This window comes from Aulonocara sp. 'chitande type north' Nkhata Bay, linkage group LG2 (genome assembly GCF_057382095.1).
Source record: "Aulonocara sp. 'chitande type north' Nkhata Bay isolate Kocher_YH1m ecotype deep benthic linkage group LG2, A_spYH_male_GT1.1, whole genome shotgun sequence".
NCBI classification, from domain to species: domain Eukaryota; kingdom Metazoa; phylum Chordata; class Actinopteri; order Cichliformes; family Cichlidae; genus Aulonocara; species Aulonocara sp. 'chitande type north' Nkhata Bay.
In genome coordinates, this window is record NC_141345.1 from 25,776,392 (window position 1) to 25,919,830 (window position 143,439).

The 143,439-nt window shown below is 39.0% G+C and overlaps 8 protein-coding genes, 1 long non-coding RNA gene and 6 other non-coding genes across 22 annotated transcripts; 6 read left to right on the forward strand and 9 right to left on the reverse strand.

Moving 5' to 3' along the window:
- Nucleotides 1-3,918: 3,918 nt before the first annotated feature.
- Nucleotides 3,919-5,845, reverse strand: LOC147337954 (uncharacterized). The gene is made up of 3 exons (XM_086313213.1): nt 5,791-5,845; nt 5,331-5,702; nt 3,919-4,140 (listed from the first exon to the last, which is right to left on the reverse strand). Exons 1-3 carry the CDS (start codon nt 5,843-5,845, stop codon nt 3,971-3,973), a joined length of 597 nt encoding a protein of 198 aa, XP_086169339.1. The 3' UTR covers nt 3,919-3,970.
- A 7,736-nt stretch (nt 5,846-13,581) lies between these two features.
- On the reverse strand, nt 13,582-17,182 carry LOC147337955 (uncharacterized). The gene is made up of 4 exons (XM_086313167.1): nt 16,998-17,182; nt 16,538-16,909; nt 14,564-14,699; nt 13,582-14,465 (listed from the first exon to the last, which is right to left on the reverse strand). The coding sequence occupies exons 1-4, from the start codon at nt 17,053-17,055 to the stop codon at nt 14,414-14,416; spliced, it is 618 nt and encodes a 205-aa protein (XP_086169293.1). The 5' UTR covers nt 17,056-17,182; the 3' UTR covers nt 13,582-14,413.
- Nucleotides 17,183-22,375: 5,193 nt separating this feature from the next.
- Nucleotides 22,376-22,447, forward strand: trnaq-cug (transfer RNA glutamine (anticodon CUG)). Its single transcript has one exon. It is a non-coding gene; the product is annotated as a tRNA-Gln (tRNA).
- A 1,052-nt stretch (nt 22,448-23,499) lies between these two features.
- trnal-cag (transfer RNA leucine (anticodon CAG)) lies at nt 23,500-23,582 on the forward strand. Its single transcript has one exon. It is a non-coding gene; the product is annotated as a tRNA-Leu (tRNA).
- An 11,682-nt stretch (nt 23,583-35,264) lies between these two features.
- On the reverse strand, nt 35,265-70,228 carry LOC147337958 (hemicentin-2-like). 4 transcript variants are annotated; one of them, XM_086313107.1, is made up of 8 exons: nt 69,764-70,228; nt 45,874-46,194; nt 45,307-45,563; nt 45,221; nt 37,040-37,360; nt 36,240-36,491; nt 36,031-36,150; nt 35,265-35,816 (listed from the first exon to the last, which is right to left on the reverse strand). In XM_086313107.1, exons 1-8 carry the CDS (start codon nt 69,849-69,851, stop codon nt 35,635-35,637), a joined length of 1,542 nt encoding a protein of 513 aa, XP_086169233.1. In that variant the 5' UTR covers nt 69,852-70,228; the 3' UTR covers nt 35,265-35,634. The 4 variants fall into 4 exon arrangements, with proteins under 4 accessions (XP_086169233.1, XP_086169255.1, XP_086169239.1 ...); XM_086313113.1 differs by lacking the exons at nt 35,265-35,816; nt 36,031-36,150; nt 36,240-36,491; ... (1 more) ...; nt 45,221; nt 69,764-70,228 and adding exons at nt 44,300-44,575; nt 44,877-44,992; nt 52,124-52,486; nt 52,575-52,629 and having other exon boundaries at nt 45,308-45,563; XM_086313129.1 differs by lacking the exons at nt 45,221; nt 45,307-45,563; nt 45,874-46,194; nt 69,764-70,228 and adding an exon at nt 38,431-38,972.
- On the reverse strand, nt 66,854-67,964 carry LOC147337959 (uncharacterized). Its single transcript, XM_086262963.1, has 3 exons — nt 67,819-67,964; nt 67,392-67,674; nt 66,854-67,264 (listed from the first exon to the last, which is right to left on the reverse strand). Exons 1-3 carry the CDS (start codon nt 67,908-67,910, stop codon nt 66,854-66,856), a joined length of 786 nt encoding a protein of 261 aa, XP_086119089.1. The 5' UTR covers nt 67,911-67,964.
- A 1,138-nt stretch (nt 70,229-71,366) lies between the features above and the next one.
- Nucleotides 71,367-75,155, reverse strand: LOC147337960 (uncharacterized). The gene is made up of 4 exons (XM_086313226.1): nt 74,907-75,155; nt 74,447-74,818; nt 72,473-72,608; nt 71,367-72,374 (listed from the first exon to the last, which is right to left on the reverse strand). Exons 2-4 carry the CDS (start codon nt 74,724-74,726, stop codon nt 72,323-72,325), a joined length of 468 nt encoding a protein of 155 aa, XP_086169352.1. The 5' UTR covers nt 74,727-74,818; nt 74,907-75,155; the 3' UTR covers nt 71,367-72,322.
- Nucleotides 75,156-80,282: 5,127 nt separating this feature from the next.
- Nucleotides 80,283-80,354, forward strand: trnaq-cug (transfer RNA glutamine (anticodon CUG)). The gene has a single exon. It is a non-coding gene; the product is annotated as a tRNA-Gln (tRNA).
- A 1,052-nt stretch (nt 80,355-81,406) lies between these two features.
- trnal-cag (transfer RNA leucine (anticodon CAG)) lies at nt 81,407-81,489 on the forward strand. The gene has a single exon. It is a non-coding gene; the product is annotated as a tRNA-Leu (tRNA).
- A 1,554-nt stretch (nt 81,490-83,043) lies between these two features.
- trnaq-uug (transfer RNA glutamine (anticodon UUG)) lies at nt 83,044-83,115 on the reverse strand. Its single transcript has one exon. It is a non-coding gene; the product is annotated as a tRNA-Gln (tRNA).
- Nucleotides 83,116-83,603: 488 nt separating this feature from the next.
- LOC147337964 (signal recognition particle RNA) lies at nt 83,604-83,896 on the forward strand. The gene has a single exon (XR_015125127.1).
- Nucleotides 83,897-86,387: 2,491 nt separating this feature from the next.
- Nucleotides 86,388-103,323, reverse strand: LOC147337965 (uncharacterized). Of its 4 annotated transcripts, none has more exons than XM_086313184.1 (4): nt 103,186-103,323; nt 89,987-90,307; nt 88,249-88,359; nt 86,388-87,975 (listed from the first exon to the last, which is right to left on the reverse strand). In XM_086313184.1, exons 1-4 carry the CDS (start codon nt 103,232-103,234, stop codon nt 87,860-87,862), a joined length of 597 nt encoding a protein of 198 aa, XP_086169310.1. In that variant the 5' UTR covers nt 103,235-103,323; the 3' UTR covers nt 86,388-87,859. The 4 variants fall into 4 exon arrangements, with proteins under 4 accessions (XP_086169310.1, XP_086169325.1, XP_086169318.1 ...); XM_086313199.1 differs by lacking the exon at nt 103,186-103,323 and adding an exon at nt 92,480-92,682 and having other exon boundaries at nt 90,062-90,307; XM_086313192.1 differs by lacking the exon at nt 103,186-103,323 and adding an exon at nt 92,480-92,682 and having other exon boundaries at nt 88,249-88,356.
- Nucleotides 103,324-116,063: 12,740 nt separating this feature from the next.
- On the forward strand, nt 116,064-121,252 carry LOC147337966 (L-rhamnose-binding lectin CSL2-like). The gene is made up of 9 exons (XM_086313154.1): nt 116,064-116,116; nt 116,362-116,394; nt 119,303-119,398; nt 119,849-119,984; nt 120,054-120,163; nt 120,251-120,295; nt 120,407-120,539; nt 120,632-120,735; nt 120,939-121,252. Exons 1-9 carry the CDS (start codon nt 116,086-116,088, stop codon nt 120,953-120,955), a joined length of 705 nt encoding a protein of 234 aa, XP_086169280.1. The 5' UTR covers nt 116,064-116,085; the 3' UTR covers nt 120,956-121,252.
- LOC147337967 (uncharacterized) lies at nt 119,524-125,166 on the reverse strand. Its single transcript, XR_015131721.1, has 4 exons — nt 125,011-125,166; nt 120,286-120,338; nt 120,038-120,174; nt 119,524-119,837 (listed from the first exon to the last, which is right to left on the reverse strand). It is a non-coding gene; the product is annotated as an uncharacterized LOC147337967 (long non-coding RNA).
- Nucleotides 125,167-138,305: 13,139 nt separating this feature from the next.
- Nucleotides 138,306-142,975, reverse strand: LOC147337968 (arylsulfatase I-like). Of its 2 annotated transcripts, none has more exons than XM_086313093.1 (4): nt 142,662-142,975; nt 139,570-141,999; nt 138,532-138,622; nt 138,306-138,445 (listed from the first exon to the last, which is right to left on the reverse strand). In XM_086313093.1, exons 1-2 carry the CDS (start codon nt 142,973-142,975, stop codon nt 140,601-140,603), a joined length of 1,713 nt encoding a protein of 570 aa, XP_086169219.1. In that variant the 3' UTR covers nt 138,306-138,445; nt 138,532-138,622; nt 139,570-140,600. The 2 variants fall into 2 exon arrangements, with proteins under 2 accessions (XP_086169219.1, XP_086169214.1); XM_086313088.1 differs by having other exon boundaries at nt 138,532-138,676.
- Nucleotides 142,976-143,439: the final 464 nt, after the last annotated feature.

The window sequence follows — 143,439 nt, forward strand, 5'->3', positions numbered from 1 at the left end:
TGTCCATGTTTCCTGTTAGTGATCAGCTTCAAATCAAAACATGTCAATTTATATCTGTTAGGATGGGACTTCTCTCACAGTATTTCAGTATTAACTACTGAACGCAGCTGTCATTAGTGATCAGTTTCAGATAAGAATGTGTGAACTCAGAAAGACAGGAAGTGATTAGAAAAGAGCTAAAGAGAGAGAAAAGAGAGACGTTTTCTTTCAGATTAGACATACTAATGCTTCCAAACGAAATATGTAATTATCTTGTTTAGCTAATCATGCCGTTTCACTGACACTGTAATATTTACAGCTAAAATAAATGTAATTACTGAATAAACTTTTTTAAAAAAAGGTAAAAGGTTAAAATGTATTTCGAAACCAGTTTATCAAAGACATGATACAAATTCCAATTTATATTCAAGTTTAAATTACAGATTACTTCAAACCTCAAAACACATTCATAGCCATCAATGATTGTTCTGTTGTTCACTGGTTTTAAAATGTTTTCTGAAGTTATGTATGTTGAGGTTAAATGTTAATTAGTTTCACCATACAAGTTATTTTGCACAGAAAGAAGTGAAGCAAAAATAAGTTGCAACATACAAACCACAAGTGTACATGCAACCTTTACCATGCACAGCCTCCATGATTGTTCTTGGTGATATTCTGCTCCTTTCTTATAGCAAAACTAGACTTGTCACAGTCAGCTTGGAGCGAGGAGCAAATGAAGGAAGATCCAAATTTCACTGTAAACCCCCAGCTGACAATAAAAACTGCTGGCTGGGTTCGTCTGAGCCTCCAGCTGGCCCAGAGCCATGCTGCACAAGTTCGTGTGAGACCATAGTGGGAGCTGAAACGCGCACCTCTGAGAATCCAGAGCAAACTGAGACCTCCGACTCAGCCTCTGGATCCGAAAATTGAATTGAATTGAATTGAACCTGTGCCTCGTTCCCTCACGCTCCTGCCTGTGTATATATAGTGTCAGTTTGCATTTGCTTGTTGTCGCTCCATCAGTGTAGCTTGGTGAATATCTGTGTCTCTCTGCTCTTCATTCTCCGGTCCTCATCCCCTATGTAACCTCCTTATGTTTTTTCCTGCGTGTTGTTCTGTGAGTTATGGTTTCGGGTTTTGTTTGTTACTAGTTTTCCCAGTTTAGGTTTATGTTTAGTTCTGTTCTCGCCTTTGTTATTTTCACTTTCTACAATAAAGCTCCCTCTCATCACTTCAAGTGTCTGCATTTTGTGTCCTTTCACACAGACACCACACGACTGCTGCCGCAGCCGTGACAGGTAGTGTCTGAAAACTGCATTTAAATTACATTTACATTTTAGATCGCTGAATGCTTTTCCAAAATCTAAATAGATTTAATAAATAAAAATTGTAAAAATGGTACATCTTCCATCATATTTGATTATTAATAAAACAGTTATGGAGCTAATTAAACTGATTTAAATTAGTTATATATTATTTAAACAGTTCTTTTGCAATAACTGTATTTACTTTAAGTGCATATCCATATGAAATTGATCTCATAATTTGATATTATTATATCAAGAAACCAAACAGTATCATTTAAAAATGTTTAAGCAGTTCTGTAATTGTAATTATATTTAGCAGATCTATTGCAGAATTTTGCCTCTTTTCTGTGTTTGAGATTCTTCATCCATAAGAATAAAGTCAAACCTTTTCACTGACTTTACTGGATCCCATAGCTGTAAAACATTTAATTCTATTTTGAATTGTAGAAAAAAGTATTTAAAAACAATCCAACAGCTTCCATGTCTGCACATTGTTCAGCTTCTGTTGATCCAGACAGCGGCTTTCAAGCTTCAGGTCAGTGTATGCTTCTTTGAACAGACTGCAGTGTGTCCTGTTAGTGAACCGCCTCAGACAATGAAGTGCAAAAACCTTGGTGTTAGATTTTATTGATGGGGGGATAATAGACTCAAGAAGTTTATTGTCATTTCGTATGGTGTTACCCAGCCTGAAACGAAATACTGTTATTCACTAGCCTCTACAGTGCAATACAGTTTAAAAGAATACGTTTAAAAAAGAGCAGCAAAAAAAAGGCATAAATAGCATAAAATCTAAAAGTCGTTTCGCAGAAGGGGATGGTTAAATAAGGTAGCCTGTGTATCTGGGGAGTGTGTGTGTGTGTGTGTGTGTGTGTGTGTGTGTGTGTGTGTGTGTGTGTGTGTGTGTGTGTGTGTGTGTGTGTAGATGGGGCAACAGAGTCCGCTTGTTGACCTTACAGTGTAAGAATAAGAAACAAAACAACATCAAACAACCTTTATTTGTCACTTACACAATTATACAGAGTACAACAGAGTACAACAGCTCGAGCTGTGGACAGGCTGCAGACATTCCAGGGCTTTGTTTTTACCATGAGGGGTCCTTATCCAGTAAGGGTCCTGGCTAGCCACTCCGTATGTTGACCAATAACTATTTACAAACACTGTTCACTAAAATGACTGCTTTCATATTTAAAAACTGGGGTTTTTTGAGAATATATACAAAAATATAATTAAAAAAGTTACAGTTAATCTTTAAAGCTTTAACGTTCTAATAGTACAAATCTTCTTTACAATAAAGTCAGATAAGCCACTAAAACAATTAATACATTAAAAGAATGCTGAATAATAGCACCATTTCATGGTGAAAAATAAGAATACTGCTTCAGACTGATTTGTTGAACAGTTACACCTCCCCCGCCCCCCTTTTTTTTTTGTACTATCATAATTTGTTTCAATAGGTTTTTGTTTTATTTATATAGTCCAAAGACCACCTCAAGAAATATCATCGGGTCTCCTTATTAAAGCTTCTCAAGAGTCACTACCTGAGCTATTCAGTTTTTGCTGGATCATTGGGGAACTTCAGTTAGTGTAACTCCGGGTCTTGTGCTGGTTTGTTGTGCTTCTTGTTATCTTGTGAAGAAACTTACCACCTCCCCCCTTGTGCAAAGAAACCTGTGGAGAGCAGCCTGTTGAAGAGAATCATTGGCATCTTGGAATTTGGATCATCGAGGCTGTGTATTGAGTTTTGGGATTGTTGGTTGCACATTTTGAAGCTTCTAAATAAATAAATTGTCCATTAAGTCCGTTTGAGTCCTGCTTTGCCATATAGCAAACCTCACAGCCTCTTTCAAGTGATTCTCCAAATGGCAGCAAATACAAAGATGGTGACTCACACACCTTTCCCTTGAGAATGTCATCTGAATATCAGTGTCTCTTGTAAGACATCTGTGAGGAAATGTATTGACCAAAGGTAAAATGTTGATATCTGGATGTTTAATCACTGTCTAAAGGTTTTGCTGCACTGAAATTTGTATAAACTTATATCCATTTACTTTATTTAAATGGATATTGAATAAATATCCATTTTGGATCATCTGGTGCAACTTCTACCAAGTCAAAAACTTGTCAAGTTCACATGAAAAAAGAAAAACTCCTAAATAAACACGTTCTATCAGAGCGTCTTGTCATGGATCGCTGTGTGGCAAGCAGGAGGAGGACCCAAATGCAAAACTCACAGACATATATATATATATATATATATATATATATATATTTATTTATTTATTTATTTAATTTTATTTTTTTTTAATTTTGTTAATCCCTACTAACTCACTGAAAAAGACTTCCCATTCATTTACAAAGTTTTTATTGTTATTTAAGGAATTTTGAATCAGGATAATATACATGACTATATATTCTTATCTGATCTCCAAAATATGATTACAAAGCTGCAAGCATAACATTTTTAAATTGCTTTTGATACAATATGAAACTTCCACAGTCACCTCCTAACTGTTTTCATTTTCATTGATCCTCAGTTCAGTGTCCAGTGCTGATCACGAGTGAGTTCAGTTCACTAAAGCTCAGACTCACACTTAAGGTTTATGTTCTCTGTTTCACACTTGAGGCTGTGAAAGAAAAAAAAATCAATTATAGCAAAATAAATACTTTTACAATTACCCATCAAATTATGGCACTGAAATGATGTAATTGTATATCAACCTCTTTTGATCATGGGCCGCCTTGTTAGAAGTCTTCTTAAGATGCTTCAGTTCCCGATACACAACACAGCATGACACTGCTATCAGGGGAGATCCCAGTGCAGCAAAGACTAGCCTCAGGTAAGGAAAACTGTGTGCTGATGAGAACACAGTGATAATTGTACAGTACTTACAATTTATTCAAGCATAAACTTTGGTAAGACTTTGGTATTATTATGGTTAACTAACTGTAAATATATAAACGTTTGGGCACAACCCCCACACACTAAACTATTATTTAAACTAAATAAAGAGATGGTGAAAGAAAACTGGAACAATGGGGGAAAACACTCAAACGTGTAGCGTGGTCCTCCAGGTTCCTCCTTAATAAACGTGTACAATATTTATAGATGCTGTAGACAGAGTTTATTAACATTGTTTTAACGCTACTATTATGTTATAAAAACAGTTTAGATAATGTTTACAAATCTGTTAATGTTTTGTGACATTATAATTTTTATTGTATAAAAATTAACTTAAAAGTACTTGACTATGACTTTACTAACTTATTAACCAAGGTATGATGAAGTATTACCTACATGTTTTTATTTGGCTTTGACTAAAATGAAAATTCAAAGTAAATGTAAAATATGTTGTCAACCCTGTTTGCAACATAGAAGATCCCAATATGAAACAGGTCATTATCTGACCTGACCCAGTTCCTGAACACGTCACACCTTGTGATGAAAGCCAAACAAAGGCTATTATTCCCCAGGAAGCTAAAACGGACTGGACTCGCTTCTCTGCCTCTTATGAACTTCTACAGAGTGACAACAGAAAGTGTCCCCTGTCTTAGTATGACGGTGTGCTTTTAATAGTGTCTTCTTTGTGCTTATATGCATGTGTGTGTGTATATATGTGTATATATATATACATAACGACAATAAAAAGGATTCTTCTTCTATTATAATGCATACATGTCACAAGTTAATATGGTCATACAGTGCAGCTCAGGATATTCTATCACCAAGTGGAAAGTTTCAGTGTGCCTTTAAAGTGTAGGTGGTAGTTAAAGTGTAGTTACTGGGAAATAAAAGATTATTCAATCATAAAAAGTAATAGCAGCCCATGTGTGGCTAAATAACCAATAATACCTATACATAGACAAATACTATATCAGCATAGACTGTTCACTGTACACTTGCATCTTTCTTTCCATATGTTTTTCTGCATTTCTGCTTCTATCATTTGTTGCACAAGTGATGTGTACTGTGTTTAACAGTTTAACAGTTACATGTCTGATTATCTTTATAATAACATCAACACTATTCAATAAAGAGTAACTTACATAACTTGCTTTCAGCTTTATCATTGCCTTTAACATCCAGGGTGAAATTAATGTTTTTCTCTCGGACTCCACCTGAATTAAAGACCTCAATGCTGTATTGACCTGAATCATTCCTCCTCACGTTTGTGATCTTGATTGTCCCATTCCTGATTAGAAACTGTAGTCTGTTGTTAAATTCTTTGTCTATTGTTATTGTTTCTTTCTTCAGATTGAACACAATTATATTCACGGTGGGAAGCATCTTCAAACATGTCACTTCACGGCCACTAGCATCAGTCATCACTTGGATATACACAGTTCCTTTAAGAAGAGGAGCGCATGGACATGTGTTCGTCCTGAGGTCACATGTGGTCTCATCGACTGGAATGAGAGCTGGAAAAAACATATTTAATAGAACATGAGGTGAAATTATTCACACTACAAATGTGAATGTTTGGCTTCTTTATGAGGACAATCTTACCTTGAGTTCCTCCTGTTAGTAGCACAATAATAAAAAACTGTTCCATGCTCTTCATTCACCCACACTGTGGTTTCAATCTTTCAAAGATTCTAGAAAATTATGTACAAATCTGGATGTAAATCTGCTGCAAACCTGAGTCCTAACTGACAGGAAACAGTAAATGATATAGACAGGTTATTTTCACAACAGCAGGAAATAAACTGCATGTCTACGTGTTGTAGCGACCTGATTTCAAGAAATATTCATCAAATGCGAATAAACAATTTTCCTCTTGCTCTTGTAATTAAATACACAAAACTGAATCTAAATAATACACACTTTCAAATGTGTGTCAGGCACACACTATTTTTTCTTCACGTTTACTTTTGAGAAAAAACGTGCAACATCTGAAGTGATAAGTTAAGTTACAAATAGTCTAGAGGTTCCTGTGGTGAGAGCTTTATTGCATAACAGTCTTTACAGGATGTCCATGACAGATGTCATTTTATGTTTGGAGGTTTGCAGAGTTTGCTTTCTGAAATGAAGGGAGCGAACTGATGTAGAAAGAATAAAATGTAAGCAACCTGTGAAAAAGCAGCTTATTAAAAGGATGCAAATCATTAGCACAACATGAAACAGTGAGGCAATGCTGTCCAACAAACAAAGGAGCCTTTTATCTACCAAAAGAGGCTGAATTCAATATGAGAATTTCAGCTACACAACTCACAAGTATTTGGTAACAAGCACAGATAAAACTGTAAATTATATTTCCAGTGGTAAGTCACCTGTGGATAGAAAAACTGTGTAATAACAGAACAAGATTTGAAATGTCACTGTGAATATAGTAAAATAAATAAACATATAAATAAACACGGCATGATTCTGCAATGGAAGCAAACATTACAAATCTTCACTTTGTAATGTTTTCAGTAAGAACAAAGAATGATGGTGAACATGAATAAAAAAAGAATCAAGAAAATCTGTGTTTCGTCAGGGAAAAGAAGGATGTAATTAGCTTACTTACATTTGAATGGATGCACATAGCAGCACAGGCTAAGAAAGTAACATGTAAGTGCTCAGCTGGAAGTGAGAAAAGTTCATCTGTGAAAAAAAAAAGACCCGTGTATGGGTACTTCCTGCATTACAGAACAGAGATGGAACTGTGTGTGTGGTCCAGGGCTTTTATAGACACTGAGGCTACGCTGACTTTTATTTTGCATACCTCTTCTTATTCTGCCCTAAAAATACAATCGACAGCTAGATCTATGAACACCAAGATGTATGAATGTACATGGGCATACCCAGCTGGGTGGGCATCTCATAGGTTTTTACTCTGCCAGAATGTAATGCCACAACCAGTTCAACATATATTGAGGATAAAATTTTGATTTACATTTTGTAGGAGTTTCAGTATTCTATTCCATTCTATGATATTCTTATATACAAACTTTAATAGGTTATTCATATGTTATTAAATAGAAACGGGCAGTTTTGCATTTTGCAGCGCTGTGTTCTGCTTGTTACACAGAAACTACCACAGTTGTTTCCATGTAAGCACAAAATAAGCACAAAAACAATTGAACCTATTCCATACAGTCACTGTCATTATATTATGCTGCTATTCATACTGTCATTATATTATGCTGCTATTCATACTGTCATTATATTATGCTGCTATTCATACTGTCATTATATTAATGCTGCTTTCCTGTATATATTGTACATACTATTGTTTAAGTACTTACGATTGTTTTTTTGTACTTTTTATATTTTACATTTATATTTATTATTGAAACTTGCACCAAGGGACTGGCACTCTAATTTCATTGTACTCTGTACAATGACAATAAAGGCTATTCTATTCTTCTATTCTATGTAAAACTTTTTAAGTTTACTGAATTTTTTAGGTTTGCAAGTATCAGGCTTGTAATGTGCTCCTCTGTCTTATAGTAATTCCAATTTGGATTCAGGAGACAAGAGTCTATCTCTAATTTTAAAATTAGAGATAAAACTTTCCTTTTTGCTAAAGCATATACTTAGGGCTGGATCAGGTGACCCTAAATTCCAGCGGCTCCCCACAGACAGCCTTTTTTACCTGCACAAATGCCACCTGGCACAGCCCTATCCACTGGACCAGATCCAGAGCACCCTTTGGTTTTTAAAGCATATATGTGATGTAACAGTCTTTTGCATTTGATGTTTAGTTGAGCTGTATGTCCAGATTTTGCTCTTTTGCACCCTCTGGTGGTGAATTATGGAGGGTACAGTTGTTTGCAGTTTGGGTCTCCACCCAAATACTTTTTTGCCAGTGCAACTGGTGTCTGCATGCTGCAGCTCGTGGTTAGCTCCACACATAGAGAAAGTAATGTTCAAAGTTAGAGAAAGAGAAGAAATAAGTGAGAAAGAAGATGGAGAAGAAGATAATAAGCTCATAAACGAATATTATCCCCTCCTGGATGTCAGCTCACGGGGTTTGTGTACTGTAAATGTTTTATTTTCTGTGATTAATGACTTTTGATTGATTGACACCAAGTACAAGAGTGCATTTTGATGTGATGATTTTTTTTGTTGTTTTCGTCGGTAAGTAGTGCTCACGGGTTTTATAACTCTACATCATAGGTGTCACACTCTGGCCATACCAAATTATTATTAGAGCTGGCCTACTGGTATTATACAGCTAATGTATATATTGTTTAGTATTAAGCTTTGCTTGTTCCATATTCAGTTTTTCAGCAAAACTTGTTTGAGTCCATAAGAAGAGATTCATTCTTAAATCTGGAGGAAGATTTTTTTTCAGTAAATATTAACGTTAGCCCGCGACCTTGTTCCAGTTTTGAATTTTGGTCCACTGTATATTTGAGTTTGACACCCCTGCTCTACATCGTCCCTATGTCAGTCCTTGAGGTTGCTACATGTCATTTGATGTTTGAGCTAATGAATGGTAGGTCTGAAATCTCTATATTATCGCATGGTGCCTGTTCTACGTCTGGCCAGGGCTCATAAGAGGGTATGTTTTAACCATCCTGAGATGATTGTAGGCTGTTGGCTAAGAAGTAGTGTTGATATCAGATCTAGTCCTCCGTTATCCTCGGCCCTTTGTAGCATTTTAAAACTAATACGCTGGGGTTTATCTTTCCAAAGGAATTTAGAAATGAACAGTTCCAGAGTGCTAAACCAGTCTGGTGGTGGTTTACTTGGGATCATCGAAAATAAAAAATTTATTCTTGGCAAGACCATAATTTTTATTGTGGCGACCCTTCGATCCCATTCTTTTTCTATCCCAGTGCAATCTACAAATATAAATATTTAGATATTAATGTCTCTACTAATCTTGCAGATTTAACTAACCTAATCCAAACAACATCCCACTTTTAAAGAAACTAGAAGGAGCAATTAATCAGAAGAACTGTAGATTTTAACCAGTTTGTCGAATAATCTGAAACTTTTGAGAAAGAGTTTATTAATGCATTTACCTCAGTGAGAGTGGTTTGTGAGTTTTGGAGAAAAAGCAACACATCATCCACATAAAGACTAATTTTATGTTCCACATCCTTGCATTTTATACCTTTAATCGCAATAGCCATCTGATGTGGTCTGAAGTGAAGTGTGGCCATCCCTGTCTCTGGAGACAGAAATTGTCGGATGTTTGGTCATTTGTCCTGACACATGCTGTTGGGAATTGTAGAATATTTTTACCAGTTTATGAAAGAGTTTCCAAAACCAAATTTGTGTAGAGTTGCAAATAAAAATTTCCAGTTAACTCTGTCAAACGCAAACATTAATAATCTATCAAATTAAGTACACTACGTGTATTTGATGAGTACATACATACCTTTTATGAAACCAGTTTTGTCAGGATATATTATTGGGGGAGTTATCTTCCCTAATCTTTCTGAGAGAGCTTTGCAGATTATTTTAAGGTCAACATTAATAAGGGATATTGGACAATAGCTGGTGGGTAATACAGGGTCTTTGCCTGGTTTTAGTAGGAGACTAATGTTGGCAGACACGTCTTGATGCATGCTCAATCATCCAGGTAAGTAAATCTCCAAACGTTGATTCTGTTCATCTGGACGTAGGGTAAAATTGGGGAAACCTGCTTGAGTGACGAAACGTTTCTCCCACCTAAAACGCTAAGTCCAGATGAACAGAATCAACTTTTGGAGATAATGTTGGCAGAATTCATATTTGGTGGTAGTTTGCTATTTTCCTTGATTTCCTGCAACATTCTGTGGACTACTGGTGCCAGAATTGTCCCGAATTCTTTGTAGAATTCTGCTGGAAATCCATCTGAACCTGGAGCCTTATTATTGGGTATACTTCTCAGGGCTTCCTGGAGTTCACCAGATGTCAGCGGTGAATCCACTGCTGTTACTTGACTGTCTGGTCATTTCAGAAGGGCTACGTTGTCAAGAAACTAATCAGTTTCATTTTTTGGTGAATATAAAGTTTTGTAAAAATCCCTAAAAGTGTTGTTTATTCTTTCAGGGTCATACACTGTGCTCCCAGATAAGTCTTTAATGGCACCTATAGTCGTTGTTTCTTTCTTTATTTTTAACTGGTTAGCAATAAATTGACCAGATTTGTTACCATGTACAAAATTTTGCAAGTGAAGTCTTTGTACTAAGAATTTAATTTTTTTTCTATTAATAATTTCATTTAATTCTAGTTTTGGTTTATGTATTTTATTCAGTATTTCCTGTTCCTTGGAGGATACATAGTCATCTTCTTAAGATTTTTCTAATTCCTGAATATGTTTGTTTTCTATTTTCTTTTTATGTGATGAGAAAGAAATTATTTTACCTCTCATCAGAGCTTTCCCTGCTTCCCAGAGAACAGAGGCTGATGTTCCAGGCTGGTCATTACAGTCTAAATATAAAGCCCACTCTTTTTTTAAGTATTTAATAAAATCTTCAACTTTAAACAATGATGTATTAAATCTCCAGTTTTTACTTGGTGGAAAGTGTTAGAATCAAACACACATTAGCAGGATCACTGACAGATATAGGGTGTATCTCGGTGTCTCAAATGTCACTCAACAGTGAGCTGCTGACTAAGAAATAATCCAGATGAGAGTAATATTTTTGTGTATTAAAAATGCTACTCCCCTTTGTCTAGAGTTATAGCAGGCTGAGAACACATTAGGAAACTCAAGTTTTTGAAGTTTATCTGTAGCTGTGTCAGGTCTATGAGTCTCCTGTAATAACAAAAAAAGCGTGTTTGTGATCGTGCCGTGTAGATGTGTAAAGATTGAGGGTGTTGTAGGTGACTGCGTAGGAAAACAAGCGCAGTAAAAGAAGGGAGAAGGAAGAGAACCGTGAAAAAGGGCAAGCGGGAGGGATGAATGAAAAGGAAGAGGAGAATAATAGAAAAATGAAGCAGATTCTGTTGTTAATACAACCAGGGAGTGTTGCTGGGGTTGCAGTAGCGCTCTTCGAGCTCTTACTATCTCATCAGAATACTGATTGTTGTGTCGGACTTCTCATGTTATTCTTGGAATGTTGACAAACAGAATTCACACTTTTATATCAGAATTCTGGATTTCATCCCAGACTCTATCCTGGTTCTTAGAATTCTGAACTTTACTTAAGAATTTTCACTTTCTTCTTAGAACTTTGCCTCTTAGAATTCTCACTGAGTAATAGAAGCTCACACAACCATTATGTACTCCCATGTTATCCCAGCAATATGATCACCATAGAAATACAGTCAAACAGATCCTCCACAGTTGATTCCAAAGCAAATGCTGTAAGATCTGTTGGCCATTAGGACTAAAACACTGAAGTCAAGTCTATAGAAGACACATTAGACAGAGCAAAAATGCTATTTTCTTTAACCTCAAGGTAGTTTGTATGGAGGGTGTTTATGTAAAAAAGAACAAATGTGAATTGACACAAACTGCAGATGTAGCCAGTAGATACTTACATGAATTTATTAAAAGAAATGAAATAAATAAAGAACAAGTATTTGAGCTGCTTTAACATCCCAGAGAACAATGTGAGAATTTATGCATTTTTGCTTAAGTATTGCTGATGTATAGCATATTATTATGATTAAAATGAGATTTAAAAAAAAAAAAAACAGTTTACCATGAGACACTCCCTGTAGAATCACCATCAGTCCAAGCACAACTTCCATGTCTCCTCCTTGTTCAGTGACAAAGTCAGCATACTTTATTAAATGGCATGTACATCAAGGAGTTAAAAGTCACAATTGTCCTCTGATAAACCTCTAAGACAGTTCTTTCTGTATATGTGGAAAGCTGAAAAGGAACACCAGCACATATTTCACATAATCTACGTGGTAGAAATAAAAGGAACCCCTCAGAGCTTGTGCAGACTTTTTACTTATTGCTCACACTTTCACTAAACTACTTTTAGATCTGTAACAAGTTAACACTATCTTGCCCATCACTTAGTGTGTACTAATACAGTACTCCCCTTTCTATAATTCAACTGTTTATATCTCATCTTAAATGGGAAAATAAATATTTGATGGTCCACAGTATCAAATGGAGCAGATCATCTACGAGCACAACTGACTGAGCAGTATCAGGGTTACATAATAGATCATTACCCTCTAAAGTCAGAACTATGAAAATATTTTTTAAATTCACATTTTTTTAATCTATTTGCATTCATGACTTTCAAATTAATAATATTTACTGCATGCAGTATTTTTTTCTATTTATTGCTTACAGTAGCGCTGCATGTGTCTGATTTAATACATCAGCTTATTTGGGGAAAAAAGTCATCCTTATAATATCGTGGTCTCAAAACCCATGTACCAAATATTATACGCACGGCCTTAAAAGGACAAATTCCCTGCTGTGACATAATTAAAACTACAGTTGCTAGAAGACTCATCTCAGGTCAAGAGTTCATCCAAATTTAAATGCAACACCTCCATAAACCAGTAGAGGGAAACCTCACACCTACCCATATGTACAGGTCCAGATCATTAATTTAATTTTAATGTTTACACAACAATAAATGCTCCCTTCTTCTTACCTTGTTGAATTAATTGTATTTCTTGTGCAAAATCATAAGTATAATTCTGTTTGATCTATTTTTAAGTGCAGAAATACATATTTCTGTTTTTGGCTTATAGTATTTCCACAAATTCAGTCATACTCATCCTAAGTAAGAAAGTATTTCTGAAGGTCCTTTTGTTTTACACAGTAAGCTGAGTTATGTGACTAAGTAGGAATTGGATCTGAACTACATTTTACCTTAAAAAGCAACTAACATATAACAATAAAGTTACATTACCACTTCTTCTTAATGAAATTATTATTATTATTATTTACAGTCAACTTTATTAAAACAGTTACTTTATTCTTCAGTTGCATGAGAAAATAGGAGTGTGAAACAATGTAGAAGTTTGTGAATATTTTAGCAACACAGAGCCTCAGTTTCACCCTGAGATCTCACCATACAAGGAGATATGTTCATTTTACGCCACCACTTACCAGTAGGAAGTGAAACGCAGACAATGGTCAACATACAAACTGCAGGCCCACAAAGAGCCCAGCTATTGTACTTTTATTTCTCTTCATTTTTTCCTGTCAGTTTTCCTAATGTCAAATCCACACTGATAAATATGCCATCCTATTAGTTATAATTAAAACACAATTTTCAAACTTATTTTATTCATACAAAGTAATATATGAATTAAATGAGGCACTAAACACAAGGTTTGATATATCTTTTAATATATTTCTAACTAGAGTGAAATATTTTTTTTAAAAATGCCTACTTACTCACTGAAAAATACTTTTCCCATTCATTTACAGTGTTTTTATTGCTTTTAAGGAACTTTGAATCAACATAATATACATGACTATATTCTTATGTGGCCTGTAAAATATGATCACATAGCTACAAGCATAAAATTTGTATTGTTTTCAAGTCTTTTTCAACATTAAACACATACAATATGAAACTTCCACAGTCACCTCCTGATGTTTAAGCAGCTTGGAAAAGAAAGCAACTGGACTTCTTTAAGTTTCATGAAAATGTTTCATCTCTGGTCCAAGAGGCATCTTCACTTCTAAAAACAAATGGTGGAGAGTCCCAGGTGTTTAAACCCTGGTAGGAGTTGTCCCTTATGAGCGTCATTGACCCACGATTGATCGTGTGCTTCATTGCATGAGCCAAGGTGTTTAAAAAAACAAAGCATGAGTCCTTACCACCAGAGGTTTTGAGTGAAACCACCCTAAGCCCTTACCTAAAACTATTATGTGACCCATCACTTGACAAAGCAGGGATTGAGGAACCTGGGAAAGGATCTAAAAACTGGGTTGTAGGTGGCAGACACTTGGTGTTGTAATGGTAATGACTTACACCTTGAGTCATGTGATGACGGACATGATTATTAGTGGGTCAAAGACCTTCTTAAGTGAAACACTCCACCATTTGGTTTCAGAACTGAAGAGGTTTGTCGGATGAGAGGTGAAGCGTCTTCAAGAAACTCAGCGAAGTCCAGTTGCTTTCAATCCAAGCTCCTTAGACTACCATGACCTGGATGACTGAGAACCTACACAGACATACTCCTGATTGTTGTTTTTGAATTTCCTTTTTTTTTTTTATTTCATTGATCCTCAGTTCAGTGTCCAGTGCTGATTATGAGAGAGGTCAGTTCACTAAATCTCAGACTCACACTTAAGGTTTATATTCTCTGTTTCAAACCTGAGGCTGTGAAAGAAAGAAAAAACAATTATAGCAAAACAAAGATTTTTACAATTACCCATCAAATGATGGTATTCACTGGAATTATGTAATTGTTTATTAACCTCTTTTGATCATGGGCCGCCTTGTTAGAAGTCTTCCTAAGATGCTTCAGTTCCCGATACACAACACAGCATGACACTGCTATCAGAGGAGATCCCAGTGCAGCAAAGACTAGCCTCAGGTAAGGAAAACTGTGTGCTGAGAGAAGAGAACACAGTGATAATTATAAGTACAGTACTTACAATTTATTCAAGCGTAAACTTTGGTAAGACTTTGGTATTATTATGGTTAACTAACTGTAAATATATAAATGTTTGGGCACAACCCCCACACACTGGGTACCCTTAAGCCTTGTTTCTTAAGATGTAGGGATGTGAGTTGATGTATTTCACGTCAATCTTTTTCTAAAACTAATCAAGTAACTTTAGTGACTAAACTAAATAAAGAGGTGGTGAAAGAAGACTGGAACAATGGGGGAAAACACTCAAACGTGTTGCATTGCCCTCCAGGTTCCACCTCCTCCCTGCCGGTCTACCTGTCAGAGTCCTGGGTCTGTGGCCCAGTATGTGGAGTTGTTTAGTATCTATTTTCCATGTTATGGCTGTCTATGTTTTGAGTTTCTATTTGTAGGTCCTAGGTTTTGGCCCCGTTGCACCTCATGTTATCCTGTGCTCCCTCTGCTCTGTGTCTTGTCATTCCCTGCTGGTGTGTTCCCTCTGTGTAAGGCCCGTGTTTCTTAGTCTGTGTCTTTGCATGTGTGTTGAGTGTCCTGTTTTATTGTGAAGGTCTGTGTCAGTGTATTCAGTTTGCATCCTCCCTGTCTCATCAGATGCATTAGGTTCAGCTGTGTCTCCCTCCTGTGTGCAGTTTCCTCATTTCTTAGTTCTGTTTCTCACCACCCTCGCTATTGGTTGTATGTCATTCTCCTTCAATAAAGCTCACTCACACATCAGCCAATGCCTGTGCTTTGGGTCCTTCACAAACACCACATGACACTATCCATGAGCTCTACAAACATCTATAATATTTATAGATGCTCTAGACAGAGCTGATTAGCATTGTTTTAAAGTTACTATTACTTTACAATAACAATTCAGATAATTTCATAAAAAATTAACATATTTTTACACATTATAATTTTATTAAAAAATAAAATAGTTAAAAGTATTTAACTATAAGTTTACCATTTATTAACCAAGTTATGAAGTAATTTATGTTAAAGCAAATGTAACTGCATTTGCAACAAGGAAGATCTTAATACTCGTATGAAACAAGTCAGCTTGTTATGGGGTTGAGGATTCACTACTATATAACTAATAGTTAACATTATTACATGTTATTTAATACTTCATTAAGTGACCTCCATACAAGTATTAAGAACTTCAGCTTTGTTTCTTCCATAGCCTTTGCATGTTAACACTTTCTGATTCACACATGTTCTTATCTTTTATTCTTTTCATTCTTTTTGTGAAGCACATTGTGAAGGAAATTGGTAGATAGATAAATATTATTCTTTTTTTTATCTTTCACTAAACCTGACCATACCACACCAGAGCTGGTAGTGTTACACACTGAAGAAAAGCCACACTGAAAACTTGTGCTGAACAAGGGCAAATTTCCTGTCACAAAACCGCATCTGCTAAAATATTTCTTCTTCACAGCTTAATGTTCTCATTTAATGCAACTAATAATAATCAGTGACCAAGTGGAACGTTTCAGTGTGCCTTTAGAGTTTAGGTGGTAGTTACTGGGTAATAAAAGATGATTAAATCATAAAAATGAATAGCAGCCCATGTGTGGCTAAATGACCACAAATACCAATAGAGAGACAAATACTGCATCAACATATACTCTGTTCTATTCTGTTCACTGTACATTTCCATCTTTCTTTCCATATGTTTTTCCCCCATTCTAGCTTCTATCATTTGTTGCACAAGTGATGTTTACTGTGTTTAACAGTTCTACTGCCACATGATGCTTACATTTGTAATTAACTTTATAATAACATAAAAACTAGGCAATAAAGAGTAACTTACATAACTTGCTTTCAACTTTGCTGTTGTCTTTAACATCCAGGGTGAAATTAATGTTTTTCTCTTGGACTCCATTTGAATTAAAGATCTCAATGCTGTATTGACCTGAATCATTCTTCTTCAGGTTTGTGATCTTGAGTGTCCCGTTCTTGATTATAAACGTTAGTCTGTTGTTAAATTCCTTGTCTGTCATTATTTTTTCTTTCTTCAGACTGAACACAGTTTTTGTCTCATTGGGAAGCACCTTCAAACACTTCATTTCACGGCCACTAGCATCAGTCATTACTTGAATATACACAGTTCCTTCAAGAAGAGGAGAGCATGGACATGTGCTCGTCCTGAGGTCACATGTGGTCGCATCAACTGGAAAGAGAGCTGGAGAAGATGCATTTAATAGAACATGAGGTGAAATTATTCACACTACAAATGTGAATGTTTGGCTTCTTTATGAGGACAATCTTACCTTGAGTTCCTCCTGCTAGTAGCACAATGATAAAAAAAAACTGTTCCATGCTCATCATTCATCCACGGTGTGGTTTTAATCTTTCAAAGCTTCTAGAAAATTATGTACAAATCTGGGTGTAAATCTGCTGCAAACCTGAGTCCTAACTGACAGGAAACAGTCAACGGGAGATGATATATTTAGTTATTTTCAAAGTTAGGAAATCAACTTTCACTTCTGCTTGCCAACAAAAAGACTCAGATGAGTTGTTTGCGTTTTGTAGTGACCTGATTTCAAGAAATATCCATCAAATGCAAATAAACAATTTCCCCCTCACTTTTATACACAAAACGAAATCTAGACAAAACACACTTTCAAAAGTGTGTCAGGCACACATGCTTTCTTCACATGTACTTTTGAGAAAGAACATGCAACATCTGAAGTGACACGTTAAGTCACAAACAGTTGTTCCTGTGGGGAGAGCTTTATTGCTTAAGAGTCTTTACAGGGTGTCCAAGAGAGACATCATTTTATGTTTGTAAGTTTGCAGAGTTTGCTTTCTGAAAGGAAGGAAACAAATTGGCATAGAAAGAATAAAATATAAACAACCTATGAAAAAGCAGCTTACTAAAAGGATGCAAATCATGAGCACAATATGAAACGGTGAGGCAATGCTGACCAACAAACAAAGAAGCCTTTTGTCTACCAAAGGAGGCTGAATTCAATATGAGAATCTCAGCTACACAACTAAATAATAAACAACAATAATCAATAAATAAATGAACATGACGTGATTATGCGATGGAAGCAAACATTACAGATCTTCACTTTTCTAATTAGCCTCAGGCTAATTAGCAGGCCTTTAGCATGAGGAGTGATGATGAACATGAATATAAGAAGAATCAGGTAAACTATTGTTTAATCAAGGTAAAGATGAATGTAAATAGTTTACTTACAGTTAAATAGATGCACAGAGCAGCACAGGCTAAGGTAGTATGTAAGCACTGAGCTACAAGTGAGAAAAGCTCATCAGCCAAAAAAAAAAGACCCATGCATTGGTACTTCCTGCTTTACAGAGCAGAGATGGAACTGTGTTTGGTGCAGGGCTTTTATAGTCAGTGAGTCTACTTTGACTTTTATTTTGTATACATCTTCTTATTCTGCCCTAAAAATAGAAGTGACAACTACATCCATGCGCACACGTCCATCAGAATGTACATGTTGGCATTAGTTGGGCATCTCATAAGTTTTTACTCTGCCACAGTGCAATGCCACAAAATAACCAGTTCAACATATATTCAGCATAAAATGTAAATATACAATTTGCAGGAGTTAACCAAGAGCTATTCTATTCTGTTCTGTTGTATTCTATTTTCCAAATAAAGTTCATGAGCCATACCATGAAGATATGAGAAAGAGTTGTTGAAGCTAGGTTAAGAGGAGAGGTGACAATCAGTGAACAGCATTATGACTTCATGCAAAGAAAGAGCACTATAGATGTTTGCTTTGAGAGTGTTGAAGCGGTATAAAGAAGGTCAGAAGGAGTTCCACTGTTTATTTGAATATCTAGAGAAAGCATATGATAGGTGAAAGAAATCTCCGTCCCGGGTCATCTGTGGATCGGGTTTACCTCCGAGGCGTGGGCACCCATAAGCAGAGTTTTGTCTTTACCCTATAAGATTCAAAATTATTCAAAGTAACACTCAGGTATGCCGTTCAGCAGGTTAGTTACGACGTCGGGAGTAGCTTGGGAGAACAAGGAAACACAGACTGCTTCAGGTTGCCTTCCCAAACCAACTCAAAGTTTATTTGTCATACAACAGCTTATATAGAGGAAAAAGGTTCGTGTCTCAGCAGATTCTCAGTTCAAACTGGTACAGACCAAATAAGGAAGCGTCTTCCTGCCCTCTGAGCAAAGAAGTATCCTTTGTATAGTTTATCAGTTCAGCTACAATTTATGATTATCCCAGCGAAATACACTCCTAGACATAGAATACAGAGTTCTTTCATTAGTGAATTCTGAAACAAACCACCTGGCCTTTAACAAGCCTTTTTCTAAGAGATAAAGAAGGGAGGATGGGAGTAAGGAAGTGATCTCTGTGGTGTTTTCGACCTTGAGGTACCAGCCTGTGATTCTTACACATTAATTCTTGGGTCACAGAGAAAGAGAAAAACAACTAGTAAATGGGCCTTATTGAGTAACAGTTTTCCTGTATAATATCACTATAAAACAATATCCTGTAAATGCTACCATGGTATCAAAATATCACAACAATAGGGTGCTAAGAAAAGAACTGCGGTATTGCAGGAGGAAGTCAAAAGTGGCATACAAATATGTGATTATGAGAGGGTGATGCGATGGATAAAGAAAGCAAGAGCGTGGTGTGCAGGTGTGCAGGTGATGAGATAGATGGGTTCAAGGTAGGGGTGGGATTGCATCAGGGATCAGATGGGAGCCACCTATTTGTGAAGGTGATACACAGGTTGATAGATGAGGTCAGGCAGGAGTCTCTGTGGATTTATGTTGTTCGCAGATGACATTTTCATCTGTTTAGAGAGTAGGGAACAGTCAGCCTGGAAAAGTGGAGGTTTTCTCTAAAGAGAAGAGGAATGAAAAGTCAGTAGAAGCAAGACAGACTAAATGTGTGTAAATGGGTAACAGTGACACTGCAACAAGTACAGGTAATGAAGGTGAAGTAGTTTAAATGTCTCAGGTCAATCATCCAAAGCAAACAGGCAAAGCATGCAGGCCAAGTGGAGTGGGTGGACATGACTGTGTGGGGTTATTTGTAAATAGCAGCAAAAAGGAAGGTTTATAAGGTTGTAGTGAGACCTACTATGATGTATGATTTGGAGACTGGCAATATCAAAAATAAAAGACGCAGAGTTGGAGGTGACAGAGTTTAATATGTTAAGATTTCCATTGGCAGTGACCAGAATGGACAGGATTAGAAATGAGTCTCTCATTTGGACACCTTAGACTGTCCAGTTTGGAGACAAAGTTAAAGAGACTGAGATCGTTTGGACATGTCCAGAATAGGGCTAGTGGATACAATGGACAAAGATAAGGAGCTACCAAGCAGGAGAAAAAGAGGAAGACCTCAGAGTAGGTTCATGTTTGTAGAGGAGGACGATATACACAGGGATCGTGTGACAGATGTTACAGGGATGGGGTGAGATGGAGGAAGATGATCTTTTGTGACTAAAGAGAGCAGCCAAAAGGAGAAAATAATACTAAATAGTCATATGATAGCTAAGTGTAAATAGTAAACATCTACCACAGTGATTCCCAAAGAGTGGTGTGGGGGGGCCTGGTGGGCCACAAAGGTAAAGCAGGTGGGCCTCAGTAGTAACAGAAATTCTTTTTGAACTCCACTCAGAAAGATCTCAGCCTGATGGTGGAATTAAACACAGGACCTTCTTGTTGTGAGGCAACAGTGATAACCACCATGTTGCCCATAAACAAATATATGTATAATATATTATAATATAATAATATGTATTTATTTATATAAAAAGGTGAGCTAAAACTGGTGACAGAAGGTGATCATTTGGGGATATTGTTCCCCTGACCTAAATGTACTGCTCTGTAGTAGTGATGTTTGAGTAGTGAAAATGTCTATGGTGATGTTTTTTATTAATGTCTGAGTTTGATAAGATAAGAACTAAAATATAAACAACTAAAATAATTTTTAAGATACAGACCTAACTCGGGCCTAGCTGACAACCTGTGTAGAATTGGCCTTGAAAGATGTGAGAGTGTGTGTGTGTGTGTGTGTGTGTGTAAAGACCTGGTAAAATCTGTGAGTCTTCAGTGTTAAAGGAAAAATTTAACTTTTGATGCCTAAAGTGGGGGTATGGGTGCTTGACTTTATCCTTTTAGAGGGAACCATCATTTTAAAGTAGTGTACGTTTTTTTTTCTGATCAATCACCTCTTCAAGGTGAATTTAACATTTACAACGAAGAGGGTGAAAATAATGTAAGATGGCAGTGCCACTGCTGGCACTGACATCTCATGTGAGGCCCACTTTAGTGTTTAAGTAGTACACTAAAGTGTTATAAGTTATAACCACAGATTTGAATGACTGTCTTGTAAAAAGGTTTATCAGGAGTTAACTGTCCACTGAGGAATTATCTTTTTTAAAGACACAAATATAACAATATATGATTATTATCTAACAGTATCGAGAAAATTCCAGTCAGCTCGCTCAAATATTGTATTTAAAACAAGAACTATCATAAGGTGAGGTTTTTGATCATTTCAATCAATTTTTCCCTCTTATGAGCTAGTCTTTCTTTTCTTTTGTTCTCTTATGTATTTCTGTTTTTTGCTTTTAATTTTCTTTCCTTTTTCAAATTTGAAGTGATTTGTAGTCATTTAGTAACTATAATCTGTCTTATTTTATCCCACTTTTTTTTTTCTGGTTTCCATCTGGTATGGTGCTGTCACAGTGCAACAATCTGGTAGTCATACCTTTTTTGTTCAGTAGTGCTTCCATGGTGTAATGGTTAGCACTGTGGACCTAGAATCCAGTGATCTGATTTCAAAAATTGGTGAGACCTGCTTTTTGGAGATGAAACCATTCTGCATGTCTTCTCTGGCACACCAGAACTGTGCTACAATTGTGTTTTCAGTGAGAGGTGTATAAAATCAAGCAGCTAAACATGACGTCTGCCTTTACAAATACTTGTCAATCACTATGTGGTGCTAAAGAGCGGTCTGAAATTCAGTTGTACACCACACAAAGTTACACGGTGGGGTGTCTGAGTGCTGAGTTGTGCTTGTGCGTAATAGTCATAAACACTCTCCTGACTCACTGACTCCACATTTCTAAACCTCCTCTGACTTTAACATCAGCATGAAAACTGGGAACTGCGAGCTCCCTCTTTGGATGTCATCACATTGACATTTTTCATTTTTTATCATGAATCCCATCTCATTGTTGAAACTCACTTTTGGCTGGGCCTTGACCTCTTCTGTGCTCTTCTGTGTTGTGCCATCCGCTTCGCCAGAGGTTGTAGATAGGTAGGCAAATCGACCCATATCATATTATTGTGAAGATGAGCGTACTCCCTAAAATCCTCTTCTTATTTCAGAATATTCCTCTACTAGTACCTGTAGGTCTTTTTCTTAACTTAAAGAAAATTATTACCAATTTTATTTGGCAAAATCATCGCCATCGGCTTCGGTTAATTCTATTATATCTGCCATTTGACAGGGGTGGGCTTAAGGGTCCTAACTTTCAGTTGGACTATTGGGCTGCACAATTGCGCATGATGATATACTATTTCTCATCTGATCCACCTCCGGCATGGGTTTACATGGAACCGTTCTTACTTAATTCAGAATACTTTTTGACAGGTTGCCATGACCTGACAGTATAGACACTACAACAGGGGTTCCATGGTGTAATGGTTAGCACTCTGGACTCTGAATCCAGCGATCCGAGTTCAAATCTCGGTGGGACCTGATATTTGCGAGGTGAAACCATACTACATATCTTCTCTGGCACTTTGAATTTCTGTATGAATTGTGTTTTCAGTGAACGCTGTATAAAATCAAGCAGCTAACCATGCCTTTACAAAACACTTGTCAATCACTAAAGAGTAGTACTAAAGAGCTGTGTGAAATTCAGTTGCACACCACACAAAGTTACAGAGTAAAAGTCACAAACACGCTGCTGACTCAACAACTGTACAGCCAACTAAACCTCCTCTGTCTTTAACATCAAAAAACAAACAAGCATGAACATCGTGGTATTGGTTTCCATGGCTGAACAGCAGCTATGTGTTTTGTGAAGTATAATATTTATGTCTTCCAAAGTAAAGTTTTAAGCCCCACTTGTTTTAAATCTGTAGCATGTGTAACAGCAGCATGAGATGAAAATTTGATGATAACACGTGCATGTTTATGGTCGCCAAACAATTATGTATGTAAACAACACTTATCTGACTAAACCACGTTGAGCTAATGCAGATTTTATTCTTATTTTATTGGTGAGGAGAGAGGATGGAACCAAAAATGCATTTATCCCCGTGTTCTGTGTTGATGAAAATCACCCAACAGGAAAGCAGCTGGGCATTCATTTGAAACCAGTTCACAGGTTGGGCTGTGGTTCCCCCTCTAGCGTCTCTGCTTGAACTTTCAACTGTGAACCTCTTAGATCCAACCTTCCCAACTGCTCATCTCGCAAAAGACAAAATGGAAGAACCCAGAATGTCTTTTTGTTACCTAATTTTTATACCTGCTCACGCTTTTTCACGCTTCCCTCACAGGACGTCACATTTCACACTTTGGCCGTCCAATCAAGTTGTTGACATCTAATCATTCCTGTCCACCCACACCTGATCTTTCTATTTCGATCTGACTTACAACATTTAACACAAACTTTAAAATCAATATATTTTCTTTGTAATTATTTTTTATTTGTTTTTGTTTATTACATGCACTTAACATACAAGTATGTCAAATGGAAATCAGCAACTGCGCGGGATTATTCAACTAGTAGTAAGTTTCAATATGTCAGGATGGCCGAGCGGTCTAAGGCGCTGCGTTCAGGTCGCAGTCTCCCCTGGAGGCGTGGGTTCGAATCCCACTTCTGACAATTGAATTTTTGCACTTCTTTCTTACTGGTACTCATGGGTCTTTGATCAATGGTCATGAGAATTTGCATAATCATGATGAAGGAACTGACCTCCGAGCCCACTGTTCCTTCAGGGGGCTGCTTTCAGTCATTATGCAAATATACTGTTTATAAGATTGGGGAAACCTGCAGTCAGCTGAGACTGAAGAAGTCACTTGGATGAGTGACGAGACGTTTCTCCCACTGAAAACGCTACATCCAGATGAACAGAATCAACCTTTGGAGACTTCTTACTGTTGTGACAAAATACACTTGAAACTGGCAACTATGAGAGTTGTGCACTGTTCATCCCTGACAGCAGTGGATTTTGTAATCATGCACAGTGTAACAACATTCTAGATAATTGTAATAAAATTCACTAGAGAGTGGATTTGTTCACACTGACACTGATGTGCTAAAAACCTGATTTTGTGAAGTCAAAACTTTCAGCAAGTTGAAACAATCTTTATCTTTTACTCCAACTATCCCAAAATAAGGACTGGTCCTTCCCATGTGATGGTATTAAAATATGAAAGGCTGTCATCATTTCAGATGTTTACTGTGTAAATGTTTGTTTGTTTGAATGTTTGTTTGTTTTTTTTTGGTTTTTTTTGTTTGCCGGAGTAGTTTTAATTTTTAATTACAGGTGCAGTGACCAAACTGACGGAAGGAGATCACCCATAAGATGCAGACTGAGACCTGGAGAGAAGGCTTCAAGAGGACCAGATGGACGACCAGTCTTGCCCCCAGGAATCAGAACAAGAGCGATTGAAGAGACACATGGGTTAGAGAGAGAGCACAGCTTGCTGCAGGAAACACGCTGTAGGAAGCCTGGTGGGTACGTCTGAAAGCGATCAAAAGAAAGTGGTCGGAGCCGAGGTGGACAGGACAAGGGCAAAGGCGAAGCCAGGTACCACTGGAGCCAGTGTGCAGTAGCTGAGGATCCAGGAAGGTCGGTGAAGAAACAAGGAGCAACCTGAGCACCAAAGGGGGAATCGAGCCCTGACTCAGATGAGTCAAAGAACACCCAGACCTCAACCACAGGGGCAGAATAATCCCCTGGTCTGTGGCAAGGTCTCAGGGTAGTCTACCCCTGAGACTGAAGAAAGAAGAGGAGGAAGAATGCAGAGACCCACCCCACGCATAAAAAAGAAGACTGAGAGAATGGATAGTGAAGGTTGTCTACTCCACACCACCCTTTTCAAGCAGTTAAACAGATTTTATCTGAGGAAGTGGGAAAAGCATTCACACAAAGAGAGTCCGTCAGGTTTAGGAAACCAGTTTTCCCCCAGGATGAAGGACAGGTGTGATGTGATCTCTCATTGGAGAGATCAAAAGGGGGATTGTTGAGAATAGATTCCTTAATGTACATCAGAGTTAAAGAGAATATAGTTTGTGACTGCTTGCAACATTATAATATTGTGGTTAATGAGTGTAAGAATAGAAAATAGAAAAAAAAGGCCTGGGATGGGAACAAAGAACTGAGGCGCAGGGCAGGAGGACAATCAACCCCCACCCCCAGGACAGTAGCAAGAGTTACTAAAGGTGAGGAGCAGACAAAGGGCAAACGGGCACTACCATAAAAGTAGATGGGGGTCAGGGTGTCAGCACCCTTGGCCGCTGTACTAGTGTATTTCCATTGTGGGGGTGTTTACTGTAGGGGGGAGGAGACCAGAGGTTATAACTGTAACTGTTGTGTGGAGTTCTTTAGATCAGCCTTTAGAATCAGAAAGGGTTTTATTGCCAAATGTTGAGGAGGTTTACAACATTAGGAAATTGCTGCGGTGCTTCAGTGCAAACATACTGTCATAAATTGCGCTTAAATAGACATGAAAAAATAAAAGTAAGAATAAGAATTAAAAGTGCTACGTAGAAAGATATATACATGAGTGCAGGTGGTGATCAGTGCCAAAACATGGAATGATGCAGTGAACACAGCGTAGGGTCATGTGTTAGTAGCGGGAACAGTCGTACGTTTATTGTTCATGTGTCCAACAGCAGAGGGGAAGAAACTGTTCTTATGGCGAGAGGTTCTGGTGCGAATGGACCGGAGCCTCCTGCCTGAGGGGAGCAGGTCAAACAGACTGTATCCAGGGTGAGAAGGGTCAGCTGAGATCCGAGCTGCACGCCGCAGTGTCCTGGAGGTGTACAGGTCCTGCAGAGATGGGAGTCTACAGCCAATCACCTTCTCAGCAGAGCGCACAACACGCTGTAGTCTCTGTTTGTCCCTGATAGTGGCTCCAGTAGGGATGGGTATCGTTTAGGTTTTATCCGATACCGGTGCCAAATCGGTACTTTTGAAACGGTGCCGGTGCTCAAACGGTGCTCAAACCGGTGCTTAAAGAATGGAGAACACAAAATTGGTCCAAAAACCTCTCATGTTCAGCTGTTTTTTTGTAAAAATATAACAATGTTAGCCTTTTCTGCAGCTATGGGGCATATATGGTATCACTCTTGGCTGGAAGCAGTGCTTAAACAATGGAAAAAACACAAACTTTGTCCTAAACCTCTCATGTTTAACTGTTTTCCACTTTTTCTTTGGTCATTTTAGCGTTTTTAGCCAGGGTGAAGGGAGTATCTGCCATCAAACAAGAAGACAGCAGCATGTAGCTATGATGATGTTTGCTAGTTCACCTTACATGCATTAATGTAATAACGTGGTACCCTACCCACGCAGAGAAGAACGGCTGCTGCTGCCATCATCATCCGTCATCATTTCTGCTACACTGGCAGGGCTAGGGGCCAGGACTCTCCTCTTCGTGTTTTTGGGGGATGTTGCATAACAGGCAACCCACCCGCAGTAGATGTGCTCGGTGTGAGGTCTCGCAGCAAGCTATCAAATACGGCGCATTTCTGGGCTTTTAAAAAAAATGCTATGTGTCGCCAGGTGTTTCATCGGATTTGAGGTGTTACCTCCTTTGACAGTATCACAGTATCAGCTTAAAGCACTTGTTGCAGGCTGCTGAGTTTGCATATTTTGCTATGAAGTACAGCCAGACTTTTAACCGCTTCGCCTTGGGCATTTTTAATCTGTAGCTCTGCTTTAACAGAACGTACGTACGTACCTGGCCCCGCCTACTATCCTCGGAAACGTAAAATGATTGGCTAGAATCTAAAGTGTATCACAGCTCAGGAAAAAAAAGCACCGAAATAAAGCACCGAAATGTGCGCTGCTTTTCGGTCTGGTTACTACCGTTTATGTCAGAACCGGTGCCATCATGGCACCGGACACCGGTACCCATCCCTAGGCTCCAGCGTACCACACGGTGATGGAGGAGGTGAGGATGGACTCAATGATTGCGGTGTAGAATTGCATCATCGTCCGTGTTGGCAGGTTGAATTTCTTCAGCTGCCTCAGGAAGTACATCCTCTGCTGGGCTTTCTTGATGACGGAGGTGATGGTGGGCTCCCACTTCAGGTCCTGAGTGATGGTGGTACCCAGGAAGCAGAATGAGTCCACAGAGGTGATGGGGGTGTCAGTCAGGATGATGGGGGGGAGTGGGGCTGTGTGCTTCCTGAAGTCCACAATAATCTCCACTGTCTTCTGGGCATTCAGCACCGGGTTGTTGTGGCTGCACCAAGACACCAGACGTTCAACCTCCCTCCTGTAGGCAGACTCATCCCCGTCCGAGATGAGCCCAATAACGGTGGTGTCATCTGCAAACTTGATTAGCTTGACAGACTGGTGGATGGAGGTGCAGCAGTTGGTGTACAGGGAGAAGAGCAGAGGAGAAAGAACACAGCCCTGAGGGGAGCCGGTGCTGATGGTCCGAGAGTCCGAGACATTCTTTCCCAGCCTCACATGCTGCTTCCTGTCCGTCAGGAACTTTAGCATAGGAATGCAGTGTGCTGATCTCCAGATGTATCTGTAAGAATAATGGGTAATAAAACATGGAACATCTCAGCGTGATCTCTACCAGGACCAAAAGAATCGCAGAGACCGGCATTGTCTCAACAGTATACCTGGGTACATCATTTTGGATGTGTTGATGTTAGAGCCATTGTGCTGCAACAAAAATATGTTATTGTTGTTGATGTAAAGGAATTTCTTTTATTTATGTGTTATTCACATTATTTATTGTATAATGCTTTGGTGCCGCTGGTTTTTATCATGTCTCAGTGTCTCACACATTCAGGCTACATCCACACTAGCTGGATAGATTTGAAAACGGCATTTTTGTTCCAGTCCTGCACATGTGCAAACGCGAGTGAGAATTAAAGAATTTGAAGAAAAGCTATCTGGAGCATGTACAAACTGATATTAATCTTTTTTAGGGCAGTCAAAATTGAGAGCAAACAACTGCTGTATAATGCACGCCGCTATCTTTGTGTAATTGGTTACATGACTGCGTCACATGACTAAAATGCATCATCATTTTAGAGCTCCATTTACTTCTCCATTTTGAAATGTATGCGTTTTCGAGAGCGTTTTCAAAACGCTGCATTTTTCCTTGGGGAAGATGCCGTCTCAGTGTGGACAGGAGGCCAAAACGGAGAGAAAACGATGCGTTTTCGTTTGAAAACGCATTAGTGTGGACGTAGCCTCATGCTGTTAACAGATAGTATCTCAGGAAGTTGGGGGGGGAAGTATTCACACACAAAGACCCTAGAGTGGGGGGAAGAGTCTTTTGGTTTCAACTACTGTAAGAAGTAGCAAGGGAGTTTGAACTTTCTTTTTGGGGAGCCTATTATTCCTGTAGGAAGTATTTAACCCAGGACTGTTCTGGGTTCAGGAGAGACTGCTGATCATTTGCCCTGTGCGATGGCTGCTCCCACCAAGCTTGGGTTTTTGTTCTTTTTTGGTTAAGGGATGTTAGCTGCCGCTCACCGTTTGTCTGCAGGCTTTATTAAATAAAAACTTCCAACACTGATGTCACAACATACGACTTATTTTGACAATTTCTTGAAGTGAGAAGCAGTAATGGGAGGAGAATAATTGCATTTTTTGCAGCGGTGTTTGGAAATTAAGAATTTTCCCAACTACATGTGCTGCTAGCCTGTGACCTTCTTTTTATGTGCACAGAGCCCAGAGGAGTCTGTGGAAACATGCAGAATTGAGGCAGTGCAAGGAGCTACAGATGGTACGTCTTCAGATAAAGTAGTGTATTATCCATCTGTTATGTACATTACAGCTAATATTCTGATCCAAAAACCCCAGTTTTTGTGTGTTTTAGAGGCCTCTTACTTTTGCTGCATCTGTCATGCTCATTTCAACGACAAGAGGAAGAACTCTATGAAAAATGGAGCGAGTGGTGTCAGTGTAGTGCATGTCAGCTGTGGTCACACATGGCATGTGGTTTTAAAAAGAACGTGTATTCATTGCCAGCATTAGACACCTTACTGTGCACTTGTAATTGTGAATACTCACAGTCGTCTTGCAGCTCTAATTTGCTTTAAGAAAATGTACTGCCAGGATGACACTGTCCTAAATGTCTTCTCAAAATGTTGATACTTTGTTCTAAGTAGTTCTAAATTATAACACATAACATTAATTACAATGGGATGTAAAATCTTGTCTGCACAACACACAAACACCCTCTGTCCTTTCATCGTGTGTAATAACGTGTTAAGGCGATATGTAAAATGCACCATGAATGGATGCAAATGTGGATTGTTTTAATAAAATGAGACCGTTTTGTTCCTTTAGGAAGTATTTAACCCAGGGCTGTTCTGGGTCCAGTAGAGACTCTGCCGGTCATTTGCCCCGTGTGATGGCTGCTCGCACCAAGCTTGGGTTTTTGTTCTTTTTTGGTTAAAGGATACTGGCTACCGCTCACTGTTTGTCTGCAGGCTTTATTAAATTAAACACCCACAACATTAATGTCACAACATACTACTTATTTTGACGAAATACTGACAAGTAAATCTTACAGGGCAATTTCTTGAAGTGAGAAGCAGTAATGAAAGGAAAATAATTGCATTTTTGTGCAGCCGTTGTTTGTAAATTAAGAATTTTACCAACTACAACCTGTGACCTTTTCTTTAGGTGCACAGAGCCCAGAGGAGTCTGTGGAAACATGCAGAATTGAGGCAGTGCTAGTAGCTACAGATGGTACGTCTTCAGATAAAGTAGTGTCTTATCCATCTGTTATATTCATTACATCTAATATTCTGATCCAACAACCACACTTTTTGTGTGTTTTAGAGGCCTCTTACTTTTGCTGCATCTGTCATGCTCATTTCAACGACAAGAGGAAGAACTCTATGAAAAATGGTGCGAGTGGTGTCAGTGTAGTGCATGTCAGCTTTGGTCACACATGGCATGTGGTTTTAAAAAGAACGTGTATTCATTGCCAGCATTAGACACCTTAATGTGCACTTGTAATTATGAAGACTCACAGTCGTCTTGCAGCTCTAATTTGCTTTAAGAAAATGTACTGCCAGGATGTCACTGTCCTAAATGTCTTCTCAAACTGTTGCCACTTTGTTCTAAGTAGTTCTTAATTATGAAAGATAACATTCATTACAATGGGAAGTAAAATCTTGTCTGCACACCACACAAACACCCTCTGTCCTTTCATCATGTTTAAAAACGTGTTGAGACGATATATAAAATGTACCATGAAAGGATGCAAGTGTGAATTGTTCTAATAAAATGAGACCGTTTTGTAAGTGGATTACAGTTTGAAGTTCATTTAAACCTAGTGCATATGCGTGTTGCTAGGACTGATCAGAAGCAAATTTCATTTCAAATGACTACCCAACGGAAGCCTTGATAAAAGTGTGGTTTTGTGCAAACTGTGCAAAAAGTAGTTGGCATACCATCGAAATACTTCAACCTTACGGTACCATCTAAAGCAAAACATGTTGCAGCGAACACAGAAACTGTGGGAGCGTTTAGCATTAGCAGTCCCAGTTCGAGTACCAATAAAAGGTGTTGGCAGCCCAAACTTGATTAAATATGGATTGCTCTGACTGTAGACCACTATTAGTGGTAGAAGACAGGGGTTAAAAAACGTGCTAGGTGATCCAACTTTCCAACTGCTGTGCCAAAAGACTATTTCAAGTAAAATCAACAGGAGGGCAGGGGTGCGCCTCTGCCTGCATCTGTGAGTATTGCTTTCCCACTCAGTGTTGCCAACTTAGCGACTTTGTCGCTATATTTAGCGAGTTTTCAGACCCCTTAGCGACTTTTTCTCTAAAAAAAGTTGCTAAAAAAAGACGTGAAAGCGCGTATCGTTTTTTCTCTCAACAAGCAGAGGGTGCTGTAACGCAGGCAGTTCTTCTTTTACTCTTTTACTCTTATGCTGTTTTGTGGATCACAAGGTTTAAAACTAGTTATAAACACACACACACAAAGTAACTCCACCAGAGTGCCTATTTTGGGTCACTTTTGCCGGTCCAAGCCCGGGTAAAGGAGCAGGTTTGGAATTGTGACATTAAAAAAAACAATAATTGCTAAAAGAAATTTAATTTGTAGTTCTAAATAAACTCTAAATGCATTTAGGACGTTTTTTACTCACTTTATGTCTCTTCCACGATGTTATTTCTCTCTCCAACAACTTAGGTTACAATTAGATTAGCATGACAAATTAGGCGATGACGTCATTTAGCGACTTCTAGCGACTTTTAGGACAACCAATAGCGATCTTCCTTACTGAGGAGTTGGCAACACTGTTCCCACTGTTGTGCGCAGTGTTGCCAACTCCTCAGACGTCATCGGCTAATTTGCGATTCATTTGCAGTTTGGACGCACAGGTGTGAACATCTCCTACCCTGATAGCAGTTCATACCATACAGTTACAACTCCCCGGAGCTTCTCGTCTGGCTGAAGTGTAGTGCCTGCCCACAGCCGCCTCTTTAGCCCGCTAAGTTGGCTCAGCTACTCACGGGATACAGCTTCCCATTACATTCAGAGCATCCTCTGCAATGGACTTCTTCCCTTCCCTATGTTCCCTTCTGCAGAAAAGTGCTAAAATACCATTACTCCACGCACTGTAGTACGCAGAAATGATTCCCGACACTGGACTCGAACTATCGTCCCTGTGATGGACCTGAACAGGTAAATAAAACTATTTTTAACTTATTGTTACTGTTTCTTTAAAAAGCTCCATACTTGACAGTTAATATGTGTAGATTAATAATGACTTTCCTGAATTGTCTGCTACGGGTTTGTGACTGAGCTTCTTGGAGGTGAGACATATGTCTCATCTTCAGTTGTTTTACCTGCTTCTACCACCTGCATCACCCCACGGAGATCTCTGATGATGACTCAAACTACATGGTGAAATTTAATACTGCCTTCACAAAGGACCAATCTCAATGTGTAGCTACACGCAACCATCAATGGCTCAAGATAGCTACTGTGCTTGACCCAAGAGGTTTGGACCGGCCTTGAGGCCCTGCTGCAGGAACAGTGTAGATACAAAGGAGCCAGCAAAGACAAAGAACCTTCTCCTCTTTTGATTGTCATCAGATTCTGATTCAGATGGAAAGTAAATAAGAATGGAGATATTGTGAGTCCAATAGGTTTGTTATTTTTTGCACTAAAATTTGAATTAGAATTAGAATTCAACTTTATTGTCATTGCACATGCACAGGTACAGGGCAACGAAATGCAGTTTGCATCCATCCAGAAGTGCTTTAGTGATATAGATATATTACAATATATATTAGCAATAATATAGATATGTGAGTATATTACAGAAATGGGTCTATTAAGGTATGTTATAATGTACACGGTATGAAGTATGTTGTGAATATTCTATAACTATAAGTATGTACAGGCTGTAGTGAGTACAAGCTATGTACAGGCTATGAACAGGATATAAATATGAAAAACTATACAGAATATGAAATAAATAACTTTACAGAATCTGAGATATACAGCTATACAGAAATGGGAACTATGCAAGTTGTAAACAGTTGTAGGATTAAAGATTATCGAATGTACAGAATGATTATTTACACAGAGCTATACAGTAGTGCAGTTAAGATAAGTGAGATATGTGGATAGTTTCTACAGAGGCTATATAAAGTGCTAGTGGTTGTGAGTGGTGGTGGTTCAGCCCATGTTATTATTGTGTGTTTGAGGGTACAGGTGTCCATTGTGGGTGTGTGTGTGTTCAGTCCATGTGTTAACGTGGGTCAGATGTCAGGAGGCAGAGTTCAGGAGTCTGACAGCTGTGGGGAAGAAGCTGTTCCGGTACCTGGTGGTCTTAGTCCGGAGGCTCCTGTGGCGCCTCCCAGAGGGCAGGAGGGTGAAGAGTCCATGTGATGGGTGACTGGGGTCTTTGATGATTTTCCCAGCCCTTTTCAGACACCGCTTCCTGTAGATGTCTTTTATGGCAGGAAGTGGTGCTCCGGCGATGCGCTGGGCAGTTTTCACGACCCTCTGCAACAGTTTGATTATGTTCGATAATCAAACTGTTTTAGCCTAACGTACAAAATAATTTTGGCTAAGGTTACTCAGAGTTTAAAGGTGAAGCTGGTCAAATAACCCGTTACATTTCTGCCTTATTTTTTTAGGAAGAAAATTGTATTATTATTACAATACCATTTTCAAAATGTACAGGTGGAGAAACTGAGATCTGCTGACGGCCTTAACAGTCACCAGATCTTCAGTATTTTCATGAGCCCTTCCAGTCCTTGGGCCTGTTCTTCGTACCGCGCTAAGTGAGTTAGCTGGATTAGATTGTTGACGATTTCGCGTGATCCTGGATCGTTCGGTTCCCCGAAGCCCATCCGGGACTTGCTGTCATAGCAACAGAGCCGTAAGCGTAAACCTGCTGGGGAGCAGGTTTACTTTATGTAAACAGGATTAGATCGCGGCCACGCAGGTATGTCCGCGTCATTCATACGAAAGCAACAGCGATATTCCACCACTGTTTCACCATAAATAAATAACATCAATGTAACTAAAGATAATGCAGCACTTGATCCTTTTATTGATTTCACACAGATACATACAGGTCATTTCCTAAAAAAGGGAAATGTACTATTAACATTCTATTACATGTATGTGATTATTACAGATGTAATTCATATTTCAGAGTAGCAATTGTAAATTACTTCGTGTAATCAAGATGAGAGACCACGGCTATAAAAGCGAAGGTGGATTTGGGAAGTCTGTCGCAGTCATATCCTCTCCGTTTACGCGAGCAACCCATTGCGGAAGGTGCAAGATTGATAAGGAGAGTCCTCAGAATCCAGCGTATATTGCGGGACAGACAGGATCCTTTAGCTCAGCGCGACAGTGTGCTCATAGAGAGATATCGATTTTCCCGTGAGGGTATTATTCACTTAACCAACTTGTTGACGAGGGGGTGCAGGACCACCACCTGTCTTTGTTTTTGCTCTGCCCTTTTCTTGGTTGCTGTTATGAACAAACAAACAGAGTATTCCAGGGTCTCTTTCCAAGAGACGAAAAGCAATATAAGTGATAAATATTACCATTCTGTAGAATATTCTTATATTTCACTTTTACTTGTTCCCATGTTCTAGTGGGTCCTGTTGTGGCTCTAATGTGAAAGGGGATATAATATAACATATTATAATATAATATAATGTAATATAATATTGGATAATATGGTGTGATATGATAAATCTACCCTACCGCCTACTGGTGTTGGCCAGAGGGGCCGATGGCGCAATATGGCAGCCTGGCTTCTGTCAGTCTGCCCCAGGGCAGCTGTGGCTACAACCGTAGCTGCCTCCACCAGTGTGTGAATGTGAGAGTGAATGAATAGTGGCATTGTAAAGCGCTTTGGGTGCCTTGAAAAGCGCTATATAAATCCAATCCATTATTATTATTATTATTGAATTACTTACGAGTTTGATTTGTCAGCAACTTTCTGCCAGCCCTCTCTCCTTGCTTTTGCAGCCTTTGCATTGTTCCCTTGCGTTTTAATTAAACTCTGAAACTCCTGAAATCCCTCACTCAAGAGTTCTTGCTCTGCTGCCGAAAAATACCGAGCGCGCTCCTTCGACATTTTCGCCGACCAATCAAAGGGTTGCCGATCAATGTTTCTACTATCGATGCGTAGCCCCTGTTGGGCCACCCAGTGATCTCACATTACTTCATCCAGCTATACTAATCGTCAACAACAGGTGTGTTCGGGGAACCGGAATAGCGAGCTCAGAGTTAGCGCGATGATTTGGTCTTGGATGTTTCATTTGATCTTGGATGTAGTAAGCGACGTACGAAGCACAGGGCCCTTGTCTTCAGTTTCCTGTTCTTAGCTTACAGGAGGAGCATCGCAGCGACAACAGGTGTAGCAGAGTCCACAGGCAGGATTTTTAGCGCATGTTCTTATGAAGCTGAATATGCAATGGATAACAGAAAAATATATTTTACTTAATTCCACCATAAGATAAAAAAAATAAGATTTCCTGCCAATTATAAGTTATCAAATCTGTATCTGATCTCTTCTCACACTTTAACAAGGTTAAAGTTTTGTTGGCATCAATTTCCCAAAAATTAACTTCTATTGTCCGACACTACACCATTTGTGAAGCACTTTGTGATTTTTATCTGTGAAAAGCGCTAAATAAGTTAATTTTACTTAATTACCACAAAGAGAAAAAGATATTCACTTTTAACTTCAATGTTTAAGTTTAACTTTTGTTCTTTTTTTCTCTTTTCATCTAAAGCACCAAGTTCTTACTTCTGTGTTCTCCATGGTCTCTTTTCTTTGACTCTTCCTGCATAGTTACCAGAAATAAACTCTTTTATTGGCACTTTATTCACACACTGACATCACATTGTCAGCTATATGGTTGATTATTTTAAAATGCAGCAACAAACAACAAATGGTGAAAACATCTGTACACAAATGTGTCCTTCAGCACTACAGATGAAATGTAAACACAAAATAAAAACTATGAAGGACAGAGAGTTTTTCCCACTTTGATTATATTTAACAGGACCTAAATATAAAATTACAGAAAGAACCACTATTTATGGAAAATTTATACACACTTGTTATCGTGTGAAAAAAAATGTGGAATGAATGAAAAGGAAAGGATAAACTCTAATCCTTATTTCCACACCTACACGGATATGTGACAAATGTACAGCAGGTGAAAGGTGACACTAGGTGTTGGAGTAAGGACTCATTTCAATCATGAAAACGGAGTTATCTGGAGATTCCACCTTTTCTGGGACAGCAGGGCCTTCCAATATTGTTTTTTTCTTCCAAGTGAACCAGATCCAAATCCCACTTAATGACAGAATTACCACAGCGGCTTTCAAACCAAATATGAACCAGGAAGTACCTGTGTTAGACACAAAAATGTTTATGACAAGTTAGAGCTGTGAGAGAAGAGTCACAGTAGAGTTTTCACTCATGTACCATAGTTTATAGAAAGGGGAAAAAATACGTGAATGCATCCCCTTCATCAGAGTTCATTTTTATTCATTTATATACCATGTGTCATCACTGATGGCAGTTTGATTAAAGAGGCTTATTTGACATGTTAGTCTCCTTACCCACTGCAGTTGGTGTGACTGGTGTAGGTTCAGTTGTTGGTTCAATACACAGGCTGTTACTGTCTGCATGCACCCACCCTAATATCTGTGTCCCATTGATTGAGGTACAGTTAATGAAGCCTGTGAGCAAAAAACAGATCATTCATGAAAGACCTTCAAAAGTGAATTAGTCGTTATTATCGACTTTTATTCAAAATGTTGTCACTCACTACAGGTCTTCTGTTCTTTGGAGACACTATTGACATGATTTCTCACTGAGCAGACCAGATGTCCTGAGACTTGCTGTTTCAGAATAATGTTGTTACTCTTATTATTTCCAGAAAGGAGCTCAGCATCTGTCAGTGTGCGTCCATCCAGAGCCCAGCTATACTGAGGACTGTCCCCTCCTTCAGAGGAGCAGGACACCCTCATCTCTCCCTGGGACAGACACTCAGAGACCAGCAGGACAGAGGACACAGGAGCTGAGAGAAACACACACAGATGACTTTTGGTACTATAACAAGATGCACTTTCATGCACTGTGCTTCCTTCTGTGTAACTTGGTCATGGTCTGAAACTTGGTAGCTGATTTTCCATAGTTCCTAAAATCTACTACTTTGCAACACTATCAGTTGGTTATGGAATATCTAGGAGGGAAGAAATATCTCAAAATTATTTGCTGCAAAGGTAGCATCCTGTTACAGTAACATACACAATTTCAGTGAGCTCTTTACAATTATTCATTAATTCACAAATGTTTGTAGAGGAAGACTGCATGGCTAGCTGCTTGGTTTTCATACATCTGTGCCAGTGGAACTATAAACATCAGAATTCAAAGATTAAGAGATGTGGCCCAATACTTTAGTGAATGTAGTGTGCATCATGTAGATTATCATTATTTATGGTTTGCTAATTCAAAACAGGGGATGCACAAAGTGTACTTATTTGAAATTCTGTGCTGTATGTTATAAAGATTACCAAAACAATACTGCATTTACATAAATTAAAGTCTGCATTTCCCAACATTTACCTTGAATGAACAACTGTAAAGTCCGCTCGCCTGATGTTGTTCCATCTGAATCAAAGATTTTAAGGGTATATTTACCACTGTCATTCCTACTCAGGTTATTGATCCTAAATGTTTGATTACTGAGAAAAACGAGAGACCTCTGTGCTATGGTATTATAAATAACCGTATTATTTCTGACAATTAGTATCTTTAATGAATTCTTTAACAGTTGGTATCTAAGTATTTCAGAGCTGCTGTCCATCAGCTGGATGTCCACAGTTCCTCCCAAAGCTCCATAACACTGAGCTCCATCCTGTCTGCCATCACAGTGAGTTTCCACACCTGCAAAATTTGAAACATTGAAAAGAAAAGCATTTGTGATTTGTTAGTTTCTACCTAATAAATTACAACAAAAATTTGATTAACATGGTCAGCAATCCAAAATTTACTGATGTGAGGACTTTTACTTGTTAAAAAGTAGTTTTTGTATTACCATGTTTATACCTAATGCCTAATTATGTTTTGGATAACCCAGTGTTTTGATTGAATGGTATCAAAGTATTTGAAGTAGCACTACTGCCATAAATCTGTCAGCTCTTAATATCTAACTCAGAGTAGGTAGCAGTTTTGACAATTGTAGGTAATAGAGCCTCAAGAACAAACATACTGCATCCATAATCCCAAAGTTATCACACGAATCTGCCCAACATTTACTAATATATTAATAATTAAGAAATACAGGTAGACACATTCTCCACATTTTAGCCGAGTGCAAAAACTAAAGTATTTTCATGTAACCAAAAGAAAATACATGTCAAACAGAAAACAGGAAGCAATATTTCAGAAAAAAGAATCTGCACACAAACAGGACACAGATGTTCATTTCTGAAGGTGGCATTAAAAATGATAAAGTAATGCAACCTATACATTCTTCAGCATATCTGTAGTGACTGCATGACTTAAATAACTTAAGATCTGGATTCCTAGTTACAGCCAACCGATAAGTTGAGACAGATTCTTCAAAATCAGGCAGTTTATCACAGTAACAAATAAGCTTGACGTCTCTGATAAGGATGGAAAGAATAAAGTCCTTTAAAAAGTCAGTTTAAAACTCACTTAAACACACTGCAACAAGGCTCCCAAGGTGCATAGTGGGCTAAGAATTTACCACTACTACTAAAACTGGTAAAAAGACAAAAAAAGGAACTAAAGCTCTGCTCAAATGGTCATGTACTGCAGATGTAGCCAATAGATTCTAACATTTAATTAAATAAAATAAATCAAAGTGCACATATTGTAACTTTGGGCAAGTATTTGTGCAGCTTTAACATCTCTGATGACGATGTCAGATATTTTGTACAGGTTAAAAAGGTATTAAATGATAAGTGTCACATGTAAAAAGAATATCTCACCATGAGACACTCCCAGTAGGATCACCATCAATCCCAGCACAGCTTCCATGTCTCCTCAATGTTCAGTGTGTGTTGACACAGTCGGCAGCCGTCAGAGTACTTTATTAAATAATATGCACATTTGTCCAACAGGTAACAGTCAGAAATGGCTCCTGCTACTGATCAGCCTCGTTTGAAATGCTGTTCTCATTCTGTGTGTGGAAATTTGAAAAAGGAAGTACAACTAGCATATTCATTACTTTGCAGAAATAAAAGGAACCTCACAGATCTTCCACAGACTTTGTTTAATTATTACTCACACTGTCACTGGACTATTTTTAGATCGGTAACAAACTAACCATATCCTGCCCATCACTCAGTGTCTACAACATTCATGCAGTTTAATGCAATTCAACAGCAGCCCCATTTATATTCCACCTTAAGTCCATATTTTGTTGCTGATACAAAGTACCTTGTATACACATCCATGAAGAAAAAAGAAACACTTTTAAAACATTATAAAATGTACACTCTGCCCATATGGAAAACATATATATAAATCTTATAAAGTTTGTATCTGTCTTGTGTGAAACTTGTATGAAAAGCATACAAGAGTGAAAAAAAAATAAGATCCCTAGAAAAAATATATAAATGAAACTTGTATGTTTTGGATACTTACTAAAACAATATATGAAAGTGGCCACTTTCATGAGTAAATCATATAAGCCTTATATGATTCACTATATGAAGTAGGCCACATCCGATGCAAGTCTTTTATAAGTTTTTTCTATTTCTTTTCTATACGGGTGACTTTAGGGATTGTGGTATTTAGGCTAATTGGTGGTTTGAGTGGTTGTTTTGACCAATGCTCATTCAAACCAGTACAAGTTCTGAAAAGTGACACTATTATTCAAAAGTATGTTTTAAATACTGCATTCTCAATAATCCAGATATAAACATTTAAGAAAATTGTCTTAATCTGCACAAAGCATTTTCAGTGAGCGAAACATTTTGTTGCTCATCTAAGTGTTCATCTGAATCATAGGCCTGCTCAGATTGTCTGCCTGCGCAGGCTACTGATCTTAAATGTGAATCCCAACCTCAAAGGACAGTGTGTGAATACTTTGACGAAAAGCATTGTTATAATCATCTTATTATTCTTTGAAATGAGTAAAATAGTGAAAAGGTGTTTCTTTCTTTTTGTGATTGGTTTCATTTTGTGTTTGTTGGCCAAAGAAGACTGTTCAGTTTCAATTTGTTTAATACTGTGAAAGTAGAGCCTCAGTGAACCAAAAACTTTTTATGGGCATGCTGTGACTGCAGCATTGTGTTAATACTTTGACGAAAGCCATTGGTATACTCATCTTATTATTCTTTGAAATTCGTAAAATAAAAGTACTCTGCATATTTGTTTCTTTCTTTTTTGCTTTGTTTCATTTTTTGTTTGATTTTTTTTATTTCTGTAACTGCAGAGCTTCAGTGAAATAACAGGGCAAATCATCACACCTATGATGTCAGACGAAGTCATTATTAAAATTATAAAATTATTTAAATCTAAAACTCTTGGGTTTGAAAGCTAGCTCACTAAAACTAAAAACAACTAGCTGTTTCTCTTCATCATCATTATTTTTTTCCACAAGGAGGAACCTGAATTAACATGATCAATAATTAACTATTTAAAATAGGACTACACTACTGATGATTATGAGCATGACAGTATGACAGAGTTTTATAGGAGCTCCCGCGTTCTGGCAACCTTCAGATAAACTACTCTAGTCTAACTACTGAAAGCAGCTGTCATTAGTGATCAGTTTCAGATAAGAATGTGTGAACTCAGAAAGAACGGAAGTGTTTAGAATGGAACTCAAGAGAGAGAAAAGACAGAAGTTGTCTTTCAGTTTAGAGATACTAATACTTTGAAACCAAATGTGTAATTTTCTTGTTCAGCTAATCATGCAGTTTCACTGACATTGTAATATTTAAAATTTTAAATAAATGCAATAACTAAAAAAAATTAAAATTAAAACAAGTAAGAGGTTTATATGTATTTTCAAGCCAGTTCAACACATACATGATAAAAATTCCAATTTATGTTCAAGTTTAAATTACAGATTATTTCAAATCTCAAAACACTTTCATAGACATCAATGATTGTTCTGTTGTTCACTGGTTTTAAAGTGTTTTCTGAAGTTATGTATGTTGAGGTTACATGTTAGTTAGTTTCACCATAGAAGATATTTTGCACAGAAGGAAGTGAAATTGACTAGACTAAACCCTAACCCTAAAATTAACTCATTCACTGCCATTGACGTCTATAGCCGTCAATTGCAAAAAGATCCTTCTTTGACAGTTGACTTGAAATTCTCCACAAATTCCTCTTCTCTGAAACTAACACTACATGTCTGCAACTTCCGCTTCAACCACTGAAACATTTCTCTTGTGAACTCAAGACAGACAGTAAAGTGGTGCTGAGCACCCCAATACAGGAAGTAGGGATTGGCTGTCTGTTTAAAGAGTCCAAATCTCTGATCCTATCGATCTTACCCAGCAAACAGTGCAAAGCTTTGATGAAACCGATGTGTGAGGGGACTCACCCAGCTGTAACTGCCTCAGAAACCCAAGTTGCCCTGCTGTTGCCCTGCTGTCATCTGTTCTTGTAAAGTATAACCAAACTTTTGAGCGTTTGTGCCACTTAGTCGTTATGTTTCCTGTCGGCTAAATGACGCTATGCAACGTGGCGACGTCATTCAAAGGGACTGGAATCGATAGGGGAATCGTTTGCAAAAATGGCAAACAATTCCAATTAATTGAAACAGTGGGAACCGGTTCTCAACAAGAACCATCCGTACCTAAGGGTCTGTTAGTTTGGCTGGAGTAACCTGTAACATGGATAACAACACTCTGCTGGGTGCTTGGAATATTGTACTCAAAGGATGAAACACTGAAGAACTAGAACATAATTACAGTAAATATATAAAACCAAAGTAAATCATGAACCCACATAACTCAAAACACTTAGTCGGCGACCCAGGAACCATGACAGTTAATTCTAAATAGTATAAATAGCTCTTACATGTTACTCCAGCCCTTTGAAACTAACAGACTGTTAGTGCTGTTTTCCAATGCAGTGCATGGGGGTAAGTAACAGTTAACTTACCCCCATAATTATGACAAGTTGTTGTTTATGTCAAATCTTTTCACATATACCGTAGTTGTAGTTGACACCCAAAATAAATAATATAGTATAGGAAGGGCCAGAGTCGTCTCTATTTTTTGAGGCGACTGAGGTCCTTCAACATCTGCCAGAAAATGCTGAGGATTTTCTATGAGTCTGTGGTGGCCAGTGCGATCCTCTATGCTGTTGCATGCTGGGGGAGCAGGCTGAGGGTCGCAGATGCCAACAGACTTAATAAACTGATCCGTAAGGCCAGCAATGTTGTGGGGATGAAGCTGGACTCCCTCAAGGTGGTGTCGGAGAGGCGGATGCTGTCCAAGATAAAGACAATGTTGGATAACCCCTCCCACCCACTCCATGACATGTTGGTCAGTCACAGGAGCTCGTTCAGTGAGAGACTGAGATTACCGAAAAGCACCACTGAACGACACAGGAAATCATTCCTGCCTGTGGCCATCTCCCTGTACAACGCATCCACTTAACACACTGTTTGCTGCTACAACTACACATGTTTCTTTTCCAAATATTTATTTATAAGTGACTTATGTATGTATGTATATATATGTATATATTGTACTATTCTTAGTTAGCATATTGTCTGTCTTGTCTTAATGTTGGTTTATAATGGAGCACTGTAACAAAAAATAATTTCCCCCAGGGATCAATAAAGTATTCTGATTCTGATTCTGATATTCCAATAAACAGTGTTTGAATTACACTGATAGTGTCTGAAAACTGCATTTAAAATAAACTTACATTGTAGATAACTGAGTGCTTTTCCAAAATCTAAATAGATTAAATAAATACAAATGGTAAAAATGATACATCTTCCAAATAGGAATAGGTCACTCCGGATGTTGACCAATAACCATTTACAAACACTGTGTACTAAAATGATTGCTTTCATGTTTAAAAACTGAGGTTTTGTGAGAATATATACAAAAATATAATTAAAATAGTTACAGTTCATCTTTAAAATTTTAATAGTACAAATCTTGAAGACCTCTTCTTTACAATAAAGTCAGATAAGTAACTAAAAGACAGTTAAAACAGTAATAGAATACTGCATAATAGCACCATCTCGTGGGAATAAATAATAATACTGCTTCAGACTGATTTGTTGACCAGATACACCTTTTTCCCCTTTTTTGGACTATCATAAATTGTTTCAATAGGCTTTTGTTTTATGTATATAGTTCAAAGATATGCCACCTCAAAAGATAGCATCAGGTCTCCTCTTAAAGCGTCTTATGAGTCACTACCTGAGGTACTCAGTCACCGCTGGATCATTGAGGAACTTCAGTTAGTGTAACTCCGGGTCTTGTGCTGGTTTGTTGTGCTTCTTGTCATCTTGTGAAGAAACGTACCTGTCTCCTCTTGTGCACAGAAACCAGTGGAGAGCAGCCTGTTGAAGAGAATCACTGGCATCATGGAATCTGGATCATCGAAGCTGTGTATCGAGTTTTGGGATTGTTTGTTGCACATTTTGAAGCTTCTAAATAAATTAATTGTCCATCAAGTCCATCCAAGTCCTGCTTTGCCATATAGCAAACCTCACAGTCTCTTTCAAGTGATTCTCCAAATGGCAGCAAATACAAAGATGGTGACTCACACACCTTTCCCTTGAGATGTCTGGAGTTTTGATCTCCTCCATACCTGCTTCATGCCCTGGAGGACGGGGCTGTGGCCCCCCCACACCTTCGAGCAGATTATTACATGAAGGAACCTTTTAAAAAAAACAAAAAAACAAGCGCGTCCATGCTCACAGGTGTACACACGGGTGATCACACCCACAAACTACACCCTTTTTGGCTCCTACCTCAAAGCACACTGTGTTCTGTTGATCTTATGTGCTGCACAATAATGTTTAATATTTAGTATTTACTGTCATATTCCCATATATCATTGTGATGTTGTTTATTCTATTACTCTTGTTCTCTTCTGCTTGCTTTCTTTTTTCTTTCTCAGCAGGTGATCCAGGTGATTGATATATGCATTTTTTTTTCTCTGCCCGTTCTGTTGGTTTATGTTTTTTGCCCTTGTCCCCCGTCCCTCTTCTCAGCTGTTTCTCTTTCCCTCTTTCTTTCTCCCCTTCTTTCCCCCAGTCAAGTCTGTCCTGTATTCAGTAAGTGAAAATGAAATAAACAAACAAAAAAAAAAAACAATAAAAGGTGAATCAAATGGACCATTACGGCAAGGCTGGGATGGTCAATTTGGTAAAGTAAATCCGTTGGGCATCTTTGTTTGCCTTTAGACAACAATTCTGATGGCAAAAGAGCCAAACGGGACAGGCAAAGAAAAGAAAAAAAGAAAAAAAAGAGAATGTCATCTGAATATCAGTGTCTCTTGTAAGGAATCTGTGAGGAAAACTGTTTATACTAGTGTGTTTTATCACTGTCCAAAGGTTTTGCTGCACTGAAATTTGTACAAACATTTAGCCATTTACTTTATTTATTTCTAATTTAAGGATCATCTGTTCCAACTTCTACCAAGTCAAAAACTAGACAAGTTCACATGAAAAAAGAAAAACTCCCACATCAAAATAGTCTATCATCATGTCTGCAGAATACAAAAGCAGAAAACACTCACAGTGTTTATATAACATACTATCTTTAAATCAAGAGATCATAAAAGAATACATGTGTTCTGGTATAATGCAGATTAAAGTAAAATAAATCAGTAAGTATTAGCTTTTTATATTTTTCTGATAGGAAATCACATTAAATTAAAGACCTTTAGACATTTTAACATCAGCTCTTCTCTCCATGGATCTTCAGTGATGCAGTCTGTGTGGAAGAACTGACCACTTAAATCACCTGAATTTATGAACGTTAGCATACAAATAATCATCTCCCGTTGGTTCAGTCTGCCAAGGACACTTTGAATACTTGACTTGGCAGAACTCTAGCTCTGCTCTTTTCTCCAGTTGTTTCGCCTGTTGTTTCACGACCCTGAGATCAGCAAAGATTTCTTCCTGATCATTTTCTTCCTCTGCAGTCAGAAGAAGAAGAAACGGTTGCTTTAAAAATAATAAATGAATAATTAGAGGAATAGTCGCACTTTGTATTAAACTTCATTTGCGAGCTTTAGACATTATGTTGGATTTTGTTAAGCTGTTTAACTTTTTTCTTTTTACATTTACTGTGTTAACTGTGGCTGCTTAACAATATTTAAGTGACATATAACAGAGATATAAATAAACTGTTGTTGAGACTGCATTAATTAAGTATATTTATAAAAAGAGTAAAAAAGCAATTTAAGAAAAGTGAGTAAGGGAAAAGAAGTTTTGTACCTTTTGTTTTGCTGTTTTGCTTTTTCCGTTGGGCACAGATTGCTGCTACAACCACAACTAAGAAAATTATAAGTGTTGAGAGAACACCACTGATCAGTGGCAAATGTCCTATTTCATAGAAAGAATTAAGTCAAACATGAAATGAAGAAAGGAGAAAATGATATCAATGGATCTAGCTGTTTTTTCAATTTCCACTGTACCATGGGTCATTCCTCTTACCCACTGCAGTTTGTGTGGTTGTGGTGGGTTCACTTGTTGGTTCAATGCACAGGGTGTTATTGGCTTCATACACCCACTCTGACACCTGTGTCCCATTGATTGAGGTGCAGTTGATGAAAATGAACCCTATGAGCAAAAAACTAATAATTTATCAAAAATGTAAAAAGTGATATAATTATCAAAGTTGTAACTATCACCTTTTTCACTCAACACAGGTAGATATCCTCTTTTCTTTGGAGACTTTACTAACATGGTTTTTGACTGAGCAGACAAGACTTCCTGAGACTTGCTGTTTCAGAGTGATGATGTTAGTCTTAATATTTACAGAAAGCAGCTCAGCAACTGTCAGTGTGCGTCCATCCAGAGTCCAGCTGTACTGAGGACTGTCCCCTCCCTCAGAGGAGCAGGACACCCTCATCTCTCCCTGGGACAGACACTGAGAGACCAGCAGGACAGAGGACACAGGAGCTGAGAGAAACACACACAGATGAGTTTAGTTTTAGATTTTAAAATCTCTCTAATAAAAAAAGGAGATATATAGATTACCAAAACATTGTTAAGTTTCTATCTACTAATTAGTGTCATTTCCCAATAGTAACCTTCAACTTTGAATAAGCAAGTGTTAAGTCTAGACATCATTGCTTATACTCTCCTAATAAAGAACAGGGTATGCACAAACTATATGTATCTGAAATTATGTAAGATATATACATTACGAAAACAATGTTAAATTGGTTATTAATTAATTTAATTAATTACTTATTAACATAACATTTACCTTGAAAAAGCAACTGTAAAGTCAGCACACCTGATGATCTTCCATCTGAATCAAAGGTTTGAAGGGTATATTTACCACTGTCGTTCCTGCTCAGGTTATTGATCCTAAATGTTCCATTACTGGGAAAAAAGCTAGATCTATGTACTACGGTATTAGAAATAACCTTATTATTTCTGACAAATAGTATTTTTAATGAATTCTTTAACAGTTGGATTCTAGGTATTTCTGAGGTGCTGTCCATCAGCTGGATGTCCACAGTTCCTCCCAAAGCTCCATAACACTGAGCTCCATCCCGTCTGCCATCACAGTGAGTTTCCACACCTGCAAATTTTGAAACATTAAAAAAGTTTTTTCTTTTTCAGTGTTTCATGTTAACATGTTGTGAATCCAGTGTTTTGGATTAGCTTTGTATAAAATGATAACGTTTATCAAATTATTTTTAATAACACTACTGCCATGAGTACACGAGCTCTGATTATTTCACTCTGAGTAGGTGCAGGTAATAGAGCGTCAAGAGCACACACATTTAATCAATAATATACTCCCAAATAGGGCTGGGCGATATGGCCTAAAATCCATATCATGGTATAATTTGAAGCATATGCGGTAACTATATATATCATGATATATTCTTTTCTTCTGTATAACGTATTTTACACACTGTAAGGCACACTTAAAATCCTTTAATTTTCTCAAAAATCAACTGTGTGCCTTATGTATGAATTCTGGTTGTGCTTAATGACCTCGAACCAATTTTATGTAGTACACGGCGCGCAGAAATCTGTCAAAAAGTCTTTTAGTACGACTTTGGTAAGCTATGAAGGCACACCTCTTGATGGCTTGCCGCAGCATTAGGCTGCCGTAGTCAGGAGCCTTGCTGAGTAATCTGAGTCCAAAACTCCGTCTGCTTCAGGTCCCAAAGTCAAAGGAACACTGTGGCATCACTGAGATTTAAAAACTGTCTAAATTCTTTCATCTTTAATAAAATGATCAGTGTTGCTGCTTAACCACGTGTAACAATTAAGTTTAACATTCAGGCATCCATGAAAACAGATTTATTAAATTCAACGGAGTTAGAAGTTAGCAGGAAATTAGCTCGCTAGTTTCCACCTAAACATCATATGCCATGTTCTGACTGAGAGATTTCTGAAAAAATTAAAATGTACAGCAGGGACTTTTGTAGGGTTACTGAAGTCGGACTAGCTGGTATATAATGATGTCCTACGTGATCACTAGCAAAACAGCTACGTTAGCATAACATTAACACAGTGAAGCTGAAGGATGAACGCTAACTTTTTTCCACTTGATAAAAGTTAACGTGAGGGTTTCTGGTGGTTAGGGACAAATGCAATCGCATGGCAGGATGTTATAAACGGACCAAACACAAGCATAATGTGTTTACATGACAAAAGTACAGAAGAAGAAGATTTATGTTGACACCAAAGAACAAAACTAAAGAACAGACCAACAGTCGCGTCTCAAATAATGAAACTCATTGCCTTTTTACTTTACATTGAAGAATTTCTCTGTTATTTTATATATAATTTAACCATTTTTGCCTGCTGAAATATTTCTGTCCAATTTATTGCCTATAGTAGCACAGAAAAGGGCAAATTCAATGCCACGACATACAGCTACTGGACAAATTAACCTAAAAAGCTCCTGCCATCTCAACCAAAGTAACTAGTGCTGATCCTTTCCTGTTAAAGTGTAAAAGTGTAAAAGCTTGAATGCAATCCCTTTATGAACCAGTAGAGAGAAACCTCACACCTACCAATATGTTTGTCCAGACGTTAAAAGTAATGTCGTTATATTGTTTACACAGCAATAGGGTCTCTCTTCTTCATAGCACCATTTCTAGTGCAAAATCATAACTAATGATTCTGTTTGACCTATTTTTAAGTGCAGAAATACATGTTTCTGTTTTTGACATATAGTATTTCCACAGATTCAATCATAGTCATATAAAGGTCCTCTTGTTTGACAGTAAGTTGAGTTATGTGCACTGTATAAAAATTAGATTTGAACTACATTTTACCTTAAAAAAACAGCTAACATATATAACAATAAAGTTAACGCTTTTTTAAAAATTTAATTATTAATCGTAATTATTCATTAGCACCACTTACAAAGTGGTGAAATAAATTGGAGAAAGCTTTTGTGTGATGTCATAATTCACTTACAGTCAACTTCATTAAAACAATGAAGCTGACTGAGTGAATTCTGTTCTTCAGTTGCATGAGAAAATAGACGTGTGAAACAATGTAGAAATTTGAGAATATTTTAGCAACACTGAGAGCCTCAGTTTCACCCTGAGGTCTCACCATATGAGGAGATATGTTCATTTTACACCGCTACTATATGAAGGAAGTGAAACGCAGACAATGGTCAACATACAAGCTGCAGGGACACAAGCAGCTTTCCCACAGAGTCCATCTTCATTTTATCCTGTCAATGTCCCTAGAGTCAGATCCACACTGATGAATATGTGGCCCTGTTAGTTATAATTAAAACAGTTATATTTATTTTCAAACTTCTTTAGGTTCATTCAAAGACACACTAAAGTGATAAAGCCAAAACCCACAAGGTTTGATATATCTTTTAATATATTTCTAACTACAGCAATATATTTATATATATATATATATATATATATATATATACAGTGTTGGGGAGTGTGGTAGGACTCGACTTAAGCGGTCAAAGAAGTGCAGGAGACTGATGCTGTCCAGTGTAGCAAGTGATTTATTCACCATTCTGTGGCCCAAGAATATTTACAAAGAAACAAATAAGAAACTCAACTCTATAATAAACTCAATTCAAATAAACATAACTGAACTTAAATCAACGGAAATTAAGGTCAAACTGCACACAGCTACACTGACCTGAACCCTTCTCCTGAAACACCTGAGTTCGTCTGCTTAAATAGTCCCCTTAATCAAACACTTTCTCCTCTGGACTATTCCATTCAGTAGGTAGGTGAGATGAACATGATTATATTCATCCTCTACTACTCCTCTTGACTGGCAACATAAACTCTGGTGTAATCAATACATATCACAACATTAAATCTATTTCTTTATAAACCCTTTAAAATCAACTTTATTAAATTATAAGAATTCTTCCCCTCCTGCCCTTGGTCTCTTCCTGTGACCTCAGATGAACCCAGAAGGTATAAAGCAGGAAGTAGAACTACATTTCCTCCTTTTGCTTCTGGAAGACAGGTAGGTAAAGGTAAGTTCAAACAATACAAATTAACAGTTGAAATAAATAACATGTTAACTTAACAAACTTGCATGAATTGATTTAAACCAAGATGTTATATTATATAATCTGTAAAAGTGCAGAACATAAACAAACCCGGGATAGTAGATGTTTGCCTATTGCAGATTACATGTGAAATATGGTTAAATCAAAACAAGAATGTTAACTAAGAATGTAGACAAATGGTCTTCTCACCCACTTTGTCACAGGGAGTAACAGAATACATGTCCCGCCGTTACGTAGTTAAAATACAAATTATGAGTAACTGTATTCCGTTACAGTTACCGTTTAAAAACGTGGTATTTAGAATACAGTTACTTTGTTGAAATAAATGGTTTACACGGCGGTACTTCCCTGTTTCATATTGTGGCGGGTCAGGACTGTTTGGGTTTGTTTGACAGGTATGTTCTGTTGTTCCAGGCGGCAAGGTTACGGTTGCCATGGTTACAGGGTGATGCTCTCTCTCTGGGTGTTTCCTGGGTGCGAGAGCGCCTTTTTGTTGTTGTTGTTGTGCTAAGCTAATAGGCAGAATGCTACAGGTATAGCTCTAAAGAATGTAGCATCATAGGCAGTGTAGTCCATGCTGCAGGGAGAATGGACTGCCATACCTGTTATGTGTCTGTGAGCGAGGGAGGGAGAAAAAGGAAAAGTACGAGTTGTCATCGAGCAAAAACGGGAGCTGGAAGCATATAAATATAATAATAACCACTGCAGCCAAGAAGAGTGCCTGACGAGCCCAGTTGTAAGTAAGCTATTAAGACTCAACTGTACGCTGTGTTTGTGTTTTCCTCCGAAACAATAAGTTCCGTTGGAGCAGTCTTTCAACGCCTCTCTTTGTCTCTCGCAAGCAAAGTTGACCCAGACAACAAAGTAAAGCTATTTTTCGGCTACGAGCCCGACACGGAACCTGACGTATTAGCCAGAGGTCCCTTTACTACGGTTCGGAGCTGCGGACCTTCAGTAACAGTAATAAATCACAGCAACAGTACATTCACGTTGTTGTAAACAGCATGATAATATATTAAGTAATCCAAAGTATTCAGAATACGTCACTCTCATCGAGTAACGTAACGGAATACGTTACAGAATACATTTTGGGGCATGTATTTTGTAATCTGTAGTGGAATACATTTTAAAAGTAACCTTCCAAACACTATATATATATATATATATATATATATATATATATATATATATATATATATATATATATATATATATATATACTTTTATTTTTTTTTAATCCCTACTAACTCACTGAAAAAGACTTCCCATTCATTTACAAAGTTTTTATTGTTATTTAAGGAATTTTGAATCAGGATAATATACATGACTGTATATTCTTATCTGATCTCCAAAATATGATTACAAAGCTGCAAGCATAACATTTTTAAATTGTTTTTGATACAATATGAAACTTCCACAGTCACCTCCTAACTGTTTTCATTTTTCATCCTCAGTTCAGTGTCCAGTGCTGATCACGAGTGAGTTCAGTTCACTAAAGCTCAGACTCACACTTAAGGTTTATGTTCTCTGTTTCAAACCTGAGGCTGTGAAAGAAAAAAAAAATCAATTATAGCAAAATAAATACTTTTACAATTACCCATCAAATTATGGCACTGAAATGATGTAATTGTATATCAACCTCTTTTGATCACGGGCCGCCTTGTTAGAAGTCTTCTTAAGATGCTTCAGTTCCCGATACACAACACAGCATGACACTGCTATCAGGGGAGATCCCAGTGCAGCAAAGACTAGCCTCAGGTAAGGAAAACTGTGTGCTGATGAGAACACAGTGATAATTATAAGTACAGTACTTACAATTTATTCAAGCGTAAACTTTGGTAAGACTTTGGTATTATTATGGTTAACTAACTGTAAATATATAAACGTTTGGGCACAACCCCCACACACTAAACTATTATTTAAACTAAATAAAGAGATGGTGAAAGAAAACTGGAACAAAGGGGGAAAACACTCAAACGTGTAGCGTGGTCCTGCAGGTTCCTCCTTAATAAACGTGTACAATATTTATAGATGCTGTAGACAGAGTTTATTAACTTTGTTTTAACGTTACTATTATGTTATAAAAACAGTTTAGATAATGTTTACAAATCTGTTAATGTTTTGTGACATTATAATTTTTATTGTATAAAAATTAACTTAAAAGTACTTGACTATGACTTTACTAACTTATTAACCAAGGTATGATGAAGTATTACCTACATGTTTTTATTTGGCTTTGACTAAAATGAAAATTCAAAGTAAATGTAAAATATGTTGTCAACCCTGTTTGCAACATAGAAGATCCCAATATGAAACAGGTCATTATCTGACCTGACCCAGTTCCTGAACACGTCACACCTTGTGATGAAAGCCAAACAAAGGCTATTATTCCCCAGGAAGCTAAAACGGACTGGACTCGCTTCTCTGCCTCTTATGAACTTCTACAGAGTGACAACAGAAAGTGTCCCCTGTCTTAGTATGACGGTGTGCTTTTAATAGTGTCTTCTTTGTGCTTATATGCATGTGTGTGTGTGTATATATGTGTATATATATATACATAACAACAATAAAAAGGATTCTTCTTCTATTATAATGCATACATGTCACAAGTTAATATGGTCATACAGTGCAGCTCAGGATATTCTATCACCAAGTGGAAAGTTTCAGTGTGCCTTTAAAGTGTAGGTGGTAGTTAAAGTGTAGTTACTGGGAAATAAAAGATTATTCAATCATAAAAAGTAATAGCAGCCCATGTGTGGCTAAATAACCAATAATACCTATACATAGACAAATACTATATCAGCATAGACTGTTCACTGTACACTTGCATCTTTCTTTCCATATGTTTTTCTGCATTTCTGCTTCTATCATTTGTTGCACAAGTGATGTGTACTGTGTTTAACAGTTTAACAGTTACATGTCTGATTATCTTTATAATAACATCAACACTATTCAATAAAGAGTAACTTACATAACTTGCTTTCAGCTTTATCATTGCCTTTAACATCCAGGGTGAAATTAATGTTTTTCTCTCGGACTCCACCTGAATTAAAGACCTCAATGCTGTATTGACCTGAATCATTCCTCCTCACGTTTGTGATCTTGATTGTCCCATTCCTGATTAGAAACTGTAGTCTGTTGTTAAATTCTTTGTCTATTGTTATTGTTTCTTTCTTCAGATTGAACACAATTATATTCACGGTGGGAAGCATCTTCAAACATGTCACTTCACGGCCACTAGCATCAGTCATCACTTGGATATACACAGTTCCTTTAAGAAGAGGAGAGCATGGACATGTGTTCGTCCTGAGGTCACATGTGGTCTCATCGACTGGAATGAGAGCTGGAAAAAACATATTTAATAGAACATGAGGTGAAATTATTCACACTACAAATGTGAATGTTTGGCTTCTTTATGACGACAATCTTACCTTGAGTTCCTCCTGTTAGTAGCACAATAATAAAAAACTGTTCCATGCTCTTCATTCACCCACACTGTGGTTTCAATCTTTCAAAGATTCTAGAAAATTATGTACAAATCTGGATGTAAATCTGCTGCAAACCTGAGTCCTAACTGACAGGAAACAGTAAATGATATAGACAGGTTATTTTCACAACAGCAGGAAATAAACTGCATGTCTACGTGTTGTAGCGACCTGATTTCAAGAAATATTCATCAAATGCGAATAAACAATTTTCCCCTTGCTCTTGTAATTAAATACACAAAACTGAATCTAAACAATACACACTTTCAAATGTGTGTCAGGCACACACTATTTTTTCTTCACGTTTACTTTTGAGAAAAAACGTGCAACATCTGAAGTGATAAGTTAAGTTACAAATAGTCTAGAGGTTCCTGTGGTGAGAGCTTTATTGCATAACAGTCTTTACAGGATGTCCATGACAGATGTCATTTTATGTTTGGAGGTTTGCAGAGTTTGCTTTCTGAAATGAAGGGAGCGAACTGATGTAGAAAGAATAAAATGTAAGCAACCTGTGAAAAAGCAGCTTATTAAAAGGATGCAAATCATTAGCACAACATGAAACAGTGAGGCAATGCTGTCCAACAAACAAAGGAGCCTTTTATCTACCAAAAGAGGCTGAATTCAATATGAGAATTTCAGCTACACAACTCACAAGTATTTGGTAACAAGCACAGATAAAACTGTAAATTATATTTCCAGTGGTAAGTCACCTGTGGATAGAAAAACTGTGTAATAACAGAACAAGATTTGAAATGTCACTGTGAATATAGTAAAATAAATAAACATATAAATAAACACGGCATGATTCTGCAATGGAAGCAAACATTACAAATCTTCACTTTGTAATGTTTTCAGTAAGAACAAAGAGTGATGGTGAACATGAATAAAAAAAGAATCAAGAAAATCTGTGTTTCGTCAGGGAAAAGAAGGATGTAATTAGCTTACTTACATTTGAATGGATGCACATAGCAGCACAGGCTAAGAAAGTAACATGTAAGTGCTCAGCTGGAAGTGAGAAAAGTTCATCTGTGAAAAAAAAAAGACCCGTGTATGGGTACTTCCTGCATTACAGAACAGAGATGGAACTGTGTGTGTGGTCCAGGGCTTTTATAGACACTGAGGCTACGCTGACTTTTATTTTGCATACCTCTTCTTATTCTGCCCTAAAAATACAATCGACAGCTAGATCTATGAACACCAAGATGTATGAATGTACATGGGCATACCCAGCTGGGTGGGCATCTCATAGGTTTTTACTCTGCCAGAATGTAATGCCACAAAATAACCAGTTCAACATATATTGAGGATAAAATTTTGATTTACATTTTGTAGGAGTTTCAGTATTCTATTCCATTCTATGATATTCTTATATACAAACTTTAATAGGTTATTCATATGTTATTAAATAGAAACGGGCAGTTTTGCATTTTGCAGCGCTGTGTCCTGCTTATTACACAGAAACTACCACAGTTGTTTCCATGTAAGCACAAAATAAGCACAAAAACAATTGAACCTATTCCATACAGTCACTGTCATTATATTATGCTGCTATTCATACTGTCATTATATTAATGCTGCTTTCCTGTATATATTGTACATACTATTGTTTAAGTACTTACGATTGTTTTTTTGTACTTTTTATATTTTACATTTATATTTATTATTGAAACTTGCACCAAGGGACTGGCACTCTAATTTCATTGTACTCTGTACAATGACAATAAAGGCTATTCTATTCTTCTATTCTATGTAAAACTTTTTAAGTTTACTGAATTTTTTAGGTTTGCAAGTATCAGGCTTGTAATGTGCTCCTCTGTCTTATAGTAATTCCAATTTGGATTCAGGAGACAAGAGTCTATCTCTAATTTTAAAATTAGAGATAAAACTTTCCTTTTTGCTAAAACATATGGTGACCCTAAATTCCAGCGGCTCCCCACAGACAGCCTTTTTTACCTGCACAAATGCCACCTGGCACAGCCCTGTCCACTGGACCAGATCCAGAGCACCCTTTGGTTTTTAAAGCATATATGTGATGTAACAGTCTTTTGCATTTGATGTTTAGTTGAGCTGTATGTCCAGATTTTGCTCTTTTGCACCCTCTGGTGGTGAATTATGGAGGGTACAGTTGTTTGCAGTTTGGGTCTCCACCCAAATACTTTTTTGCCAGTGCAACTGGAGTCTGCATGCTGCAGCTCGTGGTTAGCTCCACACATAGAGAAAGTAATGTTCAAAGTTAGAGAAAGAGAAGAAATAAGTGAGAAAGAAGATGGAGAAGAAGTTAATAAGATCATAAAGGAATATTATCCCCTCCTGGATGTCAGCTCACGGGGTTTGTGTACTGTAAATGTTTTATTTTCTGTGATTAATGACTTTTGATTGATTGACACCAAGTACAAGAGTGCATTTTGATGTGATGATTTTTTTTGTTGTTTTCGTCGGTAAGTAGTGCTCACGGGTTTTATAACTCTACATCATAGGTGTCACACTCTGGCCATACCAAATTATTATTAGAGCTGGCCTACTGGTATTATACAGCTAATATATATATATTGTTTAGTATTAAGCTTTGCTTGTTCCATATTCAGTTTTTCAGCGAAACTTGTTTGAGTCCATAAGAAGAGATTCATTCTTAAATCTGGAGGAAGATTTTTTTTTTCAATAAATATTAATGTTAGCCCGCGACCTTGTTCCAGTTTTGAATTTTGGCCCACTGTGTATTTGAGTTTGACACCCCTGCTCTACATCATCCCTATGTCAGTCCTTGAGGTTGCTACATGTCATTTGATGTTTGAGCTAATGAATGGTAGGTCTGAAATCTCTATATTATCGCATGGTGCCTGTTCTACGTCTGGTCAGGGCTCATAAGAGGGTATGTTTTAACCATCCTGAGATGATTGTAGGCTGTTGGCTAAGAAGTAGTGTTGATATCAGATCTAGTCCTCCGTTATCCTCGGCCCTTTGTAGCATTTTAAAACTAATACGCTGGGGTTTATCTTTCCAAAGGAATTTAGAAATGAACAGTTCCAGAGTGCTAAACCAGTCTGGTGGTGGTTTACTTGGGATCATCGAAAATAAAAAATTGATTCTTGGCAAGACCATCATTTTTATTGTGGCAACCCTTCGATCCCATTAGTGATTTGAGCCTTCCATAATTCTTTTTCTATCCCAGTGCAATCTACAAATATAAATATTTAGGTATTAATGTCTCTACTAATCTTGCAGATTTAACTAACCTAATCCAAACAACATCCCACTTTTAAAGAAACTAGAAGGAGCAATTAATCAGAAGAACTGTAGATTTTAACCAGTTTGTCGAATAATCTGAAACTTTTGAGAAAGAGTTTATTAATGCATTTACCTCAGTGAGAGTGGTTTGTGAGTTTTGGAGAAAAAGCAACACATCATCCACATAAAGACTAATTTTATGTTCCACATCCTTGCATTTTATACCTTTAATCGCAATAGCCATCTGATGTGGTCTGAAGTGAAGTGTGGCCATCCCTGTCTCTGGAGACAGAAATTGTCGGATGTTTGGTCATTTGTCCTGACACATGCTGTTGGGAATTGTAGAATATTTTTACCAGTTTATGAAAGAGTTTCCAAAACCAAATTTGTGTAGAGTTGCAAATAAAAATTTCCAGTTAACTCTGTCAAACGCAAACATTAATAATCTATCAAATTAAGTACACTACGTGTATTTGATGAGTACATACCTTTTATGAAACCAGTTTTGTCAGGATATATTATTGGGGGGGTTATCTTCCCTAATCTTTTTGAGAGAGCTTTGCAGATTATTTTAAGGTCAACATTAATAAGGGATATTGGACAATAGCTGGTGGGTAATACAGGGTCTTTGCCTGGTTTTAGTAGGAGACTAATGTTGGCAGACACGTCTTGATGCATGCTCAATCATCCAGGTAAGTAAATCTCCAAACGTTGATTCTGTTCATCTGGACGTAGGGTAAAATTGGGGAAACCTGCTTGAGTGACGAAACGTTTCTCCCACCTAAAACGCTACGTCCAGATGAACAGAATCAACTTTTGGAGATAATGTTGGCAGAATTCATATTTGGTGGTAGTTTGCTATTTTCCTTGATTTCCTGCAACATTCTGTGGAATACTGGTGCCAGAATTGTCCCGAATTCTTTGTAGAATTCTGCTGGAAATCCATCTGAACCTGGAGTCTTATTATTGGGTATACTTCTCAGGGCTTCCTGGAGTTCACCAGATGTCAGCGGTGAATCCACTGCTGTTACTTGACTGTCTGGTCATTTCAGAAGGGCTACGTTGTCAAGAAACTAATCAGTTTCATTTTTTGGTGAATATAAAGTTTTGTAAAAATCCCTAAAAGTGTTGTTTATTCTTTCAGGGTCATATACTGTGCTCCCAGATAAGTCTTTAATGGCACCTATAGTTGTTGTTTCTTTCTTTATTTTTAACTGGTTAGCAATAAATTGACCAGATTTGTTACCATGTACAAAATTTTGCAAGTGAAGTCTTTGTACTAAGAATTTAATTTTTTTTCTATTAATAATTTCATTTAATTCTAGTTTTGGTTTATGTATTTTATTCAGTATTTCCTGTTCCTTGGAGGACACATAGTCATCTTCTTAAGATTTTTCTAATTCCTGAATATGTTTGTTTTCTATTTTCTTTTTATGTGATGAGAAAGAAATTATTTTACCTCTCATCAGAGCTTTCCCTGCTTCCCAGAGAACAGAGGCTGATGTTCCAGGCTGGTCATTACAGTCTAAATATAAAGCCCACTCTTTTTTTAAGTATTTACAGTTTTTCTCGATTGCTAAAACACATTTCCTGAAACTACGCCTCATATCCTCACAACAGTAAACACAAATCCATAACATCTCACTCAATTTCCCAAACATCCTATTTCCAGGTCAAAATGAAGCTCTACACCCAAAACTATTCACTCCTGCTGAAAAACCAAACTTTGCCCACAGACATCAAACACAAGCCCTCAAAAACACACACACTACAACAGAGTTTTGCACACTGGTACAATTAATTCAAAACAATAGTTCCAAAACAAATAGGTTGCTTATGGTTCTCCCCTTCAAAACCCTTGTCACATGATAAACACAAAAGACGCAACCAATGTATGTACAGTGGCACATTGTCATTCATGTACTATACAGTACAACACACACCAGAAACATTATCCCACCTCAGCATCTTGTCTTTGGTCTGGGTCAGGCCAGAGAATCTCATCCACATCACAGGCTATATTGGCCCCAGCCAGGCAGCGGGGGTAAAATCCTCTTGCATGCCTGATCCACCCCTGGCATGCATCTACTGATATGTCTAGGCAGGCCTCTTCCATGGCCTGAAGGAGGTGAACATGGACATAAGGTTCTCGGTCACTTTCCACCGCCATGCCGAAAATAACTCCTCTATCGAGTTTAGAAAGGGAGAGTATGCAGGTGTAACACTTCCAGCTCTTCAAGAATCACAGACGCTCAGAAGGGTTGGCTTTTCACAGTTTACTTCTGCAGAAGACATAAAACACATTCAACAGGTGTCTTCTGGTGGTACCGGCAATTGTAGCTCCCTCACAGTGCAAGCGCGCGCTGTCTTAACAGACTTACAATTAACTTTTTAATAAAGAAAAGGTGGAAAATAATAATTTCTCCCATTTTACAGTCTGTCATACTGAGCTTGTATACAAAAGAAATCTTATGACTAATAAAATACATTCCACAATCGTATAAAACAAAATAACAGGATAAACATAAATACCACCGACTAAACATTTCCCTCTAGTGGACAAATTAACAATAGCGCATTACATCTTCACTTGCTTGTGCTTTACAGACAAAATGGCTGTTAACAAGCTCACATACCTGCAGAAGACATAAAACACATTCAACAGGTGTCTTCTGGTGGTACCGGCAATTGTAGCTCCTACAATGTAAAGCAACATCACAAAAAGCACAGAAAAACGGTAAATCCAAACACATTTCCTGCTGTGCGCAGCAACCACTAGGGGGCTGACAAAGACTAACTGCCAAAGAGCATAAATACGGCAGAAACACTATTTAACAGCAACCCGCCTTTGTTTCAGTTACACAGAAACTTTCTAATATCAATATGAACCTATATACATCGACATATATAACTTATGTAACAACATTCACACCAGAAACCATAAAAATGCCAGAGCCTTTCATTACCGGACTTACCCTCACAGTGCAAGCGCGCGCTGTGAGGAGCGGAAGCCTTAGCAGCTTCTAAACGTTAGGGTGAGATCCGGTTTCTGGGTTTTCAAAATAAAATACAATTTAAAAAAAAAAGATAAAATTCACACTTAAAATGATAATTAAGAACAGGTAAGTGCATGTTTTTCATATGTATTATTAACTCTGTTACACTCACCCCCACTGAATTTTATCAAATTTGAGCCCCAGGTACCCACACTAGTATGCACCAATCAACCAGAGGTCAAAAATCACAAACACCAACTAAACGTATCCCTAAGGATGAAGTGGGGTGGGAGCAGCGCCAAACTCCCAACCCAGCAACTGGCAGCAGGGTGCCCAAAATACACCCTACTAATAACCCCTTACAAGGTGTGTACCATGGCTCAACAGAAAGAAAAAAAAATGTAGAGTACATAACAGCAAGTACAAATCCCATCATTCAGGTAGGCATATAAACAGAACATTTAGTTAGAGAAGGACGGGATCAAGGACTTACAAACTGACTTCACGTCAAACCTGTCACGAACCACGACTTGATTTGACATTGTCTGGATCAGTCTATTCACAGGTTTGACAAGTCGCCCAAGTCTGGTTCTGATCTGGGAACCATTCCCGGTTTGGCTATAGTCAACCATTGGGGACTGAGCAGCAATGGCAGGAGCAACTACATCCACCACTACGTCAGGTGTAGTAGAGCATACTTGTACACCCTCCCCACAGCTCGTAGCAATATTGACCTCCTGGGACGCCATGCTAGAACCGGTTTGGTCAAAGTTCACTTCAACAGACAAGGCCGATGCGGCTGGCAAGACTGAATCCACGCTTGAAACATCAGTAACATCTCCCTGAGACTGGCTGGACTCCGTCAACTGCGACACCCATGCAACTGTCCTCTCTCCAGGGTCCAGAGGTTCAGAGATAACCTCCAGGTCAGCTGTCCCACCCATGGCATTGGGTGAGCGGTTACCATGAGCACCAACACAGCTCACAGCAGGGGCATTCAAATCCCCCTCCCCAGACGCAGCCCCATCATCATCTTCAGGCGCCGTGTTTACATCCCACGTAGAGGAGACGTGATCCGAGGTTCCAGCATCATCCTCCAGGGGCAGGAAATTCGCCACCAACAGCAGATTCCGGTGGACCACTCTCTCTCGTCCGGAAACAGAATCACGGATCTTGAAAGTGTGAGTATCATGGTTCACATCGATCACGGTGTAGACCGTTGACTCCCACCGATCAGCAACCTTCTTCTTTCCCCTCTCTTTCTTGTTAGCAACCAGGACTCTGTCACCAACCTCAATCCTGGAACCCTTCACTCTCCTGTTATAGAGTTGCGAGTGACGACGCTTCTCCTGCGTAGCTCGGGTGCGTGCAATGACCATTGCTTCCTTCACATCTTCCCTGAGGGAAACCACATACCTGTCATAACAGGTAACAGCAGGATCGCTCAGGACAGAGCGGAACAGAATGTCAACAGGCAACCGGGGCGTGCGACCAAACATTAGGTAAAAGGGTGCGAATCCAGTTGTCTCATGTGCGGTGCAGTTGTACATGAACGTCAGAGTCTGTAGCCGACGTGGCCAGTCCACTTTCGAGTCTGGTGGTAGGGCACGAATCATTCCACCCAGAGTCCGGTTGAAGCGCTCCACACTGCCGTTCCCCATCGGGTGGTAAGGTGTCGTGTGTGTCTTCTTCACACCAGAGACTCTGAGGAGCTCACTTATCAATTGGCTCTCAAAATTAGCACCCTGGTCGCTGTGTATCCTTTCCGGAAACCCGAACACACAGAAGTACCTGTCCCAGAGAAGCCTTGCAACCTGTTTGGCCGACTGGTCCTTGCATGGGAAGGCCTGCGCCCAGCCAGTGAAGTGGTCTGTGATGACCAAGACGTCGACGGACTTGTTGTGTGAGGCCTCAGCCGACCAAAAGTCGATGCAGACCAACTCCAACGGTCTGGACGAGGACACGCTGACCAAAGGAGCACGTCCCTCCGGTTCGATAGTTTTACTGACTACACAGCGCTGGCATCCCCGTACATGGTCTCTCACATCACGCCCAAGGTTCAACCAGAAAAATCTCTTTCTAGCCAGGTCTAAACTCCTGAACTGGCCCTGGTGACCGGCATCATCATGGATTCCTCGGAGGACCTCAGCCTTCAACGAGTCAGGAACCACGAACTGCAGTCGTCTGTTACCTGATATCTGGTCTCTGGAAACTCTGTACAACACGCCGTTGTTGAGGACCAGCTTCTCCCAGTGGCTCAGGTATCTTTTAACAAGGATTAGGTCCCCTACCCGCTCTCTCCTCGAGGGTCTCCTGTGTCTCTCAACGTAGAAGACGACGCGGGAAAGCACTGCATCCTGCAGCTGTGCGTCCCTAAGTTCTCTCTCTGAATGGGCAGGTAAGGCCTCCAGACCGGGGGACACCATCTGTGGCAGGTGATGTAAAGCCTCTATTGCTCTCCCTCTTGGGCCGACATCCCACTCGACATGTGACTGCAAAACAGCTGTGACAGCATCTTCAGCCAGAACCAAGGGATGCAGACTCTGCATGCCTTGGGACATGATGGAAGCTCCACCACCGGATCCACCATTCACCTTGCAGTCGGTGGACCACCGAAACGCCCCCTGGATTGATGCATGTGAAACATCTTTTGCCTCATTAAGGAAGTCTGCATATCTCTCAGCCAGCAGTCTGTCACTTACATTATCCTTCACAAAAGGCAATCGGCTCAGGGCATCTGCCACAATGTTCTGACGGCCTGGGACATATTTAATGTCAAAGTCATAGCTTGCAAGTTTAGCCACCCAGCGTTGCTCACAACAGTCCAGCTTTGGCTTGGTTAAAATGTGGGTCAAGGGGTTGTTATCAGTCCAGACGGTGAACTTGTGACCTTTGAGCCAATGACTGAACTTGTCGCAGACCGACCACTTTAACGCCAGAAACTCCAACCTGTGTGCTGGATAGTTTCTTTGAGACTGAGACAGGGATTTGCTGGCAAAAGCAATCGGTCTGGGCTTGGTTCCACCGTCCTGGATTTGAGCCAACACTGCTCCAATGCCATCCAGTGATGCGTCTGTCGAAAGCAAGAAGGGGCGAGAGAAGTCTGGGTGAGCCAAAACGACTGTATTTAACATCAAGCTCTTGAGCTTCTCAAAAGCCTCCTCTTCTCTGGATGTCCAATCCGAAGCACTCAACTTCCTGCATGGCCGCCTCACCTTAGTTGTTCCCTTGCCCTTCTTCACAGCACCTCTCAGGAGCTCAAACAGAGGTCTGGCAACAGCAGAGTACATGGGGACAAAGTGTTGGTAGTAATTAATCATCCCCAAAAATGATCTGACCTTTCGTTGGGAAGGAGTCACTCCATCAGTGTCCATGAGGTCCACGCTCCTCATGTTTGCGATAACTTCGACTTTGGATGGGTCTGTTGATACCCCATTTTGATCGATGATGTGACCGAGGAACTTCACGGATTTCCTCAGGAAGAAGCACTTTCTGGGGGCCAGCTTCAAGTTATGCCCGCGCAGCCTCTCAAACACCATTTCCAGGCGCTGCAAGGCAGTGTCCTCGTCTGGAGCAAACACCAGGAGATCGTCCAGGTAACACAACAGGCTCAAATAATTCTGGTCACCAAAGATGCTGGTCATCATGCGCATGAAGCTTGCAGGGCTGTTGCACAGACCCTGCGGCAGCCGATTATACTCATATAGACCCATGGGCGTGGTGAAGGCAGAATATTTCCTATCATCTTCATGCAGCGTCATGTTGTAGAAGCCAGATGTCAAGTCCATGGTACTGAACAGGCTGTTTCCCCCCAAAGCAGCCAGACAATCTGCTTGATGTGGAAGAGGATGGGCATCCTTCAGGGTTCTCTTGTTGAGCCACCGGAAATCGTTGCAAATGCGTAGATCGCCATTCTTCTTCCACACGAGCACCAATGGTGATGCATACTCACTGGTCGATTTCCTGATGATATCCCTCTCCTCCATCTCAGTCAACACTTGTCTCAGCTTCTGGTACTGGCTTGGGGGCACACGCCTGTAGGGAAGTCTGAAAGGTCTGTTATCTGAGAGGCGGATGCGATGCACAAAGTTTTTGGCTTCCCCACAGTCGAGATGATGGCGGGAAAAGACATCCTCGTACTGCAAAACCAGGTCAGCCATCCTCTCTTTACACTGTCCCGATGTCTCACAGGACTCTATGTCAACATCACCAAGCCCAACAAGTTTGAGTTTCTCCGTCATGGAGGTGGGCGTGACTTGTGGCGACATGGCCGACTGATGGCTGCTAGCCAGAGTTGTCTCCTGGAGCGCTGAAGCATCAAAGTCCTCGAGCGCCACACAGGAGTACACATCTGCTAGTTTGGCGTTACGTCGCAGATGTACAGGCTGCTCAGACATATTGATCAGTTTCAATGGGACCCATCTATCACCCCACAAGGGAGTAACCAATCTAGCAACCAAAATCCCTCTGGGTGCTGAGCGGGATGACGAGGGCTCTGTCATCACTGTACTGCCAGGGGAGACATTGATGTTCTTTGGTAGTTTTCCCCATACCAGATATTCGCGACCCGGTTCAAGGGACACAGCTGAGTTACACCTAACCGTGCCCACTTTGTCCGGGACGTCCGAATCTTTCCATGGGGTCAAACCAGAAAGCATAGACAGAAAGTTTTCAGTCTCAAGGTTGGTCTTAGAGCAATTACTGAAGACCGTGTTCCAGTAGGGCTCACAACGTTTAGACTGGTGTAATATGTGCTTAATGACGTTCGTCCCCAGTATCAGGTCATCAAGCTGCCCTTGAACCACCAGGATGGGAACTATCATTCTGCAGCCATACACCTCCATCTCCACATTGAGGGCATACTTAGGCTTCACACGTAGTCCTCCACACCCAACAAGGGTCACATCCACTTTGATAACATCTTGATCAGATATCAGTCCAGACTCACGCAGAGTCACCTCGGCTGCTTCATTCATGCTGCAGGCCATGGATCCACTGTCCAGCATACCACCCATTTTCAAAAGCCCACCGAAAGTGACGGGAGTGTAGAAAAGACTGTCACTATTGCCGACTTTGTGAACGTTTTGGAAGATAACTTCAGAATCTTTGCATTTTTGTCTTGCCTCCTCATACACTGACTCCGCATCACAGGTATCAGCAGTTTGGGAGTTTCCTGTAAGACCTGCACTGCCTCCCACCGAATACAGGTCGGTTAGTTTCCCTCCGGCTGGACCTGGGTAGACGTACTAGCCGGGCAAGACAACCGAACATGGCCAGGAGCAAAGCATGAAAAGCACAGTTTGTCAGATAGGCAGTGTGATACTGTGGTATGTCTTGGATCACTGCAGACTTTGCAGGCATCCTCCCTCCTCCGTCTATTTCGCGAGAACTGATTAAACGCCCCTCTCCTTGGTGTCTGAGTGTTGTGGTGCTGCATTCTCTCCATCATGGCCTGAAACATATCCACCATCTGACCCATGAGCCTTTCCTCTGACTGTTGAAGATTTTGACTCACCGCAGTCGAAGGGGAGAAACTCAGACTTCCGACGAGGGGATCTCGTGTTGCAGTGGTGGAGGGGAACGAGTCCACTAACCCCTGAAAACCTGAGGATGGGGGCGAGAAGCTTCGGGAGCGTCCCTCCGGCACAGCAGCTGCAGGTGAGGCGTTCGGGTGTACGGTGGTGATCGTAGAATTATAGCCCTTCAACTGTGCAGCGCCGCTGGCTCTACCATTAGCACTCACCTCCCTTTGATAATCATCAATCCTTTGTTGTACGTCTCGAGCAGTCCACTCATGGACAGGCTTGCACTTGAAGACATAAGACAACTCGGGGTCAGGACAATGTTTCACAAACATACATGCTACTTCATGAGTTAAAGGGGTCGCTGTCTGCCCCTGTCTGCGTAGCCCCTCTATGGCTAGTTCAGCAGCCTTGTTCAGTCTTATCCAATAATCTACCGGGTTTTCACCCCTGGTAGGGAGCGTTGCATAAAAGTCAGCAAGAGGGAGGCACGATGAAGAATCACTGAAGTAATGGCGAAGGACACCAAAGACCAGATCAGGTTTCTGTTTGACATCAAGACCTGGGTCACTACGAAGAGCCACTCTGACCACATCTCTGGCCTTCCCCATTAAGTGGCTAATAATTTCGTCAGCCTGGCCATGAATGGGGACCTCTTGCTTCCACAGGTAGGTTGTTGCCATGTCAATCCAGTCCTGAACAGAACATCTGTCTGTGCCATCACCCCTAAAAATTTGAAGCTCCCTATTGGGCTTAACATGGACAGTTACATGTGGTACATCTCGAGCGGTACTGTTACATTGCTCAGTTTGAGTCTTAGAGTCACCAATCAGGTTCACAACGCCAGCTGACAACAGTTTAGTAACAATGGATTCACCAATCTGGGCTCCTATTTGCTCAACCATGTCAGTAAAACTGTGTACAGTATCACTGTCTCTAATTGGAGTGGAAACCTGGGGCATATCACCCACACCCCTACCGATGGGAATAAAACTCGGGCTTTGGCCTAGCCCAGTGTCACTGCTCACAGGACCAAACTGTGTGACATTACTGGCGTCAACTGCATGAACTAGTCCGGCACCTCTACCCTTAGGTAGTACTGGAGTGACAAATTTATCCATCGTCAAATCACACACTTAAGATAATAACTGCATGTGCACTCCGTTAGGGAGAGAAAAACAAACAAACCCAGAGATAAAAATAAGAAAAATAACAGTATAACAGTAGCAAAACGAGGGAAAAATAAATAAATTATAATAATAATGTCCAAATAATTTGAGTGTATAACCACACGTTGTATATCAAAACACAGACACTTTCACCCTTGTCTTATTTCAGTCACACCCCTCACCTTTTTGTTTGTTTTTTTTTTTTGGGGGGGGGGGGGGGGGGGGGGGTTTCGCTTGTTTGGGTTTTTCTTTTGTCTAAACTCACTTGGTTACAACAACCCACATTCAACTTGTGAACAGCAGGGGAGCAGAACAGCAGCCACGGCGATGAGCATCAAGCTGATCTGAAGATCCGAATGGTCACGGCACCAGTGTAACACTTCCAGCTCTTCAAGAATCACAGACGCTCAGAAGGGTTGGCTTTTCACAGTTTACTTCTGCAGAAGACATAAAACACATTCAACAGGTGTCTTCTGGTGGTACCGGCAATTGTAGCTCCCTCACAGTGCAAGCGCGCGCTGTCTTAACAGACTTACAATTAACTTTTTAATAAAGAAAAGGTGGAAAATAATAATTTCTCCCATTTTACAGTCTGTCATACTGAGCTTGTATACAAAAGAAATCTTATGACTAATAAAATACATTCCACAATCGTATAAAACAAAATAACAGGATAAACATAAATACCACCGACTAAACATTTCCCTCTAGTGGACAAATTAACAATAGCGCATTACATCTTCACTTGCTTGTGCTTTACAGACAAAATGGCTGTTAACAAGCTCACATACCTGCAGAAGACATAAAACACATTCAACAGGTGTCTTCTGGTGGTACCGGCAATTGTAGCTCCTACAATGTAAAGCAACATCACAAAAAGCACAGAAAAACGGTAAATCCAAACACATTTCCTGCTGTGCGCAGCAACCACTAGGGGGCTGACAAAGACTAACTGCCAAAGAGCATAAATACGGCAGAAACACTATTTAACAGCAACCCGCCTTTGTTTCAGTTACACAGAAACTTTCTAATATCAATATGAACCTATATACATCGACATATATAACTTATGTAACAACATTCACACCAGAAACCATAAAAATGCCAGAGCCTTTCATTACCGGACTTACCCTCACAGTGCAAGCGCGCGCTGTGAGGAGCGGAAGCCTTAGCAGCTTCTAAACGTTAGGGTGAGATCCGGTTTCTGGGTTTTCAAAATAAAATACAATTTAAAAAAAAAAGATAAAATTCACACTTAAAATGATAATTAAGAACAGGTAAGTGCATGTTTTTCATATGTATTATTAACTCTGTTACACAGGCAGAAAGATATTAGAAAACCTTGGGTTATTGGTAAACCAGTCACGAACCAGAGCAGCGCGATGGAAGCTGACGTTATCCCACACAACAACGTAGTGAGGCTGCTCTGGCTGTGCTGGTTCCCTGTAGTCCAGCTGGAACATATGTTGTCTTAAACCATCAAGAAAAGCAAGGAGAAGCATAGTGTTATAGGGTCCTAGTACGGCATGGCGGTGGAGTACCCCTCGTTGGCTGATGGCTGCGCACATAGTGACATTCCCCCCACGCTGATCAGGGACATTTACAATAGCCCGATGGCCAATTATGTTCCTCCCCCTTTTCCTTCTTTTGGTCAGGTTAAAACCTGCCTCATCCACAAAGATTATTTCATGGGGAACAGGCCGTCCTTCAATCTCAAAGATTCTCTGCAAAACACATAACACAGTAGAGTCAATCGGTACCCTGAACCACAGTTCAAGAGTGCTGAAATGGCAGCATAAACTGCCATGCTGTGATGGTACACAATACTTTATACAGTATCAAAACTCATACCTGAACATATTCCACACGTTGGTTTTTCACTCTGTCAGAGTTTCGTTCGAAAGGGACTCGGTATGCCTGTTTCATCCGGAATTGATTCTTTCGGAGGATGCGGTCAATTGTGGAGAGGCTGATGGCATTTATGCCTCGAAAAAGATGATCATCCTCAATCACTCTCCTTTGAATCTCTTGCAGGCGGATTACATTATTTGCAATTACCATGTTTACAAGTTCCCTCTCTTGCTCCTCCGACAAAAGCCTTAACCTGCCTCCACCAGGTGGTCGTCTCTGTGTCCTACAAAAATAGAAGCACTCATTACTGTAACTGTCACACATTCATTTTACAGGCAAATAATGGAAACATACTGAAACTCAAGACACATAAGTTCAGTAACTTAAACGTTACTGTACAAAGCAGTCTTACTGCAAGTACACCTACCTGTTTTCCTCCCTGAAGGTTCTGATGATGGAGGCAACAGTGAAGCGACTCAAATTTGGTTGTACTCGTTGCCCAGCCTCCCTCATAGTCATCCCATGGACAAGGACATGGTCAACTAAAGTGGCTCGAATTTCATCCGAGACTGACTGTCTTGTTGCCCTTGCTCTTCCCCTTCCTTGTCGCCATCGTTCTCCACCTCCTTCACCACGTCCTCCTCCACCTCTCCCTCCTCCCTGTTGTCCTAGACCACCTCCTCCTCCTCTTCCACCATGTCCTCCTCTTTCACCATGTCATGTCCTCTTCCTCCACCACGTCCTCCTCCTTCACCACGTCCTCTTTCTCCACCACGTCCTCTTCCTTTGCATCTCTTTGGATCCATTGTTTCAAACCTGAATGAGCTGATTTTGGCCCTTTTATCTATCCATCGCAGGTTCTGATTGGTGTGTGCTAAATTTTGACTCCTAGTGTTTCCACCTGGTTAATTGTGTGCTAATTGAGCTCAAGCTATGCTGACTTAAGTTAACATTATTGCATGCTAGTGCTTTCTAAATGACTACATGGTGTAAGCACTGTAAAATGTAGGGATTTGTGTGTAGAGTTTTGCAGTAACAGTTCACCAAATTTGAGTCATGTGTCAAAGCAGGGAATAGTGTTTATAGTTCAGGGAAATGGGTGAGCTTTTTGAACAATAGCGTTACGGTTTTGAAATTTTAGTTTAGAGGCCTGGTTATAGTGTTTAAGCAATCGAGAAAAACTGTAATAAAATCTTCAACTTTAAACAATGATGTATTAAATCTCCAGTTTTTACTTGGTGGAAAGTGTTAGAATCAAACACACATTAGCAGGATCACTGACAGATATAGGGTGTATCTCAGTGTCTCAAATGTCACTCAACAGTGAGCTGCTGACGAAGAAATAATCCAGATGAGAGTAATATTTTTGTGTATTAAAAATGCTACTCCCCTTTGTCTAGAGTTATAGCAGGCTGAGAACACATTAGGAAACTCAAGTTTTTGAAGTTTATCTGTAGCTGTGTCAGGTCTATGAGTCTCCTGTAATAACAAAAAAAGCGTGTTTGTGATCGTGCCGTGTAGATGTGTAAAGATTGAGGGTGTTGTAGGTGACTGCGTAGGAAAACAAGCGCAGTAAAAGAAGGGAGAAGGAAGAGAACCATGAAAAAGGGCAAGCGGGAGGGATGAATGAAAAGGAAGAGGAGAATAATAGAAAAATGAAGCAGATTCTGTTGTTAATACAACCAGGGAGTGTTGCTGGGGTTGCAGTAGCGCTCTTCGAGCTCTTACTATCTCATCAGAATACTGATTGTTGTGTCGGACTTCTCATGTTATTCTTGGAATGTTGACAAACAGAATTCACACTTTTATATCAGAATTCTGGATTTCATCCCAGACTCTATCCTGGTTCTTAGAATTCTGAACTTTACTTAAGAATTTTCACTTTCTTCTTAGAACTTTGCCTCTTAGAATTCTCACTGAGTAATAGAAGCTCACACAACCATTATGTACTCCCATGTTATCCCAGCAATATGATCACCATAGAAATACAGTCAAACAGATCCTCCACAGTTGATTCCAAAGCAAATGCTGTAAGATCTGTTGGCCATTAGGACTAAAACACTGAAGTCAAGTCTATAGAAGACACATTAGACAGAGCAAAAATGCTATTTTCTTTAACCTCAAGGTAGTTTGTATGGAGGGTGTTTATGTAAAAAAGAACAAATGTGAATTGACACAAACTGCAGATGTAGCCAGTAGATACTTACATGAATTTATTAAAAGAAATGAAATAAATAAAGAACAAGTATTTGAGCTGCTTTAACATCCCAGAGAACAATGTGAGAATTTATGCATTTTTGCTTAAGTATTGCTGATGTATAGCATATTATTATGATTAAAATGAGATTAAAAAAAAAACCCAAACAGTTTACCATGAGACACTCCCTGTAGAATCACCATCAGTCCAAGCACAACTTCCATGTCTCCTCCTTGTTCAGTGTGCGCTGACAAAGTCAGCATACTTTATTAAATGGCATGTACATCAAGGAGTTAAAAGTCACAATTGGCTTCTGATAAACCTCTAAGACAGTTCTTTCTGTATATGTGGAAAGCTGAAAAGGAACACCAGCACATATTTCACATAATCTACGTGGTAGAAATAAAAGGAACCCCTCAGAGCTTGTGCAGACTTTTTACTTATTGCTCACACTTTCACTAAACTACTTTTAGATCTGTAACAAGTTAACACTATCTTGCCCATCACTTAGTGTGTACTAATACAGTACTCCCCTTTCTATAATTCAACTGTTTATATCTCATCTTAAATGGGAAAATAAATATTTGATGGTCCACAGTATCAAATGGAGCAGATCATCTACGAGCACAACTGACTGAGCAGTATCAGGGTTACATAATAGATCATTACCCTCTAAAGTCAGAACTATGAAAATATTTTTTTAATTCACATTTTTTTAATCTATTTGCATTCATGACTTTCAAATTAATAATATTTACTGCATGCAGTATTTTTTTCTATTTATTGCTTACAGTAGCGCTGCATGTGTCTGATTTAATACATCAGCTTATTTGGGGAAAAAAGTCATCCTTATAATATCGTGGTCTCAAAACCCATGTACCAAATATTATACGCACGGCCTTAAAAGGACAAATTCCCTGCTGTGACATAATTAAAACTACAGTTGCTAGAAGACTCATCTCAGGTCAAGAGTTCATCCAAATTTAAATGCAACACCTCCATAAACCAGTAGAGGGAAACCTCACACCTACCCATATGTACAGGTCCAGATCATTAATTTAATTTTAATGTTTACACAACAATAAATGCTCCCTTCTTCTTACCTTGTTGAATTAATTGTATTTCTTGTGCAAAATCATAAGTATAATTCTGTTTGATCTATTTTTAAGTGCAGAAATACATATTTCTGTTTTTGGCTTATAGTATTTCCACAAATTCAGTCATACTCATCCTAAGTAAGAAAGTATTTCTGAAGGTCCTTTTGTTTTACACAGTAAGCTGAGTTATGTGACTAAGTAGGAATTGGATCTGAACTACATTTTACCTTAAAAAGCAACTAACATATAACAATAAAGTTACATTACCACTTCTTCTTAATGAAATTATTATTATTATTATTTACAGTCAACTTTATTAAAACAGTTACATTATTCTTCAGTTGCATGAGAAAATAGGCGTGTGAAACAATGTAGAAGTTTGTGAATATTTTAGCAACACAGAGCCTCAGTTTCACCCTGAGATCTCACCATACAAGGAGATATGTTCATTTTACACCACTACCATATGTAGGAAGTGAAACGCAGACAATGGTCAACATACAAACTGCAGGCCCACAAAGAGCCCAGCTATTGTACTTTTATTTCTCTTCATTTTTTCCTGTCAGTTTTCCTAATGTCAAATCCACACTGATAAATATGCCATCCTATTAGTTATAATTAAAACACAATTTTCAAACTTTTTTTATTCATACAAAGTAATATATGAATTAAATGAGGCACTAAACACAAGGTTTGATATATCTTTTAATATATTTCTAACTAGAGTGAAATATTTTTTTAAAAATGCCTACTTACTCACTGAAAAATACTTTTCCCATTCATTTACAGTGTTTTTATTGCTTTTAAGGAACTTTGAATCAACATAATATACATGACTATATTCTTATGTGGCCTGTAAAATATGATCACATAGCTACAAGCATAAAATTTGTATTGTTTTCAAGTCTTTTTCAACATTAAACACATACAATATGAAACTTCCACAGTCACCTCCTGATGTTTAAGCAGCTTGGAAAAGAAAGCAACTGGACTTCTTTAAGTTTCATGAAAATGTTTCATCTCTGGTCCAAGAGGCATCTTCACTTCTAAAAACAAATGGTGGAGAGTCCCAGGTGTTTAAACCCTGGTAGGAGTTGTCCCTTATGAGCGTCATTGACCCACGATTGATCGTGTGCTTCATTGCATGAGCCAAGGTGTTTAAAAAAACAAAGCATGAGTCCTTACCACCAGAGGTTTTGAGTGAAACCACCCTAAGCCCTTACCTAAAACTATTATGTGACCCATCACTTGACAAAGCAGGGATTGAGGAACCTGGGAAAGGATCTAAAAACTGGGTTGTAGGTGGCAGACACTTGGTGTTGTAATGGTAATGACTTACACCTTGGGTCATATGATGACGGACATGATTATTAGTGGGTCAAAGACCTTCTTAAGTGAAACACTCCACCATTTGGTTTCAGAACTGAAGAGGTTTGTCGGATGAGAGGTGAAGCGTCTTCAAGAAACTCAGCGAAGTCCAGTTGCTTTCAATCCAAGCTCCTTAGACTACCATGACCTGGATGACTGAGAACCTACACAGACATACTCCTGATTGTTGTTTTTGAATTTCCTTTTTATTTTTATTTCATTGATCCTCAGTTCAGTGTCCAGTGCTGATTATGAAAGAGGTCAGTTCACTAAAGCTCAGACTCACACTTAAGGTTTATATTCTCTGTTTCAAACCTGAGGCTGTGAAAGAAAGAAAAAACAATTATAGCAAAACAAAGACTTTTACAATTACCCATCAAATGATGGTATTCACTGGAATTATGTAATTGTTTATTAACCTCTTTTGATCATGGGCCGCCTTGTTAGAAGTCTTCCTAAGATGCTTCAGTTCCCGATACACAACACAGCATGACACTGCTATCAGGGGAGATCCCAGTGCAGCAAAGACTAGCCTCAGGTAAGGAAAACTGTGTGCTGAGAGAAGAGAACACAGTGATAATTATAAGTACAGTACTTACAATTTATTCAAGCGTAAACTTTGGTAAGACTTTGGTATTATTATGGTTAACTAACTGTAAATATATAAACGTTTGGGCACAACCCCCACACACTGGGTACCCTTAAGCCTTGTTTCTTAAGATGTAGGGATGTGAGTTGATGTATTTCACGTCAATCTTTTTCTAAAACTAATCAAGTAACTTTAGTGACTAAACTAAATAAAGAGGTGGTGAAAGAAGACTGGAACAATGGGGGAAAACACTCAAACGTGTTGCATTGCCCTCCAGGTTCCACCTCCTCCCTGCCGGTCTACCTGTCAGAGTCCTGGGTCTGTGGCCCAGTATGTGGAGTTGTTTAGTATCTATTTTCCATGTTATGGCTGTCTATGTTTTGAGTTTCTATTTGTAGGTCCTAGGTTTTGGCCCTGTTGCACCTCATGTTATCCTGTGCTCCCTCTGCTCTGTGTCTTGTCATTCCCTGCTGGTGTGTTCCCTCTGTGTAAGGCCCGTGTTTCTTAGTCTGTGTCTTTGCATGTGTGTTGAGTGTCCTGTTTTATTGTGAAGGTCTGTGTCAGTGTATTCAGTTTGCATCCTCCCTGTCTCATCAGATTCATTAGGTTCAGCTGTGTCTCCCTCCTGTGTGCAGTTTCCTCATTTCTTAGTTCTGTTTCTCACCACCCTCGCTATTGGTTGTATGTCATTCTCCTTCAATAAAGCTCACTCACACATCAGCCAATGCCTGTGCTTTGGGTCCTTCACAAACACCACATGACACTATCCATGAGCTCTACAAACATCTATAATATTTATAGATGCTCTAGACAGAGCTGATTAGCATTGTTTTAAAGTGACTATTACTTTACAATAACAATTCAGATAATTTCATAAAAAATTAACATATTTTTACACATTATAATTTTATTAAAAAATAAAATAGTTAAAAGTATTTAACTATAAGTTTACCATTTATTAACCAAGTTATGAAGTAATTTATGTTAAAGCAAATGTAACTGCATTTGCAACAAGGAAGATCTTAATACTCGTATGAAACAAGTCAGCTTGTTATGGGGTTGAGGATTCACTACTATATAACTAATAGTTAACATTATTACATGTTATTTAATACTTCATTAAGTGACCTCCATACAAGTATTAAGAACTTCAGCTTTGTTTCTTCCATAGCCTTTGCATGTTAACACTTTCTGATTCACACATGTTCTTATCTTTTATTCTTTTCATTCTTTTTGTGAAGCACATTGTGAAGGAAATTGGTAGATAGATAAATATTATTCTTTTTTTTATCTTTCACTAAACCTGACCATACCACACCAGAGCTGGTAGTGTTACACACTGAAGAAAAGCCACACTGAAAACTTGTGCTGAACAAGGGCAAATTTCCTGTCACAAAACCGCATCTGCTAAAATATTTCTTCTTCACAGCTTAATGTTCTCTTTTAATGCAACTAATAATAATCAGTGACCAAGTGGAAAGTTTCAGTGTGCCTTTAGAGTTTAGGTGGTAGTTACTGGGTAATAAAAGATGATTAAATCATAAAAATGAATAGCAGCCCATGTGTGGCTAAATGACCACAAATACCAATAGAGAGACAAATACTGCATCAACATATACTCTGTTCTATTCTGTTCACTGTACATTTCCATCTTTCTTTCCATATGTTTTTCCCCCATTCTAGCTTCTATCATTTGTTGCACAAGTGATGTTTACTGTGTTTAACAGTTCTACTGCCACATGATGCTTACATTTGTAATTAACTTTATAATAACATAAAAACTAGGCAATAAAGAGTAACTTACATAACTTGCTTTCAACTTTGCTGTTGTCTTTAACATCCAGGGTGAAATTAATGTTTTTCTCTTGGACTCCATTTGAATTAAAGATCTCAATGCTGTATTGACCTGAATCATTCTTCTTCAGGTTTGTGATCTTGAGTGTCCCGTTCTTGATTATAAACGTTAGTCTGTTGTTAAATTCCTTGTCTGTCATTATTTTTTCTTTCTTCAGACTGAACACAGTTTTTGTCTCATTGGGAAGCACCTTCAAACACTTCATTTCACGGCCACTAGCATCAGTCATTACTTGGATATACACAGTTCCTTCAAGAAGAGGAGAGCATGGACATGTGCTCGTCCTGAGGTCACATGTGGTCGCATCAACTGGAAAGAGAGCTGGAGAAGATGCATTTAATAGAACATGAGGTGAAATTATTCACACTACAAATGTGAATGTTTGGCTTCTTTATGAGGACAATCTTACCTTGAGTTCCTCCTGCTAGTAGCACAATGATAAAAAAAAAACTGTTCCATGCTCATCATTCATCCACGGTGTGGTTTTAATCTTTCAAAGCTTCTAGAAAATTATGTACAAATCTGGGTGTAAATCTGCTGCAAACCTGAGTCCTAACTGACAGGAAACAGTCAACGGGAGATGATATATTTAGTTATTTTCAAAGTTAGGAAATCAACTTTCACTTCTGCTTGCCAACAAAAAGACTCAGATGAGTTGTTTGCGTTTTGTAGTGACCTGATTTCAAGAAATATCCATCAAATGCAAATAAACAATTTCCCCCTCACTTTTATACGCAAAACGAAATCTAGACAAAACACACTTTCAAAAGTGTGTCAGGCACACATACTTTCTTCACATGTACTTTTGAGAAAGAACATGCAACATCTGAAGTGACACGTTAAGTCACAAACAGTTGTTCCTGTGGGGAGAGCTTTATTGCTTAAGAGTCTTTACAGGGTGTCCAAGAGAGACATCATTTTATGTTTGTAAGTTTGCAGAGTTTGCTTTCTGAAAGGAAGGAAACAAATTGGCGTAGAAAGAATAAAATATAAACAACCTATGAAAAAGCAGCTTACTAAAAGGATGCAAATCATGAGCACAATATGAAACGGTGAGGCAATGCTGACCAACAAACAAAGAAGCCTTTTGTCTACCAAAGGAGGCTGAATTCAATATGAGAATCTCAGCTACACAACTAAATAATAAACAACAATAATCAATAAATAAATGAACATGACGTGATTATGCGATGGAAGCAAACATTACAGATCTTCACTTTTCTAATTAGCCTCAGGCTAATTAGCAGGCCTTTAGCATGAGGAGTGATGATGAACATGAATATAAGAAGAATCAGGTAAACTATTGTTTAATCAAGGTAAAGATGAATGTAAATAGTTTACTTACAGTTAAATAGATGCACAGAGCAGCACAGGCTAAGGTAGTATGTAAGCACTGAGCTACAAGTGAGAAAAGCTCATCAGCCAAAAAAAAAGACCCATGCATTGGTACTTCCTGCTTTACAGAGCAGAGATGGAACTGTGTTTGGTGCAGGGCTTTTATAGTCAGTGAGTCTACTTTGACTTTTATTTTGTATACATCTTCTTATTCTGCCCTAAAAATAGAAGTGACAACTACATCCATGAGCACACGTCCATCAGAATGTACATGTTGGCATTAGTTGGGCATCTCATAAGTTTTTACTCTGCCACAGTGCAATGCCACAAAATAACCAGTTCAACATATATTCAGCATAAAATGTAAATATACAATTTGCAGGAGTTAACCAAGAGCTATTCTATTCTGTTCTGTTGTATTCTATTTTCCAAATAAAGTTCATGAGCCATACCATGAAGATATGAGAAAGAGTTGTTGAAGCTAGGTTAAGAGGAGAGGTGACAATCAGTGAACAGCATTATGACTTCATGCAAAGAAAGAGCACTATAGATGTTTGCTTTGAGAGTGTTGAAGCGGTATAAAGAAGGTCAGAAGGAGTTCCACTGTTTATTTGAATATCTAGAGAAAGCATATGATAGGTGAAAGAAATCTCCGTCCCGGGTCATCTGTGGATCGGGTTTACCTCCGAGGTGAGGGGACCCATAAGCAGAGTTTTGTCTTTACCCTATAAGATTCAAAATTATTCAAAGTAACACTCAGGTATGCCGTTCAGCAGGTTAGTTACGACGTCGGGAGTAGCTTGGGAGAACAAGGAAACACAGACTGCTTCAGGTTGCCTTCCCAAACCAACTCAAAGTTTATTTGTCATACAACAGTTTATATAGAGGAAAAAGGTTCGTGTCTCAGCAGATTCTCAGTTCAAACTGGTACAGACCAAATAAGGAAGCGTCTTCCTGCCCTCTGAGCAAAGAAGTATCCTTTGTATAGTTTATCAGTTCAGCTACAATTTATGATTATCCCAGCGAAATACACTCCTAGACATAGAATACAGAGTTCTTTCATTAGTGAATTCTGAAACAAACCACCTGTCCTTTAACAAGCCTTTTTCTAAGAGATAAAGAAGGGAGGATGGGAGTAAGGAAGTGGTCTCTGTGGTGTTTTCGACCTTGAGGTACCAGCCTGTGATTCTTACACATTAATTCTTGGGTCACAGAGAAAGAGAAAAACAACTAGTAAATGGGCCTTATTGAGTAACAGTTTTCCTGTATAATATCACTATAAAACAATATCCTGTAAATGCTACCATGGTATCAAAATATCACAACAATAGGGTGCTAAGAAAAGAACTGCGGTATTGCAGGAGGAAGTCAAAAGTGGCATACAAATATGTGATTATGAGAGGGTGATGCGATGGATAAAGAAAGCAAGAGCGTGGTGTGCAGGTGTGCAGGTGATGAGATAGATGGGTTCAAGGTAGGGGTGGGATTGCATCAGGGATCAGATGGGAGCCACCTATTTGTGAAGGTGATACACAGGTTGATAGATGAGGTCAGGCAGGAGTCTCTGTGGATTTATGTTGTTCGCAGATGACATTTTGATCTGTTTAGAGAGTAGGGAACAGTCAGCCTGGAAAAGTGGAGGTTTTCTCTAAAGAGAAGAGGAATGAAAAGTCAGTAGAAGCAAGACAGACTAAATGTGTGTAAATGGGTAACAGTGACACTGCAACAAGTACAGGTAATGAAGGTGAAGTAGTTTAAATGTCTCAGGTCAATCATCCAAAGCAAACAGGCAAAGCATGCAGGCCAAGTGGAGTGGGTGGACATGACTGTGTGGGGTTATTTGTAAATAGCAGCAAAAAGGAAGGTTTATAAGGTTGTAGTGAGACCTACTATGATGTATGATTTGGAGACTGGCAATAACAAAAATAAAAGACGCAGAGTTGGAGGTGACAGAGTTTAATATGTTAAGATTTCCATTGGCAGTGACCAGAATGGACAGGATTAGAAATGAGTCTCTCATTTGGACACCTTAGACTGTCCAGTTTGGAGACAAAGTTAAAGAGACTGAGATCGTTTGGACATGTCCAGAATAGGGCTAGTGGATACAATGGACAAAGATAAGGAGCTACCAAGCAGGAGAAAAAGAGGAAGACCTCAGAGTAGGTTCATGTTTGTAGAGGAGGACGATATACACAGGGATCGTGTGACAGATGTTACAGGGATGGGGTGAGATGGAGGAAGATGATCTTTTGTGACTAAAGAGAGCAGCCAAAAGGAGAAAATAATACTAAATAGTCATATGATAGCTAAGTGTAAATAGTAAACATCTACCACAGTGATTCCCAAAGAGTGGTGTGGGGGGGCCTGGTGGGCCACAAAGGTAAAGCAGGTGGGCCTCAGTAGTAACAGAAATTCTTTTTGAACTCCACTCAGAAAGATCTCAGCCTGATGGTGGAATTAAACACAGGACCTTCTTGTTGTGAGGCAACAGTGATAACCACCATGTTGCCCATAAACAAATATATGTATAATATATTATAATATAATAATATGTATTTATTTATATAAAAAGGTGAGCTAAAACTGGTGACAGAAGGTGATCATTTGGGGATATTGTTCCCCTGACCTAAATGTACTGCTCTGTAGTAGTGAAGTTTGAGTAGTGAAAATGTCTATGGTGATGTTTTTTATTAATGTCTGAGTTTGATAAGATAAGAACTAAAATATAAACAACTAAAATAATTTTTAAGATACAGACCTAACTCGGGCCTAGCTGACAACCTGTGTAGAATTGGCCTTGAAAGATGTGAGAGTGTGTGTGTGTGTGTGTGTGTGTAAAGACCTGGTAAAATCTGTGAGTCTTCAGTGTTAAAGGAAAAATGTAACTTTTGATGCCTAAAGTGGGGGTATGGGTGCTTGACTTTATCCTTTTAGAGGGAACCATCATTTTAAAGTAGTGTACGTTTTTTTTTTCTGATCAATCACCTCTTCAAGGTGAATTTAACATTTACAACGAAGAGGGTGAAAATAATGTAAGATGGCAGTGCCACTGCTGGCACTGACATCTCATGTGAGGCCCACTTTAGTGTTTAAGTAGTACACTAAAGTGTTATAAGTTATAACCACAGATTTGAATGACTGTCTTGTAAAAAGGTTTATCAGGAGTTAACTGTCCACTGAGGAATTATCTTTTTTAAAGACACAAATATAACAATATATGATTATTATCTAACAGTATCGAGAAAATTCCAGTCAGCTCGCTCAAATATTGTATTTAAAACAAGAACTATCATAAGGTGAGGTTTTTGATCATTTCAATCAATTTTTCCCTCTTATGAGCTAGTCTTTCTTTTCTTTTGTTCTCTTATGTATTTGTTTTTTGCTTTTAATTTTCTTTCCTTTTTCAAATTTGAAGTGATTTGTAGTCATTTAGTAACTATAATCTGTCTTATTTTATCCCACATTTTCTTTTTCTGGTTTCCATCTGGTATGGTGCTGTCACAGTGCAACAATCTGGTAGTCATACCTTTTTTGTTCAGTAGTGCTTCCATGGTGTAATGGTTAGCACTGTGGACCTAGAATCCAGTGATCTGAATTCAAAAATTGGTGAGACCTGCTTTTTGGAGATGAAACCATTCTGCATGTCTTCTCTGGCACACCAGAACTGTGCTACAATTGTGTTTTCAGTGAGAGGTGTATAAAATCAAGCAGCTAAACATGACGTCTGCCTTTACAAATACTTGTCAATCACTATGTGGTGCTAAAGAGCGGTCTGAAATTCAGTTGTACACCACACAAAGTTACACGGTGGGGTGTCTGAGTGCTGAGTTGTGCTTGTGCGTAATAGTCACAAACACTCTCCTGACTCACTGACTCCACATTTCTAAACCTCCTCTGACTTTAACATCAGCATGAAAACTGGGAACTGCGAGCTCCCTCTTTGGATGTCATCACATTGACATTTTTCATTTTTTATCATGAATCCCATCTCATTGTTGAAACTCACTTTTGGCTGGGCCTTGACCTCTTCTGTGCTCTTCTGTGTTGTGCCATCTGCTTCGCCAGAGGTTGTAGATAGGTAGGCAAATCGACCCATATCATATTATTGTGAAGATGAGCGTACTCCCTAAAATCCTCTTCTTATTTCAGAATATTCCTCTACTAGTACCTGTAGGTCTTTTTCTTAACTTAAAGAAAATTATTACCAATTTTATTTGGCAAAATCATCGCCATCGGCTTCGGTTAATTCTATTATATCTGCCATTTGACAGGGGTGGGCTTAAGGGTCCTAACTTTCAGTTGGACTATTGGGCTGCACAATTGCGCATGATGATATACTATTTCTCATCTGATCCACCTCCGGCATGGGTTTACATGGAACCGTTCTTACTTAATTCAGAATACTTTTTGACAGGTTGCCACGACCTGACAGTATAGCCACTACAACAGGGGTTCCATGGTGTAATGGTTAGCACTCTGGACTCTGAATCCAGCGATCCGAGTTCAAATCTCGGTGGGACCTGATATTTGCGAGGTGAAACCATACTACATATCTTCTCTGGCACTTTGAATTTCTGTATGAATTGTGTTTTCAGTGAACGCTGTATAAAATCAAGCAGCTAACCATGCCTTTACAAAACACTTGTCAATCACTAAAGAGTAGTACTAAAGAGCTGTGTGAAATTCAGTTGCACACCACACAAAGTTACAGAGTAAAAGTCACAAACACGCTGCTGACTCAACAACTGTACAGCCAACTAAACCTCCTCTGTCTTTAACATCAAAAAACAAACAAGCATGAACATCGTGGTATTGGTTTCCATGGCTGAACAGCAGCTATGTGTTTTGTGAAGTATAATATTTATGTCTTCCAAAGTAAAGTTTTAAGCCCCACTTGTTTTAAATCTGTAGCATGTGTAACAGCAGCATGAGATGAAAATTTGATGATAACACATGCATGTTTATGGTCGCCAAACAATTATGTATGTAAACAACACTTATCTGACTAAACCACGTTGAGCTAATGCAGATTTTATTCTTATTTTATTGGTGAGGAGAGAGGATGGAACCAAAAATGCATTTATCCCCGTGTTCTGTGTTGATGAAAATCACCCAACAGGAAAGCAGCTGGGCATTCATTTGAAACCAGTTCACAGGTTGGGCTGTGGTTCCCCCTCTAGCGTCTCTGCTTGAACTTTCAACTGTGAACCTCTTAGATCCAACCTTCCCAACTGCTCATCTCGCAAAAGACAAAATGGAAGAACCCAGAATGTCTTTTTTTTACCTAATTTTTATACCTGCTCACGCTTTTTCACGCTTCCCTCACAGGACGTCACATTTCACACTTTGGCCGTCCAATCAAGTTGTTGACATCTAATCATTCCTGTCCACCCACACCTGATCTTTCTATTTCGATCTGACTTACAACATTTAACACAAACTTTAAAATCAATATATTTTCTTTGTAATTATTTTTTATTTGTTTTTGTTTATTACATGCACTTAACATACAAGTATGTCAAATGGAAATCAGCAACTGCGCGGGATTATTCAACTAGTAGTAAGTTTCAATATGTCAGGATGGCCGAGCGGTCTAAGGCGCTGCGTTCAGGTCGCAGTCTCCCCTGGAGGCGTGGGTTCGAATCCCACTTCTGACAATTGAATTTTTGCACTTCTTTCTTACTGGTACTCATGGGTCTTTGATCAATGGTCATGAGAATTTGCATAATCATGATGAAGGAACTGACCTCCGAGCCCACTGTTCCTTCAGGGGGCTGCTTTCAGTCATTATGCAAATATACTGTTTATAAGATTGGGGAAACCTGCAGTCAGCTGAGACTGAAGAAGTCACTTGGATGAGTGACGAGACGTTTCTCCCACTGAAAACGCTACATCCAGATGAACAGAATCAACCTTTGGAGACTTCTTACTGTTGTGACAAAATACACTTGAAACTGGCAACTATGAGAGTTGTGCACTGTTCATCCCTGACAGCAGTGGATTTTGTAATCATGCACAGTGTAACAACATTCTAGATAATTGTAATAAAATTCACTAGAGAGTGGATTTGTTCACACTGACACTGATGTGCTAAAAACCTGATTTTGTGAAGTCAAAACTTTCAGCAAGTTGAAACAATCTTTATCTTTTACTCCAACTATCCCAAAATAAGGACTGGTCCTTCCCATGTGATGGTATTAAAATATGAAAGGCTGTCATCATTTCAGATGTTTACTGTGTAAATGTTTGTTTGTTTGAATGTTTGTTTGTTTTTTTTTTGTTTTTTTTACCTTGCCTTGCTTGGTATCATTCTTTTCAGCACAACCTCACGTGTCTGAATTTACAGTTATTTTTTCATTGACATACTGTATTAACACAACTGATCTGAAATCACACAAGAACATAAAATCCTAGTAGTAGTAATATTTTCTTCTTACTGTAAAAACCACAGACATGTTTAGTAAATTATCTTCATAACTTGAAATGCAAATAGAAATTGTGCATTTTTAAAACGTATGCAAAGATTTTGTCCATAAGTTTACAAATTTTGTGAACAACAAAGTTTTATACGACTATTAATCTTAAAATGCAGCCAATGCATCTGGCGTTCTTTTTCTTGTACAGCCATTTAAAAATACTACGACAATAATGCTGATATGATTTGTCGTGGTTCCACGGTGCAATGGTTAGCACTCTGAATCCAGCGAATCCAGTGGGATTTGCTTTTGGGATATGAAACCATAGTGCATGTCTTCTCTAGCACATTGTGCTTTCAGTCAGAGGTGTATAAAATCAAGCAGCTAATCATGACGTCTGCCTTTACAAAACACTTGTCAATCACTAAAGAGGTCTTTCACTTGTCAGTCACTATGTGGTACTAAAGAGCTGTCTGAAATTCAGTTACAACCCACACAAAGTTACAGATTGGAGTATCCGAGTGCTGAGGTGCGCTTGTGCGCAAAAGTCACAAACACTCTGCTGACTCTCTAACTGCACAGCTCCAAACCTCTTCCGACCTCAAAGTCAGCACAGAAAGTGGGCGCCACGAGCTTCGTAGTATGTGTTTACATGGCTGAATAGCTGCTATATTCAAACAAACGCCTCCAGAGAAGACTGCGACCTGAATGCAGTGCCTTAGACCGCTTGGCGACCAAAAACCTGCACAAGTTATCATTACATGACATGCAGTATGGTTTCACCTCCCAATAAGCAGGTCCCACCGAGACTTGAACTCGGATCGCTGGATTCAAAGTCCAGAGTGCTAACCATTACACCATGGAACCGATGCAAAAGCGTGTGAACTGTCAGGTCATGGCAACCTGCCTAAAAGTATTCAGCCAAATGATCAATATGGATGACATTGTAGATTATTCGCACTACGTTTCCATGGCTGAACAGCTGCTATATGTGTTATGAGAGGGATAATGTTTGTTTCTTCCAAAGTATCTAACAGTGGTAACCTCCACCAAACTGACACTGCAATGTCAGAATGGCTGAGCAGTCTAAGGTGCTGCGTTCAGGTTGCAGTCTCCCCTGGAGGCGTGGGTTTGAATCCCACTTCTGACATTGAAGCGTTACTCTTCTTGATATTGTGACAAAATCCTCTAGGGTTAACCACGAGCTTTCTAAAAACTTGCATATAACAACTGTGCACCATTCATTCCTCATCTTTGCTGCCCATCATTACGACTTTGCTAATGATGGGCAGCAGGTTAGTGTCATGATGTCACCTCAGACATGGTTAAAAGCCCTGTTAACCTAAGTGCTTCTCGCTGGGTGCGGTGGCGTGTGCCTGTAATCCAAGCTACCGGGAGGCTGAGGTTGGAGGATCATTTGAGCTCAGGAGCTCTGAGCTGCAGCAGGCTATGTCGATCGGGTGTCTGCACTAAGTTTGGCATCGATATGGTGATCCCGGGGGAGCCCGGGACCACCAGGTCACCTAAGGAGGGGTGCCCAGGTCGGAGACGGAGCAGGTCAAAGCCCCTGTGTCGCTCAGTAGTGGGATCGCACCTGTGAATAGATGCTGTAGCACAGCCTGAGCAATACAGCGAGACCCAATCTTTATACACATCCTTATACCTGTCTCTACTTCACACAGCAGCCTCATCAGCACGTCTTGGTCTTTTTAATTCAAGTCCAAAACACTCACAAATCTGCTGCTCTGCTTGTCCTGCACCACCACCTCCTGCAGGACAGCTGCAACTACATCCTCCACTCTAAACACGCCACCGCCCAGCAGGTGGAGACAAACTTATACGTGTTGGTATAAATGAGCTTATGAGTAAGGTGAAACTTAAGTCACATGGTTTCTGGGAAATCATGTGGTGTAGCCATTCTACTTTGACTTTTGTTTTTTTTATTACTCATTTGAAACTCATGTACACTCCTTATACATCTTATATGACATCTCAGTTATTGGGAGGAGTTTGGGAGGAGCAGAGCAAAAAAACTTTTTTGTTGCAAAGTCCGTGTGTTTGTAGTGATGTGGAAGGAGTGTTCTCACACCGGCCTGATTGAAGTGCCCAAGAGAAGCATTGATTAAACAGTACAGCGTGGATACGGCTTTACTCCAGTCTTAACCCTAAAGATAGAAACTGAGTTTTCAATTCCAGAAAAATAAGCAACTTTCACTCTAAAGCCTTTACTGTTTGTGTTGCAGCTAAAACCACTTTAAGAATAATACTGGAACAAATTTAGGTTACACTGGATTTTGGACTGCAGACAATCTATATGTGATAGCATTTCATGTTGAAATAAGTTCGGGCTTTGAAATACTGCTATTAAATAGATTAAATGGTGCTATAAGCAATATTTTTTAAATGTAAACAGAATACGGATAAAAATTTTGGTTCATAATTTTTATCGACACATCTTTACCACCAAACTCATTATAACTGGGTCAGCTGGGAGGAGTTTGTGAGGGGCAGACCTTTCATCAAATACTGATATCTGATCAGTATTTAATGATCTCTATATAAAGAACAGTGTCTTGTAGGATTCATAAGAAGGCAAGTGGAACTACAAAAAACAGAGGTGAGTTAATTATTATTTGGTAACATTTCTGTTGTGCGTGCGTGCGTGCGTGCGTGTGTGTACCTGTGTTTTGCCATCCCTAGTTTCTCTTCCAAAACTGTAAGAAGATGCATCAGAGCCAGCAAACCTGCAGCAAAGATAATTAATCACCTACATCATGTGATCTTCAGTCAGTTCTTCTTCCTGACATCATCACCTTGTGTCTGTTTAAGGTGCTGGAAAATAACCTTACTGTTCTTTGTCATAACATCCCTCTCTGAGCCGATCTGATACTCACCTCCTCTCACCCTCACCGCCACCACTGTGTGACCGGAGCTCCCGCTCTGATGCCTGCAGGCGTTCCGCTGCAAAAGATGAGGTGTAATGATTTTAAACTGTCATGTGTGCTCCAGACAGACAGCGACATGTTGCTTTTACCCACTGGATTCTGGATTCGGGCAGAAGGCAGAAGCTGGGATCGGGGAGACAGTGGGAGAGACACTTCGCTTCTGTTGCTCGATTATTTCCAGCAGTTGACCTTGGGCTGCAGCGCTCTGCCTGTTCAGCTCCAGGAGGCATTGCTCCACTCTGTTTGCACTGAAAGTGTTGAGTGATGTTGCCTAAGCAAAAAAAAAAAAAAAACCCCAGCAAAAAACAAGACACACACTGCATGTGAATCATTACTATATCTGAATGAGGAGAACACCTAAAGGCTCAGCGCAGTTCATTCCTCGACACACCTGTCGCATCACGCTATGAAGGGAGGATAAGAGCAGCCACTACTCCACTTCTAAAAGGTGAGCTGCTCTCAGAGAGCTTCAAACAACCCCTTAAATCTTACCTGTTGAGTCAGCTGTTGTTCTTCAGGAGTCCACACATGCTGGCTCCGCCTCTCTTTACAGCTGGACCCAGACATCCTGCTCTCTGCAGCGCTCTGAGGTGTTACTCTCTGCAGCTCAACCCTCTTCTCTCATTGCCACTGTCGAGCGATTCTCTGACCCCTGACCCGAGGCCCTTTGCCTGGCTGAGTTGAGCCCTGATAAGATCGGTCTCTCTGCTCAGCTGAGCAATCTCAGCTAGATTTAAAGACTCTCAGATTTAAAAACTCTTGTTAATGCTTCCATCAAGTTTAACAGTCTGCAGTTTATGAACTAACCTCAGCTGACACTAGCTAACAATGTTAGCTTGGTGGCGAGTAACCTTCAGTAATAGTAATAAACCACACAGCAATAGTACATTCATGTTGTTGTAAAAGGATGACAATATATCATATCACCAGTCTCCCTCTGTTCTTTGTCGTGTTCTCCATTTTTCCTATGTGGTGTTGTGTTAGTGCTACGTTCTCCAGTCACATCAAGTCGTTAGTTGTCAAATTCAAGATCCTTGGGTTTAGTTTAGCTTTTGTTTGTTTCTTTCAGCCTTGATGTTGTTTTAGTTCATTTTTTCCAGCAATAAAGCTGCCATCTTTAGTTAAGTGTTCAGTCTCCGACCCCTGTCTTCCACACAGCTTACCATAAAAATTATAGAGATTACTCACTGAAACTTTAATAATTATTTATTATTATTTTATCATAACAAAAAAGGCAATTCAACTGACATTTTAGAAGTGTAATTATTTCTAAAAGAGTAAATCATTAACGGTGATAAAACATGTAAGTGAAACAGACTCTAAAGAGATAAGAAACAAAGTAATTACATCATTTAGTCATGTCAAAGTATCAGTTAGTCAGAGAAAAGGAGACAGATGGGCTGATAATCAGGTGATCAGTGAGAGCAAAGCCAGGAAGAAAAGCTAAAAAACCTCATCAAGAAAAACTGAACATGAACTGAACTGAACTCTTTAAGCCTGAATCAAAAAAACAAACTGATGATGTTGAAGTCTCAGAAACTCTTAAAAAAACTGAACATGATGCAGTTTGTCTTTAAACGGTTAAACAAGAGCGTAACTAGAGGAAGCAGACAAGAAAACAGCATGAGAGATGTCGACAGAAATGAGGAAACACTGAAAGAAAAGGACAGAGATAAGACAGAAGGAGGAACACACTGGAAAGGGGAACTAACTAAATTTAAAGTCATCAGAGCCAAGAACCGATGGCACAAACGAAAAGGCTAGAAAAAAAAACATATACAGACAAAGGAATAAACTATTATGTGAACAGAAAACTAAATAGTAAAAATAACGGAAACCTAATCCAAAGATAACCTAAAATCCAAACTTCAATACCGAGACCCAGGGACCATGGCAATTTCTGTAAATCACCAAATGCACAAAAATCAATGTTACAAATATGTTGTGACTGTGTAACTATAGAGAAGCAAAATATATAAAAAACCCAGTCAATTAAAATAAAACAAAAAACATCTTTAGCATAATAGAAGCATTATTCACAATACTATATTTTTGATTTAGCATAAAGAGATTTTTACACCATAACACTAACGAACACATATGTAGATCCCAGACTGATGACAAAACATTATCAATATGGTATTATTGTCACTATAACAAGTAATTGGCCGTGCTCATATCTGTATTATTGTAGGGTTTTTTGATATTTTATGATTTAGTTCTATATAAATAAATCTGAATTGTCTTTAATAAAAAGGTGGTGTGTCTTTGTTTACAGAGTAAAAAGTATTAATCATTGATGAAACCAAGTAACACGAAACAAAAGGTTTTCTCATATTCTGTAACTGTAACATCTGGATGTGTTGTCATGCTCAAAGCTGTTGCTCCACTTTAATTCATACAAAACTTCAGTGTTCTTACTTGAATTATTTCCATTTAAATGATGAATTTATGCTCTGTTATAATACAAAAGTAAAGATGAAGCAAAGAAAATCGTTTTGTGATAGAAAAGATGTTTAGGGATTTAGCATCACTTCCTCCCTCTGTGGGCATTTAGTGGTGCAGTCTGTATAAATGCACAGACCATCTAAATCACCTGATTTTAAGGATTTTGCGACACAAACAATCTTTCTGTACAATCATCACGTTGGTTCAGTCTGATAAGATCACTGTGAAAGCTTCACTTGGCCATACTCCACTTCCTCTTCTCTTCCCTTCACTTGCTTCTCCTGCTGCTGCCTGATCCTAACATCAGCGTACATTACTTCCTGGTCATCTTCCTCTGCATAGAAGCAAGATAAAATTAACATCAGTGATTCATTAGGGTAATAGTTTTTGTGAAACATGCTGTTCTGACCTGTTTTGATCATGTTTTTACTGCAGTAGAGCTGACTGGTTAGCAATACCAACATATTTCAATGAAATTATAACATTATGAAGAAATCATTAGCAAGAAAGCAAAAAAGTGTCTTCAAAAAAGAAGCATAATGTGATTCTGTATATCTACAAGAAGAGCAAAAGGCTGAGTGAGGTGATTGAAAAGCAAGTTTTGTACCTTTTTTTGTTTTGTTTTTTCTCCTCTCAAAACAGATGACAGCTACACCCACAACTAAGAAAATCACCAGTGCTGAGAGAACACCACAGATCACTGGCAAAATACCTCCTTCTAAAAATAAAAGGACACAGGAGCCAAGAGAAACACAAACAGATGACTTTTGACGCTAAAACACAATCTTGGACATACTTTATAGCCTCTAATGAAGAACAGCAAAAGCACAAACTACATTTATCATAGATAAGATAGAGAAGACAGAGAGATTATTTATTTATTGAATAAGTGACCAGTTTTTGTAATATATTTCTAGCACTATTGCCGTGAAATTCTCACCAGATGTCAGTGACAAGCCACACACGCAAAGAAATCAAACCACAGATTTCCATAAATTAGGATATGTTTAATAAAGAGAAATGACACAGAGAAAACACACTTACCGAATTTACTACTTTGTACAAAAGCCTTTGTTGGTGCGTCCTGTATGGAGAAACCAGTTGCATGCTTGCTCATGAGTGATTTTGCCAATTCTTCCACACAAGAATCTCCCTATTCTATGATCTCTGAGCTTTATTTCTTTCCATAGATTTTCAAAGTGATTCAGGTCAAGTGATTGGCTGGGCCACTCTAGATTTTCCGTGGCTTTGTGTTTGGGATCATTCTCTTGCTGAAACGTCCACCCTCGTTTCATCGTCATCATCCTGGTAGATGGCAGCAGATTTTGTCAAAAATGTCTTGGTGCATTTTCCAGCATGCCAGTCCCGTATGCTGAACAACAGCTCCACACCATGATGTTCTCACCTCCAAACTTCACTGTTGATATGGTGTTTTGGGGGTGATATGCAGTGCCTTTTGATCTTCAAACATGGCATATATTATGGTATCCAAAGAGTTCATTTTTGGTTTCATCTGACCAGACATATTTTCCCAGTATTTCACAGGTTTGTCTAAATTTTGTTTAGTAAACTTAAACACGCTTCTTCAGCAATGCAATCTTGCATGGTGAGTGCACATACAGGCCATGGTGGTTGAGTGCATTACTTATCGTTTTAAACAATTGTACCTGCTGATTCCAAGTCTTTCTGTAGCTCTCCTCAACTGGTCCTATGAGAAGGGCCAGCTATCAGAACTCAAAGGATTATTCTTTTCACTCCTCTGTCTGAAATCTTCCGGGTGAACTTATTTTCTTTCCACTTCAGGATTATGGCTTCAACAGAGATCAGTAAACTTCAGTAGTTTACATTTTTGTCTGTAACCAATGCTATCAGTATGTTTTATTTTAAAAAATAAGGTTGTGAAGGTCTTGCTCATTTGTTTTACCCATTATGAGAGATTTCTTGTGTGACACCTTGGTAACAAGACACCTTTTTATTGGTTAGCAGTTGGAACTGAACCACCTAAAATTAATTTGCACTAAGTGACAGGACTGCTTTATTATTGCTGACAGATCTCAGCTGGTGTCATGATTTTCAATGCTTTTTTGCACCTTTTTCCCTTTGTCATTTCTCAATATTACACATAACATAATTAATGGACATCTGTGGTTTGTTTTTTTTTACGTGTGGATTGGACAGGTTGTTACTGACATCCGGTGAGAATTTTATGTCAATACCACTTTTAAAATTAGATTTACTTAGAAAATTGGTGTTGTGTTCAAAACTTCTTTTTACACACTGTAAATATGCATATGGATTAGTAGAACAATGTTAAATTTCGATCTAGTAATACAGGGAAAAATTACCTTGAATAAAAATTTGTAAAGTCCGCTCAGTGGATATTTTTCCATCTGAATTAAAGGTTGAAAAGTTATATTTACCGCTGTCTGTACTGCTCAGGTTATTTATCCTAAGTGTTCCATTACTGGGATAAAACAGAAATCTTTCATCTGTCGTATTATATCTAGAACTGTTGCTTCTCCTGAATTGTATTACTGATGTATTTTTTAATAGTCGGAGACTGAATATTTCTGAGGTGCTGTCCGTCAGTTTGATGTCCAAAGTTCCTCCCAAAGTTCCATAACAATGAGCTCCATCTGGTCTGCCATCACAGTAACTTTCCACACCTGTAAATAATAATAATAATGAATTAAAGAAAAGATATCACTCATTTCTGTGTTTAGTCGCCACCAGAACATTTATGGCAGCATTTCCAAATGTTTATCTGAAACAGAAATAGTGCGACCTATCTCAGGTCACACAAAGTGAATGAGCACAGTTAGTCAACTGTGCTTTTTTTTTTTATAATTATATAAATTATAATTTATGTCCAAATAATAAAATAATTTGATGTTTCAGGTAACTGTTACTGCTGATGTTGCCCTATCATCATAACATCATGACCTATTGTGTTACTTAAGCTAGACCCATTTAAAATGTAAATAGTTCGGACATGGGAGAAAAAAAAATTAAGACGGACTTTTGCAAGATCTCGCAAAACAAACTCGGGATCTCGCAAAAGTTTCATACATCTCCTAAAACGTCGGAGCACTTTTGCGAATATGTGATGTCTTGTAAACCGAGCCAATATCAACTTTTGCGAGATCTCGCAAAAGTTGAATTAGCTTTTCTACAAACAAAATTAATTTAAAAAAAATTATTATTCAAATATAAATTAATCAGCTCAACGGTCATAACTATATCTACTTTCAGCATCTGCAAGGATGTCAAGATCACCCACAATAATTATTTTATCTGAACTGAGCACTAAATCAGAAACTCTGAGTAAGGGCTATGTGGATGATAGATAATAACAAATAATTTATGTGTTGTGAGTTTAACAACTGATTTATGAGAGTTTTGACAATTAGGGTGGATGAGGCTAAGTATCAGGATTTCTAATGAATGAAAATTCTGTCTCTCTATGGTTGATTAATTAGCAAGAGTGGAAGATTGCTGCTATACAGACTGCAGCACACTGCATCAGTGTGCTCTAAAATCATTGGCCTGCCTGTCAAAAATCTGGCACAGGTTTTCAGCCAACAGGCCCTTAGACAGGCAGCCAAAATCATCAACGACCCCTCTCACATTCTTCACCCCACATTTCAATGGCTCCCCTCTGGGTGACGCCTCCGCTGGTTAGTTAGTAGAGTTGCCAACGGCTCCTTAAAAAATGGAACGGTAATATTACGCATTTCGTATTAAGCTGAGAAGAGACGCAGTTTGTCCCGTACTTCAGCTAGAATGAAAAAAAGACACAAAGCTGGAGTTATTCTGTGTGTTTACGCTGCACAGCTGCCTCTTCTTCTCTCATTCTCTAGGAAAGTTTTGCCAGGGGGCCAGGTGGGGCATTAACAGGGAAAGGGGGGCACAAAGAAATACTTTTCTTTCTTATTCTCATTTAAAATATCTAGCTCTTATTAAATAATTATCTGAATCTTGCAAACAAAAGTTTTATCTGACGTAAAATGTATAGAGCAGCATAGAAAGTATTTACTTGCTTTCAGGTTTCATTCAAATGTTAGTCTTTTCATTTGTTTCCCCACTTTTTTTCTTTTCAAAATCAAACACCAGTTTGTGAGAAGATTATCTTCTTTTTTTAATAGGCAGATAAAGTTTTGCATTGGCATTGGCTAATTTGCAAATTGTATGTTAAAAATGTTCGTATTTTAAAATTCAAAACTGTTTTTGCCCAAAACATATGTGCGCTATATGTCAGTAAAAATACTATGCAAATATTGCTGTACTTGAATGCTGAATAAACACCAACAAAGCACTGATTGTATCTCTTGTACTTTATCAATGCAGTATCTAAAACCTTTGCACCGTAGTGGTTAAAATCTCATTCTAATAAGAGTTAAAAGTGCGTTCGGTTATTAGGTTTATAGGGTTATTGAATTATGGTTAACAGTTGTTAAGATATTTTTTTAACATTATCTGCCAATTACATCTGCCACCCTTCTCCAAGTCTGTGCATCTACCTGCCCCCCCAACAAAAATTTTCTAGACACACCACTGCCTGGAAGACATGTGACTGTGGTTCTCGCTGTCTCGAACTTCACGTTTCTCAAAGCAGCATCGCCAATAATCAAAATAATATTTACCCCACGGGGTGTGTACAGGGAGGGGACGGGGGTGTTTAGACTACAACAATATCCAGCACTGTTGCAATATCAGACTTTTTTAACTGATTGTACAGGATCCCGTGGCTGATTTAAAACAACAACAACAACAACAACACTTTGACTACAAAACGAAGTATTAACGAAGGACTACATGAGAAAATTTGAACAGCTCACCATGACAGACTCCAAACATCATCAAAAACAATCCAACTACAGCTTCCATGTCTGCTCACTGTTGATCCACTCGGCAGCTTTCAAAATAATTAAAAACAGACACGTGTGCGGCTCTGAACTGAAGCCAAGCGTCAGTGATAAGCCTCGGACAACGGGTTTTCAAAGAAAGCTAGTTTCAAGTCTTATTGAATTTCTGTTTATCCTTTCATCTGCTGAGAGGATAAAGGGAAGTGACAAGTTCTTGTTCCGCTTTTTAGTTTGACGAGAATAAAAATATATCGCGATTAACAGGGAGGAAGAGAACGAAACATTCGTCATTTATTTTGAAATAAGTCTCAAAACTGACAGATTACGTCAACGAGAAAGAGAAATGCCTACTAACAGATATGTGGATAACAAAATAAGCACAGGATCAATTGTGGCTTATATTTTTCATCTTTAAGCGCAAAGTAAAAAGTAAAAACATGTCAGTCAGCATGGTGAGCACTGAGTGAAGAATATGTTTGCAGGAATATAAATATATAATATAAGTACAGCTTGTAACATACTATTATTTACATATACATATGTAGCAAGAGTGTGCTACATAATATGTGGTAAAGAATAATGATACTGCTTCACACTTTATTGTTGACCAGTTACACTTTTATTGCCTTTTTTTAGACATTATTTTTATTGTTGTTATGATTTAGTTTATTAGTTTTATTGATGTAGTCCCCAAAACATCAAAATATGCCATTTCAAAGGACGTGAAAAGGGAAAGACCATCTCTTCACCTACTCAACGACATATAAAAATCTTGCATGAAACAAAGATTTCACATTTTGAGTCATCAGTCCATAAAACTGCCTTCCAGTCTACAGTAGTCCATCAGATGTGTTTCATGGCCCAGGCAACCCTTTTTTTTAACTTATTCTGGAATCTTATAAATGGTTTTCTTGTTGCAACTCGACCTGTCAAACCTGCAACTCAAAACCTTCTCTTTACAGTCAAAACCGAAACTTGCTTACTATAATCACTATCAAGTTTTGAAGCTGTGGTCTTATTAAGTGTCTCACACAAGCTATTGACTTTCAGAAATGTATCTTCTGATTCTGTGTGGTTTGAGGTCTGCAGACCTCTTCCCCTCGGAGTGCCTCTTGATGGCAAAGGAAACTGCAGGCTGACATAATACTCACAAGGGAATGGTACCACAGCATGTTCCAACACTACTTTTACAAAAGCCTCTATCTGTAGGAGCAGGGCTGTAAGTAATCAAGAAAACTTTGGACGCATGTAGGAAATGGTAGCACAAACTTTCAAGGCTTAATCCATTTCCGTTGCTGCAGAACAGCTTTAAGTTGTTATACATAATGTGTAGCAAGAGTGTGGTACATAAATGCATGCCCTTGTGGTTAAAAAAAAACAGAAAGTACTTCTTCAGACTTTAAATTTAGTTTTATTTATGTAGTCCCACAACGCAAGATATGTCTTCTCAGAGAACTTTAGCCAAGGCCCTTTTATATACAGTGGCTTGCAAAAGTATTCAGTCCCCTTGAACTTTCTCACATTTTGTCACATTACAGCCACAAACATGAATCAATTTTATTGGAATTCCACGTGAAAGACCAATACAAAGCATACCACATCATCTGTAAAAAACAGCGGAGGCATGTCATGGCTGCCAATGGAACTAGGACACTAGTGTTTATTGATGACACAGGACATACGCAGCCGAATGTATTTTGAGGTGTTCAGAGACATACTGTCTGCTCAAATCCGGCTAAATGCCATCCAGTTGAAGTTCTGTTGCCCGACACTACACAACATAAAAACGTGACCCTTTTTAACTTGATTGTTAATGTTCGACTCAGATGTTATTTCAGTTCTTTAGCTCCTTTCCTCTAAAGTTTTTGCTCTCCCCTTTTCCATGGTCTTTTTTTTCTTTGACTATTCCTGCTTTTAAGAACCAGAAATAAACATTTTTGTTACCTCTTTATTCACACACTGAAATCACATTGTAAACTATATGGTTTATTATAAAATGCAACACAAACACACCAAAGGGTGTAAACAAATGTGTCCTTGTGCACTACATATGACAAAAGAAAAAAGAACAAGAAGAAGAAGAACCTAGTCCTCATTTGCACACCTATAAGGACACACAGCGAATTTACAGCAGGTGAAAGGTGACACTAGGTGTTGGAGTAAGGACTCATTTCAGTCATTAAAACAGAGTTGTCTGGAGATTCCATCCTTTGTGGAACAGCAGAGCCTTCCAATATTGTTTTTTTCTTCCAAGTGAAGTAGATCCAAATCCCACTTAATGATATAATTACCACCGCAATTACCACTGCTTTCAAACCATGTATGAACCAGGAAGTACCTGTGTAGAGACACACACATATTTCTGAAAAGTTAGAGCTGTGAAATAAAACACACTTGAGAGTTTTCACTCTTGCACCATATTTTACAAGACAAATGTCACAGTCCTCCTCTGTATCCTGTTTGTGTGCTGGTGGCTGTGTGTGTATTCTCTCATCCCGCCTTACCTTACAGGGGAGGGATCTGCCAGGATCCCCATCCCCATATCAGATGCACCTGAAACACTCAAGCATGTGTGTGAAGCATCTGGCAATGACCTGACTCCTATTTCAGCTGGGATCTGACCTCTAATCTTTTCCTAAGTGTTGTTTAACTGTGATAGTGAGCTCCTCGCTGATTTGCAAGTCCTTTTCCCTGTTATATTCACAGATATTTCTAATGTGTCTCATGCTGTCTATATAACGGTTCAGCAGAGCCCTGTGAGAGAGTGTGTTGCAGAGGAGATTCTGTACAGGAAACTGAGAAGACACTCAGATTCACAGAACTTTCTTTCTGTCAGAGTTTGTTAATAAGAGGCTTTTGAACTTAGAACTTGTGAAATAATTTGTAGCGCTTGAATTCACTTTAGGGTGATGAGGGCGATTTATCTCTTTTTCTTTTCATGTGTTTGGTTGGATAGGTTGTTACTGACATCTGGTGAGAATTTCATGTCAACAGCACCTTTAAAATTACATTTACTTAGAAATTTGGTGATGTGTTCAATACTTCTTTTTACACACTGTATATATGCATATGAATTACCAGAACAATGTTAACTTTCAATCTAGTAATGCAGGGAAAAATTACCTTGAATAAAAATCTGTAAAGTCCGCTCAGCTGATATTTTTCCATCTGAATTAAAGGTCAAAAAGTTATATTTTCCGCTGTCTGTACTGCTCAGGTTATGTATCCTAAGTGTTCCATTACTGGGGTAAAACAGAAATCTTTCATCTGTCGTATTATATTTAAGACTGTTGCTTCTCCTGAATTTTATTACTGATGTATTTTTTAATAGTTGGAATCTGAATATTTCTGAGGTGCAAATGAGGTGCAGAATCTGCAAGGATGTTAAGATCAACCACAATAATTATTTTATCTGAACTGAGCACTAAAATTTTCTGGAGTGGAAGATTGCTGCCACACACCACGTGGACCTGTGCTTTAAGGACACTGTCAGGGCTGGACTGGGACAAAATTTGTGACTAGAGACCTGCTCACCAGGTATTATAGGAAAAACCATAAAGCCTTTGAATGAAAACAAACGTGATATATACTGTCTTGTTGGTATATATGTATCAATCTAATAAACTTAAACCTACACCACCCTCCCTATTCTAGTCTTCTAAACAGTACTTAGCCGAAACCCAAAGACTGCTTGGTTGAGTTAACCTCCTGAACGATCTACAACACATAGTGGAAACCTGAAATTAGAAGACTAGAGGTGAAACTTGATCATTACTGAATATTAAAAATAATAAATGACAGATTTAGTGATATTTTCATAAACTATTTATTTACCACATAAAAAAAGGAGCATGGCAGGGCAAAATATTTTTTCTAACATGGCAACCTTTAAAAAGTGAAAGAAGACAGCATAAACACACAGAATAATTCCAGCTTTGTGCCTTTTTTTCATTGTAGCTGAAGTACAGGACAAATTGCGTTCCTTTTCACCGCAATACGAAACGCGTAATATTTTCTCTACGAGAAGATTGCGTTCTCTAATAACTAACCTTATGAATAAAATAAAGTTTACCATTAGTAACATCATAGCACCCGCCCAGCAGTATAGAAACTCCGTCATGCTGGCTAATACGCAGTGCGAGTTATTGTTACTGACTGTAAAAAGTTAGCACAACGAAAGTAAACTAAACTTGGTTTATATCTGACCCAGATAGACTGCAGGTCATAACTTCTCACCTGAAGTTCAGTTCCGCTGATACTCGGACCAGCGGTGAGGCAGGAGGCCCACCTGCTGGCCTCCACCACTTGCTAATGTTATTGAATCTGTGGAAGCTCTGCTATAGCCACCACCAAACAATTGAGTTATTTCTACACATCTGCCAGTATCTGGCCAATCCACCACCTTTCATTGTTTATACCGTTACAAAAAAAAACAAAAAAAACATAAAAATTAAAAATCACAATCGGCCCACCGGTATGCCCGATGGCCAGTCCAGCTATGGACACTGACAGTATGACCCAAGGTTTTGATTCATCTAATAAACTAAACATTCATCCTGCTGCAACCAGGTAAAAGGGACCTAATGTTCAACTTATCCACATTTAACTGTTTTACTCTTTGGTGGAGCTGCGGACCCTATAATGTTTTGTTGTTGCTGTTGTTGTTTTTTTTATTTTTTTATTTATTTATTTATTTTTTGCTTTAAATCTCTTTTTATTTTTTGTCGGTCTCTAAGGGGATACCAGGAGGAGAGAAGTGACGCTGCTTCCTGGTCCCAACTCTGTTTAGCCACGTTTTGAGGTTTAATAAACTTGCCAAGGTTTGGAGAAATGAGAGTTGCTTCATCCAAATTGGGATGGATCCCCTTTCCCATAAAAAAAGACCAGGTTTCCCCCACAAAGTTTTGCAATTATATACAAAAAACATATTGTTTTTTAGGGCACCACTCGGACAGCCAGCAATTTTAGAAGAACTAAGATATCCTGTACTTGTTTGACTTGCTGGTAATGGTAACAAATGAACACTACAGAGTACAACATTGTTTTACCAAAGTTACACAACCATGCAATAGTTTTGTCACCTTCAATTGACTAAACCAGATGTCGTTACCGCTGGCGTCAAAAAAGATTTTACTGAATTTATGTTTACCGTTAGCCAAGCAGTTTTAAATTTCCCTCACCGTCCCCTGCTCTGGCACCTGGAAGACAATTGACTGTGGTTGCTGATGTCTATAACTTCACGTTGCTCAAAGCAGCATCAGAATAATAATTCCTCTGCAGGTGTGTACCGGGGATTTATTTAGACTACAACAATGTCAGACTTATTTTACTGATTCCCATTGCTGAAAACAACAACACATTGACTACAAAACGAAGTATTAACGAAGGACTACAGGAGAAAATTTGAACAGCTCATCATGACAGACTCCAAACATCATCAAAAACAACCCAACTACAGCTCCCATGTCTGCTCACTGTCGATCCACTCAGTAGCTTTCAGAATAACTAAACGTGTAAGCGGCTCTGAACTGAAGCAAAGTGTCAGTGATAAGCCTCGAATGAGAGGGGTTTAAAAATTTTTTTTTTTAAAGCTGGTTTCAAGACTTATTGAAGTTTTCTTTATTCTTTCATCTGCTGAGAGGATAAAAGGAAGTGACAAGTTCTTCCACTTTTTAGCTTAAAGAAAACAGAATTATGTCGTTACGGTCTGAGAGTAAGAGAACGAAACAATCTTCATTTATTTTAAAAGAAGTTTTGAATCTGAGATTATGTTAATAAGAAAACTGTGTTACTGTATTAAAGAGAAATGATCAGTTACAGATATGTGGATAACAAAAGCACAAGATCAATTGTGGCTTACTTTTCATCTTTAAACACAAAGTAAAAAGTAAAAACATGTCAGTCAGCATGGTGAGCACTGAGTGAAGAATATGTTTGCAGGAATATAAATATATAATATAAGTACAGCTTGTAACATACTATTATTTACATATACATATGTAGCAAGAGTGTGCTACATAATATTTAGTAAAGAATAATGATACTGCTTCACACTTTATTGTTGACCAGCTACACTTTTGTTGCCTTTTTTTAGACATTATTTTTTTATTGTTGTTATGATTTAGTTTATTAGTTTTATTGATGTAGTCCCCAAAACATCAAAATATGCCATTGCAAAAGGACTTTACATACAGACCAGACGCTTTCTCTTACTTATTTGACGTATGCTGTTACACACTGAGGAACCATCCCTTCAGCATGAAACAAAGATTTCACATTTTGATTCATCAGTCCATAAAACTGCCTTCCAGTCTACAGTAGTCCAACATTTGTGGTTCCTGGCCCAGGCAACCCTTTTTTTTAACTTATTCTGGCATCTTATAAATGGTTTTCTTGTTGCAACTCGACCTGTCAAACCTGCAACTTAAAGGCTTCTCTTTGCAGTCAAAACTGAGATTTGTTTTCTACAATCACTATCAAGTTTTAAAGCTGTGGTCTTGTGAGGTGTCCCACACAAGCTTGACTTTCAGAAATGTATCTTCTGATTCTGTGTGGTTTGAAGTCTGCAGACCTCATCCCGTCAGTTTACTTAGAGTGGTTCTTGATGGTGAAGGAAACTACTGACTGACATCTTGACTTCATTGCAATTTCTGTGTAGGAAATATTTTTAAATGTTATGATGGTCTGTCTTTCTTCTAGGGTTAATTTCCTTTTTCTTGCCATTTTTATGGAAACACATGATCTTCTGCTGTACATTACAGTTCAAATAATACTCACAAGGACATGGTATCACAGCATGTTCCAACACTAGTTTTGCAAACACCTCTATCTGCAGGGGCAGGGTTGTAAGTAATCAAGAACACTTTGGACGCATGTAGGAAAAACTTTCAAGGCTTGAGTAACCTCCATTGCTGCAGAACAGCTTTAAGTGTTGGTGCTTCACTTCTTGTTCCCTGAAAAGGGAAGTGGTAACATACTATACATATATGCACATACATGTTGTGTAGCAAGAGTGTGGGAAATACTTGCATGCCCTTGGGGTTAAAAAAAATAGTAGTACTTCAGACTTTATTTTTGACCAGTTATACTATGGTGTTTTTTATTATTCAGTCCCACAACACAAGATATGCCTCCTCAGATACCTTTACCCAAGGCCCTTTCACATAGGACATAGCATGCATTGCGCTGATCACTAGCTAGAGAGAATGATACATCATACAGCCATGTATACCAGCAATAATTTTGTAAATGACAAGCGTCACCAATTAGACAATATCACGTCAGACAGTTTTTTTTTAAAAAGAGTCAAAACTGAAAACCTGGAAACCAAAACTTTGTCAAATGTGGGGTTTTTTTGCAACATTCTTTCCACAAACTCAAGTTTTCAAACAGTTGCAACATCTTCCACACTGTGTCAGTAGCTTCTGTACTGCATTTTCATCAAAATGGTGGTAAAAAAAAATCGGCACAATTGTTCTCTCATGTCTTCAACCCAGCTGCGATGGCTGTGCGCAATGCGCCAAGTTACAAAAATCCAAAGGTGAATGACCAGCCGATGTACTGCCTTTAAATTGGTAAATTCAGGATGTGATCTCACAAATTGTCTTGCGACACCCGCAACACAAACAACACATCAAGCATAAAAACCCCATAAGGTCTCCCAGCAGCTCACAGAGGGAAAGCCACCAGTATCAACTGTCCATTAAATACTATGTGTTATAATCTCAGGATAATAATGCTCGAAGACTCAGGGTCCACAATCAGGACATTTAATGACCACTTTCGGAGGCATCAACAGTTAGCCACAACACATACAGGAACATGTTTCCCACATAACATTCCGACAGGGAAAGCCCTGAAAAACCTCTGAAGGTTCCAGGGTGTAATGCCCCAAAACATACATTAACATCAACACTCTCTACAACACTATGGATCAGGTTAAATAGTTGTCATAGTATCTCAATGGCATAACGATACTGATATTATTGATAGTATTGTTATCAGTCTGGAGCATGGGTATATCATGGGTATATATGAATGTATTAGCATCACTTCTAGACTCATCACAGTGTTAGCCAGTGCAGAAGTTTAAAAATGTCTTGTTTATGACTGCCGATATGATGTTGCTTTGTCATTCACCAGAGATGGGCAGTAACGCGTTACTTGTAACGCGTTACTGTAATCTGATTACTTTTTTCAAGTAACAAGTAAAGTAAGGGATTACTATTGCAAAAACGGTAATTAGATTACCGTTACTTTCCCGTAGGAACGCTGCGTTACTGCGTTACTAAAACCGTGATTTTTTGCGAGAATGTCTCACGACAGTGGCGTAAGCGAGTGCGATGTTCGTGACAACAGCTGTGTGCAGATCAACAATGGATCACATATTGATTGTGGGAGAGAGTATGAGCGTGCAGCGTTTAAAGCGTGGAAGTACTGACCTTACTTTGAGTTTGATTCCATAAAAAGTGACAAAAACATTAGCGTCCGTTGTGCGTGGGAAGAAAACTTCTTTTTACAGCGAAAAAAAACCCTAAACTTCCAAGCAAGTACCGAGTGCGCAACGACGTAATGGGAAACTCACAGAGAAACTCGCAGATTCTTCAACTGACCGCGGCACACCTGCACCAGGATAAACCTCCGCCTACCGCAATCCTGCTTTACAGGTGAAAATAGAGCAACAGGACCGCTGAGTCTTTGACTTTATTTATGTTCTGCTGTGTTTTACTTGCATCTATTTGAAAGAGTGAGTGTAAACACAAAAAATATTTTATTTTATGTGCTGGAATGTGCAGAAAATAGGTTTAAATGTTAAACAAATTTATTCAAGTCAGAGAATGTTGCATATAATTAAATTTTTGCTTGATGCATAAAGTTAAAAGATTAAAACTGATAAAACAAGTTTAAAAAAAAGAGATTTTTCCATTTGATTACATTTTGTATGATGGATTATGCAGAAAAAGTAGAATTGGGCTGAAAGATCTATCGCTTTATCACCTCTTCAGGTTGTAAATCGTGTTTTTAAAAAGTAACTAAGTAATTAATTACTTTTGAAAATAAGTAATCAGTAAAGTAACTTTTTGGGGGAAGTAATTAGTAATTAGTTACTGATTACTTTTTTCAAGTAACTTGACCAACACTGTCATTCACACACAGGAAGCATTTACATGTACAAGGTGGTTCTCAAGCCAACTTAAATTTTTAAAGGTTAAACAGTGTCACTCAACACTGGTCCTGTTTGATTCAAAGAAACATGATACCGATATAATAGACTTAACATTGACTATTAACTGCAGCTACATTAAATAGTAATTTCTGTAAACTCAACCTAAACAAGAGGCAAGGGAGAACTACATCCCTAAAGCTTTACATAAAGAGGTAATCTGACGATTTTATTCTCCTGTAGCTGCAGGAGAATAGAGGGTGCAGGAGGGATAGAAAGATATGTGAGTTAAACTGGCTTGACTTTACCAAGTCAAAAACTAGTCAACTTGAAATAAAAACAGAAGCACAAAAAACACTCACAGTGTGGGTAACACAGTGCTTCTAATCAAACCTAGAGAGAATATATTTGTCAATTTTCAGTACCCACCGCCCTGTACAGGACGGTGATTTTCTACTGGGTCTTACCCAGTAGATGATGAAGGGTTTAGCTGGAGCCAGTGTGGGTGAGGGGACTCGCCCAGCCTGACTGCACTGATGACCAGGTGTCTTCCCTGATTGCCCTGATATGAAGAAACCTGAGTACGCTTGCAGGTCAAACTGTATCATCTCCCCTCTTGATTGTGGTACTTGTTAACCTATAGCAGGGGTAGGCAACTCCAGGCCTCGAGTGCCGGTGTCCTGCAGGTTTTAGATCGCACCCTGGGTTAACACACCTGAATCAAATGATTAGTTCATTACCAGGCCTCTGGAGAACTTCAAGAAATGCTGAGGAGTCATTTAGCCCTTTAAATCAGCTGGGATGGATCACGGACACATCTAAAACCTCCAGGACACCGGCACTCGAGGCCTGGAGTTGCCTACCCCTGACCTATAGGATGCTTTTAGAAGCCTTCGAGGGTGTGTTACCTGGAAAGGCTAGAACAACCTACACAAGCTGTTTGGAGTAATAAGGATTAATACTCAGATTTATACCTTTATTTTCTTTTACAAAGGGTTAAGAGAAAATCTACAATTAAATTGACTCTAATTGTGAGAGATTTTATCAAAGCAACTTGGCACAAGCAAAGCAAAAGCACAAATTTTAAAAAATCGATTTTGTTCTTATATTTGGGAGGAGAGAGATTCGAGGAGATCTAAAGAAGCATTTATATGCATGCAGATGAAAACGACACATGTTGCACACAGCTAGGGCTCAGGGATAATCCAATTTATCTTATTATATTATTCTTTCTATGATTTAATCAGCTTTAGCGCATATTTATGTAAATTAGATCACAAATTGTTACGTTTAGTTCAAAGTTAAAATGATATTCACAAACTGAGGCTGTATTCATCTGATCTTTATCTGAATTTTAGGTGTTTTTAAAAAAAAATATATTTCACTGTTATTCTTATAGATGAAGCAGCTCAAACATCTTTCAGTGATTTTATTGGATGTCATGGCTGCAAAACATGTTACTGATTTAAAATCAAGTATTTGTGAAAGACTACATGAGAATAGTTGAACAGCTCACCATGAGACACTCCAAACATCATCAACAACAGTCCAACTACAGTTTCCATGTCTCCTCACTGTTGATCCAGTCAGCAGCTTTCAAACTTCAAAACCAAACGTGTGTGTTTTGCTCTGAACAGACTGCAGTGTGTCCTGTCAGCAATCGGCCTCAAAGGAGAATGTGTGAATGTGTTGGTGTCAGGTTTTACTGAAGTTCTGTTTATCTTTTCACACACTGAGAGGAAAAAAGGAAGTGACATCAGTTATTCTTCCACTTTTTAGCTTTCAAGCAAATAGACTTCATGTGTGAAGGACTGTGAGAAGGAGAACAAAACATTTGTCATGTATTCTAAAAGAAGCTCTGAGACGGAACTTAAGCTGACTTAGCTTTAGACGTGATGTTCATTGGATTTTTGTTCCCTTTGTACAGAGATGAGCTATCAAGAAAGCAACTCGCTAGTACTGACTATGTGAAAAATTTAGAGTGATCACATTAGATGTAATAGTGATACATTTCAGACTTTTTACAGTGTTACTCAGTGCAGCAGTTTTCAAACTGTTTTGATTATTGTAACAGATTCATTCACACTGTACTGTTTTTTCACACTTGTCTAAACTTCATGCTTTTTCTTTATAATGTTCCTTTTCTCAAGCAAAGTTTCTCACACCATCTTCCTCTTCTTTGCTCAAGTAAGGTTAGACCACCCAACAATGGTCATAAACCTACAAAGCCGACAGAGGAAGACGTGTGTTAAACTGGCTTCTAAGTACAAATAAGCTGACATAAGATTCAACATTTGACAGTGCACATGTTACGATGTGGTGCTACATATATAAATCTGATCTGGATTGTATTTAAATTAATGAGATCTGTTTTTGTTTACAATTCAAGTCAAAAAATAGTGGAAATGAAAAATGAAAGGTTTTTTGGAGATTCAACTTAGAGAAAACTCTGGCTTCCAGTAGTGTCTTGAAAGGAGTGCATATGAATGTGAGTGGCTATTTATTTTTCATAGCAATGCTATTTAGGTCTTGAATGCAGGGCCGGGGAGTTTTAGCCTTTTTATCAACAAAGAAAAACCCAGGTGAAGAGTTAGGGATGTATTTCTCCACTGCCTCTTGTTTATGTGGCAAGAGGTTATAGAGATGACTGGTAGGTAACGTAGCTCTAGATAACAGCAAATGTTAATGTCAGTTAATGTGTAACAATGTGGCATCATGTTTCTTTAAATAAAGCATGATCAGTGTTGGGTGACATTGCTTAATATTCGTTACGCAAGCAAAAAAGAGGAAGATGGTGTGAGAAATTTAAGTTAGCTTGAGAAATGGAACTTTACAGAGAAAAAGCATGAGGTTTAGACCAGTGTGAAACAAGAGTGCAGTGTGAATGTATCTGTTTTACCACCTTGTAAATGCAAATCAGGTTCCTTTGTGTGGATCACAAAGCAAAATCAAATCAGCAAATTCATTTTTTCACACCAAAACGTTTTTTAAATAAAAACACAAGTTAAGACTTTGATGAGGCTACAAGTGATGCTAATAATCTGACCACAATTTCAAAGTTTTCAGATGCAAACAAGTCAGTACAAGAGAGATGATAAATTGTCAACATGTGATATCCCAAGGTCGCAGATTGATTACCGGTTGGCCGTGATCCCTACCTGCCTCAGGTACTCCAAGATCACAGCCACTCGCTGCACATGCACGCACAGGTGTCGCTTTGAATGATGTGTGTAGAAGAAGCATCCAGCCCATGAAGTGTTGGAGAGTTGCTTGGGGTCTGAGCAGAATGATCATGTCGGTTTTTACCTTCATTTTAATAATATTTCAGCATAGAAGCTCAGAGACATACAGATATACAGAGAGAGATGTTGGAACAGTTTAAAAACTTGAGCATTTGTAGAAAAAACTTGTAGAAAGTCTCGGCTTCTGGTTTTGACTTCTCCTCCTATACCAGCAGAATTGGCAAAAGTACAGACATTCAGTATTTAAGCAGAAATGCAGATACAAGTGTTGAAAAATTAGCTCTTTGGAGTATGTTTCTACCAGCTATTTTGGTACAAAGCTTACTGAACTTTTTGCTATATTAATGTAACAATCAAATAATATCAGTAGATGGCAGTAAAAACTTTATAATTACCACTGTCATTCCTGTTTAGGTTATTGATCCTAAATGTTGCATTGGTGAGAATAAAGAGAGATCTATGCTTTGTGATATTACGAAGAACTGTATTATTTATTATACTGACATCTAGTAGTCTATTTACTGAATTCCTGAACAGCATATTATAGTTCATCAGTTGGATGACCACAGTTCCTCCCAAAGCTCCAAAATCTGAGTCCCATTCTGTCTGCCATTACAGTAGGTTTCCACACCTGCATTTCCCAACCCCCTGAGCCATGGTCGCTCTGTAACCAGAAGGTCGCCGGTTCAATCCCTGGGCTCTCTGTCCTGGTCGTTGTGTCCTTGGGCAAGACACTTTACCCTACCGTCTACTGGTGTTGGCCAGAGGGGCCGATGGCGCGATATGGCAGCCTTGCTTCTGTCAGCCTGCCCCAGGGCAGCTGTGGCTACAACTGTAGCTTTCCTCCACCAGTGTGTGAATGCGAGAGTGAATGAATAGTGGTATTGTAAAGCGCTTTGAGTGCCTTGAAAAGCGCTATATAAATCCAATCCATTATTATTATTAAATGAGAAACTCCATACATCATCAACAACAGTCCAACTACAGCTTCCATGTTTTCTCACTGCTGATTCAAGCAGCAGCTGTCAGACCTTTACTCTCAAAAACAAATGTATGTTTTACTCTGAACCAGAGGTGTGGACTCGAGTCACATGACTTGGACTCGAGTCAGACTCGAGTCATTAATTTTATGACTTTAGACTTGACTTGAAAAAATGTTCTAAGACTTGTGACTTGACTTGGACTTTTACACCAATGACTTGGGACTTGAATTGGACTTGAACCGGTTTACTTGAAAAGACTTGATATTTTACCCCAAATACAAAATTTAACATGCATATTATATAGAGATTGAAAATGTGACGTCATTCACGGGTAGAACCGCAAAGGATTCTGGGAACTCGTGGCAAGCGGTACTAGCTCACGCAGGCTTTCAATTAAAATCAGTTATACAGCGATAAAAAGAAACACAAAAATGTCAAGAAGCCGTTGTATTATTAACTGCAATAGCCGGTCGCATGACAGCCACGGGAAGCCGACGGGTAAAGAGATCGGTTGTTATCGGATTACGTCGTTGAAGAGAAATTGTTCGAGCCATGTTTCCGAAGTAACAAAGGCGACTGGATTTCAGCCATTCAAAGATCAAATATAACGTCCCAGAACACTCCAGCTCACAGGTTAGTCTGCTCCAAGCATTTACACGAAGGTCAGTGTTTTTTAGTAGTTAATACGTCATTTTCATAACATAATTAGTGATATAGGTTACAAGCAAGTCTGGCGCTGAACAGAAATTGTCGCGCTATGCTCCTTTATTTATTGTGCATAAATAGTGAATTGTCCTGACACAATATTGCGTTTCGCTTCTGTTATTATGGTACATTGACAAAAACATACTTTTATTCACAGGATAAAACAGGTTTTTTGTATCACTAATTGTCCAGTACGATTACAGCATACAATATTATTGTCACTGCTACATTTCTGTGATGCTACCAGAAATTATTTCCACTACTAATTAATTACCATTGAGCTCAAAGGTCCTATTAATAAACGGTTAACGAATGTGTATTTATGATGACGATTTGTGAGACTGGTAAACTTATGATACGTACGATGGTCTTTCGTTCTACACGGTGCATTTCAAGGTCCTGCACCCATCCGTCGGTAAACTGTACCTGGGCTTGTTGCAGTGACCTGAAGTTACTAAACTTCATGAGTGTATGCACTCACTCCAAGAACCGTATGATTATAAATATGCATATAAATATGCTAAGATGAGATAGCTGACTTCATCTAACTAGCAAATGTTGTACAGGCTACGTTGGTGATACAGTTTTTTTTAATATGTATGATATTTTTGTCATGCGATTTTAAAGCCGGTCCTACAACCGCATCCAAGAATAACATGCAGCTTATCTCAGAACTGTCGGTGAAAATTATTCTTGGAGCTAGGTTTAATTGAGCTGCATTTTAAAGAGGTGCAATTTCACAATTTGTATATATTTTCTACGTTCACTATTTTGTCATGTGTTGAGAAAAACACAGATTTTAAAATTACATGGTCTAATATTTACATTTAGCATAACTGCAACATTATTTTTTCGTTTTTGTTTTTTTTAAAGACTCGAAAGGACTTGAAATTCAAAGTTTCAGACTTGTGACTTGACTCGGACTTTTACACCAGTGACTTGAGACTCGACTCTGACTTGCCTGACATTACTTGAGACTTGACTTGAGACTTGAGGATAAAGACTTGAGACTTACTTGAGACTTGCAAAACAATGACTTGGTCCCACCTCTGCTCTGAACAGACTGCAGTGTGTCCTGTTAGCCTCAAAGGAGTTCAAACACTGGCAGGTTTTACTCTGTTCTGGGTTTTTTCGTATACTGAGAGAAAACAAGGAAGTGACATCAGTTGTTCTTCTCCTCTTTTTAGATTACAAGAGAATAGAATTAATGGACTGTGAAGAAAAGAATGAAACATTTAACATTTATTTTGAAAGACATTTTGAGACTGACAGCTTAAGTTCCTGAGAGCCCTATGTTTCTGTATTAAAAAGAAATTTCCTTTAGATGACAAAATAAGTATAAATTTAATTGTTTTATAGTTTTCATCTTTAAAAACCCTCCTTCTCTTGTGCTGTTTTGTAGCAGTGTATATACTTGAGACTGTTGACTTTCTCTCTGTCCTGCACTGTCTCTCTTTTTCTTTCTCTCTGATTGTGTAATAAAAGTATGAACATGTATTTATAAGTTACACTTGTGTTTGAATCCTGCAGCTTATCACACATTTGATTTCCATGTGTGACAACTGCAAGTGTCCAGAGTGAGGACAGACTGCGGGACCCGCTGCTGCACATCATCTGTGAGGCTTTGCACCCCTGATGATCCACCAGGACAAACTCAGCAGTGTGTGAGGAAGAGGAGGAGGAAGAGCCAGCAGCAGCTGACAGATGGAAAGAATAGACAGACTGTTCCCTGTTTGTGAAGGACTGCTAGAAAAGTTTAACATAACTAATTGTCTGTCCTGAATCAGTCTTAAGAGGTAATGTTCAAATAATTTTATCATCCAAGTGTTTTCAGTGTGGGAGAAAGTACTCAGGGCCTTCAAGTTACACACTATGAAAGGCAGCAACAAGTGTAATATTCAGAAACTTAAAGTATGTATCAGCAGCAGAATGGACCTAAAAATAAATGTCCATGTTTGTTTGAGTTCTATGAAGCTTTGAGTATTTTGGATTAGTAGCACTGCTGTGTTTGTTGCATCATATTGCTGTAATTGTTTATATGCTTTATATATTCTGAGGTAAGTTGATCTATAGTGTTACATCATATTCTATAAGGATGTTCTGTGTTTGTATACTTTCTGCCCAGTTTGACCCATTTAGCAGATGTCAGCCTGTTTAAGGCTCTGATATCTATTCTGTATGACTTAAAGCAGTTATGACATGGTCTGATTTTCACACCCAATAAAGGAATATTTCATATATCAGTCTACTCTTCATTTTATCAGAAACAGTTATCACAGCTCGTACATTTTCTTTTTACACATATATGTAAACATTGAGCCAAATTTAGTAATGCCAACATAATAACTATATAAATATAAATAACTGCAACTTTACTGAAGCTAGAGTTCACTGCTGTAATAACTAATAATGATTAATATAATAATAACTGTAATATTGGCCATATTATATTTACATTACCAAAGTGAGATGACTTTAGCTTCATTAACAAAATTAGCTGATTGTTATTTATTGGCTAATCTTAAAATGACTGTTCAGTACAGAAATTAAGCCCAACAATCATGTCTCAGCCTCGGATACTTTTCAAACAAAGCTCATACAAACAGATGAACAAAAACATTTTCTCCTTCATTTCTGTCAAACAATGCTGTATGAAACATTTCCAGCGGTGAGTATCATGGTTGCCATTTCACAAGCCTCGCACTTTTGGCCCTCTTGGCCTTTGACGTACATAGACCGCGAAGGCCGCGTCCTCCAAGGATGCAGACCCTGAATTTGGACACGCCATGTCTCCCCAGTCTCTGTCTTGAGGTCAGTCGGTGTGTTTCCTGTTTTACATTGAAGGTCTTTGTCTTATGTCAGTGTATTCTGTTTTGCTTCCTCCCAGTCTCATTTCATCTGATTAGTGTCAGCTGTGTTCCCTGCCCGTTTCCCCATGTTTCCTGTTCCTTGCCTCAGCTCACCGTCCTCAGGTTAATTTGTTATTTCTAGCTTTTCTCAGTATAGGTTCTGTTAGCTTTGTTTTGTTTGTTTATCACCAACTGTAAGTAAAAGCTCACTCTCAGAAAAGTCAGTGCCTGTACTTGGGTCCTTACTTACCTCTCTACATGACCTGATCATGACCGTGACAATGTTACTGTCAAGGTTGGTTAGGTGAAGGACTTAATTGCAAGACTTAAAGCTGGTTGAAAGTAAAAGGGGGTTTATTTACAGAGGAAAACCAGGTGAAATATATACATATAAACAGTACAGCAGGGGAAGAGGGGCTCCGGGGAAACCAGGGGAGAATGTCCAGTGCAGGGAAATATCCACACTCCTCTTTGCATTGTCTGTGACTACAAGCACTCCATATATATATATATATATATATATATATATATATATATATATATTAGGGGTGCAACGATACACAAAATTCACGGTTCGGTTCAGTTCGATAATTTGGTGTCACAGTTCGATATATTTTCGATACAAAAAAAAATGTTCATGCCTTTTTAATATATATTTTAACTCAAAAGTACAGTTTTTAAATTTAACCCTAACCCTTGTGCGTGTTTTTTATTTTGACAGCGAATGCGCACCTGCGGACCACTTATGTGCAGCCCCGGTAATTTAGCTCGTATAGTGCGTGTGTAAAAGCAGCAGGATATATATCTTAGTTATGCTGAGCCAAATAAGACAGGTCAGGGTGAAGAAGTGACAGCCAAAGAAAAGCTTACCACAAAACGGAAAAGTTATGACAAATCAGACTATAAGGCAAAAAGAAAGTGCAGCTTTATGGTTCCATGGACAAAAGAATTTCTGTGGCTGCAATATGACGAGCTATATAACCGGGGCTGCACATAAGTGGTCCGCAGGTGCGCATTCGCTGTCAAAAAAAAAAAAAAAAACGCGCACAAGATATGAAGTTGCAAAGTGTGTTTGCATACATAAGATTTTCTGGAGGAGGACAGACATTTGTTTAGAACTCTTAAAGATGTCGAAGAAGCAAGCTCCCTTAAGCAATAACTTTGGTGTTCCTCCACCTCCAAACAAATGTCAGAAGGAGTCCGAACCACAAAAGAAGCACGTATTCTCGGAAGAGTGGTTGCAGGAGGTGAGCTGGCTTCAAACAAATGATGAACGCACAGAGATGTGGTGCGGAATGTGCCGTGAAAATCCCACTCTAGTGGACAAAAACGGTGCCTTTTATTTGTATGCAAACGCGTGTTGCAACTTCTTATCTGGTGCGCGTCTTTTATTTTGACAGCGAATGCGCACATGCGGACCACTTATGTGCACCCGTGTAAATAACATAATGTTCTGCCGGGTGTGTTGTTGGTTTTCTCTCGATTTCTGAGTCGACAAGCGCCTTTGTTACTGGGACCAGTCATTTTAAGAAAGGCCCCCATTAGAACCCATGAGAAATGCAAGAAATGCATTATTGCTCAGTCTGCAATATCTTTCCCAGAACAAACACCAATTGCAAATAACATACTAAAAATAAACCTGAAAAATCTGTTTAGAACAGCGTACTATGTTGCAAAGAGTGAACTACCACTGGCAAAATTTATCAGTCTTTGCAAACTTCAAAAAGCAAATGGCCTAGATCTTGGTTCCACTTACCTCTGACCCGTGACTTCAGTGGAAATTTCAAATTCAGGATCTGACACAGACTGATTCATGTCCTACACAGTTCTTACAAGTTCATAGAAATTTCTGTTCAATTAGAACCAAGTATTTGAGTTGATGATTGTAATTTTTATACAATGTTGTAATTTGTTTTCAACAATTTTTTGATTAATGTTTTGTTTCCTTTACAATATTATACTTTAATGTATAATATTGTAAAGGAAACAAAACATCAATCAAAAAATTGCTCTCTTTTTTATTCGGGCTACTTACATTTATTTTGGGCTACCAAAAACTGAAGAGTCCCTGCCCGAAGGGCTACCAGGGATTTTGAAATTTTGAGAGCCCTGAGATATATTTATTTTTTTAATTACTTTTGTTTCAGCAACATTAAATTTAAAAACTGTACTTTTGAGTTAAAATATATATTTATAATTTTAATAAATGACAAATTAAAAAGGCATGAACATTTTTTTTGTATTGAAAAAATATCGAACCGTGACACCAAAGTATCGAACCGAACCGAACCATGAATTTTGTGTATCGTTGCACCCCTAGTATATATATATACATGGTGGTGGCTAACCAACCGGACATTGTGGTGGTAGACAAACAGAAGAAGACGGCCATAGTGATCGATGTAGCGGTTCCGAATGACAGCAACATCAGGAGGAAGGAACACGAGAAGCTGAAGAAATACCAAGGGCTCAGAGAAGAGCTCGAGAAGATGTGGAAGGTGAAGGTGATGGTGGTCCCAGTGGTAATCGGAGCACTAGGTGCGGTGACTCCCAAACTTGGCGAGTGGCTCCAGCAGATCTCGGGAACAACATTGGAGATCTCTGTCCAGAAGAGCGCAGTCCTGGGAACAGCTAAGATACTGCGCAGGACCCTCAAGCTCCCAGGCCTCTGGTAGAGGACCCGAGCTCGAAGGATTGACCGCCCGCAGGGGCGAGTGGGGAATTTTTTTTTTTTTTAATATATTTATTTCATCTGATCTCTGTATGAGTGATGCAACAGGTTTGAGCTCATCAGACTTGTTAAAGTCTGACAAGTTCAGCAGTGTTGTTACAGATGTGTGTTTGTGCACACATGTGTGCCTTTTATAATGGCAGATCATTTCCAAGTTGTACACTAGATTACTAATGACCACAATAACAGAAACAGCAGTTTGTCTTTGGGGTTTAAACTGATCTTTTGTTTGGTGATAAGGATACGTTCTCCAAGAAAGTTGGTGAGTGTCATTTCACAGAATAGAAGCACAGATATTTGCACAGTATGCTTGTACAGACTGTACAAACAGGAAGTGTTTGTCTGTGATGACTCAATGACCTTGAATTGCCTGTATAAATGTTTTATTTCATTTTAAATGTATCTTCGGGCTTCTTTTTGTTTCCTTTAGCACTTCTGTTGAAGCTGTTCCTCGAACACCTCCAATGCTGTCTGATTTTGTGATGTTACAGCATCACGTTGTTGCTTTGTGACTGAATTAGTTCTATGAAGATTTTTAGGCACAATCCAAACAACTGGTTCCTTGTTTTTACTGTCTGAAAATTATCACCCATTGTTTTAAAGAATGTTTACTCACGGCGGTTTCAATATTTGTTCTGTCAGCAGTGTTATCTTTTAAGGTACATGAGTGATGTGCTTGCTAACAAAGCCAGTGGCCAGCAAAGGTTGTTCTGCATTTATCCTCTAAATGTACATAAATAAATGTAACTAAATAGGGTTCTTGACTGTGCCCCACATTTTCTACAAAAGAAAAAACACCTGGGTTGTAATATGAGTTTTTTTTATACTGAAACTTGAAATGCATTTTTAGTCATGAAATAACCAGGAAAAAATAATGAAGTTTAATAACCATTGTTACATAAAATATCCCAAAAGTGTTTATGTGCATAGTCAGACACTAAAGAGTTGCTTTCTCCAGACTTTGCACAGAGCACTGCATTCATCAGATAGAGAAGGACTGCCTGAACAGAACAGAAGAGAGTAAAGTTTAACCTTCAAAAAATGCTTTGGAAGATTTCCCACATTTAAACCCCAAATTAATAACAATGGATTGCATTTATATAGAGCTTTTTGAGGCCCTCAAAGCACTTTACAATTCCACTATTCATTCACTCTCACATTCACACACTGGTGTGTGTCAAGCTACAGTTGTAGCCACAACTGCCCTGGGGCAGACAGACAGAAGCCAGGCTGCCATATCGCGCCATCGGCCCCTCTGGCCATCACCAGTGGGTGAAGTGGCTTGCCCAAGGACACAACAACTTAGACTGTCCGAGCCGGGGCTCGAACCAGCAACCTTCTGATTACAAGACGAACTGCCAACTCTTGAGCCACGATCGCCCCTTTGAATTAAGTAAAGCAATTAAGACCAGATAGATCACGTATTCAATTAAATCTTGGAAGCATTGTAAAACAATTATTATCAGAGGAAGTAATGTTTTTGTGATGGCGGGTGTAGAAGAAAGAAAAAGCCAACAGACCATCCCTTTCATACCTGCATGCACATGGCCCCTATACTTGAAATGATAACCTTCTAGAGGCCTCCCCTCATGTGACATGATAAAGAAACCACTGACAGTTGTCACACCTGTCAACCAGTTATTACCTAATAACAACCAGTTATTAGAAGCACTTCTTTTGTCCTGTCTTCCTCCATCTTAACATCTTTGGACGTGATTTCTGTGATTGCTGCTACTGTTGTGCATGTTGAAATAAACTGGCATTGACATGTTTGATGGGTTCATAAAGAGTTTGTCCTACCAATATAAAAATATAACCATTATAAACCAGCTAAACTGCACATGCAGACCAATGGTTCTGTTGTTTAACCTGCTCTCACAGACATACATGGGTAGATAATAGACAAAAAAAATGTCGCCCAGTAAACCTGATACAGTACAACAGCACAAGCGACTGGAACCTTCAAAATGATCATACAGTGGCTGCTGCAGGACAAACAGACAGCCAAGTGAGATCCAAAACAAAGAAGTTTCATTAACATTCCCACTTTTTGCATTAAATATAGGGAATTGTTTTCGATTAGTCAGTATCACGAAAATGCATCATAGTAATTCTGAAGGATGTTATGTGACTGGTTTTGGTGTTTTGTTAGCAGGTTTATTCAAAATGGTAGGGAAGGATTTGCAGGAAATGTTTTACCAGAGGTGAGGCATGGCCTAGTGCAGAAATGATAACAAAGTTGAATTTGATTACAGATTTGTTTGTTTTTAAAATATTTACTATTTTGAGGAAAAGTAGGTAGTTGAAATCATATCATTATAAATAAATATCACACTCTAAAAGAAGTGTTGGAAGCGCCACGTCCGGTGTGGCAGACGTGTGGAGTTTGTAGAAAGGACCCAAAATGCAGCAGCTCTGGTGCAGGTGAGTATTTATTGAACAAAAGTGGATACAAACAGAAATGGCGAGGGTGAGCATGAACTAAGAAAACCTAAACTGGAAAAACTAACAGAACTAACCAGAAACCAAGATGCAGGGAGGTACGAGGAAATACACAAAGATACACGGAGAGACGGACGGAGAGACGCAGGGAGACCGAGGGGAACAACACAGACGGGTGAACACACACTATAAATACACACACCAGTAATCAGAGGATGGGAAACAGGAGGGAAACACTCGGAGCAAAACAAAACAGGAGCACTAGAAGGTCACAAAACAGAACACGAGTCCAAAACCAAAAGAAGACAAAAAAAGAAACACACTGGGGCTCAAGAAAACAAAGTCCAAAACAGAACACTTCAGGGGGCCGACAACACAGGAGCCCGAGGGCCAACCATGTGGACGGCAACGGCGGCGACAAGCAGGCAGTTCAGGGGGCCGACCGTGCGGACGGCAACTGCGGCGATGTGGAAACAGTTCAGGGGGCCGACCGTGCGGAAGGCAGCGGCGGCGATAACACTGGTCCGGGGGCCAGCCGTGCAGAAGGCAGTGGCGGCGACTCAGGCGAAGTGGGTCTGGGGACCACCCACGACGGCCATGGCGCCCGACCAATAGCCTGGAAAGTGGCCGGTTAACAGCAGACCCAGACAAGGCTGAACCAGGCGACGTTGAAGGCGAAGACACGGAGGCTGGACCAGGCGACGCTGAAGCTGAAGCTGAAGCTGAAGCTGAAGCTGAAGCTGAAGCTGAAGCAGAAGCCGAAGCCGAAGCTGGACCAGGCGATGCTGAAGCTGAAGCAGAAGCTGAAGCTGGACCAGGCAAGGCTGAAGCTGAAGCAGAAGCCGAAGCTGGACCAGGCGAAGCAGAGGCTGAAGCTGGACCGGGCGAAGCTGAAGCTGAAGCTGGACCGGGCGAAGCTGAAGCTGGAGCTGAAGCTGGAGCTGAAGCTGGACCAGGCGACGGCAAAGCTGAAGCCAAAGCTGGACCAGGCAACGCAGAGGCAGAAGCAAAGGCTGCTGCAGGCGAGGATGATGAAGCCGCTGCAGGCGAGGATGAGTCTGAAGCTGGACCAGGCGAGGGTGAAGACTCGGAGGCTGGCGGCACTGCTCCGGCCCGGGTCGACACCACTGATGCCATCAACACCGGTGTATCCGAGCAGTGGGAAAGAGGTGGAGGAGCTGCGTGGGGCACCTTGGCAACTGGAGGTGGTGGACGAGGTGCGTGAGGAGCCAGCAGGCAGTCACAGGATACGAAATTTTCCATCAGATATGTATCTTTTTTGAGTTTGTGTATTCTGTTTGTCTTTGGCGTTTATCTAAGGTGAAATCCTGTTTCCTGTTTCAGGATGTTGCACATCACGAGAAATAATTTGGCATCTTGCCTTAGTCAAACAGTATAAATAAATCAGGTCCCTGGTTTGCTGCACCATCGGCTCAGCTCTTCACTGAAACCAGCTCTAACACCATGCTGTCCTCCAGACTCAGCAGCACACTGTGTGAGTACAAAAAAATCTTTCCACCCAAAAGGTTGTTCTTAATGTATCATTTATATGATTTTGTTTGATCAGTAAGTGGTGTATTTAACATCCATTTTTTCTTTGGGTTTTCTTTATTGTCATTTGTGTTTTGAGGTAAATTAAAGTCCATCTGAAACACTGTTAACTTAATACAGAAGATAAATGAATAAATCAGCTGTAGTTCATGCACCATCTAACACTGAGGTTTCTTTTTTGTGTTTCAGTGCTTGCAGCAACATGTGTACTCATGACTTCAGGTAATTGTTAAATGTTCAGCAATTGTTTATCCAAATGTGCCTTTCTTTTATCCCAATACTTTAGCCACACTAGTCATTTAAACCCATTGTTCTGTGCTTTCACTCAAGTACGATGGAGTGTTACGACCACATAAAAAGTAATATTGTTCACTTTGAGATTACAGTCAAAATTTCAAAATTAAATTGCAAATGCTCAGCACTTACTGTGTCTGTGATACAACATCCACCCTCTTTACTGCATGGGGCTGTGTCCATTGCTATCCTTACATCTGTTCATTGTATTTCTTCTTTTCTCTCAAAATGAACAATAATATTTTTCTTTTTGATGTGGCCCTAAGACTCCTTCATACTCCAAGTTTCTTCCAAAGAGGTACCCTGGATTTGCAAATTGGTTATGCTTTATGTACAGTATGGTGAATTTTGTGCTGTGTGAAAACTTGAATGTGATAAGCCACTAACAACAAGAACCTCTGATAGGTTTTTAGTCCCATTACCATTAGGGATTAATCCTTTAGTTAAACTCTGGAAACTCTATTTGATTTATTGAGGTCTTGAGTGATAGGAACATTTCAGTAACCAATAATAGTTCCCTGTGAAACTGATGTTAAATTAGTGGTAGTAGCTTTTGGTAGTCATTAAAACGGTAGGGACACATCCCCATTGTCGCTACCATAAGTTACTTCTGATTCACCTGCATCATGCTCAGCCATTTACATTACACATGAGACTTACTCAGAATTCATTCAAGAAGAACACTGATACTGTTGGGATTTATTTTATTTATTTATTTTTTATTGTATTTTTATTTATTTTACCTTTAAGGTTAATATCTCACAATTAGCATCACACATTTTATTCTTTACTGCACACAGTGTATTGTAGAATAGTTAGTAGAATAATAGAATAGTTTGTAGAATAGGATTCACTCTGATACTAACAGACTCAGCCCCCTTCACAAGAATGTGGATGGGGTTGTGGTACCCACAAGACAAGGCCATATATCAGGTGCTGTTATGGTGTTGGGTATAGACCAGGGGTATAGGCAACCTTTCTGATGACGTGTGCCATCTAAAATTTCCTCAGAAGTCAGTGTGCCATATGATTGCATTAGCAATAAATTTAATAACGCTCTATATTAACAGTTACACAATATATAGAACCACTTTATAGAATTATATTTGTTCGGAGATGTTTGCAGCTATCAGCAAATAGTTATCAAGTATTTTGAAACAAAAAAAAATAAAAAAGACACTTTTTATCCATAACAAGAACTCCATAACAGCAAATGAACTGTACAACAGAAAATGCAAATGCTATTCATGGTCTCCTCACAACAATGATAAGAAAAATAAACTGGGCCAATATGGCATGTTTGTTAATACACTCTAATCTCTGGTCTCTCACTCAGAGACACAGGTCTCCGAGTGTCCAGCATTCAGACTGCACTCTTCATGTGAGAGAAAATCTGTTCACATAGATATGTAGAGCCAAATACTGGCCTCTGCAATGTTCTGAAGACAGTTAAACTTGTCAGATAGTGATGTCCAGCAGGTGAAAATGCAAGCTCCATGAACACGCACAGTTGTGGATTCCAGCTGCTTCGATGTTGCATTAACTGGCATTAACTCAGCCAGTTAATGCGAGACAAATCTAGCTGCTCATTAAAGCTTTCTGGTTTGATCAGAAAATAAAACGTGCTTCATCCTAGCTGAAGTACGGGACAAACTGTGTTCCTTTTCACCTCAATACGCGTAATATTTTCTCTGAATACGGGACGATTCCGTCTTTTTACGGGACGGTTGGCAACTCTACTAACTAACCTCATGAATAAAATAAAGTTCACTATCAGTAACATCATAGCACCCACCCAGCTGTATGCTAGCTAGCATGCAGTACGAGTTATTGTAACTGACTGTAAAAAGTCAGCACAACAAAAATAAACTCCACCTAAACTTGGTTTATATCTGACCCAGATAGACTGCAGGTCATAACTTCTTACCTGTAGTTCAGTTCACCTGACACTCGGACCAGCAGCCGCTTCGGTCTCTCCTCCTCCTGCCTCCCCTTTCTCTCATCCACCTGCTGGTCTCCACCACTTGGTAATGTTACTGAATCTGTGGAAGCCCCGCCATATTCGCCACCAAACAACTGAGTTATTTTCACACACCGGCCAGCATCTGGCCAATCCACCACCTTTCATTATTTATACCGTTACAAAAAAAAAATCATCGGTCCATAAAAATGGAAAATCACCATCGGCCCACTGAGCAAATGCCCAGTATGCCCGATGGCCAGTCCAGCTATGGTCGTGCCATCAGTTAACCCTTCGCGTGCCACGACTGGGTTGTCTATACCAGGGTTGCCGACCCCTGGTATAGACCTATGCATTCCTATGCAAGAAGGTAAGAGGTGGTTGCCATGGTAATGGGTGAAGCGGCATCTACAATAAGGTGATGCCGAGAAAGTTGCAGCGGAAGAGATGTGTGCTGGATCTCAGCCAAGTGAGGAGAACTGTGACTTTCCTCCAACTTTTGACCAATTGCCTTAATATCCTGTTTATCACACATAATAAAAAGCATTTACTGTCTGGGTGTGGGACGTTATATTTAACGAGCAACTGAGCGACTTTTTTTCTAAAAAGCGACTAGAGACAAATCTGGCGACTTTTTCTGGTGTTATTGGAGACTTATTTATGACGACTTTTTGACTTGAAAGCGCGTATCGCTCTTACTCTCAAACAGCAGCAGGTGCTGCCGTGGGCACCTCGCCCGTTCCAAAGCGCTATAGCGGTGCTATATTTTATATTCGTTCATATTTGCTTTAGGAGCAAACAGATGAATAAAGGCCCTACTGTAGTATGCTTCATTTATCCAAGACTTACTAATTATGGAGTTATTTTCCATTTCAGGCTTTCCTAGAACTGGTCCTTTAGCCCACTTCCCAGTGTCAACAGAGAGGGTGATCACCTGTGACAGCTTCGACAGTGTACAACGCCTGAGCTGTGGTAACATGAAAATAATCTCTATGTTTAAGGTTTTTTATAGCTCTTTGCTATCACTCAAATATAAACCCAGTTGTGAGGTAATCTCAATTCTTTCTCATTTCCAGCAGGAGACGGCTTCTCTGGTTGTAAACAGAAGTCTGATTCTATGTCTGTAAGATAATTAGCTTACCCCCTGCAGATCTCTGACCTCAGTAAACACTTTGCTGAGGAGGATAACCTGTTAAGGTTTCAGTTCTTTTTGTGCTTTATTTAGTGAAACTACAGTTTATGCTTGTGACTCATATGATCTTTCAGATTCAATGTAATACCCCAGATCTACAGAAATGAAGGCATTCTCTGATTATTGAAAAACATAAAGAGCCTTGGGTTTTCCTCTTGTGCTGCACACCTTATGCATTTCTCATGAGTTCCTCCTTTTGAACTTTCTTTCCCATGCTTTCTGTAAAACAGAGAATGGGGTGATCATTGTGCAATCAGTTCTGTACGGAAGGACAGATGCAGAAACCTGCAGTGAGGGGAGACCTGCAGAACAGCTTAAAAATACACAATGTTCCCAGGGTGGCGCCCTGAAGGTTGTCAAGAGCAGGTACACAAATCTGAGCACTTTATATCAATCATTAATTGATCACTTTAACCCACCTTTGTCTCCCTGCAGATGTGATGGTCAGAAGGTATGTGAAATAAATACAGTCCTCTTCCATACTTCTGATCCGTGCTTCGGCATTTACAAATACGTGGACACCACCTACGCCTGCTTCCCAGCCAGTAAATTACATCTGTAATAAGAAACTAATATTCAGTCAAATCTGTGAATGTCCATGTTTCTAATGTTCCTTGTTGTCACTTTGTCAGTCCACAGTGTGACATGTGAGGATTCTCTGGCAAACCTTCAGTGCGGTGAGAGCACAGTTCCTCTTTCTTTGTGTGTCTCTGGATTCATCTGATAAAGATACAAATGAAGTTAAAGTTAAATACGTGTTTAAATCTTTAATGTTTGCTCTTCATCAGATGAAGGACAGGTTTTACTTATTCACAGAGCTGATTACGGACGTCATGATGCAACTACATGCTCTTTCAATCGTCCAGCCTCTCAGCTCCAAAATGTCCAATGCTCAAAGCAAATAAACAAAGTAGCCGAGAGGTACAGTTGCCGACTCTCTTTCTTCAGCCTTATATCTTCTCTTCACAACATATAGTTGGCCTCTGCCAACTCACTTTTGCCTGAATCCACAGCTGTAACGGGAAAAGCAGCTGTACTGTCAAAGTGAGCGGCTCTGTGTTTGGAGACCCATGTTATGGCACCTACAAGTACCTGGAGGTGGCTTACAGCTGTCACTGTAAGTAATTCAGATTTGTTTTTTTTCCTGCTCTTTAATTTTAGCATTTATAACAGCAAAAAGTTAAGCACATTCAACATTGAGAGGAAAATGTGAATCTGCTCTTAGACACCGTGCTTTTAGGTGGTTCAGGAAAAAACACTGATTCTTTTCTAAAACACTGTAGTTCGGTATTGAAACTCTGAAATTAAATTTTCTTTCAGTTGCAGATGAAAGCTGAATGCTGCTGAATGGAGGAAATCACTGACATCAAATACTATCAGCGTCTATTATCTTTAAATAAATTGTGTAATGAATCAATTATTAATCAAAAAGATCAATCAATATCCAGTGCAACGTATGGTCAAAAATATAAAGACAGGTACTGATTTTACATGCATATCAGATTTATTCAAGACATGTCAACTTGGTCTGTGGTGTCTAGATATATTTGGCCTTTATTCTAAATGTAAAACTGATTTAAAACTGATTGCCTTAAATATTTTTTTCTGATTCACTCTTAATTTTGCCTTCAATAATAAAATAATCACAAACTGATCAACTGGATGGTGTGAGCTAAATGTGACAGAGGTCTGACTAATTTCCGAAGTGAATGTTGAAACGGTCGGGTGTCAAGGTAAAGTGAGAGGAGCATATTGTCATGATATTCAGAACCACAAAAATTCAGCTCTCAAAATAAACAACATTTATCTTTTTATCATTAAGGACACCAGGGTCATTACTCCAACAGTACTCATAGTTTGATAGTACAATAACACACATTACATGAAATGTGAAGTTCTGTTAAGTTCAGTTGTATTTATAAAGCACCAAACCACAACAATCAGATGACTCCCTGTGAGCAAGCACTTGGCGACAGTGGGAAGGAAGAAGTCTCTTTTATAACAGAAAGAAACCTCCAGCACAACAAGGCCCAGAGAGGGGTGGCAGTCTGCTGCGACTGGTTGGAGGTCAGGGACAAAATAAAATGTTGCAGCTGAGGTCTACTTTTGTCCAGTGTTTGTGTTCAGTATGAATTCTGAGAAAAGTTGTTCTGTTATCTAAAACATACAGAAACATAAAGAAATCATTCTAAAATATTTTTATCTTCATCTAAGGTTGATGCAAAAAAAAAAGAACAAAGATACTTATACAGTTTGTAATTTATTTTATTATTTTAGATTTTTTTCTCATTTTAAATCTTTAACAAAATCTCCACTGTTTTGTTAAAACAGTGTTTCCCCACTGTATCCGCTCTTTTTTAACATTAGGCTGCAAGTTTCTGGAAACAAAGCAGAACATTTACTGCATCTCTGAAAGGCCAGAATTTCATCTCCTTTACAACTCAGGGCCTCAAACTAGAGTCAAACTAGGTATGCAATACAACTTTGTGCCACAAGATTTATAAAGTATTCCGATTCTGAGTCTTATTCTGAAGATGTTGCAACAAGTGTAATCTAAGGAGCTTGGAAATTAAAACATGAGGACTGCTTTAAGTTTCCTTGAAGAGGTTTCACCTCTCATCTGAGAAGCTTCTTCAGTTCTAAGAGCAATTGGTGGAGAGTCCCATATTTTAGGCCTTTGGGAGTGTCCCCAAGAGGGTCATGGTCATTGATCCTCTGCCTAATCACACAAACCAAGGAGGGAAAACGGCTGTGATTCACAATCAGCCAAAGTTTCGGGTGAACCCATTGTGAAACCAGTCCAATCCTATGATGTGATTTATTGAGGTCAAATGGCCCAGAATGTGAGTGGGAATTAAGGTGTCTGGGAAGGGATCTCAAAACTGGATTATAGATGGCAGACAGTTGGTGTCGTAAACCACCGCCTCTGTTCAAAGATGGTCATTCACAGTGGACATAGATGGCTTCTTTCCCTCCTCTTTTAAACCATCTTTCTTGGGGACACATCCATAGTGCTTAAAATCTGGGACTCTCCACCAGATGTTACAACTATGGTGCCATGTAACCACTCTATCAAATTTCTTTTTTTTCTCCATCTTGTCGCTTCTGCTGTCTCCCTTTCTCTCCCTCTCTCCTCCTCTCTGTCTTTGTGCTGTCATCCAAAAGGTAAATGTTACGGTGAAACAGAATTTACAACTCAATAAAAGGCACAAAAAGATCCATATCAATTATCCATCCATGTTCAATATTCAGATTTAATGTTGAACTTGTACTGCTGGCACTCGACGTGAGGTAACATGCTTTTGACTTTCAACTTTCAAACCAGCATCTGTTTTTTTCCCCTCTTTTCATGGCACGATAATCCAGCACAAGTTCTCTTAATGAGGCAACACAATCACACCATTGTGCATCATCTGAAGAAGAGTAGCAGGTTAAGAGCTGTACAGCTCAGAGGCAGACTGCTGCTGTGTGAACATTCAAGCAACATGTTGAATGCTGCTTCTGACAAAGGTTCAGTTTCCTCTTCCGGCAAAATTACTGACACAAAGCTAGCATAGCCTACAATGCCACATGACACCATAACAGCTTCTTCTTCTTCTTCAGCTGGTGCTTTAGCTCTGTAGACGCGCTCTAGCTCCTGCATCAGATTCACAGGAAAGCTGTCACAGGTCTGTCTTCCTGTATGCTGCTGTAGCAGTGATGATGTCATAGAACAGTTTTCCTCACCAGTGAGTTCGATGAGGTTTCAACAACAGACTCAAACACATGTGTAATGGATTTTTCAGCTTCAGGTTTCCAGGATCATGATTTGGGTGTTTACAAAGGCCCTGTTCTTTATGTCCTCCAAACCTTTTGAATGATTGTGTAGCTGCTGTTTAATGGCATATCATGTTTTTTAGGACCTAGTTCAACAGTTCAGCAGTCAGAGTTGAAGGAAACTTCTTTCTAAATACTCTGAATCAGCGGTTCCCAACCCCCAGGCGACAGACTGGTACCAGTCAGTGAGTCATTTGGTACCAGGCTGCGAGAGTTGAGGCTCGGGTGTGAAATGTATGGTTTTCTGGGTTTTTATCATTAACTAGCTTTCTCTGGGTCTTTGTAGTTGTGTGTCTAATTTTGAAAGAAATATTTACGTTACCATAACAACCAGAGAGCATTAAGGGGCAGAAAGGAGGATGTTACTCCCAATGTTGTTGGCGCATTTTCAGGAGGACGCTGCTAATAAAGTTACACAATTACACAGTGAATTTGCGTTTCTTATTATATTTACAAAATAACACAGTTTTTGTCTTGATTGTATCATTTTATTGTGTTGTATTTATTCACGACATCTTAAAGGCCGGTCCGTGAAAATATTGTCTGACATTAAATTGGTCTGTGGCGCGAAAAAGGTTGGGGACCGCTACTTGATTGATTTTAATGCTCAGCTTTCTGTAAGGATGTTTTTTCTCATGCACTGACATAATTACACCTTGACCCATGCTCCGAAACACTCTCCTTTTGCAGTCTCTGACCAGTGAGATGTGTGTGGAGATGTTCCTGCAAATCAGAATATTTTCCAATCCATTCCAATTTGTTCTCAAACTCACTCCTGCTGCATCCTATCTGTTACTGTTCATATTCTCAGTCTTTTTTCTTACCGTTTCGTCATTCCAAACATTCACTAAATTACAAAATCATCTGCTCTGCGACTGCTTTTTAAAAAAATGCTGAAATAAATTCCCTTCCATTGCATTTACATATCACCAAATCACAACAAAACACCTATAACTTATGGTGGCAGCGAGAGGCCAAACTGTCTGCAGCTTAAGAAAACACCAGCAATAAGAAAAATGCTGCAAAAGCACACAAAGCACAACAGAAATATGAAAAACGACAACAGAAATAGGGGGGGGACAGAAATAGGGAAAAACAACAACAACAGAAATAGGGAAAAACAACAACAGAAATAGGAAAAAACAAAGCAGAAAAAGGAAAAAACAGATTTCCAAAAGCACAAGGGAAGTGTTTCTGGGGAGACAATAACCCGATAGACCAGTGTGTTTTGACACTTCACTCGCATACCTACAACTGAGAGAGTGGAGACTTTCAGAAAATCAATACAGCAAGACAGATCCTTAGAAAACAGAACCAGCTTCACCCCTGATCAGACCTGCACACTGTTAGGCCTCTGCCTCTTCACCACATATTCTAAATACAATGAAGGTTAATACAGATACAAACATGAATGTGCCATGGGCTCTCCAGTGTCACCCACCGTAGCCAAACCTTACATAGAAGAAATGGAAAGTAAGAGCTTTTGAATCTTTCGTAGGGACAACACCTTGCCACTGGTAAAGATAAGTGGATGACACCTGGGTCAAAGAAGTAGAAACCTTTAACCTTAACTTACCTTCACATCAGCTCAGTGGATAGAAAAGTCCACCAGGGAAGACACAAAGAATAATAGTTTGTCATTTCTGGAGTGTGGTATGTGCATTGAAGAGGATGGAAATGCAATCAGGACCTGCTGTTATGTAATGCTCTCTTCTCCCCTTCTTTAACTCTACAAGCCTGACCGGAGGACAAGAGGTGGTTGCCATGGCAATGGGAGTGTTGCTAGGCAATGAGAAATACATGCCTAACTCTTTTCCTACAGAGATAATCTGACCATCCTCTTCTCTTGTAGGTGCAGGATTTTTCTTTGTTGACAAAAAGACCTGAATAGCATTGCTATGTAAAATAAATATCTACTGTGACGCATAAGCACTGCTTAATGGAATTCCTACTGGAAATCAAAGTTTTCTCTAGGCTGGATCTTCCTACCACCTGGAATCTAAGTTACTGTAAGAACAAATAAGCAGACAAGATATTCAGCATTTGACAGTGCTCAAATCTACAGTATAATACTCTGTGGGTATTATACTGTAAATTTGGGTCTTTAGGTTCTCAGTCATCAGGGTCAATGTAATCTAGGGAGACTGGAAAGAAAAGAGACTGAACTTGTTTAAGTTTCATCTTCAGTTCAAAAACATTCACAGTATTTGCAATTAAACACAAACACAATTCTATGACTTGGTGAATTTATGTCGTGTTATATGACAGAAATGCAGACCAGTGAAGAAGAGAGAAAATGAGGGAGAGGGAAACAATCTTTACTGTCATTGCACAGTCATACTTAGTACAATAGTACAACAAAATTGTCAGTACTAAGCAGAACAAAACGCAACATGGTAAACTTCAGAGTGGAAGAAAAATATATCAACAAAATATATTTTTTGACAAAAGGTATGAATAATAAATGAAAGAATGAAAGGTCATTGCAAATATATTGTATAGATTACCAAAATAACGTGAAATGTATCTATCAATGTCATTATTTCCCATCAGCAAAGAAATTACTTTGAATAAACAACTGTAAAGTCCACTCACCTGATGTTTTTCCATCTGAATTAAAGGTTTTTCATTCCTGCTCAGGTCACTGAGCCTAAATGTTCCATTTCCTGGAAAAATTAGACATCTCTGTTCTTTGATATTACATCTAGTATTTTTAATGAATTCTTTAACAATTGGTATCGATGTATTTCTGAGGTGCTGTCCATCAGCTGGATTTTCACAGTTCCTCCCAAAGCTCCATAACACTGAGCTCCATCCTGTCTGCCATCACATTAAGTTTACGCAGTGCAGCCCCACGCACGGGGCGATCCACGATAACTCGCTAACAGAGATTTGCCATGTTAATGTGGTTATGGTGTTAAAGTCATTTTAACGAGATTAATGCTGACAGCACTCGTATTTACAGATGACTATATATGCAAATATATAATATAATTAATAATTACTAAAAAAATAAGAGTTTCTTTTATGAAGCTTGGTAACACACTACTATATATACAGATACATATTGTATAGCAGTGAGACCAGTTTTCCCGTGTTCCACTCGTATACGTTAGTTTGAAGAGGAAAGAGAAAAACTTCCACAGGACTCCGATGTGAAAAGATATAACAAAAATTTATTCCACAGCTTGCAAATCTTCTTACAGGAGTAATCAGGTTTAACTTATCCTCAACAAAAAACAAATTTCTTCCAGTCAGAGATGTTGCATATAATTAAATTTTTGCGTGATGCATAAAGTTAAAAGATTAAAACTAATAAAACAAGTTTTAAAAAGAGACTTTTCCATTTGATTGATTATGCAGAAAAAGTAGAATTGGGCTGAAAGATCTATTGCTTTATTACCTATTCAGGTTGTAAATCGTGTTTTTAAAAAGTAACTAAGTAACTAAGTAATTCATTACTTTTGAAAATAAGTAATCAGTGAAGTAACATTACATAACAAACAAATTACTAATCAGTAATTAGTTACTGATTACTTTTTTCAAGTAACTTTGCCAACACTGCTTGTGAGTACGTCATCCTTTTTGTTTGTAATGTTCATGTTCTGAGGCTAACTTTAATTTCTCACGCCATCTTCCTCTTCTTTGCTTTTTTAGGGTTAGACGTCACCCAACACTGGCCATTATGACATAAAGAAACATGATGCTGGATTAATAGAATTTGACTGTGTGTGTTATACTGACTTTTAGTTAACATTCAGTGGAAAAGGGCTGACAGTATGTTCAATATTTGGCCGTGCTCAAAACTAGAATATCTTAATATTATTTATGACATGATAGAGTACTAGAGTTTCTCATTTAATGTTTTTTCTTTATTTTCGTGACTATTTGCATTGTAGATTCTCACTGAAGGCATCAAAACTATCAATGAACACATATGGAATTATGTAGTAAACAATTACTGCTTTGCATACTCTTGGCATTAGAAATAGTTATGATTCGGTCATCATCATGTCAGTTTGGTGTAATGAGATAACTGTGAAAACTTGGCTTGGTTATGTAACACTTCTTCTCCTCCTTCATCTACCGGGTTCATGAACCTAACATCAGCATACATTACTTCCTGGTCTTCTCTGCAGAGAAGCAAGATAACATCATAACATATTTTCCATTGCAGACAGGAAAGCACACAGACTGGAGTAGACTAGACTAGACTTCCCAGACTTGGATGGATTTTTTTACCTTTGCACAGAGCTATTTTGTTTTTCATTGTTATGTTAAAGCTAGCAAGTTAGCTAACAAATTTAGCTGAAATATGATGAAAAGATCAAGAAACCTTTAGCAAGAAAATATTTTTGTATATGTATAAAAAGTACCATACAAACCTGTGTTGTATTAACTCCTTGACAATTGCTTGTAATGTTTTCCATAAAGAGAATAATAATAACAATGATAATATTCTGTCATTAGTTTGGGATCTGGGTGCATCACATGTTAACTATGTGTCAGCTCTCTTGTTCTGACTCATTTGTATGTGACATTTCAAAGACTGAAATGTACTGCCATTATTTTGAGACTCGTCACAGTTTTAAGCCATGTATCAGTTTAAAAACTGTTCAGGAGGTTTTGTTTGTGAAACTGATGATTTGATGCTTTGTCATTCAGAGCTTCAAAGTGGGAAAGGAAGTAGATTCATATCTTCTTAATTGCAGAAGTGGACATACAGGGTGATGAAGTACATTCAGACAGTGCTGCTGTTTCACACTTTTCTGAAGCTAAGCTAAATTTCTCATATGAGCCTCCTCTCATTTGATTTCCTCTGGTTCAGTTACTTCACCCAACACTGCTGCTGTTTTTGCTACAGGTAGTTGTTAGCCTCTGTTAAGTGCTGTTAGCCGGTGTTAGAGAAACTTTCCTTGAAGTCGATCTAACATTGACACCAGTGGCGGAGCATGGGAGTGGCTTACTGGGCTTAAGCCCGGGTTGTTTGTTCAGAAGCCCGGGGTCTTTTGGAGTGTAATTTTTTCATAGTTAGATGCCTGGCTGACAACTGTATAAAGCAAAAAACTACACATAGTGCGCACTGTGGGAATTTATGACTGTGCGTAAATCCCCCCTAATATTGGTATGATCCGAGCTCAGACACTAAGCGAGGGGGCGGGGGGAGCTGCTGCCTGTTGGAGAAACGGAGCCAGGCAGACAGAGGAGAACTGAAGTTTGACCAGGTACCAAAGCAAATCATTCGTACTGTACAAATAATGTAAATATGACGGTGAATCACGAAAAATTGATATCAAAATGATCACTTGACCCATATTACATTACTCGCTCTTCAAGTGAATCAACAAATGGCAAAATAAAAAGCAGAGCCAATTACTCTTTCAGTCATTTATACACCCCCCCCCCCAAAAAAAAAAAAAAATCCCACACAATCATACTACCCATTAGGGCTAAGCCCCAGGTGTTTCAAATGTCTGCCTCTGATTGACACTTGGCAAATAGACTTTCATACGATGTGAGAAATCAGGTGGCAAAATGTTGGCTTATAACCAGAGGTTATTGTTTAGCTGACTTAATGTCAGCTATCTTGAGTTTGGAGGATGGCACATCTAATGATAAGTCAGTCATGTTTTCACTTCTTTAGTGAAAGGGACCCATTCTCAGATGATAAAACATAAAGGTATGATCCTTCATATGTTATGTTTGAAGGTGCAGGCACTAATTAAAATTTGCCTGCACATGCATAAAGGTGATTAGGCAATATCCATCTCAGCCACTGGATTCAAGGTGGCAGGGCAACTTCTCAGCCTTCACAAATCAGCCTGCTCCTATTTAAGTAGTTTTAATGGGCAAATTCTGAGTTCACAAATATACTTTGGTTTGTTGTTGTGTTTGCTCCTGCAAGCATTATTGTATTCAAATATGTGCATGTCCTTTTTAGACACAATTTCATTTATGTACAAGCAACAGTAATACCTCCGTAAACCAGTAGAGGGAAACTTTACATCTCTTCATACTGATGATGAATCTTGTTCACGTCTCAGCTTTCATTAACAAAACAGTGCGTGATCAAAACACCAGAGCATGTGACAACGCATACAAGGAGAATTACCTGAAAGGTTTTTGATTTAAAAAAAAAAGGAAATATATAAATTCAAGCTCTTGCATTTAAAACCAAGGAGCTGGTGGTAGACTTCAGCACACACAAACATCCTCCACTGCAACCATTAAACAGTCAAGTTATGGATATTGAGGCTGTGGACAGCTACCTTGGTGTTTACCTGAACAATAAACTGGACTGGACTCATAATTCAGACGCCCTCTACAGGAAAGGGCAGAGCAGGCTGTACCTGCTGCGGAGACTCAGGTCTTTTGGAGTGAAGGGCCCACTCCTGCAGACCTTCTATGACTCTGTGGTGGCCTTGGCCATCTTTTTTGGTGTGGTCTGCTGGGGCAGAAGCATCTCTGCTGAGGACAGGAAGAGACTGAACAGCTGATCCGGAGGGTCAGCTCTGTTCTTGGATGCCCTCTGGACCCAGAGGAGGTGGTGAATGACAGGAGAATGGTGGCTAAGCTGTCATCACTGTTGAACAGCATCTGCAACCCTATGCAGGAGTCTCTGACAGCACTAAGCAGCTCCTTCAGTGGCAGGCTGCGGCACCCACGGTGTGGGACGGAGAGATTTCGAAGGTCTTTCCTCCCCTCTGCTGTCAGGCTCTCACAAAACTTCGCAACTGACCAAACACACACATCCACAAATGTGCAACAACACTAAGTGCAGTACTCTTTTTCTGACAACGTTGCTATTTTCTACTCAGTTGTATATAGTATTTGTATTCTATTTTATTCTATTGTATACAGTATAATATTTTATTTTATTCTATTCTATTGTGTACATTTGTGTACGGTATCTTTTTCTTATTCTTATCCTATTCCAGTGTTTTTCAAATTTTTGCTATCTAACTTTGCACTGTCCACTTTGTGCTGTAACAAAACAAATAATAAAGGTCATCTTATCTTATCTTAATTTAGTTAAAGGCTTTAAATCATTACTGTTTGTATTCATGGCAGCAGCAAACACAAAACTAGTGTAAAAATAAGGACCAGTTTTAACTTGATAGTTAAAAAAGTGAAGTGGCCTTCACCTACTTCCCTTAGTTTTGTTCAGATGGTTTTGTTTTTTGTATTTTTAGAGTTTCCAATAAGATGCTTCTAAAATATTGGCATGAATAAAATATTTATATTCATCACATTTTATTTTTTTGACCTACAGAAGTGTGTGAAAAGCACTTCTAAATTCTTTAATATTTGCTGGGAAAACTGGAAATAAAGGCAGCATAAAAAGCAAAATAGAGATTGCAACATTCTAACATCAGTGCATACATTTAAGTTGTATAACCACCTTAAATCTTCAACCCAGCCTGAAGTCATATTTCTGCACAGGGTTGTTGTTGTTGTTGTTTGGAGTCTTTAACACTCCCTGAGTCCAGGAGAAGCTGAGCAGAGGCTCCTCTCCACGCCTCAGCCTGACCACCTGTTTCTCATCAGCCTCATTTACAACCTGCATTTAAGGTCCCACTTGAGCTTGAGCAAATCTGCCAGATTGTCTGCTTCCTTAGTAGAAGCAGACATACACATTACATGCACATTACAAACACACTGTTAAAGTGTAGGTGTAAAAAAAAATTTGAAATGTAGTAACAATGTAGTAAAATAATTATAAAATGACATCTAGCTCAGTTCAACTTTTAGAAAACAAAGGAATAAATGATACATTTTTATCTAATATGTAAGTTTACCAAAAACTGTACAAAAAAGATCTGTGAATAAAACTGAGGAATTTTTAACTCTTGTTTTTTTAACAAGATGATGACAGTACAACTAGCAAAATTATCAACAATTGCTAAGTAAACCAGAAATCATGTCTTCTTTATGCAATATCAAATGCAATAGTCACGTATCTGATTGTGATAAAGCTGAGTGGTCATTGCTGTTGTAGCTTAAGTAGTAGTAGCAGCTTAAGAAAATTGATCTTTGTCATCATTTAGTGTGTTAACACAGTCAGCAACAGCTTCCAACAGCATCCTGTTAGCGATCAACTTCTGAGGAGGATGTGTAAAAACTTTGACCAAGAGTAGCATTATTATGTGCATCACACTTCTTTCTCTGATGGTGAAAAAAGCAGTTGTCTCTTTGCTTCGTCTTTGAATTAACAAGAACTGGACATTGGACAGTATTGGACCCAGGATTTAGAATTCTTAGTTTGTATTCTTCAGGTTAGGATTTTATTTATATTTTCTTATCATAGTCGAGGTCTCTAGTCTTACTTATTGTTTATTTGAAATCTAATTAGGAAAATGGAGATACACAACAGTAAATAAGAACTGTAATCCAGGATGTGATACAAATGTTGATAATGTTCTAAAGAAGTGAGCTTTGATGAAAAGTTGAATCTCCAAGTCGAATTTTTGAGAGGAATTAAATATTATACCGAGGTTCTTTTGGGGGGTCTAAGCTGATGGTTAATGGCATTAAAAACCAGGATTTCAGCTTTAAGGGTGACATTGAATATCTGACTGTTAAATGCAGGCCCATCTACCTACCTAGGGAGTTCACCGTTGTCATAATAACAGCTGTTTACATACCACCAGATGCTAATGCTAACTCTGCGATCGCACTCCTGCATACAAACATCAATAATAAACAGAGCACTTACCCTGACGCTGTACATATCGTAGCAGGGGACTTCAATCACGCAGACTTAAAAAGAGCAATCCCCAAATTCCACCAGCACGTCAAGTGTGCCACTAGGGGTGACAAGATTCTGGACAAAGTTTATTCCAACATCAAAATGGGCTACAGGGCCAGACCTTTGCCACATCTGGGTCAGTCTGACCACTTGTCACTGTTTCTAATCCCTGCATATGCCCCCCTCAAGAAAACTGCTCTTACCATCACAAAGAATATTACCATATGGCCAGAGGGTGCCTCTCAGCAGCTGCAGGACTGTTTTGACAGGACTAACTGGGATATCTTTGAACATCAGGACTTGGAAATGTTCACAGACGGTGTCCTCTGCTATATAAAACACTGCATAGACACTGTTACAGCAGTCAAACGGATCCGGGCTTATCCCAACCAAAAGCCCTGGATGACCCGGGAGGTCAGGCAGCTGCTGAAGGAGAGGAACATTGCGTTCAGGTCTGGCAACAGGGATTACTACACCACAGCCCGATCCAACCTGAAGAGAGGCATCAGAGAGGCAAAGGGGGACTATAGGAGGAGGATCGAGGACCATTTGAAGAGTAATACCAGCCGGCAGGTGTGGCAAGGCATCCAGCACCTAACCAACTATAAGATCAATCTCGGAGCTGCGGACGGTGACCTGGAGCTGGCAGAGGAGCTGAATATCTTCTTTGCCCGCTTTGAGACCAGGGTACCGGAGGTATTGGAGCCACAGCAGCAACACGCCACCCATAGCAGCACCACCCTCACCCTGGAAGAGCACGAGGTGAGGCGCATGCTGCAGGCTGTTAACCCGAGGAAGGCGGCGGGTCCTGATGGTGTGCCAGGTCGAATATTGAGGGATTGTGCAGGACAGCTGGCTGGGATCTTCACCAGGATTTTCAACAAATCCCTCGCACAGGCGACTGTCCCACTCTGCCTGAAGTCCTCCACCATAGTCCCCTTGCCTAAGAAGCCCCACATCACCGGCCTGAATGACTACAGACCGGTGGCACTCACCCCAGTGGTAATGAAATGCTTTGAGAAGCTGGTCCGCAGACACATCACAGCAGCCCTGCCCCGCAGCCTAGATCCACACCAGTTTGCCTACAGAGCAAACCGATCCACGGAAGACGCTGTAGCCACAGCACTCCATGCTGCATTAACTCACCTGGAAGAGCATGGTAGCTATGTGCGGATGCTCTTCGTGGATTACTGCTCAGCTTTTAACACCATCCTTCCACACAAACTGGTGGCCAAGCTACAAGACCTGGGGCTTCCATACAGCACCTGCATGTGGATCAATAGCTTCCTCTCGGGCCGTAGACAGAGAGTCAGAGTTGGCCATCACACATCCTCAGCCCTGAGTCTCAGCACTGGCTCACCCCAGGGCTGTGTGCTCAGTCCACTGCTCTACTCTCTCTACACACACGACTGCACTCCTCGCCACCACAGCAACATCTTTGTGAAATTTGCAGATGACACCACAGTGGTGGGGCTCATTTCCAAGGGAGACGAGTCTACGTACAGAGACGAGGTGGAGCAGCTGACGTCATGGTGTAAGGCCAATAACCTCCTCCTCAACACTTCAAAAACCAAAGAACTCATAATAGACTTCAGAAGGAAAAAGGCAGAGATCCAACCACTATTCATAAATGGGGACTGTGTAGAAAGGATGGCAAGCTTCCGCTTCCTGGGAGTCAATATAGAGGAGAACCTTTCCTGCAGTGTGAACACCTCCGAGCTGCTGAAAAAGGCCCAACAGAGACTGTACTTCCTGAGAATTCTCAGGAGGAATAACATCACACAGAGACTGCTGGTGTCCTTCTACAGAGCCACCATTGAGAGTGTTCTAACTTACTGCATATGCATCTGGTACACTAGCTGCACAGGGGCTCAGAGGAAAGCACTCCAAGGGATCATTAACACCGCCCAAAAGATCACTGGCTGCCCTCTCCCCACACTGGAAGTTCTACACAACGCCCACTGTTTTAAAAAGGCCCAAAACATCATAAAAGACACCTCACATCCTGGCCACTCCCTGTTCGAACTGTTGCCCTCAGGCAGACGGTACAGGGCAATCAGAGCAAGGACTAATAGACTCAAACACAGCTGTTATCCAACTGCAATAACACATCTGAATACTACAAAAAAATGTCCATCACACCACTCTTGTGTTAATCTATGCACGGTCTGAAGCATGTGTGTGGGAATGTATGTGAATGTTTTACTGTTATATCTTATTAGTATTTTAAGTATTCTATCTATTTTATTTATTGAATTTTATTGTTTTATTTATATTTTGATATTGCTAGGGATGATGCAATGATCGGGGACCATTCTTAATTTCGTTGTTCTCATGACAATGACAATAAAGTTTCTGATCTGATCTGATCATTATGTGAAAGCCAAGTTTCAGCCTCAGGGCCTTATAGAAGAGGACCAGTTTGTCAGATATGGAACCGATTTAGAGCAGCGCTCGGATGCCAAAGCATTGCTCAAGACATAAATTATTATTTTAAGGTCCACTATATCAAATGTATCAATTCATACAAGCAGAGCTGAAAAGTACAGGCTCTTTGCTGTGACACAATTTAAACAGCAGCTGGTGGAAAATGTGTTGTGGTTAAGTTTAAAAAAACGTTGACCTTTTCCTGCTCGGTTTTTGGTTTTGTTGTTCTACTTTTTGGTAGGTGGAGGGTTATACAAGTACAATTTTAAATGCAACGCCTCTAAAAACCAATAGAGGGAAACCTCACACCTACCCATATGTATACCGAATCAGTCATAATCGTATTACGTAATAAGGTATTACTGAATTTTTATTGTTAGTTGTGCACTGTATTTGAAATGTTCGCTGACATTTGTTATCCACTGGCACCAGTTCCAGTTGAGCCACAGAAAGCTTTCACTTGACGTCATAATTAATTCAAATTCAGCTGCAAGTAATAATTATAGTGAGTTTGTTGTCATGATCCTGAGTCGTTGGCCCAGCGATTTGAGTTTATTCTAGTTTCATGAGTCTTTCCTTGCATAAGGAAGACGATTTAAGTTCGTTTTGTACAGTTTAGTTCCTTTATTGAGTTTATTTGTATTTCTAGTTTCTTTTTTTTTAGGTTCCTTTTGTACCTTTGACTCGTTCCTGTGTCTCCTCTGAGAGTTAGTCGTGCCCTTTGTATTTATCTGTTTCCTTAGTCTTGTCTCTGTCTCCTCCCTCTGCTCCCTGTTTTTAGTCAGTCTGGGTCTCAGTGTGGGTTTCTCGTGTCTTCCTGTTTTGTTTTGATAGTCACGTGTCCTGTGTCCATCACGTTCAGTTGTTTGCTGTCTCGCCAGTTAGATCATGTCCAGCCCTGTTTCCCAGGTGTTTCCCCTCTGCACTTATTTCCTTTGTATAAATTGTCTGCATTTCCTTCTGTTTCTTGTCGTGATTTCTCTTATCCTCCACGTCTGTGTGTGTGCCATCTGCTTAATATATCTCAGTTTAGTTTCCTCATGAGTTCCTTGGTTAGCATATTTGGTAATTCAGCAAAAAAGCTACATTTCAGTTTAGTTTTGCCTGTGAGTCTACATTTGGGTTCTCAACTCTGGCTGCTTCACACAGTTACATGACAGTTGTATTTATAAGACATTTTGTTTTTGATAGCATAGAATAGTCATTCTCTAAGCCAAATAACACAACACAAAGCATGACCTCAAAATATATGCAGTGATTATACTTGATACAGTATCTGTTGCATGTTTCAAAGAAGTGCGAAGGACACACCTTAAACCACTCATCACCTTAAACCCATCTGCAGCTTGTTTTTTCCTGTCTACTTTCCTGTTAGCAATCAGTTGTAGATAAGTGAATGAACTCAAAAAGACATCACATGTAATTTGAAAAATATTAGTTGAAATTTGAAAAATTTTCTCTTCATTCTTTTATTTACTTTATTTAAAGGCCACTGTGCTGACATGAAGTGTTGCAGCAATCAAAAAACTGGAATCTCAGCACTTCAGATTTTTGACATATTTTCTGCAGTTCCGTGTTCTGAGATTGCATGTTAAGTTTCACCGTACAAGGAGTGATTTTCATTGTAAACAGTTACTACAGTTTGAAGGAAGTGAAACATGTCAACATACAAACCACAGGCATGCCTGCAGCATCTTCCACAAAATCTCATTTTGATCTGTTATTTCTTTTGATTTTATCCTGCCCCATTTGCCTACAGTCACATACAGTCCTGTCAGTTATAACAGTTTTAGCTTTTAAACTATTAATTTTTTATCACATTTTTATTCAGTGAAAGAAACATATGAGTTAAATGACAAATTTAAAAAAAACTTTAAGAAATCAAAAGGTTTAATATACCTTTTATTATATTTCTAGCTAATGCTATACATAAAAAAATTACATTGAAATTTTGATTTATTTATTTATTTATTTTACTTTAGTGTTGCATAATCAGGCTTCAGACAGGCTTTAGAAATGAACATTTTAATCATCTACATACATTTTTTGGATCAATTTCCATTCTATTTTATTTATTTATTGCACCAAATCACAATTACAGTTGCTTCAATGTGCAATATATTGTACAGTAAAGACCATACAAAAACCCTTACAGACAAAACCCCAACAAGTCTTTTTCAGTATGTACAAGTATAAAATGAAAATATCACAGTCACCTCCTGATTTCTTTTTTTGTAGTTTGATCTTTTTTTTCCCCAATTTTTAGGAATCTTTAGTTCAGTGTCCAGTATTGATTATTGAAGAGGTGAGCTCAGTCATCTTGTTGCTTAAAGTACAGGAGCACGTGAACCTGTAAAAATATAGAAAAGATACAGCAGAACAAACACTTTTTAACTTCCCCATCCAATTATGTTATTCAGTGAATGATGCAGTTGCTTATTGAGCATTGTTGATCATTAGACAGCATGTTACCTTGTTTACGATGGTTAATTTCTCTACACGCAAAACAGCATGACACTGCTATCAGGAGAAATGCCAGTACACAACAGGCTATGACCAGGTAAAGACACTTGTCTGCTGAGGGAAGATCACAGTGATAACAATTAGAAATTTATTTAAGTGTTCAACGTAAATGTCACTGTATTTGCAACATAGAAGATCCCAACATGAAACAAGTCAGTTTGTTATGAGGCTGAGGTATCAGATTACAGATATAAAAACATAATGAATCCTAGACATTTTTCTTAGCTACCATTATGCAGTTTGGATCATGGCTGAATACTTCATTAATTGATCTTGATACATGTATCAAGAACCCGAGGTTATGTTTCTTCCAAGATCTTTACTTCTTGACAGTTCCAGATTCACATTTGTTCTTATCTTTTATTCCTTTTCATTTGTTCTGTGAAACACTTAGTTAAGAAAAGTGTTATGTAGTTAAAGTTTATTGCTCTGACTGTGATTATTTGCTAACTCCCACTAAACCACACCAGAGGTATAGTGTTAGACACTGAAGAAAAACCACACTGACAATTTCTGTTAAACCACCTGTTTCCTGTCATAGAACCACACCTACTACAACACATCCATTTCACAGCTTAATGTGCACATATAGTGCAGCTAATAATAATCAGTGACCAAGTGGAAAGTTTTAGTGTGCCATAAAAAGATAAATAAATCGTGAATATGAACAGCTGCCCTTGTGTGGCTGAAATAACTGAAAATACCAACAGATACAAAGATGTTGTATCAACAAATATTCTGTTCATTCTCCTCAAGAAATCGAAAACTTTAAACATGATACATTTTCATGTCTCTGCATTTTCTTTATTTCATCTTCTATAATTAGTTGCACAAGTGATGTGTACTGTGTTTTGCAGTTCTATTCTCACATGCTTACATTTCTGATTAACTTTATAATAATATCAAAACTATAAAATTATGAGTAAGTTACCTTCCAGGTTCCAGAGTCCCTTGCCTTCAACTTTGCCACTGTCTTTAACATCCAGGGTGAAATGAATAGTTTTCTCTTGAATTCCATCTGACTTAAAGACCTCAATGCTGTATCGACCTGAATCATTCCTCCTCAGGTTTGTGATCTTGATTGTCCCGTTCTCGATTATAAACTGTAGTCTATTGTGAAATTCCTTGTCTATCGTTATTTTTTCTTTCATCTGATTAAACGCAATTATATTATTGATGACCTTCAAACACTTCACTTCACGGCCATTAGCATCAGTCATCACTTGGATATACACAGTTCCTTGAAGAAGAGGAGAGCACGGACATGTGTTCGTCCTGAGGTCACAAGTAGTCTCATCAACCGTAACCAGAGCTGGAAAAGATGCATTCAAAAGAACATGAGTTGAAATTATTCACACTACAAATGTATGTTTGGCTTCTTTGTGAGAATGATCTTACCATGAGTTCCCACTGCCAATAGCGCAAGAATAAGAAACTGCTCCATGCTTTTCATTCACCCACGCTGTGGTTTTAATGTTTTAAAATGAATCTAGAAAATTTTGGACACATCCGGGTGTAAATCTGCTGTGAACCTCAGCCCTAACTGACAGGAAACAGTAAATGGGAGACGATATAGGCAGGGTATTTTCACAGGGGCAGGAAATAAAGTGATTCACTTTGCTTGCCAACACAAAGAGAACTGAGACAGGCTGCTGTACTGAACTGATCTTAAGAAATATTTACCACATATGAACAAACATGTTCTCCTCTCTGTTGTAATTGCATGTGAAAACTTGAATCTAAACAACACTGGGAACTGCAGTCACACTTTCAGAACAGTCAGCCACACGTGGTACGTTGGTTACCACAGATAGTGTGAGAAAGAGCAAACCAAAACTAAAGTGACAAATTAAGTCACCGATAGTCCAGAAGCTTCTGTGAGGAGAACTTTATTGTTTAACAGTCTTTACAGGGTGTGCAGGAGAGATGTCTTTTTCTGTTTGTAGGTTTGCATAAGTTTGCTTTCCAAAAAGGAAGAGAAATGAAAGATATAGAACTAATAAAATGCAGACAACCTGGTTAAAAGCACCACATGAAAAGGATGCAAAGCTTTGCCACAATATGAAACTGTGAGGCAATGTTCTCTAGATAATATTAAAACACAGAATCCTCTTATCCAACAAAGGAGGCTGAATTCAATATGAAAAATCATGATTTTTTGACTCACAAGTATTTGGGTAAAGAAAACAAATTCAAATGATGCAGATTTATATGTGAATAAGTTTGTAATAGCACAATAAACTTTAAAAAGTAAATATCAAATAGTCACTATGAACATAGTAACATTAAACATTGCAGCTCTGCACAGGTGGAAGCAAGCTTTACAATTCTTCACTTACTCTTAATTAAGGTTAGTAAGCAAGAGGAGTGATGGAGAACAGAATAAGAAGAATAAAAATGATCATTAGAAAAGAAGAATGTACATTGCTTACTTACATTTTAATGGACGCACACAACAGGACAGGCTAAGGCAGTAACACACATATAATCACTCAACTGGAACTGAGAAAACCCATCTGTGTGAAAAAAAAAAAGAACCTACATCGGTAGTTCCTGTATTACAGCAGAGATGGAAGCTACCACTCTTATAGGGGTGCAGTAAACCTGTGCGAATAGTACGGGGCTTTTAAACACACTGAAGCTACTTTGACTTTTGTTTTGCATGCTTCCTCCTACCCTGCTCTAAAAATAGAAGAAACAGCTATGTCTGTACATGCATGTCCACCAGCATATATGTGCCCGGCTGGGCATCTCATCACTTTTTATTCTGGCACAATGAGGCAAACAAGCCTGTTTTTTAAAACATATTGCTATGTTGCTTTGTACTGGTTTTTGCTAAAGTCCTTGCAATCGTTCAAGCTCATCGTGAATAGCTGTGACAAATGAAGAAGGAAGCCCTCTTCTAATATTCAGTGGAACAGGTAGCTGCTATAAAAAGTACAGAACAGCACAAAAAGAATCTGATGTGTACAGAAACAAAGAATATTCTTCCGGTAGAAAATATGTAAATACAATAATCCAGAGGCTAATTTAATGAAGGAAATAATGTCTACAATTAATGTCACATTGCCACAGAGGTAGTCATCATTTACATTAATCAAAGCTAGAAAGCTTCTGATGATTCCACCTTGTCATTCTTGTCAAGTACACAGATTTTGAGTTTGTAAAACAACCCTTACCTGTGCAACAGTAAACACACTAGCACCTGTAAAATGGAATTCGCTCATGTGTTTTTGAAGCTTATAATGTTCACTTTTGCAAAACAAACACTTGTAATTGAGATACAAACAAATTAATAATGAAAACATCACCAATCGGTTATTCTTACAGAAATCGAACATGCACCTGCAGCTACAGCTCGATCTTGCAGAAACCTGGCCCATGAGTGAGAACACATCTTCAGATGTTCTCTCAACTAAAGTAGCACCTCTTCATTAAACCAGTGATTTTCTTTTGGTTGTGTTCTCCTATACTATGTTAGACATGATCCGAGTTTTTAGTTTCCCGAAAAATGACCTGCTTTTGGATAGCTTTAGCTTCTTCTTCCAATCCATGCTTTTTTTCTGGAAAAAACTGCCCCAGTTGTCCTCCTCCTCATCTCCTACCCAAGGGACCCAGGCACCTCCATTCAGATAGGGGTCAGCCCGCGGATCCTCTGATGGGTACCTCACAGGCACTGCAGTGCGATTGTAGTACACCAGTCTGGCAAGCAGCTGCTTCACAACATCCGGTCTCTGCTCAGAAAGGTCATAACGTTCATAGGGGTCCCCGGAGATGTTAAAAAGCCACACTGTTTTTCGAGGACGTGTGTGACGCTCCTGCTTCCACCAGCTACTGGGGAAACCTGGAAGTATTTGTGGTGGAATCCAGTCTCCATAACCAGGGTTTCCTGTCAGAAGTTTCCAATCTCCAGCTCGTATGGAGGCCTGAATGGCTGTATTCCAAATGCCATATCCTTTCTGCAGGGAGCCAGTGTGTGCATGGTTATACAGAGGGTCGATGTTGTGCAGGATTTCCAGCCTAGGTGATTCTTTTCCTTCACTGATGGCCTCCCACACATTATACCCATCAACCCCCTCAGTGAGGGACTCATCACCACCTGCTAATCCCACTAATGTGGGATACCAATCAGTAATGTGCACCAGTGATTTGCTCACCCTCCTCTTTTTCCTTAACAGAGGGCTGTGGACGAATCCCAGACCCCGGATGCCACCTTCCCAGTAGGTTCCTTTACGTCCTCTAAGAGGCCAGTTACTTCCACCAGACAAGGGCTGACCTCCATTGTCTGTAGAGAAAATGATGACACTGTTCTGATAGTATCCATACTTGCGGAGAGCGTATGTTATATTACGAACCGCTTCATCTACAGCTGACACCATAGCAGCATACTTCCTGCGTGCCACATTTTCCAGCCCAAGGTAGGGGTAGATGTACTCATCTGGATATTGTAAGGGTGTGTGAACAGCTTGGAAGGAGAGGAAGATGAACAGCGGTTGGGATTGAGGATCATGGGTTGCCAGGATCTTGCGTACTCTCCTTGTGTACAGATGCGTGGAGTATTTTCCACTCTGACCCCAGGCAACTGACTCCCCCTCATGGAGATCAAAGCCACACAGCCCAGAGCCATCACAGCCATCATAGGTGTAGTAGTTAACACTCCCCGTTAAGGATCCAAAGTATGTGTCAAAGCCACGGCGAGTGGGTAAGCACTCCTTCTTATAGAACCCCAAGTGCCACTTCCCTACCATGTGGGTGGAGTAGCCGAGTTCCTGTAGCCTCTGAGGGAGCGTGACCTGGTCAAAAGGCAGGCAGTTAGGCTGGCGAGGTCGGATGATGGAGTGCTGAAGACCAGTGTGGATTTGGTACCTGCAGAATTTAAGATTAAGAAAATATTTAAAAGGAAAAATATATTGTTTGCATTTAGGGATAAGATTCGTTTTTGAGGTTGCATATCTTTTGGGCGCAATAATAAAGGAGGGAAATCTGATATCAAGACAGCCTTAATCCATATCATCCAATCACATCCAACAGGTTAAACAGAAATGTGAATAAGAGGGGTTGTAAAGAGGTTTAGAAAAATAGAACAGGGAGAAGGAGACTGCCCTGTTTTTCTCAAACAGGTTATGGTGATTGGCATGAAGATACACTCCAGATTTGTGTCTGTTTATATTTGTATGCCAGTCAAAACACAGACAGAAGGCTGTGTAATAGCAAGCACATCTTTTACATCCTTTTTCTTTAATTGGAAATATATAGTCGGAAATCACATGTTTGGACCTGATTGATAGCTTTGAAACATAAAAGCTGTACACTTTCTAGATTTGCCATTATCTCTAGAAGAGTGGTCTTGGTTCCACTGTCCCCATGCATTCAAATACAAGCTCACAAAACAGGAAGCTGCTTTAAAATCCAGTAGTTTAATTCATCAGGCAGCAGTTACATCTATGTTAAACATCAGTATGGTCTAATTCTAGGAATACAAAGCATTTATTTTAAATAAGGAGCAGTCCAGTCACAGGACACTTTACCTGCCAGTGATGAATTGACTTCTGGATGGGGTGCAGATGGGCTGGATGTAATAATTCTCCAGCTTCACGCCATCCGCAGCCAGTTTATCCAGCACCGGTGTCCTGATGTCTGAGCTATGATAGCCAATGTCATTGAACCCCTGGTCATCTGTCATAATGAAAATAATATGAGGGGGTTGAGGGACAGGAAATCTGCCAATAAAAGGTTTTTCTGGATCGTTTTCCACCTGGTTAGGGCTCATCAGATCCCAGGTCAGGTACCCGAGGCTCAGCAGGCTCATCATGGAGAAACCGGTGAGAGCTGTCGTTGCCATGGTTCCTGTGACGCTTTAAATTACTTAAGCTTGCTTGTATTTAGTAAGCTGGCGCTAAATAACAATGCAGTGAGACTCAGGGTTAAAAAAAATCCCCTCATAAGGTGTTGCAAGTAACCCCTTGTACACTTGAATGGCAGTTAAGCAACCTAAAACTAAGAAAAGCTACACCTCCAGCCTCGCTGAATATCCAAACACTTTCTGCCACCTTTGAAAGCATTCCACTTTTCCAAGTGTTCCTGTTAACCCCGCCCAGTTGCCTTGCTGCCTCACTGAAATAATATCAGCCCCTACTGACCCCACTGCCAAAGAAAATACAGTATTTCTACTACATCCAGGTGTTAATGGAGAGTTTACATCTCACATTAGTGATACTTCTGCTGAATTTGGACATTGTGCTGCATTATTCTAGATATTAATGTAGCTTTGTTGGTCTTTGACTGTAAAAAATAGCTTTAAAAACA

Coding starts and splice junctions, on each gene's coding strand:
- LOC147337954 (XM_086313213.1), bottom strand. CDS start 5,845: ATGAAGAGCATGGAACAGTTTTTTATTATTGTGCTACTAACAGGAGGA. Junction 5,703..5,790: donor ACTAACAGGAGGAACTCAAG/GTAAGATTGTCC, acceptor TGTTTTTTCCAG/CTCTCATTCCAGTCGATGAG. Junction 4,141..5,330: donor TAAAGCTGAAAGCAAGTTAT/GTAAGTTACTCT, acceptor TGTTCTCATCAG/CACACAGTTTTCCTTACCTG.
- LOC147337955 (XM_086313167.1), bottom strand. CDS start 17,055: ATGATGAGCATGGAACAGTTTTTTTTTATCATTGTGCTACTAGCAGGA. Junction 16,910..16,997: donor ACTAGCAGGAGGAACTCAAG/GTAAGATTGTCC, acceptor CATCTTCTCCAG/CTCTCTTTCCAGTTGATGCG. Junction 14,466..14,563: donor GCGGCCCATGATCAAAAGAG/GTTAATAAACAA, acceptor TTTCTTTCACAG/CCTCAGGTTTGAAACAGAGA.
- LOC147337959 (XM_086262963.1), bottom strand. CDS start 67,910: ATGACTATGAGGGAGGCTGGGCAACGAGTACAACCAAATTTGAGTCGC. Junction 67,675..67,818: donor ACCTTCAGGGAGGAAAACAG/GTAGGTGTACTT, acceptor CTATTTTTGTAG/GACACAGAGACGACCACCTG. Junction 67,265..67,391: donor AACGTGTGGAATATGTTCAG/GTATGAGTTTTG, acceptor TGTGTTTTGCAG/AGAATCTTTGAGATTGAAGG.
- LOC147337958 (XM_086313107.1), bottom strand. CDS start 69,851: ATGCTGACTTTGTCAGCGCACACTGAACAAGGAGGAGACATGGAAGTT. Junction 46,195..69,763: donor TCTACAGGGAGTGTCTCATG/GTAAACTGTTTG, acceptor CAAAATTTGCAG/GTGTGGAAACTCACTGTGAT. Junction 35,817..36,030: donor AGTCACACCAACTGCAGTGG/GTAAGGAGACTA, acceptor TGTCTAACACAG/GTACTTCCTGGTTCATATTT.
- LOC147337960 (XM_086313226.1), bottom strand. CDS start 74,726: ATGACTGATGCTAGTGGCCGTGAAATGAAGTGTTTGAAGGTGCTTCCC. Junction 72,609..74,446: donor CAAAGTTGAAAGCAAGTTAT/GTAAGTTACTCT, acceptor CTCTTCTCTCAG/CACACAGTTTTCCTTACCTG. Junction 72,375..72,472: donor GCGGCCCATGATCAAAAGAG/GTTAATAAACAA, acceptor TTTCTTTCACAG/CCTCAGGTTTGAAACAGAGA.
- LOC147337965 (XM_086313184.1), bottom strand. CDS start 103,234: ATGGAAACTGTAGTTGGACTGTTGTTGATGATGTTTGGAGTGTCTCAT. Junction 88,360..89,986: donor TTTACAAATTTTTATTCAAG/GTAATTTTTCCC, acceptor TTTTATTTTTAG/AAGGAGGTATTTTGCCAGTG. Junction 87,976..88,248: donor AAAAAACAAAACAAAAAAAG/GTACAAAACTTG, acceptor GCTTCTATGCAG/AGGAAGATGACCAGGAAGTA.
- LOC147337966 (XM_086313154.1), top strand. CDS start 116,086: ATGCTGTCCTCCAGACTCAGCAGCACACTGT. Junction 116,395..119,302: donor ATGTGTACTCATGACTTCAG/GTAATTGTTAAA, acceptor TTTCCATTTCAG/GCTTTCCTAGAACTGGTCCT. Junction 120,164..120,250: donor CTACGCCTGCTTCCCAGCCA/GTAAATTACATC, acceptor TCACTTTGTCAG/TCCACAGTGTGACATGTGAG.
- LOC147337968 (XM_086313093.1), bottom strand. CDS start 142,975: ATGGCAACGACAGCTCTCACCGGTTTCTCCATGATGAGCCTGCTGAGC. Junction 142,000..142,661: donor AGTCAATTCATCACTGGCAG/GTAAAGTGTCCT, acceptor TAAATTCTGCAG/GTACCAAATCCACACTGGTC.